The sequence below is a fragment of the Cryptomeria japonica genome, chromosome 5, assembly GCF_030272615.1.
Source record: "Cryptomeria japonica chromosome 5, Sugi_1.0, whole genome shotgun sequence".
NCBI classification, from domain to species: Eukaryota; Viridiplantae; Streptophyta; class Pinopsida; order Cupressales; family Cupressaceae; genus Cryptomeria; species Cryptomeria japonica.
Window position 1 is genome coordinate 647,921,471 of NC_081409.1, and position 144,179 is coordinate 648,065,649.

The 144,179-nt window shown below is 36.2% G+C and overlaps 1 protein-coding gene across 2 annotated transcripts; it reads right to left on the bottom strand.

The window, feature by feature from the left end:
* Positions 1-11,566: 11,566 nt before the first annotated feature.
* Positions 11,567-75,261, bottom strand: LOC131078477 (agamous-like MADS-box protein MADS1). Of its 2 annotated transcripts, XM_059220238.1 has the most exons (5): positions 75,135-75,260; positions 74,939-75,038; positions 74,635-74,676; positions 12,177-12,218; positions 11,567-12,090 (listed from the first exon to the last, which is right to left on the bottom strand). In XM_059220238.1, the coding sequence occupies exons 1-5, from the start codon at positions 75,158-75,160 to the stop codon at positions 11,959-11,961; spliced, it is 342 nt and encodes a 113-aa protein (XP_059076221.1). In that variant the 5' UTR covers positions 75,161-75,260; the 3' UTR covers positions 11,567-11,958. The 2 variants fall into 2 exon arrangements, with proteins under 2 accessions (XP_059076221.1, XP_059076222.1); XM_059220239.1 differs by lacking the exons at positions 11,567-12,090; positions 12,177-12,218 and adding an exon at positions 71,785-71,916 and having other exon boundaries at positions 75,135-75,261.
* Positions 75,262-144,179: the final 68,918 nt, after the last annotated feature.

Consider the following 144,179-nt stretch of genomic DNA (forward strand, 5'->3'; position numbering starts at 1 on the left):
TATGATGAATTCATTACAATCATCATCAAACCAACAAGGGATTGGCCCACTCAATAAAGTTAAGTTATCGACATGACATAAAATATGTCCCACCGATATGTTCTTGTCTTATTGATGGGCAATGATGATTCCCTAAGTTGTTGTGTGGATTAGGGTTCACAATTTTGTTCTTTGCAAAGTTTGTTCTTGTCTTATCCATTTGAAGGTAGAAAGCAGGCCTGAAATTTGATAGGCTATATGGCCATTTTTTTCACTTTTGGACCGTATATGACAACTTAAAAAATTATAATAGGCAATATAGGGGAGAGGGACCAGTAGTCGTTAGGGATAACTTCGTCAACATGTAACCGTCACATGGAAGATTGCAAGACCTCTGGTTTTTTTTTAAAATGTAAAATGGACACTTAGCTACCTACAACTAAGGTTTGAAGTCGTGATTCATCATTCAACTCATCAAAATAACAAGTCTATCACAAAGTGTCCAAAAAATGACTTTTAAAGATTCGATCAAAACTTAATCTAAAAATGCCTAGTAATTGAAAAAATATATATCATTTCTTGTTAGTAAAATATCATATTTTTATTTAGATTATAACTTATACACTACATAAATGGACCAAATACATATTAGTAACCATAAATATTTGTTATCTCTAGCTTGTAAATCCAACATAAATGGATCAATAGTTGAACAAAAAAAATTATTTGTTGTTATAGAGAAACACATTATTATATAAAATACAATTTATATCCAACACAAATGGACCAATAGTTGAACACTAAAACTTGTTGAAATCCTTCTCATTTCATGGAAAAATACAAGGTATTTTTTGTGCTCACATTTTATATTTGTAGGACAAATTATTAATATGAAATACTCCAATGCATATACATTGCTACCCCAATAGTTGTACACATAGGAATACTATTTTTTCACTATGACAACAATACTTGCTTAAGCAAGTATCTTATTTTATTAAATGAGCATCTTATTTTTTTAATGACACACTTATAGTGGATAGTTATGATATTTTATTTCAAACAAAAAATATTTACTTTTCTTGTTAATGCATATATATTTGTACTTTTTATATAACATTTACAGGTTCTTATGTGTTAAGTATAGGTCTATTTTGACCAACATTTGGTTATTTTTTTATTTACATGTGAACTATTTATTTTTAATATATAGTATAAATTTGTGGTAAGATTGGATATTATGAGCACAATTACTATAACGACTATTGGACCATGTTCAACTACTGGTCCCTCTCCCCTATACTATATAGTATTTAATTTATAATATTACTATATATTATTTTAGAATGTTTATTATAAAAATATAAATTTATTTGAAAAACTATAAGATATAACTATTTTTAATTTATAATATTTTAATATGAATTTTCAAAATAGTTTCTATTTTCTTATATGAATTTAGAAACTTAGTCAATTCATTTTTTTACATATTTTTAAGAAGATTGTCTTAAATATCAATTTAGAAACTTTCATAATTGAAATGCTATTAAATATAATTATTTCTAATTTTTAAAATATTTAAATATGAACTTTTAAAATTGTTTCTATTTTCTATATGAATTTAGAAACCTAGTCAATTTTATTTTTTCATATATTTTTTATAATATTGTCTTAAATATAAATTTATAAACTTGTCACAATATATTATTACATATTATTTAAGATTTCAACATTTATTATTAGTAAATTAGTAATTATTGATTGATTATCATGTTTAATATTAATATAAAATATACTTCTCTATTAAATATTTATTATAAATATGTATTCATTTTTTTTTATTAATAGGCCTTCTCTATTAAAAATTAATATTAAAGTACATATTCACAAAAAAGGCCAATGGATATGAGATCACCCCGCAAGAGTCACACGGCAAGAAGTCGGAGACATCAAACAAAACTATTCATAAAAAAAAAACTGCCTCAAACAGCCAAAGCAATGGTAGCTGACGGGGGAGGATCTTGATCATCTTTCTTGCCTCGTACATCAGCAGGGCCAAGGGTCGGGTCTAGCATGGACCGCCCATCTTATTCTTTTTTTTCTTCTTCTCCTTCCTCCCTCCTGGGAGGTGAAATAGCCAGAGCCAGGCAAGGAAATTTAGAGGTGGTGGCAATAGGCCACCCAGAATCATCACCGACAATAGGAACTGAAATAATAGGAGCAACAAAAGGCCACCCCGAGGTAGAGTGATGCAGCCATAACTGATGAAAACCTTGAAAGGAGTCAACCGGCTTATGCAGCAAGAGTGACACAATGAAAGCAGTAAGAAAACATAACAAAATCATGTAAACAGATCATATTCAAGACATAGAACTTCCGGCAATCATCTAGTGATCATCAAATTATCATCAAAGAACATTTGGTAGTTAACCGATTACATGCAGGCTTCAAGCCAGAAACATCCTAATCGGGACTCTAAAGATCAAACAGATCACAACATGCTAATCTCAATCCTTGTTCTAAGTTCGACTTCCTTTTCCCCTACAAATGATTACATAACATCATATTTATACCCGCCGAAACATATTCGGGTCGGCCTCAAAAGATTACATTCACCAATGCAGGAAAATGAAACGTATAAATTGGTCGGCCCTAAGATTTAAGAAATAATTCCGGAAAATAACAACCAAGGGATGCAGATCAGTCAGAAGTCGGCCACATGCCAAAGAACATCGAATAAGACCCAAGATGGATCCACACGCCAAGAATCGTGTCGGTAATGAAGGAAAACCAACCGATAAGCACAAGAACTATCCTGGGAACCCAGAAACAGCCAGTCGGAAGCGATAACATACCGGAGAAGAACCCAAATGAACTAAAAATTTGGGATCAACCACATGAAACCGCTAGGAAACTACAAACAAGATCTACAATGAAGAACAGGCAACTACTGGAACATATCGGTAAGAATACTAAAACTATAAAAAGAAAGAAACAAGGAAATGTTTTTGGTTGATGCAAGATTGCTCATCGACCGAGGATGCTCCTACATCACAGAGCCATGACGCAAAGGAGAATTTAAGCAACACCTCCACACATCGCCTCCCCCACCACAGGAGCAGCGAGGGACCTGGGACCACCGGGTCTGAGAGCGACGAGCAGAGGAGCTTCAACCATGGCGACAACCATGAGGTGGAGTGCGGTCGGCAGAAACAGAATCCGGCAGCACTCTGGCAACTATACAAGGGGCATTGGCCCAATGCTGAAGGAGCTCCTGTAAGTGGCCCACCTCGAGAGCCACTTTATCGGCTTGCACCTGAATCTACATTAAAACATTATTACAAATGCATGCTTGACCATAAAGGGAGACATTAATATCCAAAGAGTTGTGAGTGAGAAGAACAACATTTCTATCTTTCCAAAGAGTAAATAGGATCGCCATTCTGAAAGCATGCCATATCTGGGAAAACATGAAGGGGATTCTAGGCGAATCACCCAAAAGAGCCATATGCCAAGAAAACGGCTTAGGTCGAAATGGCTGAAAAAAATCATGGATCTAGCTCCAATACTATTGAGCTCTTCTACAGAACCAAAAAATATGCATAAATATTTATGGGTGCCCACAAAAAGGGCACCGGGGGTCAGGAACCCCCAAATGTTTAAGTCTGGAACCCAAAGGAAACACCTGAAAAAGAACACACCAAGCAAAGTGTGTAATCTTGGGTTCAGTGGTGGCGGACCACACAGAAAGAAACCTAAGTCTCCAAGATTTTTGAGAAGATTGCAAATGCCACCGCTAGTTAAGAATATTGACCATAGGCAAGTGTGCAACAAACCAGAGATAACCCATTTTGGGTTTGTAATTGGCGAGAGGAGTCCAAGGACACCACTTCCAATCCTTCCACCAAGGTCTGACAGACTAAATGCCAAGCTTATGTAACATGTGTGAGGGAAAGGCCGACACTAGGAGGTCATATGTTTGTCGGTCTGGTTGAGACAGACAAAACTAGACCTGGAGGTCATGCCATGACCGAAGACTCATAGAAACTCTAGAAAACAAGTCCTTAGGTGTTCGAATGTCACGTTTGTGAAAATGTAAAGCACTAACACCCTAGATTTTAGCTAGTAGGAACCCTTGTACATGAAAAAGAGGCGACCACCAGATGTTGCGTTGATTCATGGAAATCCCATCATGAAAACCATCACCGACCCATCAAAGCCAAGACTTAATAGCTTCCCAAGCTCGCCAAATACTTTTAACAACAAAGGTACCCTAGATCTGAATTGGGTCTTTCATAGTGAGAAGGGTTTAAAAACCAATCCCCTTCTAAGCCGACCTATTGGCAGGAAAACCAAAAGAAATACAATACCAAAAAAGGATTTTCTAAGCCTCGTTGCTAGATAAGGCTCTAATGATCCATTTAGCACATAAAGAAAGACCTTGCTTCTAGGTAGAAAGAAGGTCAAGCCCTCCGGACTCCTTTGGAAGGCAATAATATTCCCAAGCGACTCTGTGAAAACCTTGATGGCTAGAACCAGAGGCCCAAAGAAAATCCCACAAAAGTCTTTCCAACTTCATGTAAGAGGCCCTGGAAGGAGCCCAACATGCAGAGTAGTAGACATGAGTGGCAGCCAAAACCTTCAAGCAAATTTGAGATTTGTCAACCATAGAGAGAGGCTTGGTTATCCAGTAGGCTAATTTCTTCTCAATCCTGGCTAAAATAGCATTCTAAAGATCCACAGGCGAAGCTTGAAAGGAAAAAGGAATGCCTAGAAAGCGAAAGATTTTGCTGCACATGATGAAGCCATTTCCAGCCACATTGAAGCATCCAAGGCAGGGCAGGAAGCAAAGACTGTCTGTAGCATTGTGTCTTGTGCCATTGAATGGTAGAGTTGAAAGCCAAGCAAAAAGTGCCAAGACATTGAAGAGCAGCCTAAACATTTTCCTCTTCCTCAATGAGAGTGAGAAAGGAGTCGTCCGCAAAATGGCCATTGACAAGTTGAGAAGGTAACTCGGGCAAGGAAATTCCACAGACATGACCAACAGAAATGGCATTAGCAAGCAAGTACCCAAAACCCTCTACAACAAGAACATATAAGGCAGGAGTCAGGGGACAGCCCTGGCGAATGGATATGAAAAGGCCAAAAGCCTTAGATTGATGGCCATTGATGGTGATGCAGGCCAAGGTATCTTTGAATAACATCTGGATAGATTGAATGAACCTAGGGTCGAAGCCAAGAGCTTTGAGCATAACCAAAATAAACGGCCACTCAATGCGATCATACGCCTTAGCAAAGTCAATCTTAAGAAATATTGCCTACTACTTGGAGCATCGAGCCCATTCTATCCCTTCCCAAACATCAATAATATTATCGAGAATAAACCTAGACTTGATAAATCTAGTCTTCTTCAGTCAAACAATCAACAATAGGAGATGATGAATCTTGAGAGCCAAGGCTTTCGCAATGATCTTGTACGAGACATTGAGCAAGGTAATAGACCTCCAATTGCAAATGTCCTCTGGATCCTTAGCCTTAGGGATAAACTTTATGTTGCCTTTGTTAATAATATTTCCCAGGGACTGGGAATGAAAATCTTCAAGGTAGACCTTATGAAGGGCGAGACCAACACAAGGCCAAAAGGCTTTGTAAAACTCGCAAGGGAAGACATCACACCCTAGGTATTTATCATCTGCCATAGAGAAAACAACGTCCTTGAGGTTGTCAATGGTCAACAATTGATTGCAAAAGGTCTGTTGAGCCTCTGAAAGCCTTTTGGGTACAACAGCTAAGCAATCTTGCAAAGCTTGGTCTTTGGTCAGAGAATTTCCCTGCGTTGTGAATACCTTCTCATAATGTCGGACAAAAGCTTGAAGAATATCAAGCAGCTCGGTGAGAACAGCATGACCCTCTTTGATTTTCTTAATCCCCACAGAGGTATGATGAGTGCGCAAAGCCAGAAGAAATTCTTTGGAATCTCTTTCGCCCACCTTAAGCCAATGCAATCTAGCTTTGATTTGAGATCCTTTGGCAGAGTAATTATCTGCAAATTGTTTCCGATGGCTGAGCTGGGCTAACCGAAGTTGCAGGTTAGAATCAAAAGGATTCAAATTTAGAGCTTCTATGGCAGCACATAGATCTTTGGTGATCGCGTCGTACAAGCACCTGTGGTACATGGCAAGTTATCTACCATAAATGCATAGAAACCTTGCATAGCAAGTAATGGCGTCATTCCACCATGTAATCCAACTAGTGTGATGATGTGACCTAGGTTCCAAATCCCAAACCCTTTGAATGCAAGCCATCATGGCCTGATGATGCAAGAGAGACGTGTTGAGGTCAAACTGCTTCTTGGAAGGACACATCCTAGCTAGATGTCATTCAATGCTAAACTTTATGGGGAAGTGATCGGACAACATCACATCAATGAGTGGAGAGACAGGCAAATCTTGATCTTTAGAAAAAGAAAAAAAGATTGCATTGTTATCATGGCACGATCAAGCCTTTTAAAAATTCTATCAGAGCCATCTCTGAAATTAGACCAAGTGTGTCAGACCCCACCTGGGCGGCACCAGTTGGTATTGGGATCGAAAAGACCCAATTTATTACGCATATAGTACCAAGCTTCTCTCTCGCCAGTTGTCCATCGAAAAGGAAAAATATTGTCCTTATCCAACGCCACCTCAACCATATTGAAATCTCCACACATGACCCAAGTTGCAGGTGGCAGAGCGTTCGCAATCCAACGCCATAAGTGTGATCTTTCGACCACATCATTGGGAGCATAAACATTAACTATCCCAACGAAATTATTGTCGATTGACAGAAAAACCCATACAGCTCTCTACATGGGGTTAAAACCGTGAGAAATAATTGTAGAAAGCCAATGAGGGGAAATGAGACTAGCAACTCCAACTCGACCAGCCTCATGCTAGGAAGGAAAAACCAGGCTATCCGACCAAATAACACGGCATGCAACAGAAGCATGAAACCAACAATTTTCACTTCCCGGAGGAAGAGAACATCCAGGCTAGAAACACATTGACGAACATCTCTAACAGAATACTTTCTGGTGAGGTCTGTGAGACCTCAAACATTCCATGAGATGTAGTTCATGAAAAATCTTGCATATCATCCTCGTCCCCAAGAGAGGAGAAGCTATTGCACAGAAAATCTAAATAGAAACCAGGAAAAGAGGCCCCACCAGAAATAACTCTTCACTTCTCGGAACCACCATCTGCAATATCAGCATGCCCAAAAGGGCTACGAGAGCGGTGCAGAGTTTGTAGAGCATAAATTGTGGACACAGCCTAAGGAGTGCGGACCTAAATGGGTCGAGAGGCACCCTCAAAAGAATCCTTCCCCAATTGACCAGGGTTTGAAACCGAGCAGACAGCGTAGAGACCACTTGGGTAGATGGTGCCCACGGAGGAGTCTCAGTCGTCGGCTGAGAACTTGAACCAACGGGTTGCTTTTGGGTGGAAGCCATAGATTTATTGCCTTTGCAAACCATAGTGGTCCATTGATCCTTTTTTCCTCCTTCCACAGGTCGAGAGTCGAACTCCTTAACAGGGGCTTTCATCTTTGGCATAGCTAAAGGACAATCCTTGATTTTGTGCTTTGTCGACTGGCACCTAAAATAGGTGTTGGGAAGATTCAAATAAAGAACCTTCTGGGTGAAGGTATTGCCACCCACTTGAATATCAATAGTTTCTTTGAGGTCATGGGAAAGGTCGACCTCAACGCAAACCCTCTTTTAAGGGCGAGCATTGAAAAAATGGTCTGGTTCAAGACAAATAACTTTGCCAACTAACTGAGCAATAGTTTGCATGAAAGGCCAACAAGGCAAAGGAAGACCAAAGAACTCAACTCGGATCCGGACTCTCAACTTTTTTTCATCAAAGACAGAAAAGTCTCGAGACCAACCCTGGAAAACCAAAAGGGAAGACCGAATGGTCCATGACCCATGAGAGAAGATAGCCTCAACATGGGAAGGGTTCAAGAAGCGAAACAAAAAGAAAACCTTGGTGAGTCTTTGAACACCATCAAGTCGCACCCCATGAGGAGTCCAGGCTTTGGCAACCCATTCACGTAACATGCTTGCAAGAGGGATCCTACCCACAAAATATCCTATCAAAGTGCATTTTTCAAGCCACTCACAAGCATTATCAAAATCTTGAATATGCACAACATTAGGCAAGGGCATACCTTGTGAAACAATTTCAAAACAAATTTGTGAGGGCGTTTGTTATGGGGCGCCATGAGTATACGTCACAACAAATCCAACACCAGCATCAATTGTTGGGCTAAAGTTGGTCGGAGCCATAATAAACTCTAAAATCCCACACTAAATGCAGTATGACATGCAAGAAAATTTTCAGAAAAGCAGTACACAACCTAAAACCCTAGCAGAGGTATCCCTGACATGTAACATTCCATTAATTAATTATATATATATATATATATATATATATATAATCTATTTAAAATATAATATAATTAACAAGATTTTTCATATGAATTTAAAAACTAACTTAAGAATTTTAAGATTTTTGCATATATTACTAATTTATCATTATTTTCTAAATTTTTATATAATCTATATCCGATATGAATAATGAAATGACAAGGAATTTAATTTCTTTTGGTATACCAAAGAGAGAAGACTGATGATTCAAAATGACAAAACATATCAATTTGGGTAAGGGGATAGCATTAATGATGAAGCTGGGAAGGGATAAATACTAATCAAGGGAAGGAAAAAATACAAGTAAAAAGAAAAAAAAATCATTTTAGTAAGATAGTAATGAAATGTAGTTATTGCAAGAAGTATAAGATGTCATAGCCATGGAATGGAAGAGGATTTTTTTTGACATTTAATATTTTTTCTAAAACGTGAAATGAAAGACATTGAAATTACCAAACCGTCATTAAAAAAATGATGACAGGTAGGGGTGACCTGGTAGCCAGTGTCCACAACCATTTCCAGCAACTTCCAGCCTCTGCCGAAATGAGCTTTAAAGGAGGGTATGAACATCCGTCAATGTATAATTAAAAGGCAGATTTTTCTTCAGACGTTGTATTAGCAATTGCCCTCGTGGAGATGTGTGTAAAATATGGAAGCAAAGAACAGGCCTGTCAGCGGTTTGAAAAAATGCAACAAGAAATGTGGTCTGATGGATGAGAATGATTGCCGGATATTCCCAACACAGACTTGTTAAGATTTTTTAGATCCTTTCGAGCAAATGCAATTAGCGGGTATAAAAAATAATCGTTGCCAGTATCTTCTGTGTATACTGAGATTAAAGCTTTGGATTGGGTTGTAGACATGTATCGAAGCATATTGACAGGAATAAAGCCAAATTCCAAGGCCTTTGAAAAAATTTGAAACAGAGTATTGACATCTATCAAGGCTTGAAGAACAAAATTGTTTTGATCAGCTGTTGAAGTTGTAGCGGCTCCATAGAAGATAATGTTCTGGGAGCATAGACAAAAGCACATAAACTTTTAACATAATACCTTAAATACATGTTATTTTGTGGACATGAGTAGGAAATACATTCAGTGAAAAGGTTTTGCCAAAAAGCAGGCAACTATTAATGACAGTAAGCATTTACAAGACCCACAAATTGATATCAATGCAAGGAATGAAATGAGATGACTCCAAAATATACACAAAATGGATTTTTTTTTAAGAAGCTCTCAAAATCTTTAAATTAGAAAATTTCTCTCAAGCATAGGCTAATCCTAGAAAATTGGTTGTTCCTTTATCCAAATATGCAGTCTAATAATGAATAGTCTAGAAAGAAAAATTGAAGATTGTCATCATTTGACAGGTTGTGGAAATAGAAACCTACGGTTTCTTAAAAGATATTCATTTATATTGATATCAATGACCGAAAAGGGAAGTTTGTAGGTTAAGAGAAATTATATACAACAGGATTAAATTACAGGTGGATGAAGCTAATGGAGAAAGTGATGCAACAAACTATGAAAAATAAAGCAAAATATAATGCCTTAAATAAATCAAATGCCTATTGTGCTTGAGTAATTTTGAATAGAGGGCCATGCAATGAATTTACTGAGAATACTTGTTCAAAAATAAAGATGAAAGATATATGATAGTAGATTAAAGGACAAAGCATAATGCAAGATAATACTTTTACTTGAAGATGAAAAGATTTTACAAAAGAATTAATTAGGTGAATTTGAAAACAAATGACATGTTAAAAATTTGATAATAAAAGAGAAAATCTATACATGAATCAATCATGAAATATTATTCAAGGGAATGCAAAAGGGATAATAAAACATAAAAACATTTATGAAGTGATTAATTATTTTATATTTTTAGTTTTAGGCAAAAAGCGAATAGTTTTGTGACCATAAATTGTAACAGTCTAAAGCACTCTCTTAATATTATAAAAGAGAAATCAAGACTAAGAGGTTAGGGATTTTCAACAAAGAATGTGCAAAATCTTCATGTTTTGAAAATGGCTCAGTTGTGTGTTGGTATAACAAGGCAATCATCATTGAATTGTCTCCAGATTGTACTCTTCATGTTCATATGAATCGAGTTATTAAGGATATCTCTGATTTGTTGTGGCATCTTTGCTTATGTGTAATCTTTTTTGTGGGTTTCCTCTAAGAGAAATTAAATTCTATTCAATCTATTACAATGAACTTGGAGAATAAATCAAGATTAGTAAGAGGAATTCTCTAGTGAATATTTGATACACGTTTATGCAAGACATAGACATTTTAAAGTGCCAAATAATTTGAATTCAAACCGTTGGAAGATCATAAAAGATTTTGAAATTGATTGTGGTCTAGGATAAGGCACTAATCAAACGTCATTCCTCAAACGTATAGAACAATACATATTTTATTTTTATATTTCAATTTTAGGAGTAGGAGTAAGGGTTAGATTAATCTATTTCAAACATTCATGCCAGTTTGAAGTAGAGAATGATTTAATTGAAAACTTCACAAGGATTTATAATTTGCTTAGTTATGAAAAGGGTACACCCGCCTAGGTAAAGTAGAGCTTGAAGAGCAGGGAATTTCAACAAAATTGGTTCATTCCAGTCGTTGACCAAAATCAATTGTTAAACTTGATCATAGAACTTGGCATATTCTTAGAGTTTAGCAAAACTGTGGTTTTGGGAACCAACAAGATCCCCTTAATGTCACCCTAAACTTTAATTATGTATGAGATAAATTGGATGGTCAGGACCCCCTCCTACTTTGGCTAAACTTTAATATGAACTTCATAATTTAGTACAAGATAAATTTTTTTTAAAATTATTTATTTCAAAAAGTTTTCATTTGTTTTAATTAATTTTAGTGAAGATCTATTAATAACTCATATGGTCTATGTTGAATTAAAGTAATTTTAAATTTAACTTTCTACATATTTTACATCACTATTTTTAATTAAGTTTAATATCTAACTTCACTAAAATTAGAATTTCAAGCTTTTAACTTCAAACACGACATAAATTAAGTAATAATCTCGTTTAATAGAGATCGTTTTCTTCTCTCAGTTTTTCCCTTGATCATCGTTAACTAGGTTTAGACATCATGCTAAAAATCAAAATCAGAGAGCTATTAATAACATTATAATTATTTTAGCTCAAACTCAGATGACTGGATTATGGATAATAAAACTGTTTATTCCAGTACATTTTTAACATTTCTAAGAATAAAAAGTGTCCCGAGAGAAAAGAACCAATTTTTACTCTTCTCAATCACAAATATATTGTTTGAATTTGCCAGTATGATACTAATTCAACCATTATATGACTGGCGCAGCATATCAATGGATTTTGCCATCCACATAGTTTCAAACTAAAGTTCTTCAATTTAATACAAATAACTTTGTCCAAATATCTTTTGGGCAGATAAATTAGAGCCCAAAAGATCCACAATAGACTCTTTTTTTGGTCCCCATTTCCATTCCTGAGAACTCTTACCACATCATGAAAATAACGTGAGAATAAGGTTAGTTTTAGTCAGATCTTGTTGAATTGCAGCATCTGTTTCCAATTTATTGTTGACTTCTTCCGTGATGTCAATATTAAATTTGCATGCCTTGTGACTTCTACCAATCTGTATCATATTTAGAATTCCATTCTGGTCAAAAATATAAGAAACATTATAATGGCAATTATGAGAAGGATAAGACAGATTGTTACCTTTTTATGCAGATTAGCGTTTTCCGATTCAAGCGACTTTTCCTGCGTTACAAGAAAATCATCAGACATTACCAAAAAAGCGTCAGCGCATATCTGATCAGCAAGGAATTTACAGCAGCTCTGTTTATGCAGTGTATAGCAATTCCAATTTAAAATGCAGAACATACCAAGAGAAAGTCAAATTAAGCTACAATGAGATTTAATTCATGATTGACTTCAGGGATGTTAAAACCCATGCGAATATATTACTGCAATCCTCAAGAGCAGCTTCTTCTATGCTCCAAAAAAGACTAATGGAGACCGACCATCTCAAAGTTTATTGGTAGAGACTTTAGTCTCAGAAAAAGGAAAGAAAAGAAAGATACAATATAATTAAAATTAAGAGGTTCCAAGGCCATTAGATTACATTGTATGATGCTTTTTAATAAATGTCATTTTCTAATATGTGACAGCAATAATGCCCATCAGCCAGACGATATCATTAATGCACATTGGGGCAAGTAGTCATCAATGGGACAAGTAGTCTTTGTTGTTGTAGTTTAATTTTATATTATTAATGAATATGATTGTGAATCATAATGTCACCCCTATTCCCTTCATCTATTTAATGGATGTCCTGCCTCTCATTTCATCAAGGGGATTTGGACTTTTTTGCATAATTGTTGTATTGTGATCAGCAGACCACCATTGGATTGTGATCAGCAGACCACCATTGGTTTTTGCCTTTATCAAAGCCAATTTCAAAGAAATTTGCCAGGAGATCCGAGTGCAAGTTAAAGATTGTAGGAGATCAAGAAGAGCTTAGAAATCCGAAGAAAGTTGATTTTCTTCTCGACTTTGAAGTGAACAGCTGTAGCAGTAATTGCAAAGTGAACAGCTGTAGCTGTAGTTGCAGAAAGCCAAAGATCTAGAACCTGTGGATAGAAGTTGGCAGAAAACAAAAGTTGTTTCTTTCTGTGTGAAGAGGGTTAGTGCAGATTTTTTATTTTTCTTATGGAGTATTTATTTTTCCTACACATATTTTATTAAGCTTGTTTAGGTTATTAGGAGTCGTTAATATGAGGACACGTGACGAAATACTTCAGCTACATGCATAATTCCCCATTTCACATGGGTAGATGAGTTACACGTTCTCTTTTGGCTTGTTGTGTCACCTCTCATAACCACTATTTTGTCATTACCTAAGTGGGTTATGGGGTGGTTGAAATTCTCACCCTCTTTTGGTCTTATGTGCCAGCTTTCTCAACTCCTTTCATGTAAGGAGGTTATGTCACATATTTTGCCATTTACAAAGAAGGTAAAACCTTCCACTTTTTTATGGGGAATAGGAGTTAATGCACCCCTTGGATGTATATGCTATTATTTTTTTATATAATAAACACTATACTCTCACTTTCACCAAGTTCAGTAACTGCTCAGTGAGAGTCATCTCTAAAATTCTCTTATGTCTCTATTTTTTCTCTCATATCAGAATTATCTTCATTTAGCTATTTTGATCTTCGATCATCTGTTGCTTGGGGAGTTGCATGTGATTTACGACTGACATCAGATCATGGCTTGATTCTCGCTTCTTGCAGAATCTAACATGGTATCAGAGTCGTGTCGTCTTGTATAGCTCATTGTTTTTCTGATTTATTTGAGAGATTTGAGACTATTAGATAGCTAATATTTTCTTTAAAAACCAAGTATGCTCTTTTGCATTCTCGTGTGACCTGGAGAATCAGAACAGTTTAAAAGAAAATAACTTCTAGTTAAATCTGGTTTATTATATATGTGTTCTTTGAGATCTAACTTCTAGTTAAATCTGGTTTATTATATATGTGTTCTTTGAGATCTGGATGAATGCAGCAGTTTGGTAATATAGGAAGCTTATTTAGCATTTCAGAGTATCCAAAAAGCTTGAGAAAGTCAAAAGTGACTTTTATTTCACCAAAGTTGGAGTTTGGAGGACAAAGTAAAAAAAATTAGAGTAAAATATTTTTACTCGAGCTATTTTCATTTCAGCTTTAGTGTTCCACCTTAAGTTTATTTTCAAGAAAAACGATTTCTGGGTTTTATTCTCAGCATCGAAAAACTTCAGGGTTCTGATGGTGTTCTCAAAAAATTAATATTTTTTTGCAGAAATCGAGTTTGAACAGCGCCTAAGTTTCTAGCAGGCAAATTCAGCAACCTTTCTTAAAAGTTGTATAACTTTTGCCTCAGGTGTCGGATTTTTGCAAACAAGTACTTGATGGAAAGATGAAAATGAGACCTTTCCATTATTGTAGGTCTCATTGAAATATTCTACCTTTTTTTAAATCAGATATTGCAGGTTGAATCAGCTGCATTTTGCTTTCCTTGAATAGCTCATATCTTTCAACTCGCAACTTTGTTTTTCAAAAAATAATAGTTGTTGGAAAGGTATTGAGAAGTATTTCGCAGCTATAAAGCTACTTTTCTCAGATCTTGTATGAAATTTATTAAAAAAATTTATTTCTAGCCATTAGAACCTTATAAGCATTGTAATCTAATAAAAAGTCTTGTAACACACTAATTATAAAGTGTCAACCTTGTAATATTTGGGGGCGTGATATCTGAGACTAGTAGAAAGGGGGGGTGTCACTTTATGTCTTTTGTGTAATCATAAACTAAGATAACTTCCATTCATGGGTAGGTTAGTCATGTCTCTTGATAACTATTTTCATCCTTTTCTTGTCAAGCTAACTTCAAAGAACCATTTGTCTTGGAAACAAGGGATAAAGAATCACTGCCTTGAACAGGATCTACTACCCTATCTCCTTGGACTCATTCCTGAGCCAAGTGACTATGAACAAAAGAATTGTTGGTTTAACAATAATGACATTGTCTATGGACTAATATGTGTTACTATTTCTGAGGATACTCTAAATCACATAGAGCACACTGAGTGCCCTTTCACTGCTTGGACCATCATCCAAAAATCGTATGGAGACATTGGATCTTCATCTGAAAGTGATGTTTCCTTTGATAACCATGCTCTTATGGATGATTTTGAGACTTCTATTGCCACATCTTGTATGGACATATTCTTCTATGATGATCAGTTTTTTGATAACCCATCTACACTTGTTGCTTCTTCAGAGTGGAGTGTTGCTTCTTCAAAAGCTTCCATTGATTCTTTGCAATAGGACATTCATAGTCTTTCAGATAGTGCTTTGTAGGATGACTTCTTGACAGGAATTTCAGACTTGTTTATAGAATCTCATATTGGAGATCTGGGAGATAATATTGATTGCATGCATCTTCTCTTTGATAAATATGATTCTTCTTCAGTTGTTGTGGAGAAACCTTTGGATCCTCTTGTTCACTCTCCACATCATCATTCATCACAGTTTGACATTAGTATGGATACTTTTGTACAACATTTGGAGGACACATATTTACCTTTAGAGGAGGCATATTTGTCTTTGGATTATGTTCTACATCAATCTCTAGAAGATTTTGGTTTATCGTCCTCAGCAATGTGACCTAGAACACCTAGTTTGATCATGACAGCTTTCAGCATCAACATGGAGACCACTAAGCAGAGTTCAAAGACATCATATGTTTTGCATCCTTTTCCTGCATATTCCTTGCAAGAATGGAAAGATATCATGCATACACATTTGGTTTTGTTTCTTCCTAAAGGAAAGAACATTGTTCAACGATTGTCGACCATCATCTACATCTAGTTTCACTTTTTACATCCTGCAAAAATTTATGTTGTAAAAATATTTCATTAAAATTTCTATTATATGTGTAGCGTCGTAAAATTGCGACACTTGCAATTTCGACTACATTTGGGTCTTCACGATGGCGGCACAACGTTGAACCTGAATGGAGACCCCAAAACCTGTTTACGACATCAAAAACTGCATCTTTTCTGCACCTTGGCCTGATCCTCCTTGCACCCTGTTGTCCCGGGAGGTGGGACCATGGCGCCCAGCGCCCTGGTCCCTGGCCTTATTTTGGGCCCGGTCTCTTGTTGGGCATCGGGTCTTCAAGTTTACAATTTGGAAAATAATGCTCCTAGGTCGGCCTAAGGTCAGAAAAATCAGTCTCCTAACCCTAATTGACAAGTATATAAACTACATTTCCCCTCCCATTTGAAGAGGAGGAAAAACATATGTGTGCAAGAGGCGAAAGCGATAGGCAAACATTCAAACATTCAAGCATTCAAGCATTCCTTCAAGCAATTGAACATTCTAAGTTTGCATTCAAGGCTAGGTGTTGCATTCAAGATAAGGATTCAACCATTGAAGAGGAGATCACATACAACATACAACATCATTACACCTTCGCATGTAAGAATACAAACATTCTTACAACAAGGTATCAATACTTGATTACATTACAAACATTTACATTTACAGCATTCTCATTTCTTGGTTAATTCCAAAACCGGGGTTTGACCTGAAGGCAAACCCCTAATCCCTAACCCCCCAATCGTCCTCTCTTTTCTGTGTGTAGGTTGCAGGTACGCGGCTATAATTGAAGATCTGGAATCCTTGTGCAGAGATGAACAAATCCCCCTTCATTTCGCGGATTTTTCGGAGGACCGTGTGCACTCCGGGCGCCATTGTCTTGTCAACTTTCGCTCAAACTTGCAGGACAACATCGTCTCGACATTTTACTGCTAATTCCAGGTCCGTAGCTTCATCCCGTGTCTCTATCTCCGTCTACAAGCGAATCTTTCTTACTTTTACATACATTCCTAGTTCAATCCTTCTATCTACATTCTTTACAAAAGAGGGTATCCTTGCTATCTCAACCCTTGAAACTCATTTAGAATTCAATCTTGCATTGTGTGGGATCGGATCTTGTGAGTTTCAACCCCTCTTTTGAATGTAAAGTCTCTCCTAAGTGAAAACCGTCAATCCTAGTGACCTCCTTTCTCTCTCTTTGGAGTGGGGGGAACACCTAGGGTTTGATTTTCTGCTTTACAATATGTTATGTTTTATTTTTTAAAAAGCTTTAGAGCTTTGGGTGCCTGAAGATTATTTTTATTTGTAGAACATTATATAAGGAATTTAAAGAAAAAGTACTCTAATATTTTTTAGATTTCTTTTATATCATCAAAAGTGATATTTTGAAATTTCTTTTTTAAAGCGGTATGTCAATTCTTTATAATTAAGCATATTATTGGTCACAACTGACACTTATTTTTCAAAAAAATAATAATAAAAAAGATATTTTTGTGTGGGTTCTATTTGAATGGGCAAGGGGAGTATTCATTTGCAGAGATCTCTCCCAGACTTTGTGTTGAGCATTTGGGTCATTGAGCATATTTTTATGGCAAATATGGCAGGAAATGTAATGTCTAAGATGTTAATTCCTATCTTTGAAGGAAATAATTTTACATATTGGTGTACTAGAATGTAAACCATACTCAAATCTAAGAATTTGTGGGATATTGTTCAGTGCAGATATGAAGAGATGGAAGATGTAAATGCATTGAATGACCAATAGAAAAGGGAATATAAATCAAATATTAAGAAAGACAATTAATCTTTGTTTTTTATTCAGGGTGCAATTAGTCAAGCCATTTTTTCCAGGATAAGCAGCGTTGTTCACTCCAAGCAAGCATGGCAAACACTTGGCACTGCGTATCAAGGTGCATAAATTGTCAAATTGTAGACAAGGAGAAAAACCTTTAAAAATGTAAAGATGACTACTAGTGAATCTATCAATGAGTTTCTAACAAAGATAGAAGGTCTAGCGAATCAAATGAAAGTACTAGGGGAGAATGTAGATGATATGCATGTCATCAAAAAAATATTGAGAAGTTTGATTCATAAATTTGAAGGTGTGGTCTCCATAATTGAGATTTCAAAGGATCTCTCAAGTATAAAAATAGATGAATTAAGTGGAGTTTTGTTAACTGTTGAAGAAAGAATGAAAAGTAATGAAGAAAGCTTATAACAAGCATTTTCCTCTAAAGCAAATATGAGGGAAAAGAAACACATTATCCAACAATCATAATAAGATTGACTATAGCAATAAAAATGAATACAAACGTGAATCTAGCAATTTTAGAGGAAGAGGAAATTATTTCAGAGGAAGAAGTCGCAACTTTAGAGGAGCAGTAAGAGGAAGAGGTAGAAGTAATGGAAGAGGCAATGATAAAAAAGATGTCCAATGCTCTCACTGCAATACGTTTGGACACTACTTCAGAGTGATGGTTTAAATAAGGTGAAACCAAAAAGAGAAATTCCAATAACACTATCGAAAATAAACAAAATTTGTTCATTTCTTGCTTCAATACAAATGTCAATGAAAATAGCGTGTGGTATATAGACTCTAAATGTCCTTCACATTTGACATCTAATGAACATCTATTCGTCAATTTAGATCAAAAGCATCAAAGTACAAGTATTACTAGGAAATAATAATTCTCATGGAAGCAAAGGTAAGGGTACTATTGCAGTTACAATAGAATATGGTGAAGTAAAACATATCAATGAAACACTATTGGTTCCAACACTCAAAAAGAATTTGTTGGTTGTTGTACAAATGTTGGAGCGAACATACCAAGTGATTTTTAATGAGAATGAGTGCATAATAAGAGTTCAGTCAAAAAGGAATGCAGTTGTTGCAAGAGCAAAGATGACAAGTGATAGGATATTTCCTCTTCATTTCACTCAAGGAAACCAGGCACTAAAGTCTAGTGAAATGAATGAAAGTAAAATTTGGCACAAAATATATGGTCACTTCAATTTTAATACAGAAGATGTGTGAAAAATGTATTCTTGGCAAACAACATAGGATAAGTTTTCCTATTGGAAAATCTAGTAGAGCTAAGCAACATCTTGAGATATTGTTTGAAGTATAAGCTTGTGTGGTTGTCATTGATGTCAAACTTGGTTATCTAGATAGATTTTGGTCTATATATGCGCTTGGTTGTTACATTTGTGGTTGGTGTTGAAGGTTGAGTTTGGTACTTTAGGTGTTAGTTGTGGTATTTTGATTCAGATGTTTAAGTTGTTCTCTAGCAGTGTGTTTGTCAAACTGGTACGGAAAGTCTTTGGTGGCCTTCGAATATGTTGCAAAATTTGGTTGTGGTTTAGTGGATGTGATTTTATGGCTCTTTTAGTATTCTCAATATGCTTCTCTGATGTTTTCTTTGTTCCACAAGAGAGCTTTGTGGATTCATGTTTGGAATATTTAGTTGTGTTATGATTCGATGTGACCAATCGAGTTATCTTGATTGGATTATATTCTTTTGGTCTAGAAATGAATTGGAGTATGTATTAAGAATTTCTTATGGGTCTCACGATGGCATGCGGAGATCTGTGTGAGGTATTTCATATCGGAAAATGTTCTTTGGCCGATTGATTGCTATGTCTACACAATACATTTGGTAATGTATTTGGAGAATGTATTAGCGTGTGCGGAACATTGGATTCATCTTGGAAGAATGTATTGTGATATGTTTTGGTTCCCTCTTTCTCTTAGAATGGATCACTTTGAGTATTTTTGGTCCAAGTGGTTTATTTTATTTAATAATATGCTTATTCTATTTTTGGTCGACCCTCAATTAGGTTTTTGATAATCTCTCATATTTAAGGAGTGCGGATGTATGAGTTGAGAGTATGATGTATGGATTGTGTGTGAATTGATGAGAAGAGTATGCAAATGATGTGTAAGCAGATTTGAGATTGCAGAAGTGCAATAGTCAAAGATTTGAAGATGATATATTCAATGAGACAGTGTGTTCAAAAATGGTGATTTTCAAATATGTTTGTCATGATGTTGGTCGCTTGATCTAGTTGTTGAAAGATAATTTCATGTTTAAGAGATTCTTCTTAGTTTCAATTCTACTATTTCTCTCATTACTAATTAATAGTGAATCCATCGACAACATCTTGTATCTTGCCCTAAAGCAGTGAGCCTCAATTATGCAAGTCCTTGTATCTTGCCCTAAGGTAGTGTGTCTTAGCCTTGCAAGTCCATTAGGTGTTGTTGGTCCTTGGAAGTGAGCCTAAAAATTTGTAATCATTCATATTCATATTGTGAATTATATTCTCACTGTGGTTTTCCCATGTTTGGGTTTTCCACGTAAATCTAGTGTTTATGTGTTGATGATTGATTTGTTACTGCTATGCTAGTTGGTGTTGTTTATAACTAATCTATTTTGAAGTTTCAGTCTGATTCACCCCACCTCTCAGTCCTCCCATTTTTTCAACAGATAATTCATATAGATTTGTGTGGTCCTATGAAAATACCTTCTTTGAATAAATCTAAGTATTTTCTAACCTTCATTGATGATCGCTCAAGAAAAACTTGGTTGTATTGTTTGGTTACAAAATCATAGATGTTTGACAAATTTATAGAGTTCAAGAGGATGGTTGAAAAACAAAGTGGCAAGTATATCAGAGTGATAAGGTCAGATAATGAAGGTGAGTACAAATCAAATCAATTTCTAGATTTTTGCAAAAATCATAAAATCAAGAGAGAATTTGCTACTTCCTACACTCCACAACAAAATGGAGTTTTTGAAAGGAAGAATAGGACAATAGTTTAAATGACAAGATGTATGATGAAAGAGAAATTTGGATAAAATTCATTGGGCAGAAGCAATATGCACAACAATGTATCTTCTAAATAGATGTCCTACAAAAGCAGTTAAAGAAATGACTCCTGAACAAGCATGGTCTGGGATAAAGCCAAGTGTTGATCACTGGAGAGTATTTAGGTGTGTTGCTTATGCACACATACCAAAAGAAAAAAGATCTAAATTAGATGGTAAAGCCCTAAAATGCATTTTTATTGGTCATGGGACCAAAAATAAAACATGTACGTTATATGATCTAATAGAAAAAAAGCTTGTAATAAGTAGAGATATGGTATTTGATAAAGCGGCAAAACATAGCAAAGAAAATAAAATAAAGAGAAAAGAGATAATGATTGATGAAAGTGAAGAAGAGGAACAAGAAGAAGATGAACCTAAATCATCTATTGCAAGAGAAATAAGATATCAAAAATTTTAAAAGAGAACATAAAAGAATCATCCAACGACTCTTATGTTAGATTTAAATTTTGAAAAAATGAGAACACGATCACAATCAAAAGTGAATTATGCATAAATGAATTTGTTGGTCCCACAGTTATACTGAGAGGGGGGGAGTGGGTGGATCAATATAGCTCTCTTCTACTTAATTCTATTTTTAACAACTTTAACCAAAACTAGATTTATGTGCAATGAAACCAATAATACAAATCACAAATAACTATGATAAGAAAGTTTATATTAAAATGTCTTTTTATAATTTCAGACACACCAACCCCTCATTTAATTTGCGAGCACCAACTCACTAGAGGTACTAACCCCTCATTCAATTAGAAGCACCGACCTCTCAAATCTGCTATAAGTCCGATTACAAATCTACCTTAAACTCTGCTCTAGGTCTTATCACAAATTTGCTATAATTCTTTTTCAATTCTACCATAAAATAAGCATATTACTCTCTTCTAGAATCTGCTCCAAATTATTCCTTGAATTGTTCATTAAATCTTCACCCTATGTTATTCTCTATTTACTATATTGGAGTCTTCTATCTTCCTTAAGTCTGAAATGAATCAGATCAAAGAAGTTTTTTCCTTTATACTTTCACCCTTTTTTTTCTTCTATTCAACCCACACACAATGAACATTATATATCTCCCAGAAAAAATGACATCCTGTCATAAATATTTCACTTCAAAACTAATCGCACCATTTCTATTAACTAGGGGAGAGAGACCAGTAATCGTTAGGGTCAACTTCGTCAACATGTAGCCGTCACATGGAATATCATAAGACCTCTGTTTTTTTTTAGAAATGTAAAATGGACACTTAACTATCTATAACTAAGGTTTGAAGATGTGACTCATCATGGAACTCATCAAAATAATGTGTCTAGTGTGAAGTGTCAAAAAAATGGCTTTTTAAAGATTCGACGAAAACTTAATCTAAAAATCCCTAGTAGTTGAATAAAAAAATATCATTTGTAATTAGTACAATATCATATTTTTATGTAAAATATAACTTATATGCAACTTAAATGGACCAAATGCCTATTAGTAATCATAAGTGTGTATTATCTCTAACTTTTATATCCAACACCAAAGGACCAATAGTCGAACACAAAAAATATTTGTTATAGAAACAATATTATTATATAAAATACAACTTATATTGAACACAAAGGGATCAATTGTTGAACACTAAAACCTTTTGAAAATCCCTCACATTTCATAGAAAAAAACAACGTATTTATTGTGTTTCACATTTTATATTTGTGATAAGATAAATTACTAATATGAAATACTCCAACGCATATACATTGCTATCCCAATAGTTGTACACATAAGAATAATATTTTTTCACTATGATAACAATACTTGTTTTAGTGAGCATTTTATTTTATAAATGACACACTTATAGTGGATAGCTATGATATTTTATTTGAAACAAAAAACGTTTTATTTCATTTGTTAATGAATGTATTTATGCCTTTTTTATATAATATTTATAAGTTCTCTTGTGTTCAAGTATTGGTCTATTTTGACCAGCATTTGGTATTTTTTTAATTTACATGTGGATTATTTATTTACAGCATATAGTATAAATATGTGGCAAGACTGGATATTATATGCACAATTGCTATAACGACTATTGGACCCTGTACAACTACTAGCCCCTCTCCCATAATCACTTGCCTTATTTTAATCATTGCATTGAAACGTTATTACCATTCTAATTTCAAATCGTTGACTTGTATTTTAGAAGATCACGTAGCCTCCTTTACAAAAGTTTGTTGTCTTTGAAAATAATTATATTTTAATAATTGACTAACTGATTATCAATATATGTGAATCGGTTATTAAGTTTCTAATTTTGTTCAAAACAAATCGCCACACTTTGCACATATGAGAATCAATCACGCTCAACATTGCATAAAAGGATAGAAATATTAATCTGATTTTAAAGGTTGACTTGTCTTCAAAACACATTGCTATCTGTTCGATTTGCCAAGTATCAAATCGTGACACTCCATTCGATTTTCTTCACATATCTTGATCTCCACACTTGTGTAGCACTCATGATGATCATGATGACTGCTTGCATAGGAGACATATTGACATCAATGATAATAATTGAAAAGATTCAAGTTATGGAAAATAATGAGCCACAAATATTTGAACAAATTCAAGAAAAAAAAAATGGATTGAAGAAATGAATAGTGAAATAGAAACAATTGAAATGAATGACACATGGGATTTGGTTTAGTTACCTTTTGGTAAGAAAATTATTGGTACAAGGTGGGTGTACAAAACAAAGTACAAATCTAATGAGAACATTGATAAGTATAAGGCTAGATTGGTAGCCAAACAATACACTCAACAAGAAGGTATTGATTACACTGAAATAATTACACTTGTAGCACAAATGGATACTATCAAATTGGTTTTGGCTTTGGTAGCTGAGCAGAGTTGGATGCTTTATCAAATGGATGTAAAGAGTGCTTTCTTGAATGGATATATTGATGAGGTAGTGTATGTTTCACAACCGAAAGGTTTTGAAATACCTTCTAAAGAACATTATTTTTATAGATATGGTCTCAAGCAAGCACCGAGGGCATGGTATTCAAGGATAGACTCATACCTTCAACAAAAAGGTTTTTCAAGAAGTTAGTCAAATCCAAATCTTTATATTAGAAGCTCAGCTAAGGATATTTTTATCTTAGTTCTTTATGTTGATGATCTTATCTATGCAAGGAATAAATCAATTTTATTTGTAGTGTTTAGAGCAGTCATGATTGTTGAATTTGAAATGGTTGATTTGGAACAAATGCACTACTTTCTTGGTATAGAAGTATGGCAAAGCAAAGATGAAATATTCATGTCAAAAAATATTCTTCAAATATCCTACAAAAATTTAAGATGAAAAGTTGCAAACCAATTACAACACCTATTGAAGTTGAACTTTAATTGTCTAACTTAGATGTGTAAGATCTAGTTGACCCCACTCTATACAAACAGTTGATTGGAAGTTTCATCTACTTAACTACACCTTGTCCATATCACATATTTAGTGAGCTTGGTATCTATTGGCGTGTTCTTTATGACAGCACCTAACATAGAATAAAGTTGCCCAACGGTCACTTTACTCTCTCTTGATCAAAGTACAATTGTTTGCTAAGATTGTCGTAAGTTCAGATAATTGACTCCAAGGTTCCTATATGCAATGGATGTGACTCAATAGGCTCGATGTGATATACCGATAATCCAAGGGGACTTATGCTCACTCAAAGAAGATGAAATAATTTTGCAACTTTCAAGGAATTTACGTGCGAATGATTTATCAATGGGAAGCTCCTTTATTTAGGATTTTTGGGGTTGAAATATGTAGAAAATAAAAGGGGAGGGTTTAGGAAATCTACGCTCTTGATCAAAGTACAATTGTTTGCTAAGATTGTCGTAAGTTCAGATAATTGACTCCAAGGTTCCTATATGCAATGGATGTGACTCAATAGGCTTGATGTGATATACCGATAATCCAAGGGGACTTACGCTCACTCGAAGAAGATGAAATAATTTTGCAACTTTCAAGGAATTTACGTGCGAATGATTTATCAATGGGAAGCTCCTTTATTTAGGATTTTTGGGGTTGAAATATGTAAAAAATAAAAGGGGAGGGTTTAGGAGATCTACGCTAAGTCTAAGAACAAAGAGACAATGATTGGTTGGGTGAAACCAACCAAATTTTGCTTCGCCACTAGAAGACAGCTACACAAAGGTAATGCAATCTTCAATGGTTGTGCAAAATATTTTCAAAACACCAATGAACACCATCAACAAACAATGTCCACCAAATGATCGAAGTTAAGTTTCCACATATAAGAGGCTCAAACTAACCTTGCAAAGTTAATAACAATCAGCTACTAACAAAAGGTATGAGCAAAGGTTTCACTGCAAACAATCTCATCAATCTCGTTCATCTAACAACTAAAAACAAATCTACTCTAAGTGAAGAGAGCAAGACCATGCAAGTTACAAAATAGAATAAGCATACACCATCAAATTGAACAATGTATTAAATGCTTCAACAACTTATCGCAACAATCTTAAAAAGCAATCTCTCCTCCCTTACAAAAGAGAGGGATCTCTCCTTTATATAGGCTTCATGCCTTGGCTACATGCAAAACCCTAATTAGGGTTTTTCCCTAAAATATTCCCCACACATGATGCAATAAGGTGGGAATCAACAATAAATGCCCATTATGCCCATATACAATTAATTCCATCCCATTACAATTGGTATCCAAAATATATTAAATACATCATTTTTCGCTAAATTTGCCCAACATGCAATGAATATTCTTCCATGCAAAAATCACACCATGTCATAAATGCACCATCACCACCACATGGGACGGCTACATGCAAAAAGAATCAACCATAATGTCTTAAATGTGATGGCTACATGCAAAAAGATGCTCCATTGATTCAACATGCATTGACTAGGCTGTCACTTGGTCAAAATATTCCAGCAATAAATATGCCACTGTCACTCGGTCAAAAGATCCTTGTCCAAAAATGGACAACCATTATCTCGCTCATTAATGGAATAAGCAATGAATTTGGCAATGACGGCCTCTAATTCTCCTACAGAGACACTTGGCATGCTCTCTTTCCTAAACTCCATCAATATAATTTCTTCTTCACTCTTGGAGAAAAACTCTCCCATTCTACAACCATTTCGTGTGTCCTCTGCATAGTACTAGAAAATAAAGAAACATTTTCCAAGTGTGCCTTTTCAAATGATCCCACAAAGAAAAATTCATGCAATTGGGCCCTTAGGAAACTTACTGTTACTCCGTCGTCATTCAACTTCCTTGTGAATAATGCCTCAACTGCATTGAGGATTTCAAAGTCAAAGACTCCATGTTGAATCTTTCGAAGGCTTCCCTTCCAACGTAGATGACACAAAACCATTGCAGAAAATCATAAATCTCATTCTCCTAGATCACTTTCCTATCAATCAACGTCTGCTTAGGAGCTTTCATCAATACCCTAAGTCACGGAATGGTTAGGCATTGATAAATGTGCACATCTTCCCATGAACTTTCTGCAACTTCTAGCTAATTCGAGAGGGTAATAAGTCTAGAATGAATTTCTTCAATGATTTTTTGACTGCTGTAAAAATATCCTCCACCCATTCCTTAGAATACTAGGCAATTTTCCTAACCTCTTTAGTAGAGTCAATAGATTCTTTAGGAAGAAAGGAAGGAGGAACAAAGGGCAAATCTTCCTCCTTGAGTAGATGTTTGGAACTCTTAACATATTTGCATAAGGCTTTGTTTTCACTTTTCAACCTTATACACTTTTCCTTTATCTTCTGCATCTTTTCCTTCTGATCCAAGGAAGATCCTTCAAATTCTTCCACCAGCTAAGTCATGGAAGCACACCCAAAATCAGCTTCTCTAATCACATATCATCTAGTGTGATTTAATTTCTATCCTTGTCCATTATAGGCTCAACTATATGCAAAGTCCTAGACCTAGACTCATCCCTTGTGATTTTGGAAAACTTTTGAGTGGCCTTCTTTTCTGTCGGTTTATCCATTCTTCTCAAAAGTTATTCAAACTCCTGTGTTCGATCCACTTCTTTTTCTGGTTCTCTTCTCAATCTATCTCTTAGACAATTTGGAGCAGTTGTCGACTGATCCTTAATTTCTATATGTACCTGCTCATGTGAAGCTTCCTCCATTTCTCCAAGGATTGTTTCTATGAAACTATCCTGTGGTGGCTCTTCTGGATGAGAGAGAAGTTTTTGCCTTTGACCTCCTGGTTGAGTTGTCCTATGTGAAGAGTTGATGCTAAGAACATCTTGTGCAAGCCTACTATCAGTTTTGGTGGATTCAATGGATTTTCGTGTGAGGTGAAAAATGATGATGAAAAACTATTGCAAAACCAAAAAGATCCAACCACAAACAATCCTAGTCCTACAATAAAAAATTCATCATACACCAATGAAGAAACTTAAAAAATATGCAAATTAACAAATTGAATTAATAATACCATTGACATGCCAAGTAGGGTTTGATCTCCATTGTCTCCTATCTCCATTGGTCTTGTTTGATTTATTTGCTCTTAAATTTTTGAATTATGCACAAGAGCTCAATAGTGGTTGATAAAGTCGCTTGATCGCAAGAAGACTTGATTGTATAAAAAGTGTTAGATGATTGACTAGATGAATTAGTTAGGGTTGATAAGGATAAATGAATCCTCTTATATAGAAGACACTTTAGAAAATGGAGTGATAAGATTGAGAGGTGAAAGAAATAAATGGTCGGCTAGGATTAAAGGGTAGGTAGAAGAAATAATAAAATAATGAAGGGGATATGAAAATTAAGAGATAAATGACATGTGCCATGAAGAGAAAAAGCTAATGAATTAATAAAATAAATAAAGATTTATTTAATTAATAGAAGAAGTGGGACCAATTAAAAAATAAAATATTTATTTAATTTAGGAAAAGATAATATAAATAAATAAAAATATTTATTTAAATGAGGAAAGGGCTAGAAGAGGCTAAATGAAATTTAAATAAATAAATAATTATTTAATTAATAGAAAGATTAAGATAAAATAATTAAATAAATAAAATATTTATTTAATCAAGCTAGGACAATTTTAGGTGTCTACATATCCTGTGCGAACATTTCCACCTCTCACACACTAGAAGAACGACTAGGGGATTGTGCCTCTTCTACTCGCTCTTTTTTGTTGTGGTTCTTCTTGGTGGACTTCTTACTAAACATTTGTCTGGATTTTCAGTTGAACATTTGGCAGGACCTCCTTTGTTTTCCTTGTCCTAGGCCTCTTTGGAAAATTATTTCCTTCACTCAGTCCAACTCCTTCCTATTGGATTTCTCTTTCCTCAACCTGGGCCTATGAAAATCCTTCTATGGCCTCGCTATAGGAATGTAGATTTCTCATTAATTAGTAGTACAAGTGGACATTTCATTCCTTTCGTGCCCTAATATGTTTTTGGTTAAGGTAAAAACAGGTTTTGAAGGGGCCCCGAAACCCTTTACAATTCGAGTTTAACAAAAAAAGCAACAAGAAACAAAAAGGAACAGACCAATGGAAAGCCAACAGAAAACCAAAGAAAACTAGCTAAAGCCCCACAAAGCCAACAAAACCGGCTAGACCCAAGAAGAAAAACTAATTGATTTTTTTTAGGGCATTATCCAGGGTGTTGCTAATCCCATGCAGTTCTTCGATGTTATCCCTGAGATTTGGGAGATCCTTAGCAGAAGCAGCCATAGCTTTCTTGACACTCGCCCTAGTCCTCTTGGTAGCACCACCAACCGGAGTACCTTCACCACTACCAATCTGGATAGTCTCATCATCCATGTCAAGTTCCACCACCGGCTTAGCAGAGCTGGTATGATCGAAGACCTTAGCAATATCCTCCAAATTTTTAGTGACAGTTGACAGGATATTCGAGATGATACCCATCAAATTTTTCATGGCCTCTCTCCCTTCTTCCAGCGATTTAACCTTCTCTTCCATATCTTACTTCCATTTTATCGGCTCCCTATCGTCATTCTCCTTCTTCTCATTTGTATTTTTCCCCTTTTTTTCCAAGTTCTTCAAGAGTTCATAGGTCCATCTATCATAATCCAGTCTCGCCTCGGTAAGTTTTTTGAGGTTATCCAGGAATAACCCGTTATTTTCCTTGTCCTCGCTTAAACTTTCTTTAGTCATATTCTTCTCAGGTTCCTTGTTCCTTTCTCTCAAAATTCGCATCTATTTCCTCATTATCCTTATAATTCACATCCTCCATAGGATGGTTGTTGTCCTTGCCAGGGCATTCGCTATGGATAGGGCTTTCATTGTCAGACTCATTATCACCACTTTCCTTCTCAATACCCACCTCCTCATCTTTCCAGCTGTCATCACCATCGGAATCATCCATCTCCATTTCACTGCCTTCTTTTTCAATTTCTTCTATTTCCATCCCAGGGGAATTCTTTCTTTTTTTGCTAGAAGACGCCTTCTTCTTGCCGGAATAGCCTCCCTCCATCTTTCTCTTCCTCGGGGAGGCAGATAATCTCTTTTTTTCCAACAGGGCAAGGGTTTCGTAGTGCTTATAGATGAGCAGCAAGAGCCCACAATAGAGAACCGGACTAGAGGGATTCTTACTGTGTTTATTGAGGGACCTAAAAAGGTAGTTGGGCAAGGATACCTTTTTGTCATGTCTGAAATGGTTTAAAAAAACAAAGTGGTAGGTGTGGGCCCTGGAGAAATGGCCCTTAACCGTGATATATTCCATTATAGCGTTCAAAACCCAACCCCATATTTTCTTGATATTAACAGCTTCATAGTAACCTCCTATGGCTTTGCCAATTTTGTCCCTCTTTTTCCTTCTGCGGGAACAGATTAACCGTGTTGTTGGAGACTTTAAGGTCTCTAAAAAAATTAAGCCCAAAACGGAGCATGCCAGTCACATTAGCTATGAGGCACACATCCAACTTGAACATAACTCCATAGATTTTAAAGGAACCATTAAACCAATTTTCAAAAATTTTGGTAACGGCAAGATTTACCCTACCTTTATCATAATCCGCAAGCTTCTCCATAAAGCTTGTGAGGGATCCTTTTTCTAGTTTCACCCACACCTTCGGTATCGCTTTCCATGTTAATGGATTATTAGGTTCCTCCCTCCTTAAATCTCCTCCCATCTTCGAATTCGGATTATCAGCTTTGTTCCTCTGCAAACTCAACACTCCTTTCCTGTAGTTACTCGATAATTTTAACTAGGTGACCCACAAAGCATGTGACGTATTATAAGAAATGGTTGGGGATCTACCGCTCTGCCAGGTAATAATTACATTTCCATCAAGGCAAGAATTAATCATATGCTTTGTCATGATTATGCAGTCCTTCCCTTCCCATATATTTGTCCCTTCTAAGGAGCTCCTTAATGTTTATGTTGACATCTTCCCCGTGCCAATTCATTTGAGAATCAGCATTAACCCCTAAGTTTGCCAGGCAATCCGCCACCGTATTTTTTTCTCTAAAGGCATGTTGAATTATAATATCTTTAAAACTAGCAATAATTTCCCTAGCTTGCAAGATAATATTTTTAGTTGACCATGATGGCTCCAACTCCCCCTTCAGACACTTAATAATATTAAGTGAGTCTCCTTCGAGTCATAATTTATCATGATTAAGATTCTTGGCTATAATTGAGGTGTTCAGGGTAGTTGAGACTTCGGTAAAATGACTTGTTTGACTCCCCAAAGGACCACCAACCGCCACTAAGCAACTTCTAGCAAAATTCCTGACAATGCCCCCATATCCAGCTTTACTCGGATTCCCCTTAGAGGCCCCATCAAATTTAGCCTTAATCTACCCCTAAGGAGGAAAACACCAAAAGAGACCTTCTCTTCCCTTTTCCTTGCTAGAGGTAGTAGTTGAGAGGTTCCACCTGTCTTTGAAGTCATCTTTAGCAACTAGTCCATAATCAGTGCCATAGATACATTCAAATATACTCCTGTAAATTTTATCCGCCACCACTTCAGAAGTAGCACTTTTATCCCTAAAAGTCCTATTGTTCCGCTCTTTCCAAATATTCCAGATAACATTCAGAAGAGTAAGTCTCCAAGTCTCCACAATCTTAGAATTAGAATTGGGGCAGTGCGATTGCTACCAAGTTTCCCCCAGGGAGTTCGAGAAAACCCAGCTCAAGTTCCACCTACTTAAGATGATTTTCCATATATCCTGACTAAAGGTACACTGATTAAGAATATGGCAGGCAGTCTCTTCTTCCCTGCAACAAAGAGAACACCTGTTAGGAAAAACAGAACCTCTCTTTTGAAGGTTGTCTAGGGTTAAAACCTTGTCTTGGATGAAAATCCAAAAAAAGATATTAACTTTAGGAACTAACTTCTTGTTCCAGACTTTAGCCCAAATAGGAGTTTCTTCCACAGATTCATTATGCATAGCCACAGCTGAGGAGACAGAGTATTTCCCATCTGGGGTTCCCCTCCAAATCAGTTTGTCATCTTTTTTGTTTCTAGGAACTATAGCAGAGAGAGTAATCTGAAGGAACTTAAGCCCCAGACATTGCTAGCTGAAATCAATCCAATTCCCATTTCTCCAGTAGTCTCTGACCAGCTCCCCAAACCTACTTTTGAACCAATCTTTCCATTCATTAATGATTGGAACATCCTCCAGAGGTTTGTCCAATATCCACCTATCTTCCCAAAATCTTATTCTCCTACCATCCCCTAGGTTCCAAGTTCGTCCAGTAGCAGCCCAGCTTTTAGCAGATTGAATAGCATTCCATATAGCCGAACCTTCAACAATAAAAGAATCATCTAAGAATTCTTCCTCAGAAGGTTGCATATAGAGATGTTTGTTATTCCAGATGGAGTTCCATGCTCTTTCCTCCCCTTTCATTCTCCAAATTTGTTTTCCTAATAAAGTCTTATTCATGGAACTAATATTCCTTAAACCTAACCCACCTGAGGCCTAGGAGAATAGATTTTATTCCAAGCAATTAGGGGAATTCTATTTTTGACTTCCACCCCTGACCAAAGAAACTTTTTTTGGATTCTTTCAATAGCTTCCGCAATTTTGGGGGGGCTTTTGAATAAACTAAAAGCATAGACAGGAAGGTTTTGGAGAGTGGCTTTAAGAAGAATAACTTTTCCCGCTTGACTAAGGAAAGCCCCTTTCCAACAACAAGTTTTGAGTTAAATCTATCCACCAGCTTATTCCAGAAAGAATCTACAGGCTTAATACACAGAGGAAGCCCCAAATAAGAAGAGGGAAGCTCATAAATATTGCAACCAAGAATTCTTTCAATCCTCAATTGCCTTTGAACAGGGGTGTTAATGAAGAACAAAGAACTTTTATCCCAATTAATTTTTTGCCCCAAGGCAGATTCATAAGTATTCAACACCTTCTTCATTTTTTTAGCTTCCAAGATGGACGCTTCCCCCATAGTAATAGAATCATCAACAAATTGTTCATGGGAGCAAGTGACATTGGAAGAAGATGCTTTCAGACCCTTAAGATTGCCATCTTCCACATTTTTAAGAATAAATCTACCCAGACATTCAGCTAAAATGGTAAACAGGATAGGGGAAGTGGGATCCCCCTGTCTAAGTCCTCTAGAACTTTTGAAGAAACTAGATGGGGAACCATTGACAATAATAGCAGAAGAGGAGGTTTTCATAAGTTGAGAGCAAAGTTGAATAACTTTTTCACCAAAACCAAATGCTTTCATGATCCTTAAGAGAAACTGCCAGTTCACTCTATCAAAAGCTTTAGCCATGTCTAACTTCAGGAAGAAACCCTGTTTATTCACCACTTTCAAGGAGTGGATATTTTCATGAACAGATATGATGGAATCTAGAATCTATCTACCGAGGACAAAGCCATTCCTGCTAGACAAAGATAATTCTTGGAAGGATTTCCAGCAACCTAGAGGTCAGAACCTTGGATAAAATCTTGTACACAACGTTGCACAGACTAATGGGTCTAAACTTATTGAGAGAGTCAACACCTGGGATCTTCAAAATAAGGACAATGAAGGTAGCATTCAATTCCTTTAGGAGCCTTCTAGAGCCAAAGAATTCTTTAACACCATTGCAGATGTTTGTCTCCACGATGTGCCAAAATTTTGGAAGAAAAACATAGGAAAACCATCCGGTCTTGGGGATTTATCTCCCTAAAAAGAAAACACCGCCTTTTTGATTTCTTGATTTGAGGGAATACGAGATAAAAAGTTATTATCATCAATAGTCAAGGTAGAACAAATAGCTTGCAATAGGATGTTTTAATTACTAATATCCAGGTTTTCCACTTCTCCCAAGAGGGTGCTGAAACACTCCATAGCTTCCTTTATAATATCATTATCCTCTGTTAAGATCCCTTTATTATAGGATAATCTGGAAATCTTGTTAGCTGCCTTATGCTTAAGAGCAGTTAAGTGAAAGAACCGGATATTTTTATCACCTTCCTTCAAGAACAAGGCTCTATATCTTTGTCTCCAAAACATCTCTTCATTAGAAATAATGGTGTGGTATTTAGACAAAAGAACATTTTCTGCCACCCCAACTTCTTCAGACAGCCCAATCTCTTGAATTCTATCCCGAACATCTTTAATTTCAGTTTTGATTTGAATTTTACTCTTGAAAATGTCCCCAAAAATCTCTTTGTTCCAGATTTTGATTTTGTCTTTTAAAATGTTGAGCTTTTTAGCTATTCTAAAGAGAGTCGTACCCTCAACCTCAGAATTCCACCACTCAGTGATACAAGCTTCCAAAGAGGGGTGGGATAGCCACACTTTTTCAAATCTGAAAGGGAAGTTTCTTTTAGCCAAAAATGAGTTAGCAGTAAAAGAGATAGGATAATGGTTTGCCCCAATTTTGATAACAGAAGCAAGGGAGCAGCTATACTTGGTTAACCACTCAGGATAAATTAAGGTTCTATCTAACTTTACTTGGATCAGGTCAGCTCTTGTTCTTCTGTTAGTCCATGTGTAGTTAATGCCCAGAAGATTCACATCCATAAGAGCTTGATCATTGATGAACTCCATAAGGTCTTGTTTCCCATCAAGCTGCAAGGGGAGACCTCCCATCTTTTCTTCCTCTTTTAGTGCAGTGTTGAAATCTCTCATTATAATCTAGCTTTGATTAGCAAACTTAAGTCTATCATCGACAAGGCTTCTCAAATATTTAACTCTCCTAGTTTTGGTGTTAGGCGCGTAGACATTAGTTAACACCCACACAAAGTTATCCTTAATATGCTCAAGCTGCACTGAGTTCATATTGAGAGCAGAGATAATTTCCTTACCTTTGATGGTTTTCTGGTTCCAAAAAATTGCAGTTCCTCCAAAAGCTCCCTCTGAGCTAGATCCTATGACACCATTATTCTTAAAAATTCTAATCTTTTCCACTTTTTCCTTGGACATCTTGGTTTCCTGAATGAGGACCACATCCGGTTTATGATCTCCTATGATGTTTCGTAACACATCCTACTTATGAGGGGAATTCAGCCCTCTGATATTCCAGGATATTATCTTCATACTTTAATCGGGGATAGGGCTGACTCGATGGAACACTGTGTTCCATTAGCACGGTTCTTCCAGCTTTCCTGTTCCCTTTGATGTTTTAGAGATGGCCTTCCCTGCTTTTTGTTCTGGCTTTCAACATTTGCCTTTTTCTTATTCCTGCTTCTAATTGAAATCCCTCCATTGAGATCCTCCTTAGTCATTTTTCCTTCTTTCAAGCCGAGAATCCAGAGATTCCCTTCCAGGATATCCACAACCATACTATGAGATGGGGTTTTACATAGAGGAGGCTTTGGGCAGCCATTAGTTAAAAGCAATAAAGGCTCAATATCAGAAGAGTTACACTTGAGCTTCATTATAGTTTTCCTCTACTGATTTTGAGAGAGAAGAAATAGGGACAGCTTCATTGGGGCTTGCCTCTTCCTTCTTCTGACTGACGGATCCAACCTCCTGGACCTCTAGGTTGTATTTGTTGTTCAACTCTGTACCTTTCTCCCCTTCTTTAGAACTCTCTGTTTGGTTGTTAGAGTAGACACAATCTTATTTTTCATTATTACTGTTCTTATCCTTCTTGACTTCATTTACTAGTTCTGTTACATCCTTATTTTGATCAGACTCAGCAGATGAGTCTCCTTTTTTATCAATTGTTTTCCATGTCTTTTTATACTTTGCATTGCTATCAGTCTTGCATTCCTTACTCTTCTTAAGTGGACAAGATTTTGTCCAATGCCCCAATTTCTTGCAATGGAAATAGGCAAATGGAAGTGGTTCATATTCAATGGCTTGGGTCCATTTTCCTAGTTTAGAAATGATATTTATAGATTGGGGCATATCAATCATTTGATTTACGTTTATACAGATGCAAGCAAAGACCAACCTTGATTTAGCCGCCATCATCGTATCAATTGAAAGAAGTTCTCCAAAAGAGTTTGCAATACCCTTGAAGACTTCCTCATTCCAGAATTCCAGCGGGAGACTCGAGAGGCAAGTCCAAACTGGCACAGAAACAAAGAAGGAATCATCAAGGGCGAGATTCAGGACCCATTTCTGAAGAGCCAAAGTTAACTTGCTGAACATCCATGCGCCTTCACATAGAGCCTTATTCATATCTTCTTCAGAGTTAAAAGCAAAGGAAAAGAACCCCCTAGGTAGTGCTGCCACATCCACTTGACCTTTTAAAATCCATTTCCTCCTTATGAAATTCCTAACAACATCAATGTTAGGCCTAAAGCCAGAAAATCATCCCACTAAGGTCATGGTTAAACTTGCAACAGTCAGATCTACCAGTTTATTCGGAACAGAAATAGCAACCAGCCCTGAAACTGGATCTGAGATATTTGTAACTTCTGAGAGCCCAGATTTAGCTAGCGGCTTCACTCCAAAGAGCGAAGACCATTTTTTACCTTTACCTCTATCATGTGGGACTTGTTGTGACGTATTCACACATCGCCCCATTGCAAATGGGGACCCCTGCTTTTTGCCTTCTGGGGTGTGTTTTCTGGGCTTTTTAGAGGTTTGTCTGTCAGACTTTGCATTTTGAGTGTCGCTAGGGGATCAATAGGATGGTAGGATTTGCTTGAGCCAGGGTGAGTCCACAGGGCCCCAAAATTAGGGTTTCTTTGAAAGTCTTCCTTAGGGCCTGGTTTTGCTCTTGTTGCTAATTGTGTCTTGCTTTGTGAGTGGGTATCATTCTTGAAGGTCTGAGCTAGATCGAGTTGGTGAGTGATGAAGTCTGAAATGTCAACCTGATCTTCAACTGCCTTGAAATTTGGCTAAGTCTGGAATGTCCTGATCCTGAAATTTGGCTAAGTCTGGAATGTCCTAATCCTGAAATTTGACTGTCTAGAAAACTGAAGAATCCTCCAAAAACTAGATTTTGCAATATAACTCCTGGAGGTCCGAAACCACTCTCAAACATCCTGAAAGTATATATTGAATATAACTTAAAGTATAAGGAAATGTCACTTATACTTAAATGTTATATTCCATAAAATGATCCTGATGGAGAGTCCAAAATGTCAAATTTCGCTCCTGACCCTTCCAAAGGGTCCAAAGCAAATTTCGCTCCTGACCCTTCCAAAGGGTCCAAAGCGAAATTCTCCATAAGACATTCTATTTTGACCAAAACCTAGAACTAATGCATTCCTAGGCTTGAATGAAGGAAAAAATGCTTGTTTGAATGAAGAAATGTGAAAATGAAGTAAAGATCTTGGCCAAGATTAGCAATTTTGCTCCTGACCCTTCCAAAGGGTCCAAAGTGAAAATCTTTATAACTCTTGTTTTCCTCCTTATTTTGGCTAGGCGTTGGCTTGATGGGAGATGAATGGGTATTTTTTTGCCTTGAGAGGGAGTTTGATTGATTTTGAAAAACAAGATTTTGGCCTAAAGGAGAATTTCGCTCCTAACCCTTCCAAAGGGTCCAGAGCGAAATTCATCTTAAACCTTATTTCTTGCCTTGGATAGACTTGCAACCTTGTTCCTAGCTTGGAAAATGACCTAACTTTGCCTTATGAGGTGGTTTGAAACATGAAAACTGAGCAATCTGGCCTAGAATGGAGATTTCGCTCCTGACCCTTCCAAAGGGTCCAAAGCGAAATTATTAAAAACTCATATTTTTGCATTGAAAAAGGTCAAGTTTTTTATTTGTTATGACGTGGATGGAAGAGAAATAACTTTTTTTTGCCTCTTGAGGTCATTTTGAAAGGGAGAAATGAAGAATCTAGCCCAAGTTAAGATTTTCGCTCTTGACCCTTCCAAAAGGTCTAGAGCGAAAATCTCTCTAAAACACATTTCTTGCCTTATTTGGCCAAAATTTGATGTCCAAGGCATGATGAGATGAAGTATGAACATGTTGAAATCCTTGGAGATGATTAGAAGATTGTGAAAATGAAGAATTCTAGCCAGGATAGGAAATTTCACTCCTGACCCTTCCAAAGGGTCCAGGGTGAAATTCCTTATAAACCTACCTTTTCACCTTTCTTGGGCATGAAATCTTATTCCTAGGGTGATGAAGGACGAAATCCTACCTTGCAAAGAAGTTTCAAGTTTAGAAAATGATGATTTTGGGTCAAAAATGAAAATTTCGCTCCTGACCCTTCCAAAGGGTCCAGAGCAAATTTTCTCAAAACCTCTTTCGCTATCAAGTTTTTTGCTAGGTCAAGTGTGGGATGAGGCAAAATCAAGAAGAGCATGCCCTTAGGAATGACTCCAAATGGCCAATGATTATCAAGATTGAAGAAATTGAGCCAAATGATGAAAATTAATCCTGACCCTTCCAAAGGGTCCAGGGCGAAAATTCTTCAACCACCTACTTTCCTTTGCAAAATCAAGTCAAACTTGGGTTAGATGTGAGAGGAGAAGTGTTTTCTAGCATTTTGAGGTGAATTCAACTTGAAATGATGGAAGAATAAGCCTAAATTAAGAAATTCACTCCTAACCCTTCCAGAGGGTCCAGAGCAAAATTCTAAAATCCACCTATTTCTCTCACATTTGTGCCAAGCCAAGCCTAGACAAAGATGATAGAAGCCCTTGAGATTGCCCTTGAATGGATTTTTGTCTCCAAAAATGATGATTTTGTGCTAGAGGAAGAATTTCGCTACTGACCCTTCCAAAGGGTCCAAGGCGAAATTCATTATAGGTCCTGTCCCTGGCCATGATTTCTAGTGAAATTCTCTTTTCTAGTCATTTTGAGGTCAAACAAAATGTTGCGAGCATGGGAGAGGGATCCAAGTGAAAAGAATGGAATTGAGTGAAGATAAACAAGCAAAGGGTGAAATTCGCTCCTGACCCTTTCAAAGGGTCTAGGGCGAAATTGTGCAAAACCTATCTTTTCCCTTAGTTTCATGCCAAATCCAGTGTGGATCATGATTAAAGAAGGCCTTAGGAATGACTCCAAATTGCCAATGAGTCATCAAATATGAAGAAATGAGCTCAAAACATGAAATTCTCTCCTGACCCTTCCAAAGGGTCCAGAGCGAAAAACACTAAAACCATCCTTTTCTCCAAATTTTGTGCTAACTCAGGCCTGGACTAGGGTGAGAAAAGCTATTTGGAATGCCTTGGAAAGATGTTTGACCTTCAAAAATGTGAATTTTGAGCTGAAGTTGGAATTTCGCTCCTGACCCTTCCAAAGGGTCCAGGGCGAAATTCTTATAGGGTTTGTTCCTGGAGAAAATCTTGGGCAAGTTTCATGTTAATATCTTTTTGTTGATGATTTAAGTTGAAAATGCTATGTTGAAATGAATTTATCATGTGTCCTTAATCATCTTTTGGTTTGTTTGGGCAGATGAAAGAAGACCAGGCTAGGACAAGGACAACCTTCTCCAGCCCAGTATCAACAAGGACGACCTTCTCCAGCCCAGGATCAACAAGGACAACCTTCTCCAGGCTAGCCTCATCAAGAACGACCTCTTCCAATCCAACATTTGAAGGAAACACAAGGTGGCATCCCAGTCATCAATCCTCTAGTCGGGTTGGTCCACTTCAGCATGCCCAGATTCAATGTACCTGACTCATCAAAGATGGCACTAACTTCGATGTACCTACCCTGGCTATCCATTGGTCGAATATTCCAGAGAAGACATGTGTCCAAATAATGCAATTATTTCATTAGTCAGAATTAAGGTTGTTGTAACAAACCCTAATTAGGGTTTCATTGTAAAATCTTGGCCATTGATCTCAAATTGATCTAAGCCATTGAATTGTATTGTGGGCACTATATAAGCCCTGGCTCCTCATTTGTAAAGGATAATAGTTAGTCAGTAGGTAGAAGGTGAATAGTTAGCTAATAGTGAATAGTCAGTTGATAGAATAGCAATTAGAGTAGATTAAGAAGAGAAGGCAAGAAATTGTTGCCATTGATTGTAAGTAAACTCCATTTTCATTGAAGTTATGGTGAAGTGTGTCGTTTCTTGCAATGTGCATGGTTTCTTGTTGAATCTTCAATTCTAGATGGTAGATGATTAGATTGAATGAAGAAAATTGTTGAATGCACCTATGTCTAATCCAAACCACTAGCCTCTTGCTAATGGTAAGTGCACCTTGCGTGGTCAACTGGAATAAAATGAGCTTAATCTTAAGTCATTACATGTCTATTGTTCATGCATTGTCTTGAATGTTGATCAGTGTCTGATGGTGTACGATTTGAACATATTGGAAACATCCCTTAGAAGATCGCACTGAGTTGGTGTCAGATTGTTCAAGCCTGGTGGTGAGACCCAGCCTAGTAGGACTCCACCTAATCATTCATCCATCTTCTTGCATCTTAGGTAGTAGAGTAGACTTCTTGAACCCTGCATCTTTTGCCATTTGTTTGTCTTGTAGTTAGTAAATAGGACTTGTGATTCCAACAAATTGGACGTTTAGGTCATTGAGTGTAAGCCCCCTTGTGATTCTAGCAAATCACATCATACTGCGAAGAGCTTATCCACACGTAGAGATCCTACATAACAGAACCTTGGAGTTACTCTGACTGATCCTTTGGCAAGATCTTCAGCAGTCAGGAACTTTGCTCAAGAGGGGATAAGGTATCTTTTAGGTATTTTATTTTGTGTTTGGTTGTATACAAAAAACACATCAACAGGACGCCAGTTGTAGAATCTTTGTCCTCCCCCGGTTTGACTATTTCCTTGTCCTCTTCTGACCCTTGAGATGTTTGTCCTCTTGCCTGGTTGCTAGATCCAACCCCTAAAAAACTGCTTTCCCTAGGAAATCCGCTTTCCCCAGAAAGTCTGCCATTCCCAGTTTTGAAATCTGGAATTCCTGCTCCTTTTCGCTCCATTCCCGCTCCTTTTCGGAGTGCCATAATATGTTGATCAACCCAATGTCTAGTGGATTTTAGAACTAGTCTAGCCAAAAAGTCCAAATCATCAATTTCAGATTCTAACCAATCCAGAAGTTGGATGGGCTGGTCCTTCACCTTTTCAAATTCTGACTGCACTAAGTCTAGATCTTCTTTCACTTGATACGTTACTTCAATTATTTTACCAATCTGAATCATGTCAAGGGGTAGTTTGGAAAACATCTTCTTGACCTTGAGATCATCCTTGGCACTCACCCAAAAGTCTTCCAAGTAAAACTTATGCACAAACTTCATTCCAGTGACCTTCCTGGTATTATTATATGGGTCGTACTAAGATCTGGATGTATACAACATTAAGTGGTAAAATGTCAATTCCTCCACTGCCTTTTTAGTTGTTGTCATGTTCGGGCATAATTCTACATAGTCACCGAGGACAATGGGGAATTCAATGGACAACTTCCTTTTCTTTTTTTGAATTTGGTTGTATGTTGTCAATTGGCAGACAAGCTCCAGCAACACCATTCTATCTGACACATATATTTGTAATTGATGTGGTTGGTAGGAGAATCCTTGTGTCTTGATATAATTAAATTTTGGAAATTGCAGGAAGACAACACCAAACTTCTGCATCGGTGTCCTAGCCTCTGGTGATACTCTCATATGAAGTTCATTCTGCATCATCCTGGTTAAATAAATAGTAAAAGTGTCATTCACCAATTTGAATGAACTAGTGTTGTTGAGGTGCAGGTGGGGATAGCATTCATGGACCTTCCACTGTGCTGGTCCACATCCCATGGGCCCATTTCCGAGCAAGTCATCAAAGCCACCCATCCTTGCGAGTGAATAAATCACATATGAGCCCATGTAGAAGGATTGGGTCTTTTTTTCCTTAAAAATTTTTCAATTGTTCGTGCACATAATGGATAATCAATCTATCTCAATCCATAAGTCCATTGGCATTCATGACTTCACCAATGAAGAAGAGCATCCATGTGTCAAAATTGATGGCATGCGGACACGCCATAATCCTGGTCAACATCATCACTAAGTCCACATACTCTTGCTTGAATTCAAAAACAGTGAGTTGTTTGGGCATCTTGCAAATGTGAGGTCTTGCCCTCTGCATCCAGTTCTTGTTGATCATTTCCACACATCTGTGAGGACCTGCATCATATACTACCTTGGCTCTATCTTTAGTCTTGTAGGTCATAGAATGATGTGATGGAATTTCAAAGGTTTCACAAATGGCTTCCGGAGTCAAGTTGGCCAAAAGCTTACCATCTGTCATCGAAATAACCCTTCTCTCTAAATTGTAGTGTTGTGCACATTCTAATATTAATTCTAGACACTAAATAGATGGATGGAAACCAGCTGCCGTGAAAATTCCACTCTTAACAATTTTCATAGCAATAGGCGATGAAGCATGTCCAGTTGTTCCAAACATTCTGATTCAACGCTTGTCTAGAAGTAGTTTTTGTTTTACTTCATTCTGCCATTCTAGAAATAAATTAAAACCTCTGTGAACAAAGCTTCTGAAAGAAATGAAAAAATTCTTCAAGCCTGATTTTTGCAACTTCTCTCCATCTTCAACTTTCTCTGAATTTGCACATGAGAAATGAATTGTGTTTGTTCGTTTAAATATAATTCCTTCATTGAGTTTCTAAGTTGGTGAAAAACCCAATTTGCAGTTGCTTTAATGTTGCGTCATACTTTCCTCTTCAACCTACCATGCAAATGGCTCATGCCATTATTCCTTGAGTTTCAAAATGGAATCTTCCATTAATTCCTTGAGTCATGCATCATAACTTGGAATATTCTTTTTGTGTCACCAACTCACCATTCTTTCCATTTTGATTTTTGGAGGGATATTTGAAATATTTACTTGAGATTTTCTACTATCCATCCACTTGGCAAGAAATCTTTGGAGAGAGAAAATTTCATCTAGGAAGAATTTTCTTGAAGTTTTGAATTTTCCTTGTCTTGGAGGAGATTTTTCATCGATTTTCAACATCTCCTATTTTTTAAGAATTTTTTCAATTTTGAGTTCCAGGGTGCAGGAAAGAGGAAAATTCTCACAATTAGCCAAATCTTTTTTTTTTTTGAAATTGAGATGAATTTTGATTGCTCAAATGGGATTTTTCAAAAAATTTCCTTGGGGGGGGGGGGAGGATTTTCTTTTCAATTTATCCTTGACTTCCAATTTTTCCATGCCTTGGAATTTGACCTTCAAACTTGGGTGTGGAATTCATCATGGGGAGTAATTTGACTCGGTTGACTTTTTCTTTGACTCCCCTTATCCAACACTCTATCTTGTCTTTGGGCACTAATCTACCATAATGGAGGAATTCTATGATGTGCTTGATTTTCTATGACACCCACCTTTTTGGTGCTACACCTCTGACTTGGGTGCTATTTAGGCATAATAGAGGAAAATTTGACTATTTAGGCATAATGGAGGAAAATTTGATGTGGAGGAAAATTCCTCCACACCTTCACTCTAGCGCTCTCCATTCATCTTGGGTGCCAAACACACCTTGTGGAGGATTTTGATGCCTTAGGGAAAATTCCATCATCCCCTCTGTCTAGCGCTATGAGTTGGACTTGGGTGCCATTTCCATTACATGAAGGAATTTTAGATTTCCTTGCCTTTCCTTCATGACCTCCATTCAGCGCCTTGACTTGGAATTGGTAGCTATTTCCATGTAGTGAAGGAATTTTGGATTTTGATGACCTTGCCATGACCCCCCTTCTTCAGCGCTACACACTTGACTTGGGCACTAAACATGCTAGGTGAAGGAGTTTTGGGGGTGGTGGAAAATTTCTCCACTGCCCCATTTCATTGCCCAACTCCATGCTAGAGTGCCAAAATCATCGCGGCATGGAAAATTTGCCATAGACGAAAATTCCTCCATGGCCTTATTTTGGCACCCTCTTGAATTTGGTTACATTTTAAGGACTTTGAAATTCTTGCTTGGTTTTTCACCCAGACAGTCATCTTTGCCCACATCCAGATTAGGATGCCATATCTGGAATTGAAGTGGATTTCTCTGCCAGACTTCAAATATTTTCAATGCTCTCCACTTTTGGAATGGGAATCCATACTTAGTCATTTTCCGATCAGTTAGCCTTCTTTTTCACACTTTCCAGATTTAGAAATGTTCAGGAATGTTCAATCTTCAATGCTTGCTTGTGAAGAACTTGCCAAAAATAGACTTTCCAAAAAGTAAGTGTTCCAAAATGTTAGGATCGGGACCAAACAGGTCAGGAAAGTACTATCTAAAAGTAGAAACTTACTAAATAGAAACTGCTAAAAATAGTAAGTTTGATTTTTGGCAAAATTAGACGTATCCGAGAGACAATGAAATCCCTAAAAAATAGGAACTTTTTAAAAATAGAAAGTTGCTCAAAATTCGCTCAATTTTCACGTGTAGGTTCATTAAAGGGTCCCGATTCCAATGCACTATTATTTTTTTCAAAAAAAACTAAAGGAAAGGCCTCAAATACAAGTTTGAAGAATAAAACTCTAAAACGGACAAAACAAGCTCTAGACTTGGCCAAATTTAATCAAACGAATTGCAAACTAGATCAAATTGAGCCCCAAACACCTACAAAACGAGGAGATTGACAAGACTGCCGTGAAAAGACCTGACAAACCAAAGCCAAAAGACCAAGAGGACCTAAAAAGTAGGGGATCCCCATTTGGAATGGGGTGATGTGTGATTAGGTCACAACAGTATCTAGGTTCATGTTAGAGCCAAAGCAAACACATTGGAGTGCAGCTAAGAGGATTCTTGGATATGTAAGAGGGAAATCGAGTTTTGGTCTCAAATTTCAGCATTCAGAGGATAGTAGCTTGGTTGAATATATAGATTCAGATTGGACAGGTTCAGCAGACGATTGAAAGTCTACTTTTGGTTACACTTTTAGTCTTGGTTCTGCAGTATTCTCTTGGAAGTCCAAGAAACAACTAACTGTATCACTTTCTATATCAGAGGTAGAATACAAAGCGACAACATCAACAACTTGTCAAACTATGTGGTTAAGAAGACTACTAGAAGACTTACACCAAACACATAATGGACCTGCCTTGTTGTATTGTGACAACAAGAGTGCCATACAAATGACAAAGAATCCAGTATTTCATGTTAGAACCAAACATATTGAAATACAACATCACTATATCAAAGAATTGGTTCAACAGGGCTTGATCGAGATTGTGTACTATAGTACAAAAGATCAATTAGCAGATATCTTCACAAAATCTCTATCTCGTGAAAGGTTCCTGAAGCTCAAGGATCTACTACATGTTCTTCTCAATGGTCATTATGGGGGAGAATGATAGCAATAATTCCCATCAGACAAATGATATCATTAATGCACACTGGGGCAAATAGTCTTTGTTGTTGTTATAGTCATTATTAATGTTGTTGCTTTAATTTTGTATTATTGGTGAACATGGTTGTGAGCCATAATGTCATCCCTATTCTCTTTATCTATGTAATGGATGCCCTACCTCTCATTTTATCAAGGCAATTTGGGCTTTTGCATAATTGTTTGTATTGTGCTCAGCAGCTCACCGTTGTTGTTTTTTTCCTTCAATATGATGTAAGTAGTTTGTCCTTTAAAGAATCTTAATAGATACCTTTTTTCTATGTTATTGAATGGTTGACATTATTATAGGTCATTAATAAGTGTCATTATATGGCTGATGCATGGTTTTTCTTAATACATTAGGCAAAATATAAACCAGAGGTAGTCAAAACTTGTCCAAGGTATAAAAAGAAGTGCTAGAGTGAAAAGCATTAAAAAATGATAAGACAAATTAAAGTGAATCATATTTTTTAGAATTTGTTAAATTAAGTGACAAAATTCAACATATCATTTTTGTTGAAATAGATCAAAGTAGAATAAGTTATAGAAGGTCCCTAACGTGCACTTTTTCATTCTTATCCAAATTTCACACGACAAGAGTTTCTCAAGCATGTGCATTTCTACTCATATCTAAATTTGACATGACAAGAGTTGCACTTTTCTAGTCCTATCCAACTTCCACATACCAAGAATTCCTCAAATCAACAATACATTAATTATATCTCATTTTAACGTGGCAAACACCAATTGAGGGCATATTTTCCAGATTGAATACTCATCATTTTTCCTTGGTGCGTGTTTTCATTGAGTCACCTCCAGCTGATTATCCATTCAAATCATTGATTCTATACAGATTCTTAGCAGTTTAAAGGTTGAAACACCTTGGTAAAACAACACAAGGTAATTTTAGCATATTTTTGCTACCTGCTTAAGCGCCTAGTTTCTCAACAATCTGAAGTTGATTTTTTCAGTTACTATAAGCTGTAAACAACAGCTTGGGGAAAGACAATGCCACACAGGGTTTGTTGGAATGCATCCGTATTTTTGTGACAGTTCGCAGTTTCTTTCGAGGATTTATAGCAAATTTTCACAGAAAATCTTTGATCATGCAAAGTTCAAATATGGCAATCTGTCAATACATCTTTGTGTTTCAAAGTTAAGCTGTCAGTCCTACTACGATTTGAGTTTAGGTTCAGGGCTTTGGTCCGTAGGTTCAGGGAAAAAACTTGAGGGATCGGATTTTTTGGGGGGTTCATTCATACAAAAACAAATAAAAATAAGAAATTTATATATATTTGTAGAAATGATTAAGCTTAGAATAATATCACTTAGCAAAAAATATTATATAATAAATAAAATTGTCATTTAATATAAAAATATTACAATGTCAATTAATCCATCTCGAATGTCATAATATATATTGAAATTATAAAATAATAATGTCTGTGTGTTAAAAATCAGCCTTCGCTGATCAAACATCATCAAATTGGCTTTCAAGAATATGATCACCATCCATATTTTAGATAATCTAGGTATTGGTCTAATAGAAGAACCCGATTGCATTTCACCATATAATTTCAATTTCTTTCACAGAAGAAAACAAGAGTCTAGCAATGCTTCATCTCTAACAAATCCAAATTGCTGTAGCTGTGGATCAATTTATCAGAAGTTACCGTCATAAAAAGTTCACAACACAAAACAATCAACATGCAGTTCTTTTGGCATAGTTTGCAAAACCCTAGTTGGAGTGACCAAACCCTAATTGGAGTGACATGCTGCTATTTGATGGTTAGAATTAGAAATAGGAGAGGAAAAGAAACAGTCACAAAGTAGGATAGAATGGTAACAAAGTTGAATCAATTCATACCCATTTATTATGAACTAGAATTATTGAAGAGCACAAAACCTAAGACAAAAGTTGAAAATAATGAATGCGTACACTAAAGAAATCCATAAGATGATCATCAAATTTCGACATGGAGAAGCACGAGAGGAGAAAGTGGCACAGTACACAAGTGACCTCAAAATGAACATCCAGGAAGAATTGAGTTTGGTAAGAATTACGATAGCAGAAGAATCCTATCGATTTGAACAAAACAGTTGAGAAAGGGTAGAAATCAAAACAAGGATGGAAACCCATACCACAATGATGAGAAAATTTATAGCTTCAAAGGGAGGAGCGACATAAATTTCCTACCCTAATAATACAAGAAATATTAGTACCCATCGCAATGATGGATACTACAGCAGTGATAGGAGATTTGACAAGAAGCCATTTAGAGGAACTTGTTTCAAATATGGAGGACATCATGCATTTGAATGTCATCCAAGAGAATGGTAGCAAAAGAGGGGAGAACATGGCAAGAGCAATATATGTGAAAAAAAACCTTTTGGATCACCAAGGTTAGTAGGAAACCTCAAGAAGAGATATATTGTAGATTGACGATAGATGAACCACTGCAAAGGAAAAGTTTGTTCAAAATCGTATGCAAGTCAAGAGATAAGTATTACAAATTTATCATTAGTACTAGTAGTATAGATAATTTGGTTTCTAAGGATATGGTAAGAAAGTTGAATTTGAAGTGGATAAAATATTCAAACCCATACAAGATTGTATGGATTCACAAGATAGTAGTAAGTTAGTAATATGGATTTGTCTGGTGACAGGGCTATCAGGCAGTCTTGCCAGTGGATTAGTCTCATCTCAACTCACCTCAAGTATTCAAAATACAGACTGCTGGACGTTGGACTGAGACGTGGGGATACAACTATATATATATATGTGTGTGTGTGTGTGTGTGTTTTTCATATAGGAATATCTGGATTCACAAGATAGTAGTGAGTAATATTTGTGAAATTTCATATGGGAATATATAATGAAATATTATATGTTATTGGAAACACCATAGCATTATTATAAGAAGGAAATTCATGATGGAAAAAATAACACCTACACTATATCTCAAACTAGAAACAACATATCTTGATACCTTTGAAGAAGCAAAAGAGCAAAGTATGCAATCATGCTAGAATCTATTCGGTGGAGGGAATGAAATGTTTGGATTTATTGAGACATGAAAATATGTGTTTTACATTAATTCCAGTAAAGTGTGAAAATCAAGATGCGAGAAATATCACCACAAAGGACATGAAAACACCGTAGAAGAAAATATTTGAATTGTTGACAAAATACCAAGATATTACATCAAAGAATGTCTTAAAAGGACTACAACTAGTCTCGAGTATTACTCGCCATATAGACCTAAAACCTAGAGCCAATTTGCCAAAAAAATTAGCACATAGAATGGCACCAATAGATAGTGCAAGCTATACAAGCAAGTCCAAAATTTTATGAGAAAATATAATGTCCTCACTTTAAAATACATTATGGTAAATAATAATAATATAATTTAAAATTAAAATATATAAGTATAATTAAATATAATTAAATTTTAATTAAGTTAATGAATGGTCAAAAGACATTAAATGAAAAGTTGTGACTCCTTCAAACATGAGATATAAGAGGGAGAAGAGAACCTCATTAGAGGGGGGTAATTTGGGAATGAGAAGTGCAAATCTGATTTAAATAAGTGCAGATCTGGTTGTGAAAGGTGTTGTCCCTTTCAAAGGACAGAAATAATGAAAAGTTGCACTCTTTCAAAGGGTACTAATGGTGAAAGGGTGTGTCTCTTGTCAAAGGGCATACATGATGAAGATGTGTGACCACTCCCCCACATTGAGTGATATAAAGAAAAGGAATCAAAAGCCTCCAATGATATGACCAATGATCAGACCAAATCAGCACTGTAATTACGTTATAGGCATCAATTAGCCATGGGGAATTGGATTATTTATAGTAATTATATTGGGTTATAGAATAAGCAGATCAACAGAATCATCAACCAGCAAGTGGGGTTAAATTCTTAGTCATAGAGCAATTAAATCATCAATGAAGATGTCTATATTGAATGATCAATGGAAAGAAAAGCAAGAGATTAGATCAGACATACAGATATGCAATCAGTAGTAAGCAGATCAGCTAATCATTAGCAAGTGGGGTTAAATTCTCAGTCATAGAGAAATTAAATCATCATTGAAGATGTCTATATTGAATGATCAATGGAAAGAAAAGAAAGAGATCAGATCAGACATACAGATCTACAATTAGTAGTAAGTAGATCAGCTAATCATCTTCTTTATTCCTAAACCGCAGAGCATTTGGATAATTTTCCAGCAAGTTATCGATTCTAGATTTCGAGACAATTTTTTGGCTTAGGACACTGGAACTGCCTGGACCTATTTTGCTATTGGTGAATCTTGCGGACCCTTTCCGTAACCTGCAGAGCCCCTTTTCATAGATTCCAATGTTCCTTAGCGTGTGGCCGACCTTCCCTTTGATTCGCACTTCATCCTTTGGATTTTCCAGAGGAATCTCTTTGGCGGAGGTCGACCTAGTGTTTACACATTTGACCTTGTTCTTCAGCATTTGATCCCTTTTGGGTTGACTGGATCTCCTTGGATCATATAAATCATTGTAATTGAGCATTAGAATTCATTCCAAGGAAGTTAGAAAGAATATAGAAGGCATATCTTAGGATTTAGTGGTCCGGAGTTGACCAATTCTATAATTGAGCATGTATGTAGCAGGCCAGTGAGCCGAATCTTATAACCTAGATGTTACTGGTTATTTGTAATCAGTTTTTCATGATCTAATTCATTCAGTTCTACCTCCATCATATCCTCATGTTTCAGTTGTGTTTACTTTTGTTGCCCGGTCTAGATTGATCTCTTTGAGGTCCCTCCTAACTGGTGACTGCACCAAGTGGTATCAGAGCGAGATTTCATTCTAGAGATTGCATTGTCCAAAGAATTTTGTTGTAGGGTCACAGATTGTGGATCCAACCTGCAGCTATAGAGGACTGGCGTAAAGATTGCACAAAGAGGAAATAGGAATTGTAGAGTGCGTGGGAATGCAGACCCTACTATGATGAATATGTTGAGAGCAATTGCATCTTGGTTAGAAGCTATTGAAACAACCTAGAGAAGAGGCCGACATATTGAAGATGTCTGTGAAGATGAAGAAGAAGCCCCGACAAAACAAGTGGCAAATCCACCAGTGATCGATGCAAAAGAAGACAAGTTCTTGAGGGTTTTGAATAGGGCAAACACTAAACCACATTTTACCCCACCGGAGTATGATGGAAAGTTGGATACGGATGAATTGATGGATTGGATCTAGGAGATGGAGAAGTTGCAAAACTTGAAGCAGAAAGAATCTAACACATAAAGGAGTATACTGAAGCATTCTACAAGTTGAATATCAGATCCAGACATGTTGATGATGAGGTTGGACAAGTTGCGAGATATTTAAATGGATTGCAAAAGTCTACACAAGATGAACTCGGTTCGATCAAGTTGCAGAGTGTTGAAGAAGCTTACCAATATGCCCTGAAAGCAGAAGACAAGAGCAGAGACAGAGAGGTAGAGGTGAAAGATTTTTTGGAGGGAGATTTCAAGGAGGAAAAGGATATTTTGAAGCAAAAGGAACTTGTGTAGATCAGAACAAAGACAAGGATGTAAGAAAAGATGGTAGTTCATACCGGAAGGATGACAAAAATTTCTACTGAGGAAGAGAAAGTTTTGGAAAAGATGATAGAAGACAAGACAAGAGAGTGTTTAGAGGAACTTTCTTTAAGTGTGGAGGAGAAGGACATCGTTCTTTCAAATGTAAGAAGACAGAGAACACTGGGAGAACAACATTGGTAGAAGAAAGCCCCACTGGATCAGCTAACAAAACGGAGGATGGAGAACTATTGATGATGAGGAGAGCTTTGTGTCATACCCAAAGAAACGAGACTCAAAATTGGCTCAGAAATGGCAAGGCCGACTCAGACTCAGACTCGGGACTCGGCGTTGGACTCGGCTCCAGACTCGACTAGGCTCGGGAAAGTGAAAAACTCAACAAATTTAGAGATTTTTAAAGATTTAAAACTTGTTTTAGACACCCTTTATTGAATACACCTTAAAGACACAATAACATCATCAAACTTAGCTTATTTGATTACATACACAAGTATACATCAATCACATAAGCATAAACGCAAATTGTAGCTGAAGAAAATAACAAACATAGATATATAAATATTGTCAAATGTATACAATATTACAAAACTCATGGAATAAAAAATCCATATCATCATATGATCATCATCAAATGTTTCATACAAATACCAAAGGTAAATAGTAAATACAACTACAAGTCTACAAGCCTATCGCTCAAAGGGTTGTGCACCCTCTCGCCCTGGCCCCCTGCAAAGGCATTTAAGGTAGGTCCTGGATGATTCAGCAGCCATAGTCACTCCCTATGACACCATGTCATGCTCACCAACATCAGGAACAGCTGTGTCACTCTGAGTCTCTGTATTTCCTATCTCTGCTCGTGCTCTCTACTCCTCCTCTGCCATGGCTACAGCCTCAGCCTCTATATCTACCTGGTCGATCCAATCAATGTCATCATCACTAAAGACAGCTGCAGGAGTCCTAGGATCTGTTTGATTCTCACTGGCCCAATCTGCTTCAAGATCAACCTCATCTAGAATGATAGGAGAGATGTCAACTAATGCATTCTTTCTCATTCTCAAGCGAAGGTTGTAGTGAAAAAGATAATCTATTGCACCTCTTGGAGTGTATGTGCTCAAACATACTCCAATTGCGCTCACAACCTGATGCGCTGCATGGTTGGCTCAAGATGCGAATGGCCAACTTCTGAATATTTGGTGTCGTTGGGCCAAAAAAGCTCCACCAATGATCTGAGTTTGAAATGAGAAAAATAAATAAAATCAATCTCACTCATGAACTCATTTAACAAGTTACAATATACAATAAAACTAAAATTAAGCCTTACAATTTATTTTTACCTGGCATCATAGTTGTCCTACCATCTTTGGTGACAGGACGAGAGGTCTCCCCTTGTGCATCTGAGAACAATTGTAGCTCTCAAATAAGGTCTATCTAAGAAGTACCAACAAGTCCCATCTTCTCCATGATTGAGTATAGCCCATTAAGGACCTCCACATCAGCCTTGAAAGAAGGGATAAAACGGAATGCTAGATTCAGATAATAGGCTACCGAATGGATGGGCCTATGAAGCTAATGATGCCATCTCCTATCAATGATCTTCCAAATGGGACCATACTTTCTCTCATCTCCTCCATAGACAACTTTGATGACCTCCTTCGCCCTATCCATGCCCTCATATATATAGCCCATTGCGGGCTTATCTCCATCCGCAACTCGCAGCAAAACCACCAAGGGCTTAACAAACTGCAAAATTGAAAATATTGTGTAATTTAGAAAAATGAGCAAATAAGAGAATACATATAATAAGTTATAAAACATGAATTTAAATTGTAAAATTTATAAAAATATTACCTTCACTATCTCATCACAAGGGACCCAAAAGTCTTGCTCATCAAAAATGCAGTCTGCCATATCTTTCCCTGCAGGGGTGGTTGCGTAGGATGAGGAAGACCACTCCTCACCAACAATCATACGTCTCAAGGCAGACTTAGACCTAAGCATGGACTGCAATGTGAGGAAGTTTGTGGCAAATATTGTGATTTCTAGACGATGCAACTCCTTCTGCTCTGTGTATTATCTCATAAGAGCCAACACCCATGAATGATTATATACAAATTTGCAGACATTTCTTGCCCTTTCTACACCTCTTGACGCACGGGATTTTTCCAATATCCTCCAACATTAGGTCAATGCAATGAGCAACACATGGAGTCCAAACTATAGATGGGTACCTCTCCATCAATAGTCTACCTGCAGCAGCATAATTTATTGCATTGTAAATTGTAATTAATGGAGGTACAAACTACAAGATAGTAATTAATTTGCAAACAAAATTAGTTTGTAATCAAAAGTTTACCCGCAACAACATAATTTGCTGCATTGTCGGTCACCACCTGTACCACGTTCTCCTCACCCACCTCATCAATCACCTCCTCTATCTGCTCACATAGGTAGTTGGCATTCTTGCAATGGGCGAAGGCATCAATGGACTTGATGAAAATGGTGCCCCCTGAAATAAAAAAATAAATCTAGGTCAATGATCATTCAATAAACCATTAGATAAAAAATAAAAAATTTAAGACTATATGAAACTAAAATTAATCAATCACCTACAGAAGAAACACGAAAATTAAAGAGAGTTCTATTTCTCCTATCCGTCCAACCATCAGTCATGATGGTGCAACCTTTAGTGCTCCATATCTATCGTTGTTCATCTTAATCCTTCTTCACATCATCAACCATTTGAGACAAAATGGGTCCCCTTAAATCACTCTCACTAGGGGCTTTGAACCCCGCCCCGCATATGGTAAGGGCATCAACCATTTCTTACCAATAAGGAGGCCTGTCGCAAAGAAACTCAATGAGATAAGTTAAGTATAATAATTAAAACAATCAAACATAAAAGTAAGTAAAACATTCACTTGGCTACAAAGAATGGAATACTGTTGTAGGTCCAAAACCTGCCAACTGCCATGTTAGCAGCATCATGGACCTCCTTGTTCCAACCCATGCCCTCAAGTGACGGTTGGGACCCAGGAGTAGTGCGAGGCACAAAGAAGGAATCCAACCTAGATTTACTAATCCTAGGTCCAATGCTAACACTCCCACTACAACTACTAGTGCTAGGAGCATGAGAAGTGGCGGTGGCTCTGCCACTTATAGAAGTAGAAGGAGAAGGACCAGCAGTAGCAAACTAAGTGGTACGATATGAAGTTAAGGAAGAAGGGCCTCCAACACAACCTAACTATGTCCCTCTTCCTAAATTTGCCTCTCTCCCAATGGCCGCTCGATCCTCCTTTTGTTTCTTTTTCCTTTCAATTTCCTCAACCATTACATAACATTCACGTACGGCCTCAAGGAGTGCTTTTAGGAATGGTTCGGCATCATGTCCACACACACCAACAATATGGTATTTCAGTCTATATATACCTCCATGGAATATTGTTTTGCAAAATGTACATTTTGTTTGCCCCTTTCCTCGCCCTGGAAAATCCTCATGATATTTCCAAGCAGGGTCCTTTCTAATGGGGGGTCTAGAAGCTAAAGCAGATATTTTAGGATAGTTTTGTGAAACTTGAAGTTGAGGCAAATAATAAAGTGAAGCTTGCTGCAATAAAAAATTACAAATACAAAATAAAATTAATACATACATTCAAAAAAACTAAAGTAGGGTTTGTCAAACCCTACTTTAAAAAAAAAGAAATTTACAAACCCTACATAGTACAACACTACAACTACATGTACTACATGCTACATACAAACATACAAAAGATTTTGAAAGAAAATGTAAAACTTTCAAAATAAATGAATAGAAAATGGAATTTTTGCATATAAAAAATAAAATAATCTTCAAAAAAACAATCTTACAACAAGCTTGAAATGAGCTGCAAACTCTTCCTATCCAACTCTTGATGCACCAAATCCAAACACAATGCAGCTCCAATGTGACAAATTGAAGAAAACTTGAGCTTCCTCGTTGCTGGTTTTTCTTCTATGCACCCTTGTTTTTCTTCCCAACTCACTTTACTCCTCATTTTTTTGCAAGTGAATGAAATGAAGGTCACTTTTAGGGATAGGAGATAACTAACAACAAAAAAATAGAATTGAAAAAACATTGCAAACAATTTTATTTTTTTTGTCTTTACTTTAGCTTAACGTCGGCCGAGTCTGGGGCTCGAGACTCGCCGAGTTTGGCGATTTTGAGCCAAACTCGTTAACTCAGCGAGTCTAGCGAATTTACTCACCGGACTCGGACGAGTCTAACTCCGAGTCCTAGGGACTCACCAAGCATGACTCAGACTCAGAGTCGCCGAGTTTAGGCGAGTTCGGGCGAGTCCCATTTCTTTGGTCATACCGGAGAAGATGAAGAACCCTTGCAGAGGAGAAATTTGTTCAAGACCAAATGTAAGGTATCTGATAAGTGTTGTAAAGTTGTTATTGATAGTGGTAGTTTGGATAATCTTGTTTCAGAAGAAATGGTGAATAAATTGAATTTGGAAAGATTGAAACACCCTAAGCTTTATCAGATAGCATGGATTCAGGATGATCATAAGTTGTTAGTAAGTGAGAAATGCTTTGTGAAATTAAAAATTGGGAATTACATGATGAAGTCTTGTGTGATATTATACCTATGGACATTTGTCACCTTTTGTTGGGTAGACCTTGGTATTTTGATAGACAGGCAATACATGATGGGAGAAAGAACATATACACTATTGTAGCAAATGGGAAGAAACAAACCTTGTTACCCTTGGAGGAGCCTTTGAAGAGTGAAGTCTGTATGAATGCTAGAATTTGTTTGGTGGAGGGAAGGAAATTCTTGGATGGAATGAGACATGAGAATATGTGTTTTGCCTTAGTTCCTAAGAAGACTGAGAACATGGAGCATGAAGAACAACCAAAGGAGATAAAAGAGTTGCTCACATAGTATGAAGATCATTTCAGATAACGTACCTGATGGATTACCACCTGTGAGCAACATCAGTCATTGCATGGACCTGATTCCCGGAGCTAGTTTGCCTAACAAAGCTACACACCGGATGACATCGGCAGAGAATGAAGAGTTGAATAGACAAGTGTAGGAATTGTTGAAGAAAGATTTGATTAGAGAAAGTTTGAGTCCTTGTACAGTGCCAACTATGTTAGCACCTAAGAAGAATGGAGAATGGAGGATGTGTACCGATTCCAGAGCAATAAACAAGATCAGAGTGAAGTACCGGTTTCCTTTACCTAGGGTGGATGATATGATTGATTGTTTGAGTGGAGCCAAATATTACACAAAGATAGACTTGAAGAGTGGATATCATCAGATTAGAATCAGAGAAGGAGATGAGTAGAAGACCGCATTCAAGACAAATGAAGGATTGTATGAATGGTTGGTGATGCCTTTTCGGTTAGCTAATGCACCAAGTACTTTCATGAGGTTGATGAATGAAGTATTGAAGAAATTCTTGGGTAGGTTTGTTATTGTATATTTGAATGACACTCTGATTTTCAGTAAGACAAAAGACGAGCATTTGTTGCATTTAAGACAAGTTTTGCAGAGGTTGAGGGAAGAAAAGTTGCTGATAAACCTTAAGAAGTGTACTTTCATGAAGGAAGAGTTAGTCTATTTGGGATTTGTGATATCTACGGATGGATTGAAGATGGACCCTAAGAAGGTAAGAGCAATTGTTGAATGGCCTACACCGGAAAGCATTGGAGAGGTTAGATTATTTCATGGATTGGCTAGTTTCTACCAGAAGTTTATCAGAAATTCCAGTTCAGTTTGTAGCCTTGCGATTGAGACAATGAGAGGAGATAGGAAAGAATTCAAATGGAGCACTGGAGCAAACAAAAGTTGTGAATTGTTGAAGCAGAAGATCATTGAACAGCCTGTGTTAGCTTTACCAAATTTTAACAAAGTTTTTCAAGTAGACTGTGATGCAAGTGGGAACGCAATTGGAGCAGTATTGAGTTGGGAAGGGAGAGTCGTAGCTTATTTCAATGAGAAGTTGAATGATGCCAGGAAGAGATATTTGGTGTATGATCAAGAATTTTATGTCATAGTTCAAGCCTTGAAGAAGTGGAGACATTACCTGTTGCCTAAGGAGTTTGTGTTGTATATTGACCATCAAGCCTTGCAGTATTTAAACAGTCAGAATAAGTTGAATCTGAGACATATGAGATGGGTAGAATTCTTACAGAGCTACACATTTATGTTGAAGCATAGGAGTGGGAAGTCAAACAAAGTTGCTGATGTACGGAGTAGGAGGAATTTGTTGACAGAGATGAGAGTGACAATATTAGGATTTAAAGAGTTGAAGACCTTGTATGAGGGTGACCCGAATTTTGCAGAACCTTGGAAAGCATCTAGAGACCGGTTATGGTAGATAGAAGCAAATGGTTGGATTATTTCATTCAGGATGGGATGTTATTCAAAGCAGTTCAATTATTACCTAAAAGTTCTATGAGGGAACATCTGATAAAGGAGAAGCATAGTGGAGGATTAGCTGGACACTTTGGTGTTGACAAAACAATAGCATTGGTAAGTGAATATTACTTTTGGCCTCAGATTCATAAAGATGTTAGGAAATTTGTGCAGAGTTGTACAGTTTGTCAAGTTACAAAAGGTAGTAGTCAAAATGTGGGATTGTATAAGCCTTTGACAGTCCCAAAGAGACCTTGGGAAGACATAAGCATGGATTTCATACTTGGATTACCTAAGACATAGAGAGGGAATGATTTTATATTTGTGGTGGTGGACAGATTCTCAAAGATAGCTCATTTCAAAGCTTGTAAGAAGACATCAGATGTAGTACATGTAGCTGACTTATTCTTCAAGGAAGTGGTGACATTGCATGGATTACCTAAAAGCATAGTTTCAAACAGAGATACTAAATTTGTTGGTTATTTTTGGAGAACACTTTGGAAGAAGATGAAGACAGATTTGAAGTTTAGTTCTAATTTTCACCCACAGACTGATGGACAGACAGGAATAGTAAACAAGAGTTTGGGAAATTTGTTGAAATGCTTAGTTGGAGAGAAAACTGGAAGTTGGGATTTGATTCTTGCACAAACAGAATTTGCCTACAATATTTCAGTGAACAGGAGTACTGGAAGAACACCTTTTGAGATTTATACCGGAGCACACCCTAGAGGTATATCAGAACTGAGGGATATCAGTAATGAATAAAAGAAGAGTGCAGAGGTAGAAGAATTTGCAGATCACATGAAGGCTTTACATATTCAAGTTAAATAACATTTGGAGGATATGAACAAGTATAAGGAGAAACCAGATGACAAGAGAAGACATAAGGGATTTGAAGTTGGCCATGAAGTGATGGTATATCTGAGAAAAGAAAGATTTCCACATGAAACCTATAACAAGTTGCAGATGAGGAAGTTTGGACCTTGTAAGATCTTGAAGAAGTTCACTTCCGGAAATGTATATGAAGTAGAATTAATGGATAGTTTGAGTATTTCACCTATATTCAACATTACAGATCTACATCAATATCATGAATCAGAATTCAGTGAAGACAATATTACAGCCTTGGAGAAACAGTTGCCCTAGAAGGAACCAGACCAGATTGAAGACAATCTGGACAATAGGATTGGGGGTAGTACCCGAAGTAGTTAGTACATGGAATATCTTGTGAAATGGAAGCACAAACCAGTTGAAGATTCATCTTAGATTTCTCAAGCAGAGGTAGACCGCCTTGGTTTTCCTCTAACCCCAGCAAAGTGAGAGACTCACTTTTTTTAACAACACCAGATATCTGATGCAGGAGCATCCCCGATTCTTGGCAACCTTGCATCAACCAAAAATATTTCTTTTCAAGTTCTTTTCTATTTTGCAATTTCAACATTTCTTTCTGCATTTTCTTGCTTTGGTTCACCGGATCTTGCGAAGATGGATTTTCCTTTAGGACATGATCATCTTCCTTATTCCTAAACCACAGAGCATTTGGATCATTTTTTGGCAATTTACCGATTCCAGATTCCAAGACAATTTTCTAGCTTAGGACACCGAAACCCCCTGGACCTATTTTGCTATTGGTGAATCTTGCGGATCCTTTCCATAGCTTGCAGAGCCCCAGTTCATAGATTCCAATGTTCCTTGGACCTTCCCTTTGATCCGTACTTCATCCTTTGGATTTTCTAGAGGAATCTCTTTGGCAGAGGTCGACTTGGTGTTTACACGTTTGGTCTTGTTCTTCGGCATTTGATCCCTTTTGGACCGATCGGATCTTTTTGGATCATATAAATCATTGTAATTGAGTATTGGAATTCATTCCAGGGAAGTTAGAAAGAACATAGAAGGCATATCTTAAGATTTAGTGGTCTAGAGTTGACCAATTCTGTAATTGAGCATGTATGTAGCAGGCAAGTGAGCCAAATCTTGTAACTCGGATGTTACCGGTTATTTGTAATCATTTTTTCATGATCTAATTCATTCAATTCTACATTGCCTCCATCATATCCTCATGTTTCCATTGTGTTTACTCTTGTTGCCTGGTCCAGATTGATCTCTTTGAGGTCCCTCCTAATTGGTGACTACACCAATGATATTCAAATTTTCAGTAGAACAAAAAAGGAACACTTGTGGCATATCAGATAAGTATTTCAAAAGTTGAGAGAAGTTGCTAATAAACAACAAGAGTAGTTTCAAAAAGATAGAATTTTTCTATTTAGAATTTATTATTTCTTTCAAGGGATTGAAGATAGATCTCAAAAAAGAAAAGATAATTGAAGAGTTCCCAACACCAACAAGAATTGGAGAACTAAGATCTTTTCATGGATTGACAAGTTTCTACATGAATTTAGTTGGGAGTTACAAAGCTATTTACACACCGACGACAAATATAATTATGGGAGATTGGAAGTACATCAAGTGGATATCTGGAGCACAAAAAAGTCAACATTGCGTAATAAGGGTGGTATTGAGTCAATAAGGAAGATCAACAGTATATTTTAGTAAGTATTTGAATGATCCAAGAAAGAGATACTCTACGATCAAGAACTTGATGTCGTAATTCAATCCTTGATGAAGTGGAGACATTATTTGTTGGCAAAAGAATTTTTGTTGCATACTAACCATCAAATATTACAATATTTGAATACTTATGGTATATTAAATCAAGAACATATGAGATAGATAGAGTTTATGTAGAGCTACATATTTATATTGAAACAACAGAGTCTGAAATCTAACAAAGTTGTGTATACATTATGTAGACGACAAAACGTCTTCAGAAAGATGAAGTTAGTTATAATGAAATTTAAAGAGATGAAACACAGGTGTATGAGGATAACCTCATAGCAAAATATTATTGCAGAAAATTATTGCAGACATGTTGTCCGCGTAGCATATTGTCATTCATGTCAACCCTCAGTATGGTGTGATTTCTTTGATGGTTGCACTTGTATGTTGACAATGTACAGTAATGATATTGAAATTATTGGTTGGATATCGTGCCTTGCATACTAAAGTGGTAATGTGTATCATGACGACATATTAAGATGAGGATAAAAAATATTAACATGAGGATTAGAAGTTGTTGGTATAAATTAGGTCTCATAATTACACTTTACTTAAGTTGACTAAGGCTAATGCATTTTATCTTAGTTTGGATATGAGACACTTAAGGAAGTTTACACATAGGGATGATGTATATAGGAGAATTTCCACCTTTTGGTTGTCTTATCTTGTTATTACATTCAACCTTCGATGGGTGATCCACCTCTCATGGAATATTTTATTATTTCTACTACCTACCCTCACCTACCCTTGTTTCTCATTGGGCCACATGTCATGTTCGTGTACTCACATATCCATATGGCCTTGCCTTTATAAGCAGGCTCTCATTCTTTGTATTGGTTAATCCAATTGATCATATTTGCATATTGATGAGAATATTGTTTGTTCTTGTCAAATTATTCTCTCTTATTTGTTCTATTGTTTGTGCTCTAGATCTTGGCTATTTTCAACAAATTCTTACAGAAGTATTAAAATGAGTTGGATATGATGTTGACAATGTTGTAAACAATTGATTGATCACTCTTCTTGTTACCATGTAAGGAATTGATGTTACAAATATTTTGTGGTCTCTGCATATTATTGAAAGAATAAGAATGCAAGAAGTTATATTGTTGACTATCTCAGAGAATGCTCTATATTTCTCTATAGTTGAAGATATGGACTTTGAGTTTGCAAAATACCTTGTATGTGTTGGGAACTATATATCTTTCTCTATTTAGGACACTCGAGTTGTAGCAGATGGTTCTAGTAACTGCAATATGCAGATAGCTTGGTTCAATGGGAGAACAATCTAGGAAATGCTCTACATTTATGTGTTTTCTGCAACGGTTTGGTGAATGTTTCTTGCCTTTGCAGCTCACAAGAACTTCAAATTTTATCAGATGAATGTCAAGTCATCTTTCTATAATAGTGATTTAGAAGAATAATTCTACATAGATGATCTTGAAGGGTTTCAGTTATCAGAGGATCTGAACATGGTTTGCAGACTCAAAAAGGCTTTATATGCTCTCAAACAAGCTCCTAGGGCTTGATATACAAGAAAGGTACCGTGGATAGCATTATTTATATTTAGGTTGAGGAAGAAAAGTTTTTGATAGTTCTATATGTTGAAGAGATCATGTTTGGTGGATATGATCATATGTGTAAGATGTTTGCTAAAGAGATGCAAAAGCAATTTGAGATGTCTATGATTGTAGAGTTATCTTTTTTCCTTAGACTTCAAATTGCTTAGTTAGATGATGATATCTTTATTTTTCATGCTAAGTATGTTAAAGAGATGTTGAAGAATTTTAGTATGTCAAATTCTAAACTAGTGAGTACTCTCATGACTACTAGTTGTCAATTGAGTAAGGATGATGAGTCACCTAAAGTTGATTAGACTCTTTATAGGTCCATGATTGGTGGACTACTTTACTTGACTACTTCTAGAACTAATATTATGCATGCAATATATTTACTTTCAAGATATCAAGCCAATCCTAAATAAACACGTGAGAGGGTTGTCAAAAGGATATTCAGATACATCAAGGACACTCCAGACTATGGTTTATGGTATAAAAGAGATGATGACTTCTCTTTGAATGCCTATACTGATATTGATTAGGTTGTTTATGTAGATGACAGGACGAGTACAAGTGGTAGCTCTTGGGAAATAGATTGGTCTCTTGGTTGAGTAAGAAATAGGGCTTGGTGTCCTTGTCAACAGCGGAAGCTGAGAATCTAAGTATATTGATGCAAAATCATGTTGCACCAAAGTGCTCTAGATGAAGCAAACATTGAAGGGTATCGAAGTAGTAAATGATGAGCCTATTCCTATTTTGTGCGATAATAAAAGTGCTAGAAATATTTCAAAAGAATACAATGATGCATTCAAGGATCAAACAAACCTCCATTCAGTATCACTTTTTGAGATAGAAGGTTACAAGCAAGAAGTCAAATTGGAATATGTTCCTACAAAGGATCAGATTGCAAACATTTTGACAAAGGTACTTTCAAAAGATACATTTGGGCATCTTAGGGAGAACCTAGTGGTTATTGCCTATCCTTCCACTAACTAGATGTATAAGATGATCCATCTATCAAGGAGGGAGAGATTCAAAATATATGATTTTTCTCCTAGATTGATGGGGGCTACCTCTCAGGGGGAGTAGGTAATTTGTTGGTTGCTGCAGCTAGGGGAAGAATGTATGGGAGATAGTGCTAATAGGTTATGGAGAAGTTTACCCTTTGTCCTTGATGTCAAAGGGGGAGATAGTGCATATAATTTGTAAGGAGCGAGTGCAGATAATTAGTAAGGAAAGAGTGTAGATTATAAGTGAGTGTTGTCAACGTTGTGTTGTCATTGATGTGTGTTGAGATATCATTGTTGAAGCTATAATGAAGTTCATGATTGGATGTTGACCATCAACTTGGTGTTGAGGTCTATACTCAATATGTTGTGGTGTCATTGGTGCTTGCATGTTGATGATGATAATGATGATGTGTTATGTTGAGAAACAATGATGGTTGAAGTTCATGCCTTGTTGTTGTCAACAACGACGTTATCATGTTAATATCATATTAAGATGAGGATTAGAAGCATGGCGATGAAGTGGATATGATTTTGATGATTTTGTGCATGCTACAAGTTGTTCTATCTCTATTATTTATGGTGCTACAAGGATGTTGTGGTCTTTACAGGTTGGTGAAGTGTATAAGTGCAGGGAAGTGTTATGAAGACTATTTGGAAGAATACTTTGCATTTGAAGCTATGGTCTTTGCAAGTTGGTGAAGTGTGTAAGTGCAATATCTTGGCAAGATCATTGTTGGTCGAGACTACAAAAATTACTCATTAATTCTCTGCATTGATGTTTCAGCTCCTACGGCTTGCTGGACATGTTGATATTGTTTGTACAATAACTTTGTTCAGATTTTAGGTGATGTATTACATCACAAGTATGTTTGGTAATCTTCTATCTCATGAACTTGTGTTTGATGGCCTCCCGAGTAAAGAATTTAGTATCTTTTTGGTTGTGCCAACTTGTCTTGGCATGACAATGTGAAAGACGTATATGGGAATTTTGTTGAGTGTTTATAGAAAGGCTTTGTGTTATGTATGATAGTGTTTAATCTTTTTGGTGCCACTTTTTTGTTTGGAGTTAGTTTTTAGGGTGTTTTGTGGTTACCTAGCAAATATAGGTTATTCTCTCTCTCTCATGCTATGCATTTAGTAGTTTGTGCCACCGTTGGAGAATGTGTTGAGTTGTGTTCGGGCACTGCTATATCTTAATTTGAGTCACATTGTGTAAATTCAATTGGATGATGTTTTTGGGCCGACTGGTTAAGTGATGACCTTTCAATCTACACATTACCCTATTGCTAACTTGAGAAAATATGCATCAGTGATGTTTGGGAATGCATGGAAAGATGTAATAAGTTGTTTTACGTCCACTCTGTCTCGGGTCATTATTTGTCTACTGTTCTAGCCAGCCTAATTTGATGTTTCCTCAGCTTGTGAAGGATATATAGAAGATCAAGTTACTTGGTAGTGAGTAGAGTGTGTGCATTAATTGAGGCAATAATATTGTGTGGTGGAATTTTTGGAGCTGAAATGTTGGATGGTTGCTTGAGGCAGCATGTTAAGAGCACCTACTTTCTAAGAGGACTGCTAGAGGCTGTGAGCTAAAGGCTTATTCATTGTAATTCACATTTTCATGTATCCTGCTCTAAGATAGTGAATCTCTTCCACGGGTCCTTTTTATTTTTCTTTGAGGTACTGAACTTTGTTAGCAAGTCCTTCAAGGAACAATGTGCTTTCTTAGACAGCAAACCTTAAAACAAATTGTAATTCTTATTCATATATTGTGTAAGAGGACTGCTAGAGGCTGTGAGCTAAAGGCTTATTCATTGTAATTCACATTTTCATGTATCCTACTCTAAGATAGTGAATCTCTTCCACGGGTTCTTTGTATTTTTCTTTGAGGTACTGAACTTCTTTAGCAAGTCCTTCAAAGAACAATGTTCTTTCTTAGACAACAAACCTTAAAACAAATTGTAATTCTTATTCATATATTGTGAGATATCTCTCACCGTGGTTTTTCCCTTATTGGATTTTCCATATAAATCTAGTGTTCTCTTATGCATTGGTGTTCATTGCTTTATCTTTCATTCTTGTTGATCTGTTTAAGGATATTGAGTTTAATTGTGCTAAAGGTTTTAAAATTTAAGAGAATACTGATTCACCCCTCTCTATATTTTTTTGTTTTTAACACAAAAAACCCTATGGCTAAGAAGGATGAGATACTAACCATACTTAATGAAACTAAGGATGGATTAGAACAATTGGAAGAAGAAGTGAGGGGTCGTAGTAGATCTAGGTTTAACGAAGAAGAAATTCAAGAGGGGATGATAATAGATGTGAACAAAGTATCTCGTGTGAGCATAGGGAAAACCAATCAAATACTAGGGCATGTAATGAAATAAAAAACAACTTAGATTAGAATTTTTTGTTGGGAAATAAACAGGTTCAATACAAAACATTGTGAAAATAAATCTTTATCTGATAAACTAATCTAAGGATGAGATTACAGGCATCCATAGAAGTGTAGCATCCTAAGTTGTACTCCCTTACAATTTTGTCGCTATTTGGGCCCTCATTTTGCTGTTTGTCCCCCAAGGACTGATTAGAGCCCTGATTCTACTCATACCATGTACTAAACTCATTTTTTTCAAAACCTAAACTTTCTCCCCCGATTTGTTGAGTCCCTGATTGGTCAAGACTAGAGCGCTAGCGCCCTGGTCCTCAGGGACCCAAGCTCCCTCGCTATGGTCTTCCCAATCAGAGCCCATTTTGGGGCCTCTTATTGGTAATTTGAAATGAGTGGGAAACCTAATCTCGGTCGGCTCATGTCAAAAAATTAATTTTTTCGACCAAGAATTTTTAAAAGCAGGTCTATCCCTCTCATTTTGATATACACTCCTAACAATCATCGGATGAATCAAAATTCAAGCAATCAAGAATTCAAACTCAAGTGAGCAAGCAATCAGTCTTCTTTCAAGCATTAGAGCAGAAGATAAGTCAAGATTCAAGCATTGAGATGACATTCATGTTCTATGTTTTATGAAGACTACATGAAACACTAATTCCTTGTGAAGACAAACAAAAATTCATAAAAAGGTATATCATTAGTGTTTCATGCATTTTCAACATTTCCCTCAAAAGGAAATCACTTCCATTGCAGCAATTCAATTACATTTCAATTCTATTTCATGGTTAATTCCAACATTAGGGTTTGACCTAAGGCAAACCCCTATTCCCAACCATTTTTCCTTCTATAATGTGTGCAGAAACAGGTATGGAGCTATAATTTTTAGAATCTACATTATTCACAGAAACGAACAGGTTCCACTTTAGTCGGCAAAAAGTTTGGAGGACAAGAGTGACGGGCATTTTGGTCCCGGCAATTTAGGATGACCTTTAGGGAAAAGATCTAAACACTCACATATTACTCAGATCCAATTTTTTGGCTCTGTTACATAACTATAGCTCATTATTTAAGCATAAATGCTTCAATTTTAGCACATTTACCCTAATTTCAGCATTTTTATAATTGAACTTAAAATGGAACCCTTCTTAGCCCTTCTTTAGTTGGATTAAGGCTAGATCTATTGGATTCGCCCCTCTTTAGTATAATGTCCCTAAACAAAAATGTTAATGGTTTTTACTACATTTTGGGTAAAACCCTAATAATATTTTTTACCATTACAAGAAGCAACATGAAAATCTGTAACACATGTGCAAATCTTAAAAATTAAGTTACTTTAATTTTTGAAAACCCATGATTAAATCCTTCTTCTTTATGATGCCAAAAATCAACCTGTTAACCATGGTTAATAAACCTATCTTATGTGAACCCATAGATGGAATACTCTACGAGTTTTGAAAAACTAGCGAGTTTTTTTGCTCGACGAGTAATTACGCCCTTAATTCGCATTAAAAAATTGCAGAACTTTTGGGAAAAATTTGGTTGCATAAAAAAAGAGGCCCAAATATGTCAAAAAAATATCTAATTATTTTTTCAATTCAATCTCTTTCTTCATCAGAATATATACATGAAATATAACATTTAAGTGTATTCAATATGTCATTTTCCTTTCTTATACTCTAAGTTATATTTCACGTATATATTGGCAACATGATTGAGAGTTGTTTCAAATTTCTAGACGTTACAATGCAAATTCTAGGTTGTAGAAGATATTTTAATTTTTCAAACAATCAAATTTCAATTTTCAGTAAGCTCCTACTTGCTCTCTCATTCTCACTCACTTTATCTACCTCAAATTTTAGACCTATCTATCTCCCTATCACTCTTCATCTACCACCTCTCTCTACCACCTCTCTCTACCACTCGCTATCTCACTCTCTCCTCTCTTCCCCAAGACCTAGACCTATCTCTCTACCCCTCTCTCTCTCTCACCTTCAGACCCCCATGAGGGGTACTACCCTCAACCTCATTTTGGCTAGGTGTAGGAGCCACATTGAACTCCTAGGACTAGACCCTCTAGTTTTACCTCTCCCTTAGTTTTCAATAGAGTTGGGAAGAGAAAGATGTAAAATGTTTTGATGTAGTATTTAATTTTTGTTTTACAAAAACAATTTCCTATTCCATTTTGTCTCAGTCTATTAGCCATTAGCATTCCATAAGAGGATGCCATTTTGTACCCAATTTGCATCAAAATCAAATATATCTAGCCTCAGTTTGTTTCTTTTGTTTACTCATTTATTGACTCATTAGATGCATCTTCTCATTGAATTTTGCAAAAAATGTATGCATTTCTAATTAAATTTAAGCAATTTCTTAAGTTGCTGAGTTTTTTGCCAATTGTTCGTAGAGTTTTCACTGTGTTTTTTGGGCCTTGGTGAGTTTTCTCTTTTGGTGAGTAGTTCAACTATGTGTGAACTTATAACATCAACAAATAATGACTAACATCAACATAAGATAATAGCAATAAGGCATAAATCACCAACTTAACATCCACACATAACACAAGATTTATGTGAAGAAAACCTTCAAAGAAAAAAATCAACCAAGAAGAGAAGACAAGATTGTATTAACAATAATAAAAGTGCTTACAATACAGTCACTTCCATTATCCTCTTTACCTCCAACATACCAAAACCTATGTACATGTGAACAACATCCTTATGCCTCCCATCCAACCTTCATTCCTGTAGAGAAAACTAAATTCAACTATTCCCTATTCTATTAAACAAAAAATCTACACCCAAATGGCGAATTTATAGAATGGAAAGAGCTCCAAAACTACCAATAAAGGTTCCCAAAGAAGACTCTTCATTACTCACAATCACAACCCTTTGGATGCCTCCAAAAAACTCAAAAATACATCGGTTTAGCTTCCATTATCTTCCCTCCAATATGCACACCTATACTTGCAAGATAAACATTACATTAAATGTAATAAATGATCAGAAACCAAGAGACACTTGTTGCCTCTTCTAATGAGCCTCATTTTTAATCCTTTTTATTTAAGCTTTTATGCTCATAAGATTGCTTTCCCTATTTCTATAAGACATTATACCTTATGTTTTAAGTCTGTTTTCAACTTAAACCTGTTTTAATCCTATAATATTTAAACCTATTAATGAATGCTATATGATTATGTTAATGATTGTATGAATGGCATGAATAATGATAATTTGAGTAATGCTAGGTAGACAAGAATTCTTGCATGTTAACCTTTGTGGAGGCCTCCATTAAGAAGCAGACCGAGTCTAAGAAGATGAATAACTTCGACACTATCAAGTATTTATGTAGAAGACTTTGAAGTAGTCAACTCCTCAACTATACGCCCAAATTATGGAGACTCCTAGTTCTATTAGAAGAAAGTTGCTTGTTCCATATTATGCATTTGTTTTGGATGTCATCTACTGCAGTAAATAAAGGAGAAATTTGCGTTGGATTTGTTGTAATAAGCAAGAGTCCTATTAGAACTCAACCTTCCTGTTTCCATGTTTCATGTTTTTAATAAATTGTCATCCTCCTAGTTAGTCAGTGTTGAGCAACCAAGTAGTTAGGATCAATTATAGTTCCGTTTTCTATAAATTCATCACTCCTCCTTTTCAAGGGAGGAGAGAATGAAATATGTAATCTTGCATTCTGCTGAAAAATATTAGTATCTAAATAAGGGATGTTTATCTACAAATACTGTCATTTGTCTCAATAAAGTGATGGATAACATGATATTCTGAGTATCTTAGTTTAGTTAGAGTTTGGGAATACTCTTCCAAGGGGCCCCACTTGGTGAGGTTTCCATCTGTCCAATTATTAGATAGATTTCATTCAATTCATAGTTGCAGTTCCAGTTGTTGACTATTCTTGCAGCCACAAAAATCCCATTTTGTCACTATTCCTGCAACCAAGGTAGAACAGAGTAGTTCCTTTCTGCTTACTGAAACTCCTTTGTTGAGTCACATTTTCCAGTATGTCTCAATCATTAGAATATGCTTAAAGGATTGTTAGGTTGTATTTATTTTGCAATACTTGTTTTTGCACATTTCATTGAGGTAGCCTACATTCATAGAGTCCAAGTAGCTCCTAGTGCACACACACAATGCTTACCCATTTCAAGTTACACGTCCTTAGGTTGATCGATAAATGAGCTTCACTAGTGAATTAGATGGCTACCAAGGACATTTCATCCCTAAGTCATGGTGTCATAACTAGTTAATTAACCATTGTTGAAGTCCTACCTCTTCTATACTTCTCTCTTGGGGAAGCCCATATGTCACTCTTTTTCCACTTTCTTAAGTCATTATATATATTATTCTAGGAATCCATAAGTGGGGAAAAGAATATTAAATATTTGTGTTCACAACCCACTTTTACCGTTGCTAGTGTAACCCATCACCTGTTATGAATGTATTACAAACATTGTGAGAGTTAAATATTCTCCCAATACATCCTAAGTTCCTTAAGATACTTTCCAAGAATGTTAGAACCATGTCATAGGATTTACACGGTAGATGGAACCTTAACCCTAACATTCTCCCACTTGACATCATGCATTGTAAATACACCCACAAGAACAACAAACAATGGAAAATCATCCCTTAGCCATCCATGTACCATCCAAATCTTCACCATGGTTCTAGTTCTCTAACAAGACACCTGCAAAAGCAGCCATGACAACCACCATCAAGCATCAAACTCATCATATCCTCCAACATGCCACATATGGAAGTAAAAGGAACATGACAAGGTGAACCATGTCAACTGTCACTAAAACCTACATGAATAAGCATCAAATTCAAATGATAACAATGGATCTGAGTAACTACCTTACTCATACCACCTAGAATAGCAACCATAACAAATTGCAATTCATCCAAGCTAACCATACCTTAAACCGAGGTCCAACATAGATTTAACTTCATGTTGTAAATATATGAACTTTAAACCTACAATCAAGTCTTTGCATATCCAACCTTCTATCTCAAACAAACATACCAATGCAAAAATAACCACAGAAAAAGGCCAACTAAAAAAGTCTACATCACGACTAAAATAATCTTGTGGATATAGACAGTCCACATTCAACTCATCCCACTACAATCAATGGGTTGTACATACCTAAAAATTGTACAACTCATAGATCCAAATCCAATTAAACATGCAAACTCATTATCAGATCAGTATTCAGCAAACCAAGATATCACACAGGATAAACAAACATATATCAAGAAACTCCCACTACATGAGCAATGTCAAATCTGAAAAAGATCAAAGCATACACAGTCTATCTATAGTACTTCACATAGAATATGTGGCTAACTCTTCTATCACATTGTGTCAACGAAACATACATTATCTATAGATCCCGCAACTAAAAAAAGGTGCAATAGCTCTCTCACTATCAGTCTCCATAGCTCTCCAAAGTTCTTCACACTCAACCATGTGCATACATACATCTAGGAAGAAAAACAAGAATGAAGAGAGAACCTACAAATCAAACCATATCCTTCCCTTACACTAACATGTACCAAACTATGTAATGTAAGATCTCCTTCACCATTCCCATACTAAAAGGGTATCAACATCTAACATTCAATCAAATACATGGCACCAATAAGATGTAAACCTCTCATGCAAAAGGTAGATCAAATAAACTATATATTTCTACAACAAAGGGAATTATGCCCAAAGTTGCAAACCATTTCCTATACCTCTCCAAATAATTCCTCAAAACTATATCCATAGCTTAAGACCAATGATAAGAACAACAAAAATTCATAAAACCATGCATCTTCTTCTCAACAAGTCCTCGGGACTTCTATATTCAAGACTTATTCACATGAGAAAATAAGATATAAAATAAAGAATGCATCTAATAACCAGGTAGGCAATACCTCTCAGATCATTCACTACCAAGTAGACCAAGAGTTGAAAATAAGATTGTCATGTGCTCACAAAACCAAGCAATAAAGCTTATAATAAATGTCACTCTTCTTTTCAAGTCCATAATGTATTCACATCCATAACCAGGTGTAGGCTCCTTGATCTTTCTACTAAAATCCTCATCAAAGAGTCACTATCTCAACACATGATCCCAAAATGATGAGATCTCATAGCCTCACTCAATTCTCTCTAGTCTCGATGAGCATAAACCAATCAATCCATGCTTCAAATTTGATCCTGCAAAATCATGAAGCTCCAAGAATATGATTAATACTCTAAACCAAAGAGAAATAACATAACCTCAACAAAGACTCAAGAGTCGTCCATGGCACCAAGATGTCACCTTAACCATCCATCATTAAATGATGAATCCACATCACTATCAAACCTCCCACTAAATCATGTAACCAAGCTCTTCAGTCATTATGACAACCATCTCCTAACTGAAGATCCTTCATGGCCCCAACACAATCAAATAACTCAACCAAGAGATCCCAAAAGAAAGAGTCAAACCACAATCTCCAAATCAAAAATATACAACTACACATCCTTTGTTAATGGAACCAACGATGTCAAACTCTCACTGCAATCTAAAGGTGGAATCTAAGAGCTCCATATGAAACCAACACCCATTGCAAAAGATCATCAACCTTCTAATCATATATTGTTTATGACTCACAATACACTACAACCACAACACTAAAATCTTGAAACAAAGAAGATAGAACACATTATGTGACTACATAAAGATCCCACTGAAAGTGATACCGAGTAATACATGGCATCATGAACATCATTACTAAAACTCCACTTAAAGTGAACGGAGCTTCTCATGCACCATAATCTATTTCTAAGATTCAAATGATCAATTATATCAAGTACTCCAAATAATCATTTTCTCAATGTAATAATGGTGATCATCAGCAACGGCTTACCAAACCAAATCCTCATCAAATAATCTAAAAGGTCAGCATATATGCAACATCTCAAAGAAGAAATACATAATCAATGCTCCAATCCCAAATAACTAAAAAATTCAACCTCACATCAGTATCATGCATAATAGAGATAATTAGACATAACATGTAGATTTCCAAGACTCAAACTCTAGAATCAACACTAGACCTGTTTTACCAAACAAACACACATAGGAGTAACCATAGATCAATAGGAACCTTCCAAGTAGTATGCAAACCTATAATTGTCTCTATCCAAAAACCTTGAATCCACTTATACCATAGATCTACATACCATAGGTTTTAGTTATCATTTAAAACCTACAAAACCATCTCTATAAATCTAAAATCCATTCAAACATCCAAACATTCACATTATACATGTCATCTAAACAATAGAAATACCACATCTACAAAACCCAACAATAGAAAATAAGAGATCATTGCAACCCAAGAAAGGAAAGGAAAGTTCTCCAGGAGCTTAAACCATATGAAAACATATCAACTCCAACTCCAACTCTCAAAGAGGTCAGTGGGTTATCTTCAAGTTTTTTCATGTAACCATAGGCTAAAACCATGAACCCAACATATGCACTCCATTCCATAGTCCAAGCAATTAGTCTATCTACATGTGACTAGGATATCCATACTAATCCAACATGACCACCTTCTCACTACACATGACCACAAGGTAAAGGAACAAGACCACCAAACAAGAGAATACATACATATTATCAAACTCCATTAAGATCCATAAACATGAGCAACTCCATGAAGATCCATAAGCATGAGCATTGAATTTCCAGCATAGATCACATTGATAATATCCATGGTTTTCAATCTCACAAATCTACAAAACAGAGTTAACTCACAAAAAATTCATTGCAGCCCCAAAAGCCTTCCAGCAACATGTAATTCCTTCTAAATGATTCCCACAAGCTTGCCAAGATAGGAAACCAAAAATGGAGGAACACCCAACTCTAATACCAAATGTTAAGAAATAAGCAGGTTCATTACCAAAGATTGTGAAAATTAATTTCTATGCTATAAACTAATTGAAGGATGATATTCAAGGCTTCTATAGGAGCAACATGAAAACCTAAACTCATATGAAAATCTAAAAACTAAGTTGCCTTAATTTTGAAAAACCCATGATTAGATTCTTCTTCAATATGATGTCAAAAATTAACCTGTTGACCATGTTTAATAAACATATCTTATGTGAACTTATAATAGAAAGAAAAGATGATGAACATCAACATAAGGTAGCAGCAATAACGCATAAATCAGCGACATAACATCCACACATAACATAAAATTTAAATGGAGAAACCCTTGCAGGAAAAAACTCCACCAAGAAAAGAGGACAAACTTGTATTAACAATAATAAAAGTGCTTCCAATACAATCACTTCCATTCACTTATTTGCCTCCACCATAGCAGCACCTATGTACATTTGAACAACCTTGTTATGCCTCACATCCGACCTTCATTTCTGCAGAGAAAGCTACATTTAACTATTCCTCATGTTTTGTTACACATAAAATCTACATCCAAAGGCTTAATTTACATAATGACAAGAGCTCCAAAACCACCATCAAATTTTCCCAAAGAAGACTCTTCATTACTCAGGACCACAACCCTTGGAATGCCTCCATGAAACTCGAAAAGATATCAGTTTAGCTTCCAATACCTTCCCTCCAACATGGACACCTATATTTGAAAGAAGAGAGGACAAACTTGTATTAACAACAATAAATATGCTTACAATACAATTACTTCTATTCTCCTATTTGACTCCACCGTAGAAACACCTATTGACATGTGAACAACCTTCTTATACCACCCATTCATCCTTCATTCTTGTAGAAAAATTACATTCAACTGTTCCACATTCTGTTGCATCACAAATCTACACTCAAAGGCTAAATGTATAGAATGGCAAGAGCTCCAAAACCACCAATAAAGGTTTTGAAAGAAGGCTCTTCATTACTCATGACCACAACCCTTGAAATGCCTCTGCGGAACTCGAAAAGACATCGATTCATCTTCCAATACCTTACCTCCAACATAGACACCTATACTTGCAAGATAGACAATGTAATAAATGGCTAGAAACCAAGAGACACCTATTGCCTCTTCCATACTCCCCACTTGGGAAAGCCCATAGGTCACTCTTTTTCCACTTTCTAAAGTCACTAAATATCTTATTCTAGACATCTATAAGTAGGGAAAATAATATAAAATATTTGTGTTCACAACCCACTTTTACCACTACTAGTGTAACCCATCACCCCTCATGAATGTATATTACAAACAATAATGAGAATTAAATATTACAAATTATTTTCCCAATACATCCTAAGTGCCTTAGAACACTTTCCAAGGATGTTGGAACCATGTCATAGGATTTACAAGGTAGATAGAACCTTAATCCTAACACCTTCTAGAGATATGAAGAAAGTGATGTCTCTTAAATTTTATGGTATAGTCTTAGGAGATGTTACAGAGGCCTGGTTAATCGAGATGGAAAGATAAAACTATTCTAAAGCGACCAAGGTAGTTTGGGGAGCCTACGAGTTGGGAGGTGAAACATCCACTTGGTCGATGAAACAAAAGGCAGAGTTGGGATCAACATCCTTGAGCCTAGCATGGGACCAGTTTTTTGTCATCTTCAGGCTGAGGTGGTTGTCCCAGCTCTATTTTTATAAGAAATTGATAGGTTTCTAGAATCTACGACAAGGGGATTCATCTGTGAATGAGTGTTGGGATAAATTCACCCGACTTCTCAAATATGTACCCAAGTATCAAAAGGATGAGAACTTTAGAATTAGAAAGATCGTGATGGGACTTAACAACCAAATTGGTGGAGAGGTTGACGTACATGGTCCCACTACCATGGAACAATTATATGAAAAGGCTAAAAGGCTATTAAATAGGAGTAGAAACTACAGACAATTTTTGCATACTGTGAGAAGAGTGGTAAAAAATATAATTAATCTTAGTCATCCCAACAATTCAAGAGAGGAATGATAAGCAAGAAGGAAGGGGAAATGTTTGAGTTAGTCTTCATTACTACTATTTAAAAATATAAGGCTTTTAGAAGCTCATAGTAATCTTAGGAAATGCCCATGCACATCTAAATGATTCAACTTCTAGAGAACTTAGAAGTTAATAGATAAGAAGAATAATCCTCACACCTTTGTAATTTCTTTGAAATGTCACAAATTAATTTTGAAAATAAAAATATTTCTTTCTTTTAATTATTTTATTGATGTATCAAATTGAATCTATCATGACATAAACAATATTGTGTTTGATCTTGACAACATTAAGAAATAAAATATTTTTCCATTGACCAAAAGACTAGCAATTTACAAAAGTTAGATTATAATATTTTGAATTACCATATTTAACTAGTAATTATATATTTTAAATTCTTTTTTTTAAAAACTATTATAAAATCAAAATATTTTTAACTTTAGAGGAGTCATAGTAATGTCCATTGAATCATTCACCATGGTAAATTTACTAATTAAACAATTCAAAGCAAGCTTATTTATAAAGAGCTTTTTAAATAGATTAAAATATAACTTCTCAGGGAAAAAATTAATTTTTCATATGATTAGACACTTTTTAAAAAAATAAAGTAAATATAATGTAAATAATATTTTCATTAGAAGGAAAATATATTTTACCTCTATTTTTCGAGATCTAATATATTCTTGTATGAATTTGCCCTGCAAAATTTATATAACAGTTCTATCAGACAATGTAGAATTGATTAAATTAATTTATAATATTATAAGTTTGTTTATCTATTTGAACTCTTTTCAAAAGAAAATATATTCAAAGAGATAGATAAGACATGCTACATGAAGCTCCTCTAACTTTGATGGAAACAAATGTAGTGTCAAACCATAATCAAGGAAAATAAAATTTTCAAACCATAGTCAAGGAAAATAAAATTTTAAATCACATTTAAAAATTATTATAAATTACCTTTCTCCAACGTATCTTCCTAACACCCGAATTCATTTTCATCTCAAGACATTTCAACTCCTTAAAATTCAGTAAATCTAAGTGCTCACCATTCATATATCTGCATCATAAAAATATATTTCTCGTACTTGAAGTAAGTATCAACATTTATTAAAATATAAATATTAAAATATTACCATATAATTCGAATTCTTACTTGTTCATTTTTTCTAAATCTGCCATCTGTTTTTGCAAGTTCTCCACTTCCGAACGTAATGTCTATTCACACAGAGTGTTAGTCATAAATAAGCACTAACTATTTTTCATCATTTACATGAATTTGCCCACGATGTTTGTATTTGAGTGCACTCATTTACAGGGATATGAAGGTATACATGATCTTATTTTAATATTTATAATTTTAGTATAAAAGATTAACATTATTATTTTGTATTTTATATCTTTTGATTGATACATTGAACTTAAAATTTAAAGTTTTAATTTTGTGATTTTGAAGGAAAATAGTTTTAATATGATTAATTATCATAAATTTTAAACATCTAAATCTTTTAGTATCTTTGAAAACAAATCTATACTATTTTTTCTTGATTGTGAGATATTTGAAGAAACTTTATATAAAAATATTTTTACATTTGTTAAAACATTTTACACACTAAAATCTGTCACAAAATGTGAAATAGATGCATAATCTAATAATTTTTTAAGATGTCTAAATATGTTATAAGAATTATAAATGAATAACACATACACACTAGAGATTTTGAGAGATATATAAATGTGAAAGATCACAAAACTGTTGAAAGCTCATAAAGAGAAGCTGTTGGAAAAAGATTGAAATTAAGTTAGGAAGTGAGTATAAATAGACTTAAGGAGAGGGTGCAGTTGAAAAGTCCAACCAATATGGAGTGACTAACAAGCAAACTAAAACTAGCGAATGTAACCCTCTTCTAAGATGATAACACCTCTACATTCAAAGCACCTAATTACATTCACTTTATTGACATAAGAAAGCTTAAAAAACTGGAGGAAAACATTAGAAAAATTTAAACTGAAAACTTACAATAACACCCCACTTTATTGACATAAGAAAGCTTAAAAAACAGAAGGAAAACATTAGAAAAATTTAAACTGAAAACTTACAATAACACCCCATTTAAGGGTAGCTTAGGCGAGTAAAAAGATGTGTCCTAATAAATGAATGCTTATATGGTACTCATATACAAATGGCACTCATATACAAATGAACCTGCCACAAAAGGAACTCCCTCAAAATAGACAAATTAAATAAATAAATATAATAAAAAATAAAAATAAAAAACACTAAAATAGAGAGGTAATTGGAAAAACAATAGAAATGCTCCAAAATGGACACCTACCGTAACCCCAGCAAATCTCATAAATGAAATAACTTGCTTTTATGAAGGATGTTTACAATCTAATCTAATATCAAATAATATTAAGGAACAATGATGTGATCATATATCAACTATTAGACATAGTATATATGTATCTAAATGTGCTTCATCCTCCTGTGAGAGACTAAATTACTTGAAATCTCTATTTCACTTAAGTTATCAAATTCTAATTCTGGGATATCATAACGAAATTTTAAACTCAATGAAATATTTTGAAGTCAAATAATCTTAATCACAACATTATATCTTCTTCGACACTTAGTTTCTATAGATGAAAGAACAATTATAGACTACTTCTTTCTCAACCAATACGTTTGTCAAAACTAAGTGAGAAGCAATACCATGAATTAGACTTATGATGTAGACAATTATCTACCAAATATAAATCTATATTCCACCAAGTTAAAATACATTTCCATAATGTACTAAATCCCATGATTATGAGTACTTTAAATGTAATAGAAAATCCACTTAGTGGGTTTCCAAAGCCATTCTTTCTTGAATCGAAATACCACCTCATCAAAATATTAGATGTCATATCTTGTGTGAGTTGGGTAGACAAGACTCCTAATAGGATATTGCTATAATGTTGCATCAACCAAGGGTAACAAACACTGACACTCAAGTTTGACCCTTGTGAGAAATAGAGTTAATGTAGTCTTATAATTCTTCATGTAAAATTTGGAGAGCACATCAAGTGAATCCTTTAGTTGTGTAATGAAGATACTAGAAGAAGACTAGTTGATCTTAATTCCCAAATAGTGCAATATGCCCACATATGACATCAAAAAATAATTTGTTTTACCTTAGGGTGTCATTTGTGAAACTTTCCCTAGAAAATACTTCATGTAAATACATAGAAAAAAACTATTTTTCAAACTATTATAAATCTACTAAATTAAACAACAAATCTACAAACCCCTAAAACCTAGATCTACATTCTCATAGCCTACACAACATATCTCATTCCTTAAAAAGTTTCTAATTTTTCTAGCACTACCATAGTGTTTGAATTTTCATTATATTTTTGCAAACAAGGGTTAAATAAAAAAGGGATCTAAGACCTATATCAACCACAACCATGTCTCTAGTACCACTTGCGAGAAAAAGAATAGGTTGATCAAAATATTTCCTACATAACCTAATGAGATAAAAGCATTCATACAAGCTTACAAAATCGCCATAATATAAAGATCAACCACATACTACAAAATTATAAAAGATATATGATGAGCACACACTTATACTGAGAGGCGGATGAATTAGTATAAGACAAACTTTTACTTATTTAAAATTTAACAACAATAATAGAAAAAGCATAATATCCAAACAAGTAAGATTCCATGTAAATACTTTCAGGATAAAAACACAAAGAAAGACTACTTTGAACCACTATCCAAAGACAACCATAAAGTACAATCTTCTTGCAAAAATTACAAGCACCAACCTACTAGAGAAACCAGTCCCCACTACAAAGACCCAACCTAGCAAGAGATGCTAAACTCTTCTTTTTGGACGCATCGACCTTCAAATAAATAAAAAAATTTCTTACTTGAATATTGCTTCTTAATGGATGATGAACATTTAATTTTGGTTCATAAAATATGCGTTGTAATTGAAAGATGAAACATTTTATTCCCCTTCTTGATGTTGCTTCTTTAGGCAAACCAATGTCCAAATTCCCTTCAAGTATTTAAATATTCTTTTCACTACTTGAATGAGTCCCTCTTGCAAGATGTGTAGCCTTGATCATGTTGTGACACATAATAGGCTATCAAACATTGACTTATCTAATGCCTAATTGTCAAAAGTCCATACAGCCCATTGTTCTATGTGCAACCAACTTTCATTTGTTTATCCTATATAAAATATTTCTCCCTTGATCTAGTTGAAAATGTATAGGTTACTTTCTATTCTATTTGTCTTTGCAACTAATTTTCATGTACTTGCCTTCCTAATCACACAGCCTTGAGCATGAAATGTAACGGTCTGTCCTTGATCACACATTTGACTAAAACTGAGAAGATTATTATTCAAACCTTCAACATACAAGACATTTCTATTTGATGAATACTAAGAGGGGGGGTGAATTAGTATGCCAAAAATTACTGTACTTAAACACTTTACTAGACTACCAGTAAACCGGTAAAACAGTTTAGCAGACAAACCAGTTAGCACACATGCAAACCAAATAGAAAATAATGCATTCACCCACAAAAGCACAAACACCATAATACGAGAGATTTTGACGTGGAAACCCAAATGGGAAAAACCATGGTGAGATGGAACTCACAAGTAACTATCTGCGGAATAGGAACCAGACTGGTTAAGGTCAGACCGGTTAAGGTCAGACTGGTTAAGGTCAGACCGGTTAAGGTCATAAAATGTTCTTTACCAGAACAGATCTTGTTAGGAATCTCAATCTCTTTTAGGAGATAAGTCCGATTAAAAACTACCTTGCTAGAGGATTTTAGATCCACAAATGTGAACCACCTTGTTAGAGGATTTACAAAAAGCTTTTGGGCCTACCCGGTTAAGGGCTTCAGACTTGTCGAAGATGTGAGTAATCAACAAGTGAGTGATCTAGCAAATAGCACAGATTGCTTGGTTAGATCCTTGAAAGCTCGTTCCTAATGCATTCCAGCATTACTTCAGTCTTCAACACATTCACTCTCTGCCTCTTCTCGTAGACCTGAACTTTTTCTATATTCACTTACAAAAACTCTTCAACCACCTTAAACCCTAGCAACTCTCTAAAACCCTAGACATGATGTCCTTATAAAGGAATCTGATTTCATGTCGGTCCAATAGGATTACAATACAATTTCCTAGTTTCAATGCATTTAGACATATTCTGTAACATGACACAAAAAGCATCGTTAAAGTGTCAGCACCGTCAAACAATCGATGGATGATAACTCATCATAAAATGTCAGTTGGTAACTCATCACAAAGTATTACTGGTTCATACAAAATACCAGTTAAAGCAAACTACTGGTTGCCAGTTTGACAATAATGAAGAGTGGGAAATATGTGTTTTGCCGCTTTGATCCTTTGTACCACTTGAGATACTTGAACCATTTGGGGTCAACATATCGCTTCAGACCAGTAAACACATTCTGCAAAACACTGATAGTCTAAAGACTATAATACATCATATATTGATTAGGCACAGGAAAATAAATTTGAGAATACAAATGCTTATATCTACCAATAAAATCAATCACTTTTTCTTTAACATCTTCTTTCAATGCATCGAATCAGTCAAAGTAATCTTAGGACCAATATTATTGTGAAATTGTTGAAAAAAAGTATTAGCTAATCGTTGAAAATAAGTAATGGAATAAGGAGGCAAAGAACAATATCATTGCAAAGCTTTATCCCTTAGTGTTCTAGTTAATAATTTAGCCAATAATCTTTGGTCATGAACAAAGTCACTACACAAAGTTTGAAATATTTTCACATGATTCAAGGGATCACCTTTTCCATTATAGAGCTCCAATTGAAAGACTTCTACATGTTTAGGAGGGACAACTCAGACATTGTCATTGGATAATGGGCTCGCTACATCAAATGTGGGCAAATTACACTTAGATTTATTCATAGAAGCAATTTGTTGTTGTAAGGAAGACATTGTTTGGGCTAGACTATTGATGATAGGTTCAATAGAAGGATTGTAATTGGACATATTGGATTGATAAATACGGGTAACATTATTGAAGGAAGTAGGATCTTAGGAATAAGGTCTAGAGATATTATTATATGAAGGCGGGGGTTGAGAATAAGGACGTGGAACACTATGATAGGTAGGTATGGGAGAATATTGTGTAACAAATGGAAGACTCATACGAGGTGGCATGAAGGGATTATGATTAGAGTTGCCCCCTTGACTAACACTTGTAGGTATTAAATTTTATGTAGAGGTAGCTATGATGTTTGATGTAAAGGTGGGAACACTAGCCATAGGGGAAGTCATAGGAATGGATTGATTAACTTGACTAGGAGGTTGTGTATAACCAATGACTTTAGCACAACTCTTCATAGGCATAATATTAGTATCCACAATATGAGAAATACCACACAACACATCAACACAAAGTTTAGCACTTTGAACCATTATTTTCAATCCTTTAATTAATGGGAGAGCTTCACTTTTTCAGGTAATATTGACTCATCCACTGTTGAAGATTTTCAAATTGATTGTCAATCTTCTCTAATTGGTCAATGAAAACCCTAGTTAGTGATTCATCCACATCATGAGAATTATGAAAATAATGAGGATAAATAGGGACATCATTTATAATATTGGAAGAACCATCAATATACTCATGGGGCAATTTATCAAAATTAGGCTCCATACTCTCAATAATTAAACCTTGGGAAGTCTTAATTCTATAACTTCTTCTCATGAGGATGTTGGGGTGTGTTTTGAAAATTTTGTCTAGCGTAGGTCTAGGGTCTATGTCTCTTACAATATCTTAGGTCTAAAGCCCTTAAACCCTAAACCTTGGTGTTGTTTCATTTATCTTTTGTTATATCTGCACGCTGACCCTCAATAATCAATTCCTGGTGTTTTAAGTTATCACTTATGCCAATCACATCGTTCTGATGATCAACCCCTTTATGTTAGCCATATGGCCGCCTTACTTTCCCAGACCTCCTATCTTCCTGCACCTTTGGACAAATCTAGGACCAAAATTATAGCACGGTTGGAGATTAAACTAAAAATATATTTTGCACTAACTCTACAACCCCACCTACTTATTTGGCATATGGGCCTCTCTTGAACAAGTCACATTCCAGGTGGACCAATGAATGGTAGCCTAATAGGTACTTGTAGACACATGAACTAAGTAGGCTCGATATTTTGGTAATATTCACTGCACTAAATGAAGAATCATTTTCATCAATCTAATGACCTAGATTAATGCGTGATTGTGTGACTGGTTGGACCTACATGATACGTGGGACCTACCGGTGGTGATGGCACATCCTTGGGCGAATAGACATAAGACATTTGGAAGACATGGTGACATGGTGGAGAGGTGGGGCCCATATGCTTGATTCCTAAATAAACTAATGTGTCGTCACCTTGCATGAGATCGACATACAAGATGCTCGCACGATTACGCTATTGATTGAAAATATATGCTAGGGTTAACTCCGCTGTGAATGTGGCATATGGGTCCCACAGAGGGATGAGTTTAGATATCATGGGCCAATAAAAGCATGCACAAATTGATGGTTGGGCCATGTAATAAGGATGTGGGTCTCGTTCTCTCATCCTTAAAGTGGGATAAAGGGAGATACCTTTGTAGTGGATCAACAATTGTGATCTTTGTGCCATTACACGATTGAACAAAAATGTGCGATCAAGATAATTTTGTAGTGTCGAGAAAAAATTGAAAGGACGATGGTGAATAAAAACAATTAAATTTCTACGTGCCAAATTTTTATTTGTCGTCGACTGACCTCGATTTTGATGTTGGGGCCCCAATGTTCAAATATGAATTGTAACGACTATCTCCCACCATTACACTAGCCTACGTGCCTACAGTAAATGAGTTCAATTTCTTGTTATGATCCAAATTTCCTCGTCTATATTAGTACTATCTTTGGTCAATTTCACATTTATAGTGCTCTGGATATGCCTTGAATCTCTTTGTAATTCCTTACTATCTTAATTAGGGTTTATTTGATAAGGGTTGTCGCAATATTCTTGTTTCACTAGCTATATCCTTCCTATTTCCTTCCGTGTTTCTTGAGTGCATATAAAGCTTTGAATGCTCAAGTTGTAATCTGAGCCTAGTTTTGGAGCCAGAAGTTGTTGTCTTAGTGAGCTTGGGTAAACCCTAACCCTAGAAATGACAGAATGCTTAGGTTTGGGAATGAGGAAGTTTTCAGAGGAGCTAATTTCTAATCTTCCTGGCTCATCTGAAACATAGAAGAGCTCAAAACCAAGATCCAGACCTGATGAGTTCATTATCGATCACTCAGCCATAATTAGGGATGCATTGATCCTACCATGGGGTTTTAGCCTATAGAGAAGAGGATATAACAAGAAGAAAGAAAGGGTACCAATTTTAAACATACAGAATTAAAATTTGGGGAGACTTGTGGTGCCAAATTTGTATGCAAACACTAAATCAATCACTACCATTATTGCAAACTACAAGCCAAATACTAGAGATATTGTGGTAAGTGAGGGTGGCAGGCTCACCAAAATCACAAGGTATGTCGTTAATAAGCTTTTCATGCTTAATCCCAATATGGATTGGGCTATTGACCCACAAGAGTTAGATGCAGAATAAAAAAGTAATGAAAAACCTATATAGGAGAAGGTTGGCTTTATTTAGGCCTCCAGGGATAAAGTGGGATGCTAGAAAGTTGAATCCACGACAAACTGGCCCCTATAATATTGACTTATTTCCTTGATTTTTCAGAGATGCTGACGTAGTCAAGGTAGGGAGATCCAATGAAGGAAATCCCCGCATTTCAGCTCATAACACAAAACACCATGTAAGATATCGACATAACACAAAACACTATGCAAGATACCGATAACCGGTAACAGATCACAAGATATAACCGGTAGAAGGACCACAAGATATAATAGGTAACAAATAAATCCATCATTATAATTATTTAAAGAATTACATAAGCCTTCAATGACTACAAATTTTGGACCACAACATAGGATTACAAAACAATCCATACAACATAAATCTAAGATCCACAGATCTTCTACTTGACAAATCAATCTTCGGTAATAGTCTACACTGATTCGGAATTCAGTCCCCTAAGACCAAAATCTAGTCAGAAACTACATCTTTGGTCAGTCTCTACTTTCTCCAAGTGTTGTCCTACAAAATGAATCTCTAAACTTTCCCTTTATACCATCCGCAAGCAATAACAACTTGATCAAGTCGGCCAAAGACCAACTAGTTCATAATGAAACATGCAAATGATAACATGTCAGCCCAAACCACCAAGAACATCTTCAAATACATAAAACTTCATGCGGTCCTCTAGGAACATCGCATAAGGCCCAAAACAACATCGCTCAGTGATCCACAAGTTACGGGAACCACCTGCAACCTAATTCATCTTCATTCCATACACTAGAAAACCAACTGGTAAGAACATACCAATACCAAGCCAATATCAGGATCAATGTCTCACTGGGATCAAAATCAAGGTGTCGATTTAAACTACTCTAGTGCTCCTACATCAGACTCTCAGGGTTAATTGAAAAGTGAGTCCTATCACTTGATCTAGTTTGACGATCTATCAATAGGTACTTGAAACTACCTCAGGGGTTTGACGGTCTGACTATAGATTTTGGTTACCTCTCCTCGATGATCTACTAGTCCACCCTATAGCCTACCTTGGTTCGACAATCTGTTCAAGTCTCCACCCACTAACTACCTCAAGCTCAAGCTCTAGGTTCACTATTATGCTTGCAAGCCTTGCACTGCCTCGCGATTGGCGATCTGAACAACTCTACAAGTTTCCTCAACTTCCTTTCCAACCAACAGGTATATAACTGTTGGAATGCGCTGTTATCGATAGTAAACTAAGAGGGGGGTGAATCAGTTTACTAATAATAAGAACAATCAATTCAATTATAAACCTTAAACTGGAGCACACCCCAACGAAGAATATAACATAGAAGCACAACACACATAACACCTATATTTGACGTGGAAAACCTAGAAACAGAAAAACCACGGTGGGAAACCCTACCCACAATCAGATGAATACTCTGCAATAGTATTGTGAACAATTATAATGGGGTCTGTACATGCAAAAAGGCCAACAACCTAGAGCACACTGCTCATCACAAAGGGAAGTCTCACTGACTTACAAAATCATCGGACTACAATCCGCAAAACAATGAACTATGAAAGTAGCATCTACTAATGTCAAATGCATTTCTGATTAAGCACTGATGTGTGCTCTGCAATACAAAACCTTTCCAACCTTTAGCAGAATGATATGACTTTATTCGCACTTAATCCTTCATCTGATAATGTAGTCTTAACCAACCATGACCATCGCATATCTATCAACATGAATAGGTCACCTATAAATACAAATCATCAACCTTATTGACAAGGTCAACTAAACCCTAAACCCATAATTACAAAATTACATCACATGATACCACCAGACCAATATTATGATTTACATTACATAGCATGGACCTAAATCAAGTTACCAAACAATTATATCTATTGAGGATTCCGCTAAGACCAAAATCCAAAATGCTTTACTTGATGGTAGAAACCCTTAGTGAAAGTTTAACCGAATCCAAATAGGACCACCAAAATAGCACACCATCCAATGCAAAGTCATTAAATGCTCGGGATATAGTCAAGAAGCACCAACAACATGAAAGAAACTGATTCCATAAGTCAAACCCAAAATCCACTGACCAAACCACCAAAACAACATACCAGTAAAGCTAACCGGGAATGCCAAAAGCTGGTGAAGCCAAAAGCTAGCTGGTAAAGGCATAAACCAACCGATAAACAAAAATACCAAAAGAGATAACCAAATAATGAAATCACAAGAATATAGCAAGCATATAACCATTAGAATAAGCATCCAAAACAGATTCTAGAGGTCTGATCATACTGGATCAGAATCACAACCAAAACCAAAAAGATCACCAAGACTAATCAGGATAGATTGAAGCGAGATAGTCTCAAAATGAGATACAGACTTGACATCAATGACAACGCTTAACCAAATCCAACATATTACCAACAATCTCCCCCTTTGGCATTGATGGCAACACTAAATGTGAAAAATATCCAAGTGCCAAGGAATGCCAACAAACTCCAAAACCATCAAAAGATCTAGCAGTTTTCACATGAATACCTGCTCACCCTTTGACATCAATGATAAAGGATGGATACTAAACCAAGAATAAAGAACCAAATAATTGACTACTCCCCTTGAGTAGCAGCACCATCTTCATCAACCTGGATAAGAAAAGTATGTCTAATAAACTCACGGATTGATGCATCCTTGCATCACTAAGTCTCTTCTGGAGGGTTGGTAACCCCCAACTGATCTTTGAGATATTCAAAAGTGTCTTTAGGCAATGACTTCATTAGAATATCTGCAATTTGTTCCTTAGTAGGCACATTAACCAATATGACCTCCTTTGCTTCAACCTTTTCCTTCAAGAAATTATACCTTATAGAAATGTGTTTTGATTTGGAATGAAATACCGGATTCTTTAACATATCAATAGCAGTAGTATTATCATAGTGAATAACAATAGGCTCATCATATCCTACCCTTATATCCTTTAACATTTGTTTCATCCATAAAATTTGAGTATAGTTGGTAGCAGCTACAACATATTATGCTTCAGTTGTAGACAATGAAGTGCATGATTGTTTTTTACTAAATCATGAAACCAACTTCTTCCCAAGAAAGAATGCACCGCTAGTAGTTCTCTTCTAGTTATCCACATCTCCTACCTAGTCATAATTTGTAAATGCACATAATGTGATGTCTTCATTCTTTGGATACCATAACCCAAGGTCTGTTGTACCTACCAAATATCTGAATATTCTCTTGACAACAATATCATGAGTTTCTCTAGGATCTACCTGAAAACTAGAAGTAATAAAAACAACATTCATTATATCATGTCTTGTTTGAGTTAGGTATAACAAACCACCAATCATTGATTTGAATATGCTCAAGTTCACCTTAGGTGATTCATCATCCTTTTACTATTTGCAATCGATTATCATAGGAGTACCGATAGGTTTAGAATTCTCAAGTCCAAATTTCTTAAGTAAATCCTTCACATACTTAGTTTGACAAATGAAAATACCTTTATCAGTCTGAGTAATTTGCAAACCTAAGAAAAATTTCATCTCACCAATCATAGACATTTCAAGTTCATTCTTCATATCATTAGCAAATTTCATGCATAGACCTTCTTCTCCTCAAAAAATGATATCATCCACAAAGACTTCAATAATAAATATGTCATCATGCTCAATCTTGTAATATAAGTTACCATCAACATTACCTTTATTGAAACCAAGCTTTGAAAGATACTTATCCAATATAGCATACCATGCTCTAAGGAGTTGTTTTAGAAGATATAAAGCTTTCTTCAATCTACAAACCATGTCCTTATCTTCTGGTAAAGCTAATCATCATGTTGTTCAATGTAAACTTCCTCTTCAAGATCTCCATCATAAAAGCACATTTGTCATCCATCTGATATACTTTTTAGTTCTTGTATGCAGCATAAGCAAGAAAAATCTTACTGCTTCAATTCTAGCAACTGGGACATAAGTTTCCCCATAATCAATTCATTCTTCTGGTGAATAACCTTTGCAAACCAATCTAGCATTGTTCCTCACCACTTGACCTTCCTCATTCAATTTGTTCTTGAAAACCCATTTAGTTCGAACAATTTTCTTGTCTTTAAGTCTAGGTAAAAGTTCCCATGTCCTATTCTTTTCAATCTGATCTAATTCATCTTCCATTACTTTTAACAAATTTTCATCCTGACTTGCTTCAATGAAAGATTATGATTCAATTTGAGAAATTAAACATACCTGTTCAGTAGTTAACCTTCTCCTAGTCATCATACCTTTCCTCCAATAATCTGATCTTAAGAATGATTTATCTTTACATACCTAGGAGTCTTTGAATTTTCTTGATTTGTTGACTCATTTTGTTGTTCCTCTATCACTGTTGAATTTTTTGATGTTACCGATGTCACAGATTCACTGTTCTAAACTAATTCTTGCATTATGAGTTCAGGTCTAATAAATTCATCTTCCAGTCCATAATCATATGCTCTGATCTGATTCCTTCCATGCTCATCCACCTTGACATTTATGCTTTCCAATATCCTATTTAATCTTCTATTATAACATCTTTATTCTTTGCTCTTAGTAGAATAAGCCAAAAACATTCCTTCGTCACTTCTAGGATCAAACTTTCCTAATGCATCACCTCTTCTAATATAACATTTGCTTCCAAAAATTATGAAATATCTGACAGTAGGAGTATGACCATATCATAGTTCATAAGGAGTCTTACCGGTATCACCTCTAATGTGTACTCTGTTGAAAGTGTATACGGAGGTATTGACAACCTCTCTCCAATAGATATTAGGTAACTTAGCTTCAGTCATCATAGTCCTTGCAGCATCCAAAATTATTTTGTTATTTCTTTCCACCAATCTGTTCTGATGTGGGGTTCTAGGTGCAGAAAGTTGTCTCCTAATACCATTCCTTTCACAAAAGTTGTTGAACTCATTGGATGTAAACTCACTACCATGATGTGATCTCGAGCACTTTATCTTCAATCTTGTCTCTATTGGCATATGGACACTCCAATGAGACATTGTGTGTGATTGAAGGTTTTGTCATTGATGTCAACCTTGCAATCCTATGGCACCGGCAAAGCATTATTCAAGCAAGACAATGCACCGGCATCAACACGACCACTCTACACCGACATCGGCACCAGCACAAAAGAAAAGATGTATACCAACACAGAGGCCAACATGATTTTTGATATGTAATATTTTGTTTATTATTGTAAGCCGACTTGGAAAATTGTAAAATGACTCTTGTATATAAAAGAGATCATTATAGACGTTTGTAGGGATAGGTAAGGAAGCAAAAAGAAAATTATGAGACAGACCTAATGTGCGAATTATAGGTCAAGGGTATATGTAAAGAACAGAGCAAGAACCGGTACTGAATCTGGCATTGAAGATGCTATTATAAAGCAGTACAGAATATTGGATTAGCATAATCCTCATTGTAAGTCAGTGTGACTTCTTTCTGAGCAGTGTGCTCTAGGCAGTTGGCCTTCCTGCATGTGCAGGCCCCTATTGTAAGTAATATTATCTTATTGGCCAATAAGTAAATATTGTGGGTCACAAATCCCACCGAGGTTTTTCCAACACCGGGTTTCCTTGTTAAACATCATGTGTTATGGTGTTCTTTTCATGTGGATGTTTTTTATTATGTTTATTACATTAATTCTTGCATACTGGTACACTGTTACTTTATGTTCTGCATGTTTTATTTTAAGTAAATCTTATTACCAGTCAAATAATCATTCACCCCCCTCCCCCCCTCTCAATATCTATGGGAACCCTAACAATCTCAGTGTCAACCATAGCCTTAAAGATTTTCAATTTTGCAAAAGCTTCAAATTTCTCTTTCAGAAATGCTACCCACGTCATTCTAGAATAGTCATCAATAAGTAACATAAAATGTCTATCACCTTGAAAAAATTTAGTCCTTTCCAGTCGACACAAATCACTCTAAGTTCTGGAAGTAATCTCCAATCCAGATTTATTAATGATCTTAAATTTTCCATCCTTGAATTGCAAATGAAATCCTCTATCCACCATCTGACCTACACTTAAAATATTATTCTTTAAGCCTTCAACATAATAAAAATTATCAGCATTAGTCTTAACATCCAATGATATTGTTCCTGATGGTCAGTAGAAATGACCTAGTGAAATTTTGTGCCTTAGCTGATAGGTGGGCTTTCTGTGTCTTATCTTTCTCTTTTTCCCTTGTGTTTCAGGCTTTGGGTTTAGGGTTTATTTTTATTTTATCTAAATCCTTGGTGAGATCCTGTAAACTTGTTTTAAACTTGCATTACCTTTTTGTTTTAGCCTAAGGGTTTCAGTATTGTATCAAGACTTCAAAGTAATCCAAGAGAAAATCATGAAACTGCAATAAAAAGGATATTCCGATATTTGCAAGGAACAACTAAATATAGTTTATGGTTCCCTAAATATGATGACTTTACTTTATGTGCATATACATATGTTGATTAGGCAGGTGATGTTGATGACTGGAAGAGCACATTCGATGGAGCATTCTTTCTTGGGAAGAAGTTGGTTTCATGGATCAGCAAGAAGCAGTCATGCATTTCTTTATCTACTGTTGAAGCTGAATATGTTGCAGCCGTGAACAATTGTACTCAAGTTCTATAGATGAAGCAGATGTTGAAGGATATACAAGTGAATTGTAATGATCCGGTTGTTAATCATTGTGATAACTCTGCGGTTATTGACATATCCAAGAATCTAATATTTCACTCCAAGTCTAAGCACATATCAATCAAGTATAACTTTTTGAAGGAAAAGGTGGAAGCAAAAGAAGTCAAATTGGTATATGTGAACAGTAAAGAACAAATAGCAAACATCTTCACTAAACCTTTGTCTCGAGAATCATTTGAGTATGTAGGAGTATGACCAAACCATAGTTCATAAGGAGTCTTACCGGTATCACCTCTAATGTGTACTCTATTTAAAGTGTATACAGTGGTATTGAGAACCTCTCTCCAATAGATATCAGGTAACTTAGCTTCAGTCATCATAGTCCTTGCAGCATCTAAAATCATTCTATTATTTCTTTCCACCAATCCATTTTGATGTGGGGTTCTAGGTGCAGAAAGTTGTCTCCTAATACCATTCCTTTCACAAAAGTTGTTGAACTCACTAGATGTAAACTCACTACCATGATGTGATCTCAAGCACTTTATCTTCAATCCTCTCTCAGTGTCAACCATAGCCTTAAAGATTTTTAATTTTGGAAAAGCTTTAGATTTCTCTTTCAGAAATGCTACCCACATCATTCTAGAATAGTCATCAATAAGTAACATAAAATGTCTATCACCTTGAAAAATTTTAGTCCTTGCCGTTCCACACAAAACACTATGAATAAGATCAATAATTTCATTATATTTATCATGTACACTTCTGAAATAAGTTCTAACTTGCTTACCCATTTGACTTTCTCTACATACAAAATTATGAGGTTTAACAATCTTGGGCAAATCTCTGATAGCCCGTATTGAACTGATCTTTACTATGCAATTAAAATTAACATGGCACATCCTCTTATGCCATAGCTAACTTTCATCAATTTGAGAAATCAAGGAAGCCTTCTCACTGGAGTTCAAATGAAAGATATTTCCATTAGTCTAAGTTCCGGAAGTAATCTCCAATCCAGATTTATTAATGATCTTAAATTTTCTATCCTTGAATTGCAAATGAAATCCTCTATCCACCATCTGACCTACACTTAAAACATTATGCTTTAAGCCTTCAACATAATAAACATTATCAACATTAGTCTTAACATCCAATGATATTGTTCCTAATGGTCAGTAGAAATCACTAGCGAAATTTTGTGCCTTAGTTGATAGGTGGGCTTTCTATGTCTTATCTTTCTCTTTTTCCCTTGTGTTTCAAGCTTTGGGTTTAGGGTTTATTTTTATTTTATCTAGATCCTTGGTGAGATCTCGTAAACTTTTTTTAAACTCACATTACCTTTTTGTTTTAGCCTGAGGGTTTCAGTATTGTATCAAGATTTCAAAGTAATCCAAGAGAAAATCATGAAACTGCAATAAAAAGGATATTCCAGTATTTTCAAGGAACAACTAAATATGGTTTATGGTACCCTAAATATGATGACTTTACTTTATGTGCATATACAGATGTTGATTAGGCAGGTGATGTTGATGACTAGAAGAGCACATCCAATGGAGCATTCTTTCTTGGGAAGATGTTGGTTTCATGGATCAACAAGAAGGAGTCATGCATATCTTTATCTACTGTTGAAGCTGAATATGTTGCAACCGCAAACAATTGTACTCAAGTTCTATGGATGAAGAAGATGTTGAAGGATTTACAAGTGAATTGTAATGATCCGGTTGTTGATCATTGTGATAACTTTGCGGCTATTGACATATCCAAGAATCCAATATTCCACTCCAAGACTAAACACATATCAATCAAGTATAACATTTTGAAGGAAAAGATGGAAGCAAAAGAAGTCTGATTGGTATATGTGAACACTAAAGAACAAATAGCAGACATCTTCACTAAACCTTTGTCTTGAGAATCATTTGAGTATGTACGAGTATGACCAGACCATAGTTCATAAGGAGTCTTACCGGTATCACCTCTAATGTGTACTCTATTGAAAGTGTATACGGTGGTATTGACAACCTCTCTAAAATAGATATCAGGTAACTTAGCTTCAGTCATCATAGTCCTTGCACCATCCAAAATTATCCTATTCTTTGTTTCCACCAATCCGTTTTGATGTGGGGTTCTAGGTGTAGAAATTTGTCTCCTAATACCATTCCTTTCACAAAAGTTGTTGAACTCACTAGATGTAAACTCACTACCATGATGTGATCTCAAGCACTTTATCTTCAATCATGTCTGAGTGTCCACCATAGCCTAAGATTTTTAATTTTGGAAAAGCTTCATATTTCTCTTTCATAAATGCTACCCACATCATTTTAGAATGGTCATCAATAAGTAACATAAAATGTCTATCACCTTGAAAACTTTTAGTCCTTGTCGATCCACACAAATCACTATGAATAAGATCAATAATTTCATTAGATTTATCATGTACACTTCTGAAATAAGTTCTAAGTTGCTTACCCTTTTGACATTCTCTACATACAAAATTATGAGGTTTAACAATCTTGGGCAAATCTCTCACAACTAGTATTGAACTGATCTTTACTGCAATCAAAATTAACATGGCACATCCTATTATGCCATAGCTAACTTTAATCAATCCAAGAAATCAAGAAAGCTTTCTCACTGGAGTTCAAATGAAAGATATTTCCATTAGTCTGAGTTCCAGAAGTAGTCTCCAATCCAGATTTATTAATGATCTTAAATTTTCCATCCTTGAATTGCAAATGAAATCCTCTATCAACCATCTGACCTACACTTAAAATATTATTCTTTAAGCCTTCAACATAATAAACATTATCAGCATTAGTCTTAACATCCAATGATATTGTTCCTGATTGTCAGTAGAAATGATCTAGCGAAATTTTGTGCCTTAGCTGATAGGTGGGCTTTTTGTGTCTTATCTTTCTCTTTTTCCCTTGTGTTTCAGGCTTTGGGTTTAGGGTTTATTTTTATTTTATCTAAATCCTTGGTGAGATCCTGTAAACTTGTTTTAAACTCACAATACCTTTTTTTTTAGCCTGAGGGTTTCAGTATTGTATCAAGATTTCAAAGTAATCCAAGAGAAAATCATGAAACTGCAATAAAAAGGATATTCCGGTATTTGCAAGGAACAACTAAATATGGTTTATGGTACCCTAAATATGATGACTTTACTTTATGTGCATATACAGATGTTGATTAGGCAGGTGATGTTGATGACTGGAAGAGCACATCCGATGGAGCATTCTTTCTTGAGAAGAAGTTGGTTTCATGGATCAACAAGAAGAAGTCATGCATTTCTTTATCTACTATTGAAGCTAAATATGTTGCAGCCATGAGAAGTTGTACTCAAGTTCTATGGATGAAGCAGATGTTGAAGGATATACAAGTGAATTGTAATGATCTAGTTGTTAATCATTGTGATAACTTTGCGGCTATAGACATATCCAAGAATCCAATATTTCACTCCAAGACTAAGCACATATCAATCAAGTATAACTTTTTGAAGGGAAAGGTGGAAGAAAAAGAAGTCAGATTGGTATATGTGAACACTAAAGAACAAATAGCAAACATCTTCACTAAACCTTTGTCTCGAGAATCATTTGAGTATGTAGGAGTGTGACCAAACAATATTTCATAAGGAGTTTTACCGGTATCACCTCTAATGTGTACTCTGTTGAAAGTGTATACGATGGTATTGACAACCTCTCTCCAATAGATATCAATTAACTTAGCTTCAGTCATCATAGTCCTTGCAACATCCAAAATTATTTTGTTCTTTCTTTCCACCAATCTGTTCTGAAGTGGGGTTCTAGGCACAAAAAGTTGTCTCCTAATACCATTCCTTTCACAAAAGTTGTTGAACTCACTAGATGTAAACTCACTACCATGATGTGATCTCAAGCACTTTATCTTAAATCCTCTCTCAGTGTCAACCATAGCCTTAAACATTTTTAATTTTGGAAAAGCTTCAGATTTCTCTTTCAGAAATGCTACCCACATCATTCTAGAATAATCATCAATAAGTAACATAAAATGTCTATCACCTTGAAAACTTTTAGTCCTTGCCGGTCCACACAAATCACTATGAATAAGATCAATAATTTCATTAGATTTATCATGTCCACTTCTGAAAAATGTTCTAACTTGCTTACCCATTTGACATTCTCTACATACAGAATTATGAGGTTTAACAATCTTGGGCAAATCTCTGACAGCCCGTATTGAACTGATCTTTACTATGCAATCAAAATTAACATGGCACATCCTCTTATGCCATAGTTAACTTTCATCAATCTGAGAAATCAAGCAAGCCTTCTCACTATAGTTCAAATGAAAGATATTTCCATTAGTCTGAGTTCCGAAAGTAATCTCCAATACAGATTTATTAATGATCTTAAATTTTCCATCCTTGAAGTGAAAATGAAATCCTCTATCCACCATCTGACCTACACTAAAAACATTATGCTTTAAGCCTTCAACATAATAAACATTATCAACATTAGTCTTAACATCCAATGATATTGTTCCTGATGGTCAGTAGAAATGACCTAGTGAAATTTTGTGCCTTAGCTGATAGGTGGGCTTTCTGTGTCTTATCTTTCTCTTTTTCCCTTGTGTTTCAGGCTTTGGGTTTAGGGTTTATTTTTATTTTAACTAAATCCTTGGTGAGATCCCATAAACTTGTTTTAAACTCGCATTACCTTTTTGTTTTAGCCTGAGGGTTTCAGTATTGTATCAAGATTTCAAAGTAATCCAAGAGAAAATCATCAAACTGCAATAAAAAGGATATTCTGGTATTTACAAGGAACAACTAAATATGGTTTATGGTACCCTAAATATGATGACTTTACTTTATGTGCATGTACAGATGTTGATTAGGTAGGTGATGTTGATGACTGGAAGAGCACATCCGATGAAGCATTCTTTCTTGGGAAGAAGTTGGTTTCATGGATCAGCAAGAAGCAGTCATGCATTTCTTTATCTACTGTTAAAGCTGAATATGTTACAACCATGAACAATTGTACTCAAGTTCTATGGATGAAGCAGATGTTGAAGGATATACAAGTGAATTGTAATGATCCAGTTGTTAATCATTGTGATAACTCTGCGGCTATTGACATATCCAAGAATCCAATATTTCACTCCAAGACTAAGCACATATCAATCAAGTATAACTTTTTGAAGGAAAAGGTGGAAGCAAAAGAAGTCAAATTGGTATATGTGAACACTAAAGAACAAATCAGACATCTTCACTAAACCTTTGTCTCAAGAATCATTTGAGTATGTAGGAGTATGACCAAACCATAGTTCATAAGGAGTCTTACCGGTATCACCTCTAATGTGTACTTTGTTGAAAGTGTATACGGTGGTATTGACAACCTCTCTCCAATAGATATCAAGTAACTTAGCTTCAGTCATCATAGTCCTTGCACCATCCAAAATTATCCTATTCTTTCTTTCGACCAATCCATTTTGATGTGGGGCTCTAGGTGCAGAAAGTTGTCTCCTAATACCATTCCTTTCACAAAAGTTGTTGAACTCACTACCATGATGTGATCTCAAGCACTTTATCTTCAATCATGTCTCAGTCTCAACCATTGCCTAAGATTTTTAATTTTGGAAAAGCTTTAGATTTCTCTTTCAGAAATGCTACCCACATCAATCTAGAATAGTCACCAATAAGTAACATAAAATGTCTATCACCTTGAAAACTTTTAGTCCTTGCCAATCCACACAAATCACTATGAATAAGATCAATAATTTCATTAGATTTATCATGTACACTTCTGAAATAAGTTCTAACTTGCTTACCCATTTGACATTCTCTACATACAAAATTATGAGGTTTAACAATCTTGGGCAAATATGTGACAGCCGGTATTGAACTGATCTTTACTATGCAATCAAAATTAACATGGCACATCCTCTTATGCCATAGCTAACTTACATCAATCTGAGAAATCAAGCAAGCCTTCTCACTAGAGTTCAAATGAAAGATATTTCCATTAGTCTAAGTTCCGGAAGTAATCGCCAATCCAGATTTATTAATGATCTTAAATTTTCCATCCTTGAAGTGCAAATGAAATCCTCTATCCACCATCTGACCTACACTTAAAAGATTATGCTTTAAGCCTTCAACATAATAAAAATTATCAACATTAGTCTTAACATCCAATGATATTGTTCCTGATGGTCAGTAGAAATGACCTAGCGAAATTTTGTGCCTTAGCTGATAGGTGGGCTTTCTATGTCTTATCTTTCTCTTTTTCCCTTGTGTTTTAGGCTTTGGGTTTAAGGTTTATTTTAATTTTATTTAAATCCTTGATGAGATCCCATAAACTTGTTTTAAACTTGCATTACCTTTTTGTTTTAGCCTGAGGGTTTTAGTATTGTATCAAGATTTCAAAGTAATCCAAGAGAAAATCATGAAACTGCAATAAAAAGGATATTCTAGTATTTGCAAGGAACAACTAAATATGATGACTTTACTTTATGTGCATATACAGATGTTGATTAGGCAGGTGATGTTGATGACTGGAAGAGCACGTCCAATGGAGCATTCTTTCTTAGGAAGAAGATGGTTTCATGGATCAGCAAGAAGAAGTCATGCATTTCTTTATCTACTGTTGAAGTTGAATATGTTGCAGCTGCGACCAATTATAGTCAAGTTCTTTGGATGAAGCAAATGTTGAAGAATATACAAGTGAATTGTAATGATCCAATTGTTGATCATTGTGATAACTCTATGGCTATTGACATATCCAAGGATCCAATATTTCACTCCAAGAATAAGCACATATCAATCAAGTATAACTTTTTGAAGGAAAAGGTGGAAGCAAAAGAAGTCAAATTGGTATATGTGAACACTAAAGAACTGTAGCATCCTAAAATTGTGACACTTGCAATTTTGACTGCATTTGGGTCTTCACGATGGCGGTGCAACATTGAACCTGAATGGAGACCCCGAAACCTGTTTACAACACCAAAAACTGCATATTTCTGCACCTTGGCCTGATCCTTCCTTGCACCCTGCTGTCCCGAGAGGTGGGACCATGGCACCCAGTGCCCTGGTCCCTGGCCCTATTTTGGGCTTGGTCTCTTTTGGGCATCGGGTCTTTAAGTTTGCAAATTGGAAAATAATGTTTCTAGGTCGGCCTAAGGTCGGAAAAATCTGTCTCTCAACCCTAATTGACAAGTATATAAACTACTTTTCCTCTCCTAGAAAGGGAGGAAGGAAGTCAGCAAAAGCAAGATGCGGAAGCGATATTCAAACATTCAAACATTCAAGCATTCAAGCATTCCTTAAAGCAATTGAGCATTCTAAGTCTCCATTCAAGGCTAAGTGTTGCATTCAAGACAAGGATTCAACCATTGAAGAGGAGATCACTTACAACATACAAAATACAACATTCATTACACCTTCGCATGTAAGAATACAAACATTCTTACGACAAGGTATCAGTACTTGTTTACATTACAAACATTTACATTTACAGCATTCTCATTTCTTGGTTAATTCAAAAACTGGGGTTTGACCTAAAGGCAAACCCCTAATCCCTAACCCCCCAATCGTCCTTTCTTTTCTCTGTGTAGGTTGCAGGTACGTGGCTGTAATTGAAGATCTAGAATCCTTGTGCAGAGACGAACAGATCCCCCTTCATTTCGCGGATTTTTCGAAGGACTGTGTGCACGCCAGGTGCCATCGTCCCATCAACTTTTGCTAAAATTTGTAGGATAGCGTCGTCTCGACATTTTACTGCTAATTCCAGGTCCGCAGCTTCATCCTGTATTCCTATCTCTGTTTATAAGTGAATCTTTCTTACTTTACATGCACTCCTAGTTCAATCCTTCTATCTAAATTCTTTACAAAAGAGGGTAGCCTTGCTGTCTTAACCCTTGAAACTTATTTAGAATTCGATCTTGCATTGTGTGGGATTGGATCTTGTGGGTTTCAACCCCTCTTTTGAATGTAAAGCCTCTCCTAAGTGAAAACCATCAATCCTAGTGACCTCCTTTCTCCTTGGAGTGGGGGGAACACCTAGGGTTCAATTTTTCCGCTTTACATTTTGGTGAACCCGACGTGAACATCCTAATTCTAATTATTCATGGTTAGATCTGAAAAATTTGCTTCCTTAATTACATTTCCATTTTTGATCTTTTGCAAATTTTAGAGGTGAATTGCATAAAAACCTTAAAATTTCTTTTTAGTAATTGAGCTTGTGAAATGTTTAATTGTTAATGCTTGTTTCAGATCTACCTTTCTATGGAAAATTATCAATTCATATTTGTGCTTTAATTCTGAAAATTAAGTGGTTAAGTGTCAAAACCCTAATTTTTAAAACCCTCTTGATTCAGCCTTTGACTGATGATTTCACTGATCAAAACACCTCCAAATCGGCTGTAACTTTGGATTCCGCAACAAAATTTGGAAAAAAGTTGCGAGGACCGTGTGCACCCCGAGCACCATTGTCCCCGACATTTTTTTTGAAATTTCGGGAGCTAGATCTTACTGTATTTTTCTGCTAAAATCTAGAATTTTGGTTGATTTCATCAATTCTAACACTTTCAAAATTAAAGTCAAAGTTGGTCTAGTGATTGCTTGGATTAAGGCTTATAATCATTCAAAAATTATTGAAATTGAAATTCTTGTCAAAATTGTGTTTCTTATTGTCCTAAATCTAAAAAGTGTGTTGGTATTCATTCGAAATTTCGGTGCTTTATTCAAATTTTTGCAGTTTGTGACTTTTGAAATTAAATGTTTAATTGCAGCAACCTTGATTTCCACTTTCAAAATTGAATTTTGCGTGAAATTGAGTCAATTTTTGAAATTTCAAAACCTGCATTTCTTTTGGTATTCCCTCTAAAATCATAAAGTTCAAAATTTCAATTTCCCTCTCTTTTTCAAAATTCAAATTTTGCATTTTTCAACAATCTTGGTAGGGTTCAATTTTGAGATTGCAACTTTAATTTGGCCTATCTACAGATCGTAAAATCACTCAATTTTTTCAGATTAGCTTTAAAATCATCATAACTTTCATCCCTGAAAATTTCGAAAAAAGTTGCCAGGACCGTGTGCACTCCGTTCGCCACGGTCCCTGACATTTTTTCTAAAATTTCGGGAGATTGTCCTGATTGCATTTAACAGCTTAAATCTAGGAGATTGGCTGATTTTATTGGAATTCGCTACCTCTAAATTCAAAATCTTCTCTATCTCTCTAGTGCACGATTTTTACAACAATAAGCCCTACTTACACTATTCCCGTTAGACGAAGCCTTAGAATTAAGTCTTTCCAAGGTTTAATTATCAAGGAGATGGAACCTAATTTGAATGGTCTTTTTAATGAGGACACGAGTAATTCCTCTAATCCTCTTAATGATGAAGAAGCTCTCCATGAGGTTTCTGTAGAACAACTTTCGAAATTGGATAGCCAATTTGATGATTTTCGACAATGGATGTCTCAAGAGTATCCCGATAGTCAAGCTCTTTCATTAATTGAGGGTCTAAAACATATGGTTCAAAATGATAAGAATGGAATTGATATTTTGCATGGTATTGCACACATTGTGGATTCGAATGTGATGCCTATGAAGAGTTGTGCCGAAACTTTAGGTTATACACAACCTCCTACTCAAGTTAATCATTCTATCCCTTTGACAACTTCTATTGCTAGTATACCTACTTTTACATCAAACATAATGACTACTTCAATACAAAACATTCCACCTATGATCACCAGTCATGGGGGCAATCCTTCTTCTTCAATTAACCCTCTTCCTTCATTCAATCCAACTTCTTCATTCATTCCTTCAATGAGTGTCCCTATTACATCTCCACAAATGAACCTGGCACAAGGGGGCAATTTGTTTAACCATTCCATTCCTCCTTGTAGTGTTCCTCCTTTCCAATCATCTTCTATGACTAACCATCATAGTGTCTCACCACCTTACTCTCAATCAATACCTTCTTTCAATAAGATAATACCTCCATCACAATCTAACACGTCTAATATGAATTCTTCGACTGAAGCGACCATTAACAATCTTGCACAAACTGTCTCTTCTTTACAGCAACAAATTGCCTCTATGAATCAATCTAAGTTTAGTATGCCCACATTTGATGTTGCGAGCCCACTTTCTTTTGACATTGTTCAAGCTATTCCCCCTAAGCATGTTGAAATCCCGCAATTGGAGCTTTACAATGGTAAAGGTGATCCTCTAACACATGTTAAGACCTTTCAAACAATATGTACCGATTTTGCTCATGACCAAAGGTTGCTTGCACAATTGTTTACTAGAACATTAAGAAATAAGGCTCTACAATGGTATTGCTCGTTGCCTTCCTATTCTATTACTTCTTTCCAACAACTTACAAATTCTTTTATTCAACAATTTCAAAACTTTATAAGTCCTAAAGTTACTTTGATTGATTTAATGCATTGTAAACAAGGTGTTAAAGAAAAAGTGATTGATTTCATTGGTAGATATAAGCATTTGTATGCTCAAATTTCTTTTCCAGTACCTGACAATGATATTCAAAGAATCTTTATTTCTAATTTACAAAAAGATATTAGAGAAAAACTTCTATTTTCTGAGTTTACTTCTTTCCAACAGTTGTGTGCAACTCTTCACAATTATCAACTGACTGTGAGTCAAATGGAACAAGCAAATCATATGGCTCCGAGTGATAAGGGTGATAGTAGTCAACAACCATTTGGGAAGTTTAAACCGAATAGAGAGTCCATTAAATTCAATGAAAACATCATCAACAACAATGTGAATGCAGCATCAGGTGTGCCTCCTATTTCTAAGTTTTTCAAGAAAGAAAGAAAGTTTACTCCTTTGAATGAATCATTGCATAGTATTATGAATAAGTTATTGGAACAAAATGTGCTTACTCTCCCTCCTATAAATCAAATAGATCCTGCAAAGATTAATTCACCCTATTTTGATAACAAATCTTTTTGTCAATTTCATCATCAACCTGGGCATGATACTGAAAAATGTTTTGCTTTAAAGGGTAAAATTCAAGATTTGATTGATAATAATACTATCTCTGTTTTTGGTGTGAATGATAAAGGTAACACATCTATAGCTCCTCCTAACCAAAATCTTAAGATTTTTACTGATCCATTACCTTCTCATACCTCTAATGTGATTGATACTAATGATTCCTCTGTCTCACCTGATGATCTTGTGTCTATGACTCCGAATGTGATTAACTTTGTGGAGCAACAGAAAATCCCTAAAGAACCTTCCATCACATTTGATTCCAGTGAAACTATCAGGGCACCTGATGGTCCTTTATATATAGTTGCAAAAGTCAAGAATACACCTTGTCATAGAGTGCTTATTGATCCTTCTTGCATGGTTAATATCATTACTGAAGAATTTCTTTTTACTTTGCAATTGAATCAAGTGATCTATGATGAAACAAATGTGGTTGTGAAATTATTTGATGCATTTTCTTCTCCTGCAATTGGTTCTATTACATTACCTATTGAGGTCCATAACAAATCCCTTGATGTGAGCTTTGCTATTATTCCATCGTCCGAACAATTTCGTGTGAAGCTAGGCTGTCCTTGGCTATCTTCCATGAAAGCTATTTCTTCTCCTATTCACAAGTGTTTGAAATTTCCCCATAATGGTGAAGTTGTTACTATCAATCATAGTCTCTTTAAACCAGCTGAAAGAACTTCTAGCGTTCCTATTGATTCTTTTTGGCCTAAACAATTCCAATCTCTTCCACCGCGAAGTGATCATCTTTTCAAATCTTATCAAAAGTGGAAAAAAGATATTATCCTATCTCTAAGTGAACCTAGAACACCCAAACTTGATATTCCTATCATTCTTGAGAAGGAAGTTCTTCCTTTGAAAGATAAAACTAATGTCTTTCCTCAAGAAGATTTCGAACCCATTCCTATGGATGTGACTATGTCTATGTCTAATAAACTTTCTAAAAGTAGACCTATACCTCCTCATCATGATGGACTTGGTCTCCTTCCTAAACCAAATATTCTTCCTTTATATGGAGCAGTTCCTCCTCCTTCCTCTTATAAAGAGAAGAGACCTTCCTCTTCTCCTATTATCCAACCTAAGAGACCACAACCCAAACACCCAAGTGATAAGGATGAGAACATTCCTCCTCCTCAATCTTCTCAACTTCCTACTAAGACTAGACAAAATCATTCTACGCGTGAACACCGATGAAAGTGCCATCTTAGAGCTTAGGCAGCTGCTTCTCAAACTTTGCAATCCCCAAAAACACCTTCAACTAGCATTATTCCATTTTCTCCTCAGGCGGAAATTGGGCCAAAATCTCCTAAACATAAGATGCATGATGGTCTTGATCCTGTGCGAGTTAAAGATCCTATTTTTATAAATCTTGATGATGATATAGATGAAAATGTTATTCATGATGAAAATGTTACTTCTCTTCATTTTGATAGTGAATGTGAATATGTTGATATTGATAACCATTTATCTAACGAATTTTCTAAAGCACTTATCCTAGCTCCTAGACAAGAACAACGTGGCTTGGAACATGAACATAGCCCTTGTTTGGATCTTGTGATAGCTCCATCTATTGTGTTGGATGTTCCTCCTCTAGCGTGTTCCCTACCTTCCCAAAATATTGATCAGCAAGATCAGGGGGTAGATGACGTGCTAGACTAGTTTCATTAGCATAGCAGACTCTCTTCTCCTCTCTTGATCTCTTTTGTTACTTCTTCTATGTGTTATTCTCATTCTTCTATTTGTTTTCCTTAGTGTTGTCTACTTGAGGACGATGCATAGCATTGAGATCTCTTTTGGTCTCTCTCATGTTGACTCAAAAGACACATGTGTTCCCTTCTTCTAGGTGACCTTCCTTGATTGGGGAATGAAGAACAATTATGCATGCATACATATGATATACATGAATTATCATACAGCATACTGACCCCAAGGAAAGTGAATTCACCTTGTGCTTTGTGTTTTGTGTCTATTATCCTTGGGCTTATCTCACACTTGGGGGCTAAATCCTTGTGATAACGTGCTCCTTTCCTCCTCATTCCCTATATGTATCACTACCTTAAAGCAATCACCCCCAATGAGGCATGTGCAATCTCTTTAACGTAGGGGGGCATACACCCCATTCATATCTCTTCAAGATACTTGAAAATTTCTTGACAAATTTAGCTTTGCCTTGAAAATTTTTGATATTTTTCTTGCATGACTCATAGTGAGGGAACCTTACTACAGACAGTCATGGTTCTCCCTCATGATCTTCCCTTTTACTTTTTCAATTGAAGTTGTAAGATCCTTGGTCCACTGGGGGCTTGGCGTATCTTGCCTCCTTGATGTGGTGAAAGTCTTTCAATTTTGTTTCCTTGTACTTTACCAGAAGTATGGGCATACGCTTATACTCCCGCTAAAGTGGGGGCTAAATGTAGCGTCCTAAAATTGCGACACTTGCAATTTCGACTGCATTTGGGTCTTCACGATGGTGGCGCAACATTGAACCTGAATGGAGACCCCGAAACCTGTTTACGACACCAAAAACTGCATATTTCTGCACCTTGGCCTGATCCTTCCTTGCACCCTGCTGTCCCAGGAGGTGGGACCATGGCACCTAGCACCCTGGTCCTTCAGGACCATCGTGCCCAGCGCCCTGGTCCCTGGCCCTATTTTGGGCCTGGTCTCTTTTGGGCATCGGGTCTTTAAGTTTGCAAATTGGAAAATAATGTTTCCAGGTCGGCCTAAGGTCCGAAAAATCTGTCTCTCAACCCTAATTGACAAGTATATAAACTAATTTTCCTCTCCTAGAAAGGGAGGAAGGAATTAAGCAAAAGAAAGAGGCGGAAGCGATATTCAAACATTCAAACATTCAAGCATTCAAGCATTCCTTAAAGCAATTGAGCATTCTAAGTCTCCATTCAAGGCTAAGTGTTGCATTCAAGACAAGGATTCAACCATTGAAGAGGAGATCACTTACAACATACAAAATACAACATTCATTACACCTTCACATGTAAGAATACAAACATTCTTATGACAAGGTATTAGTACTTGTTTACATTACAAACATTTACATTTACAGCGTTCTTATTTCTTGGTTAATTCCAAAATCGGGGTTTGACCTAAAGGCAAACCCCTAATCCCTAACCCCCCAATCATCCTCTCTTTTCTGTGTGTAGGTTGCAGGTACATGGCTGTAATTGAAGATCTGGAATCCTTGTGCAGAGACGAACAGATCCCCCTTCGTTTCGCGGATTTTTCGGAGGACTGTGTGCACGCTGGGTGCCATCGTCATGTCAACTTTCGCTCAAATTTGCAGGACAGCGTCGTCTCGACATTTTACTACTAATTCCAGGTCTGTAGATTCATCTCGTATTCCTATCTCTATTTATAAGCGAATCTTTCTTACTTTACATGCACTCCTAGTTCAATCCTTCTATCTACATTCTTTACAAAAGAGGGTAGCCTTGCTGTCTTAACCCTTGAAACTCATTTAGAATCCGATCTTGCATTGTGTGGGATTGGATCTTGTGGGTTTCAACCCCTCTTTTGAATGTAAAGCCTCTCCTAAGTGAAAACCATCAATCCTAGTGACCTCCTTTCTCCTTGGAGTGGGGGGAACACCTAGGGTTAGATTTTTCCGCTTTACAAGAACAAATAGCAGACATCTTCACTAAACCTTTGTCTTGAGAATCATTTGAGTATTTGAGAGATAGATCGGGGGTTTCTACCCCTCGGGTAGAAACTTAACTGATGCAGATGTGCATCAGTTCGGTATGTATTATTAGAGCTATCTTTTGCTCCAGATTGATGAATTAATGCTACTACTCAAGGGGAGTAGTCAACCTTGAGATTTAGAGTTTTCATATTCTGTTTGATATCTATGTCATATCTTTGGCATTTCTTTCAAAGGGGGAGGAATATATGTGAAAAACCATTGCTATTTATTTTTTAGATTGATTTCACTCCTTAGGGGGATTTTTGTGGTATTTGGTCTTTTGATTCAATTTTGGTTCAAAGCTTCAGTGCTATATCATTTTGTGGGAGATTGTTGGCTATCTTCCATAGGGGGAGACTTGTTTGGCATTTCTTGGCACTTAGATGTTTTTCACATCTAGTGTTGCCATCAATGCCAAAGGGGGAGATTGTAGGCCATATGATGGAATTGATTATGTGTTGCATTGATGTTTTATCATTGATGTCAACACTAGTTTTTATGGTTGTTTATTGGCTTCCGGTAGAAGGATTGGATTCAGAAGATTATCAGTTGATTGTCACCAGTATGATCTGGATGATGGAATAAGTTTGTATGGATAGTTCATATTCTTTTGAAGTATGTTTTAGTCAGTTGGCATTCACTTAATGATCGGATGCTATCTTATATTCTAGTAAGCCTACTTTATAGGTTCGGTAAGGGTTTCACCAATAGAGCTTTATTGAAGATCTTTGATGTAATGCATAAGTGGTGTTGGTGTAGCTTCTAGAAAGGATTCAGGATGTTGATGGTGATTGTGTTTGTGCCTCAACTATTTGGTGTCATTTCTTTGGCGTGTGTGGATCTAATTTAGGTCTGGTGCTATGTAGGTTATGGATTGGTTTTCATGCAACGTGTTGGTGGATCCTCTGATGCGCTTCTAGGATGTTTTATTGATTGGATGATGTTTGTTTGGCCTTAGGCCGACATGTGTAATGATATTATTTTAGGATTATGTAATGGATCTATTGAATTATCATTTGGGTGGCCGACCTTAATGGTTAGGTCCCGGGTTGGTATAAATATATGTAAGATCTCATTGTAGATCGTATGGATGTATGGGAAAGGAGAGAATAATGTAATAATCATTTGTGCAGAGGACTAAGTCGATCATAGGTGATCGAGTTGGGTTTATTTAAGAGGTTTTATACCTCCAGTATTGAGATTAACCAAAACTGTAATATGGCATGTTTGATGCTATCATAGGTAGTTATTCTTTCTAGATTGTTATCCAAATATTTGGAGGTGGTTGGCCTCTTATGTAGTCAGTGACACTCCGTTGTGATGAGAAGTGCACTCTAGGCAGTGTGTCTTCCTGCATGTGCAGGCCCCTATTATAATCATATACTTTCTGTAAAAGTATCATCTGACTGTGGGTAGGGTTTCTCACCGTGGTTTTTCCCCTTACCAGGTTTTCCACATACAAATCATGGTGTTATGTGTTATGGTTGTATGTATTGATTCTCTGGTTTTCAATTATGATTTAATGGTTTATCAGTTATTTCGGTAAAAGGTTTTAAGTGCTTTAATTCTCATAATATGTTAACAACTGATTCACCCCCCCTCTCAGTTGTTCACCAGTTATCCTAACAATTGGTATTATAAACATCCAAGTGCCAAGAGATGCCAAACAAATCTCCCCCTATGGAAGACAACCAACAATCTCCCATAAATGATATAGCAATGAATCTCTGAACCAAATATCTTTGTACCAATTAATGATCCATAGACTTGAACCAAAACTCCCCCAATGGGATACAACCAATCTGAAATTTTGTTTCACCTCCTTGTGCCAACAATCTTCCCTTTTAGACTGATATCTTGTTAAGCTCTATTTTTCACATATATATCTCTTGCCCTTTGACATCAATGCCAGAAATATGACATAAACACCTAAGAAAAATATAGAGTCTCTGAACCACACAGTTGACTACTCCCCCTGAGTAGTAGCACCAACTCATAAATCTGGAATGAATAGAATATCTATGAATGCATATCATACCTATACTAATCAGCATCACTCAAGTCTCTACCAGAGAGGTAGAAACTCCCAATTTGTCTCTCAAATTCTCAAATGATTCCTCAAACCAATCAGACTTCATTTTCTTCTCTATTAGATAATTATACTTGATAGGAATGAGCTTAGTCGTAGAGTGAAATACCGAGCTATTTGATATGTCAATAGCAGATTTATCATGGTGAATAACTATCAGTTCATTGAAATCTACCCTAATCTTCTTCACCCATAAAACTAGTGTACAGTTAGTAGCAACATACTCAGCTTCAGAAATACAAGACTGCTTCTTGTGGATCCATGAAACAAGTTTCTTTTCAAGAAAGAAAGCTTCACCAGATGAGCCTATTCAGTTATCAACATCACCTACCCAATCTACATCTGAATATACTCATAGTGTAAAGTCCTCATAAACCAAAAACCATACCAAAAAGACCTTGAAAATATCTAAAAATCATAGCTACTGGAGCAAGAATTCAATATAATCAATTCCATCCTTCTGAGAATATCCTTTGCAAACCAATCAAGCTTAGTTCCAATAATATCCAAGTCCATGTGTTTTCCAATTCCTCTTCTATAGATTAAATCCAACATTAATCCTTACAAGCTTCAATAACTGATGCTGGTTCAATTTAAGAAATGAAATATACCTCTTGATTTTCCAATCTTCTTCTTGTCCAATTATCTGATCTTCTGAATGATTAAACCTTACATACCTAGGATTCTTCTGAATTTTTGTTTTTCTTCTCTAATCTTTAGTTATTGTTGAACTTTCTGATGATGTCGGGGTAACTGGGTCAACATTATGTTCTGGTTCATGCATTACTGGATTAGTTATGATTATCTCCACTTTCGATTCTCATTTATAAGTTCTGATTAACAGTCTTCACAATTCTCTACTGTCTTTTGTTATAACAACTAAATGCTTTGTTTTTATTAGAATAACCAAGAAATATCCCTTCATCACATCTAGGATCAAACTTACAATTCACTGTGAACGATTCTGAAATACTTAACTGTAGATGTATGACCAAATCATAACTCATAAAGTGACTTACCAGTAAACCAAACCAGATCCAAGATCCAACAAATATTCATCATTTAACCTTTAACCTAATTTCTCCAAAGATCTGAAACAGACTTTCAGACCACTACCAAGGGCAATGCAAGATTTCTTATCAATTTGCCTCCTCTTAAGGCGAATGCCTTAGTTATCAAATGAGTTTCCTGCTGATGCAGGAACATTCTGCTCTATCAGTCAAGTAACCAAGGTATATCCTTCAGCCAAATTAACATCTCGAGCAATTGATTTTTCCAGTTGAGCCTCAGACTTCATAACCCACTTCTTCCCATGCTCCTTTTGAATGTCACCAACCTTCTTCTTTCCTTTTTCATCAGATTTATCACTTCCTACTGCTAAGTTCTTTCTTCTACAAAATTTAGCAATATGTCCTAATTTTTTGCATGCATAACAAGTGATATTATTCTTTTGAATTACCTTACAATAACCTAGACCATTCCTTGACTTGTCTTGATTAGCCATATGTCCAAAGTTTCCACATACATGACATTTCACATTCATTATACAATCTTCTGCTTTATGACCATACCTTTTACAATTTGAATATTGACCAGGAACTGCATTGTTATCCTGATTCACTCTATTTCTACAATGTCTTTCCATATGACTAGATTTATTGCAAACAAAATATCTACCATTGAATTTATGTGCATTGGGTTGCCTTACTGGTGACCCCTAATTCTGGTTGACCTTCTGATCATTCTGCATACCGGATGTTTGATCTTCATTTGCAGTACTGGAGCTCTGACCTTGTTCAAATCCAAGTCCTCTAGTGTCTCCCTTATGCCTTTGATCCTTTAATAGCTTATCCAGTTTAGCAGAACTAACCTTGAACTTATCTTTATATTCATTTGCAGCATCCAGACCTCATCTTAGGATTATCATCATTCTTTCCAACTCTCCCTCATTTTTTTGTGATTGCACCAATTGAGTTTTCAACATATCATTCTTATACGCCAACCTAATGCATTCCTCAGATCTATCTTTCAGAGATATAGCAAGATTTTCTCCAGTCTTCTTTCGGTCTTCAATCTCCTTGCAGATCCTCATAGTTAGGGATTGCATTGCATTCTTCATCACACCATTCTCTTGACTTAGCTTCTGACATTGTTCCTTAAGGGCATCTTTCTCTTCATCATCTCGATTTTGCATAAGTTCTTTCCTTTTAGCTTGAGCAATAGATAGCTTTTCTTGTAGAGTGATAATGAATTCTTTTGCAGATCTAGCTTCAAAATCTTAAAGAGCAACTTGAAGTTGCTGCCTCAAACACATCTCCATGGATTCTGGATTCATATCTCCCTCAAGTTGTTAGGCTTCCTTCAAGGCACAAGGCTCTAATACCAATTGTTGGAATCCAAGAACACTGAGAGGCAGGGGGGGTGAATCAGTGTTCTACCAGAATCGAGAAATTTAACCTTATTAATACAAAAACTCAACAACTGGTAAATATAAAAGCATATAACAATAAGCAACAGTGCAACCACCAAGATGAACACCATAACATATATTTATACGTGGAAAACCTCAAGGAGGAAAAACCACGGTAGGATTGGAGACCCACAATATCTATCCATTGATCAGATGAATAAATATTACAATGAGGGGCTTGCACATGCGGGAAGGCACACTACTTAGAGAACACTTCTCATCATAATGGAGTCTCACTGACTACAAAATAGGTTAAATGCCTCAAAATATTTAGACAATAATCTAAAGAGAAGAACTATTGGTGATAGTATCAAACTTTCCAGATTACAGTTCCGGTTAAGCTCAATACTAGAGGTCTAAAACCTCTTACATAAACCCAAGTCTATCACCTATGATCAACCAAATCCTCTGCAAAAATGATTATTACATTATTCTCTCCTTTCCCATTCATACATCCATGATCTCCAATGAGACCTTACATATATTTATACCAACCTGAGACCTAACCAACTAGGTCGGCCACCCAAATGATAATTCAATAGATCCATTACATAATCCTAAAATAAAATCATAAAGCATGTCAGCCTAAGGCCAAATAAAAATCATCCAATCATTAAAACATCCCAGAAGCACATCGGAGGATCCACCAGCATGTTTCATGAAACCCCATCCATAACCGAGATAGCATCAAACCTAAATTAGATCCACACACACCAAAGCAATGACACCAATCAGTCGAGGAATGAACACAATCACTAGTAGCATCTTGAATCCCTTCTATAAGTTGCACCAACACCACTAATGCATTACATCAAATATCTTAAATAAATCTCTACTAGTGAAACCCTTACTGGACCTACAAAGCAGGCTTACTAGAACATAAGATAGCATCTGATCATCAAGTCAATACCAACTAAATGTGATGCACATCAAAACACATGAATAACCAATCCAAACCAATTCCACCAAGCAAACCATACCGGAGTATACTAGATCAATATTTTAATCCAGCCACTCTACCAGAACCAACTGGAAATTGGTAAACAACCAAAACAGCCAGACTTGCCATCAATGACAAAACATCAATGCAACACATAATCAATTCCTCCAAATTTCCAACATTTACTACATTGCCAAGGCCTTTTTCTGTTTCATAGGCATTTATTAAGTGAGCGGGTCTTTCTTTTCCTAAGGTATTCATTTTTATTTTCCTATGCGAGTCCTTTTTCTTCTTCTAGCCGATATATTTGTATTAACTGCCAGGTTACTAATGTTCCCATTGTCTGCACATACTGAAATCAATGAAGATCTTTTAACCATAATAGGGAAACATACTCGGTCATTAATTGACCGAAGGGAGTGCACAGTAGGGTTAGTGATATAAAATTTGAATAGATCTAATGGTTCTCGCTACCCCACAATAGAAAATGCATGAAAATTAATGATCGTGGTATCACGAGATGATGCCACGTGTCTTGGGTGGGCCGAAGAGAAGCTAGATGGTGGGGCCACTAATAGAGATGAGAAGGATGATGAGATGGAAGTGCTACATCATACTTTTGATGTCACCATCTGCCACAAGGGATGGTCAATGTCAAATTGACTAATATAAATCACGTGATGTGCCACCATGGATGGAATCAAGGGTCTAGTTTTAAACTTGGTTCAAATTTGAATTCGATCTATTTTCCACTTGCACGAATAGTAATGGTGAATGATGCGGTGATGCCTAATTCCAGAATAGAAATAAATACCTTTTCCAGAATCATTTTGGTTTATGAAGCAATACAGAGAAAGCACAAGGAAATTTTAGAGCCGAAGGAGTTTTGAGCGAGCTATCTAAGTACGGAATTCAACTTTTCCAGTGTTTTCAAATCCGTAAGTTGATTATCTTCCTCTCTTTATTTTAAAGATGGATAGTATAAGCTGTGTAAATTTTCTGGTAAAGGAATTTAAGATTGTTGTAAGGTTTTTGATAATATGATGAATCAATAAGGATCTGGATAACTACTAAGAGGGGGCGGGTGAATCATGTCATGCCCAAACTTTTGGGCAAAAATGAAAAAACAATTTTAAAAAAAAAAACAATATAAATACATTAAATAATCTACATTTAAAATGGAATAAACAAGTTTTGTCTAAACTAAATGTTAAATCTGGGTTAAATAGAATGGTTTCCTAAATTTGATTTAATCAACTCCATCATTATAGCGTCAACATTTAGAGAAGACTAATTATTCCCTAAAAAGGGTCGACACAACTTAATTAATTAATCTAATTAAATTAATTAATTTTCCCTAATTAAAATTCTCCAACAAGAATCGAGAGATATTAATTATCTCAATAGAATTTAATTACTCCATGACTAAATAAAATGATGTCAACTCATATTAAAAATAATAAATTGGGCATATGCTTTCAAATTTAACTAATAAGGTTAACCCATCAAATATAATATTAGACTATTAAATTCATTTTATATTAAAATCAAATTTAAAATCCCCATAGATATTTAAATTTCAACCATCAAATATCTAGACAACCATGACCTCCTTGGTTAAAATTTTACATTATACATTTAATAAATTCTATTAATAAAATTTTCAAAAGAAATTTAATCCTAAACATCCACACACACACACACACACACACACACATAAACATATATATATTTGCCTAAATAATCCTTTATTTCCTAAACAATAATTAGTTTACACATGGGGGTTATCTTTTTCTTTTTAAATTTAAAAAGTTTTCCCACCTTTCTTAATTACTTTAATATTATTATCTTTTTGAACCCTAACTAGGGTTTTGATATCCGTACTTAACTAAACTTACATTCTTATTCTTATCAAAGCTAACCCTAACCTGAAATTGGGTTAGGGCTACTTTGTTCTAACATATTAATTTTTTTTTCTTGTTTGTGTGTGTGTAGGGTTTCATGGAGGCGAAGGCGAAATTATTTCCCCAAGGGCCGAAGGGAAGCTGAAAGGGATGTGTCACGGGGGTTGGAAGGAGGAGGTTTTGAAAGAGGCTGCAATTTGCAAGAGGGAGGTGGTGGTCGCTACGGGTGGCCATCCACAGTGGCGGCCGAGACCACCACTGTGGGTTGTGGCCTGTAGTGGCAGTCGCGGGCGCCCCTATGGGTCGCGACCCATAGAGGGGCCCAAGCTTCCCAAAGGCAACACACAGGGAGCTTCGGCTTCGAGGGTATGGGAGGATATGCATTTCTTTTTGCTATATATATGTGTGTGTGAATTTTTAAATATAAAGGCATTAAAACTATATATATTGGAGATTATATGTATGTATATATTTATATTCTTAAATGATTTACTCAGTAGTAGGATATTATTAAATATCATAATAGAATAAGTTTGTTTCTCATCAATAACATACAATCAACATGTTGATTTAAATAACTATATCTAGATTTATTTAGTGCCTTTACAGAATGTAAAAATATGATAGAGTTTTATTTATTTACAGATGCAACTAACTTTTCTAAAAAGAACATTAAATCCATAAACAACATGATGTAATTCAATACTAATATTCATTCTGAAAGTCTATTTATTTTTCCTACTTAACATGCATTTACAAAATAGAAAAATTAGTAGAATTAATTTATTTACAGCTGCAATATAAATCTTTCTAGAATCCATTGATTAATAACAACAAGATGCAATGTAAGATTAAAAAGAACATTTCTAAGTTGCCTATTAAATTTTGTGTTTAACTATAGATGGAAATAGACATTTCTTCACTTTTTTATTTAAAACTACACTATAAACATTTAGATGATTTCATTTCTTTTTTTAATAGCAATAAGAACAACTATAAATTTCATGCTTAATCTTTTCCTATAAATACATATCATTAAAAAGATAACTTCAACAATTTATTCTTCACTTTGCAAGGAAATATACTTCAAATAAAATGCATTTTATTTCATGGTAAAACTTAGTCAAATAAATACATTTAATACTTCATGGAATTTCTTTTACAAAAAGGTAGGTACAAAGACTAGCCTCTCATTTCTATTAAATGAGGGCTTCCTAATACATTTATTTTCTTAATACAAATAAAGAATAGTATCAACTTCAAGATTTTTCTTTCAATCATTTTCTAAGCAACCTGCAATAAAAAAAAACTTGAGGTTGTGACCATGGAGGCTCACCTCCCAACCTAGGCTTACAAGAAGCCACCCCCGAGCTAGGAGAACCAAGGCTAGACAGAAAACACACATTCAAACACATACAAGCAAGAAAACTACACAACATTCACACTCCCAACCCAAGGCTAAACAACATCACATACGTGAATTTTCAAGTGGGGTGAAGGTGGACTAAGTACCTCTAGGAGAATTTTACAAGTAGAGAACATAATGCCATAGCAAGGTTACAAATAAATGCATCCACAAGTTCGAAACTTGTCCCTATAATCCCTTATGTCCCCCAAAGCATACAAGACAACCAACCTCCCCTTATGACCTCCATTGCATAAATAAATCTTTATGCCACAAGGGTCACAAAATCCCTTGTGAATCACTCTCTTCCAAAGAGAGCCTCTCACTCATAGGCTATCAAACAACCCTTCACCCCAAGGCCACTCTACCTTCCCAAGGGTAAGTTTGGCCTTGAAAACTTCCAAAACAATAACATAAAAACTCAACCAAAAACACATAGGGAAGAACTCAACATCTTCCTTCATACAAAAAAAAAAAAACAATGAAAAAATAAATACAACCACAATCTTTTAAAAAACATTAACATACAAGAGAAAGGAGTTCAACCAACCTTAAATCTGCCAAAAGGGTGAAAATAAGTTGTAGGAGAGCTTCCCAAATCTACATCCTTTTCCTCTCAATACTTAGCCAAAATCCTTCAAAAAAACTTACAAAAATTGCTCAAGAATCTAAGTCTCCAAAATGGAGAGTGGGTGATCAAACTTCTCCCTCCCAAACTATTCTTTATGAAGACACTCCTCACTCTTTCCAACCCACTTGGGAAGGGTGAAGGATGTTCATTGGTTGGTATTCCCAATACCTTACAGACTCTCTAGCCAAGACACCTCAAAAAAGTTTGATGGAATGGGGAAGAGAAATGCCACTCATGATGAGGGTTATCTAACCTGGGAAGACTCCTCTAAATTTGAAATTCAGCCAACTTGGGAAACTCAATTTTTAGGAAGGCTAAACAGGCCCTAGGGAGTGGACACATGGTTAAATTTGACCTTCATCCATAGGTACATCATATGGCCACTAAAAATGTCCCTAACTTGACCCTAGGAGTTAGTTTAGCCCCCTAGAAAGTCACCCAAAGTTTACCAACGGATCAACCCTAAGTTGACCTTTCTAGTGGCTCCCTATCCAAGGCTTTCTTGGGACCATTACAGGATAATTGAAAAATATGCATTTGTAAAATAAATTTTCTTCAAAGAGACATGTCATTTCCAACTCATCCTACCACATGTGTCAAGTGACACTACAAAAAGAATTACACATCACTAAAACACACATGGCAAATGTCCCTTTTTTTGGAATTTATAAATTAAACAATTTCCACATTAAACACACATCCAAGAATAACATTTGCAAATTAAAACACATTTACAAACAAGGTGTTGTCTCTCCAAATAGACAACCCTTGGCTTCACAAACACACATAGGTCTAGGCTTGATTCTCCAAATAGTTTCCATGGTCACATGGAATAATTTTCCTGCACATCTCACTTGAACATTAGTAATTCCAAAAATCACATATAATATTATAAAAAAGAATACAATTCAGACATTGCATAAAATTTCAATTATAAAAAATCAAGTATCCAATTATCAAATAACATCCACATACAATAATCTACCAAATGAAATCATCATCATAAACATGAAATTAAATCATTTATAGAGCATGCATCCATAATTTCAAGCATCAAAATAAAGTATTGCAAATCAAAGTAAATGACATATTCATATCAATGTTATCCAAACACTGGATCATATAAAATCTATGTCCATAATGCATCAAAATATAGTATCAATAATAGGTCCAACATGAAAATAACTGATATGCTATGACGGCTCGAGGTAGGGCCTCACAAATCAGTAGATAGAATAACATACACAAATTTCACCAAACTCAAAAACCCAACTCATAAAACAATCTCTAAACTAACTAGTTCAAAGACTGAACTACAAACTGCAACTGTACTATCAAGTTAACCGGTTGACTAGCATACCAAAATAACAATATAACATATCTAAAACTCTCAAACCATAAAACCAAAACATCAAACCACTTTACTAACAATAGTAAAAGCACATTTCAGATTACTATCGGTCATCTTTACACATCTAAGTGGATTTACCAGTTAAACAAATTAACCATATCAAAACATAACCACAAAAACCATTCATCACTTGACACAATGATTTTTGACATGGAAACCCAAATGGGAAAAACCATAGTGGGGATGAATACCCACAAGTATTCTAAATTCTTATTAAGTTCGCCCTGTTAGGAGCCAAGCCTGTTCAAGCTTTACAAAAAAAATTGTCCTGTTAGGAACAGATCCTGATAGGGACCACCCGGTTAAGGGATTGACTATAATGCCATGCTAAAAACAATACCTTGTTAAGAGTAACCTCGATAGAGGATTTGAAATCCAAGATAATGGATCACCTGGTTAGAGGATTTTGAAAACACTAAGCCTGTTAAAGCTTACCCGGTTAAGGGATTTAACTATTGTAATTGTTAGAGAACAACAGGGTTTTGTTGATCTGGTAAATAGCACTACTCTGCTTGATCAGATCATTTTCATGCTCCTATCTACCTTTACACATACTGCAGATACTCCTTCTGGTTCAACAATCAATCACATTAACACTTCACCAAAATTGCCAACACTACAACAAAACAACTCATCGACCTTATAAGCAAAACAATGGGTCGGTAACACATCACAAACCTAAGATCTCATAGAGATTACAAACAAATCAGTTCAAACATGACCATTGGATTACCTAGCAATCATTGCACATTGTACAAGACAACCTCAACCACTCCTTGATCACTGCTTCATCGAATCCTATAACTCATCATGTCATTTCCTCTTCAAGCTATGAACTCGCTCATTCCCAAGATAAAACCGTTATCTCTATGTGCCAAAACAACTGTGAAACTCATCACGTGCATCATGCATACGTGGCATGATCGCGTTCGATCACCATTTGATCATAGATCAACACAACCGATCCACCAAGCTCCATCGGTTGGGGTTTGGTACATCAACAGATAGGGTTACCAGTTGATCTCGCTGCTTCTAAAGCAATACTGGTTTCTTTCACTTACTCAGCTACTCATTCCATAACAACTCTATTACCGGTTGAAATTGACATCAATGACAACACAATAGTTCATCAATGCAATCTTCATACAAATGCCAACAATCTACCCCTTTGGCATTGTTGGCAATACAAATATCAAGACCCTTTGATTGTGATGATTGAGAGTAACGGGACTAATGTCTTCCACATCTACTCAATTAACCTCATGTAGGGGCACAACCCCTAGCTGACCTCTAGGATACTCAAAAGTAGTCTTAGGCAAAGCTTTAGTAAAGATATCTGCTAGTTGTTCCTTAGTAGATACATGCTCCAGTAATACATCTTTACTCTGCACTTTCTCCCTCAATAAATGATATTTCAGCTCAATATGCTTGGTTCTAGCATGCAACACTGGGTTATTTGAAATATTTATTTCACTGGTGTTATCACATAAAATCCTAACCAATTCTATGTTCTTCAACTTGAATCCTTCCAAAATGTGTTTCATCCAGATTGTCTGGGTACAATTCATATACGCTGCAACATATTTAGCTTCAATAGTAGATTGTGATATACAACTTTGCTTCTTGTTTCTTGAAGATACAAGCCTTCCTCCAAGAAATAATGCACCTCTAGTTGTGCTCTTACTGTCATCAACATTTCCTTCCTAGTCTACATCTATATAGACTTTTAAATCAAAGTTACCTACATATGGATACCATAATCCATAATCAATACTACCTTTCAAATATCTAAATATCCTTTTAGTAGCTACCATGTGTGTCTCCTTCGGGTTCTTTTGAAATCTGGCAACTAATCCAACTGCATGAGCAATATTCATTTTGTTGTGAACAACATAATACAGTTTCCCTATCATAGACCTATACTCCTTTTCATCAATGGATGGGGCATCATCCTCCTTAGATAGTTTACAACCTGTAACCATTGGTGTCCCAACTGGTTTACAATCTCCCATTCCAAATGTCTTCAATACCTCTTTCACATATTTGGACTGTGTGATAAAAATACCACTCTTCATCTATTGAATTTGCAAATGTATGAAGAATTTTATCTCTCCAAGTAGAGACATCTCAAATTCACTTTTTATCTCATTTGCAAAGTCATCACTTATGTCATCATTACCTCCAAAAATGATATCATCTACAAACACTTCACTAACCAGTATCTTATCTCCTTCAGTCTTGAGATATATATTGTTGTCTTTACTAGTTCTCTGGAAACCTATCTTCATTAGATGTGAATGTAGTCTTTCATACCATTCTCTTGGTGCTTGCTTGAAACTGTATAGTGCCTTGTGTAGTTTACACACCATATCCTTTGCATTAGTCAAATCATAAGCATCTGACTATTCAATGTAGACTTCTTCTTGCAGTATTCCATTTAAAAATGACAACTTCACATCCATCTGATATACTTTGAATCCCCTATATGCTGCAAATGCAAGTAGAGTCCTAACACCTTCCAATCTAGGAGCTGGTGCAAATGTATTGCCATAGTCTTCTCCTTCTTCTTGTGCATAACCTTTTCATACCAATCTCGCTTTGTTTCTAACTAGTACTCCATCCTCGTTCAGTTTATTCCTGAATACCCATTTAGTACCAATTACATTTTTATTCACCGGTTTGGGTACTGGGTCCATGTATTGTTCTTCTCAATTTGGTCAAGCTCTTCTTCCATAGCTTTGATCTAGTGATCATCTCCAAAGGCTTCCTTCCATGTTCTAGGCTAAACAATGGAGATCATATACTAATTCTCTATAATTCTTCTTCTTCTTAACACATGAGCATCTTTATCTCCAATAATCTGGTCAGGATTATGATTGAGTCTTACATACCTTAGAATAACATGATCATTATCTTTAGATTCTTCTTCCTCACTATCTTCATCTTTTGCAGAATCTACCTGTTCCAGTTGAACTAGTACTACAACATTCACTTCACCAACTTTTGGTTTCATCAGTTCTGGTTCCAAAATGAGAATGTAAGGTTCATTTTCTTTCTTTTCCTCACTGGTTTCTCATGTAACTTTAGGACACTCATCCACTCGGACATCAACACTTTCAATGATCTTCTTTGTTCAGTTGTTGTAACATTTATAGGCTTTTCTCTTGGTAGAGTAACCAAGAAATATGCCTTCGTCACTCTTAGTATCAAACTTACCAACATAGTCACCTCTCTTGATAAAAAATTTACTGCCAAAAACCTTAAAGTAACTAACATTAGGTGATCTACTAGACCAGTATTCATAAGGAGTTTTATCCTTACCTCTTTTAACCAATATCTGGTTCATAGTGTAGACAGTTATTCTCACAGCTTCTCTCCAGAATGTTTTTGCTACACCTCCTTGTATTAGCATCGCTCTAGTTGCTTCAACAAATGACTGATTGTTCCTCTGCAATACCATTCTGTTGTGGTGTCCTAGGTGTAGAAAGATGCCTCTTAATTCTATTGTCTTCACAATATATAATGAATTCATCTGAAGTAAATTCAGCACCTTGATCAATTGTTAAGCACTTTATCTTCTTTCCACTTTCCTTTTAAGCTAAGGCTTTGAATGCCTTAAACTTTCTAAAGGCTTATGTTTTGTCCTTCAAGAATGTGATCCACATAATTATTGAGCAATCATTAGTGAATATCATAAAATATCTGTCACCTTGAATACTTCTAGTCCTTATTGGTCCACAAAGGTCTGTATGAACCAGATCTAGAAAATGTTCTGCTGAGAAAGATTTTCTCTTAAAAGTTGAGGATGTCATCTTCCCTAACTGACATTCCTTACACAAAACATTCATTGGTTTGTCCAACTGAGGCAAACCTCTTATAGACTTGGACTTACTGACTTTGATAATGTTATAAAAATTTACATGACAAAATCTCCGATGCCAGAACCAACTATCATCTACTTTAGCAATTAAACAATTGTTGACTTTAGGATTCAGGTGAAACAAGGTCGGTCACAATCAGTTCACCTTTGCTTCCATAGATTTTTCACATTCCATTTTTGAATTCTAATGGATAACCTATGTCATTGAGTTGAGATACACTCAAAAGATTGTGCTTCAATCCTTCAACCCAGTAGACATCATCTGTACTGCTCTTTCCATTAAGAGAAATGGTTCCCTTTCCTTTTACCATGTAGGGTGAGTCATTTCCAAATCTGACAACTCCTCCATCAAATTCCTTCAAAGTAATAAATTTACTTCAGTAATGGATCACGTGGTGTGAACAACCACTATCTATAATCCAATCATCAGAACTATCCATCCGAGAAACTAATACCTTCTAATCAGATATCTCCTCTTTAATGCCAACAAAGATAATGTATTCACTTGCATCTCCCTCAGATTCATCATCTATGATTCCATCATCAACGACAATGAGGCAATCTCTTTTATCTTTTCCTTTGTACTTCTTGTACTTCTCCCGTTTATGCTCATTGTCTCCATTTGGACAGTTAGCTACAATATGTCCAATCTGGTTACATGCAAAACACTTCAAAGGTAATTTAGCTCTATACTTACTGGTACCTCTAGGTAACTGCATGGCCAATAATTCGTCAAGCTCGATCAGATTATCTTCATTATCAACTTCTCTGTTGGATCTAAACTCATAATTGTGATTGACTTCTCTAATTTTCCTCACATGTGGATTAGAAATTGAAGCTCTAAATGCAAACTCTGATTTCTGAACACTTCCATCAAAAATATTTAATTCAAATGTAGTAAGTTTACCAGTGGAGTCAAGAGTTACCTTTTTTTTATAAATAGACTTGAGTTTCTAAATGGTTGCAACTCAGATAGCGTAGACCAGTAGAAGGGTTCTCAACACCTTACTAACCACTATGGTAACCTCCACTTTACCACCAACACTTTTGATCTCACTGACTACCTCCTTAATCCTCTGACCATACTGTTGAATATTCTCACCTTCAGCCATCTGCATGCCATCGAATTTACCTCTTAGACTCTCTTCTTTGGCAATCTTCACATGCTCATCACCGCTATAGACATCCTCAAGTTTCTTCCACACATCACAATTAGTCTCCAAATCATGGACATCAACATATTCTAAATCAGACAAGGAACTGCTAATGGCCTCCAATGCATGATTATTTTTTGTTGCTCCTTCTTTTGATCATTAGTCATAATCCCACTAGGCAAGATATATTTGGTAACAACATGTTCCCAATACTGACTTCCTAGAATCTTGATATAGATCTCCATCCTATCACTCCATATTCTATAGTTTTCCTTATTGAGCTTTAGACCTTCTTTCTCCATCATGTTCTCCTAGATCTTTACCTCAAGTTGTTAGGCTTAGACACTAGAGGACTTGAACTGCTCTTATACCAATTGATGATATGATGAATCAATAAGGATCTAGACAACTACTGAGAGGGGGGATGAATTAGTAGATATAATAACATACAAAACTTTCACCAAACTCAAAAACCCAACTCATAAAACAATCTCTAAACTAATTGGTTCAAACACCGAATTACAAACTGCAACTATACTATCAAGTTAACCAGTTGACTAGAATACCAAAATAACAGTATAATAGATCTAAAACTCTCAAACCATCAAACACAAACATCAAACCACTTTACTAACAATAGTAAAAGCACATTTCATATTACTGTCGGTCATCTTAACACATCTAAGTGGATTCACCAGTTAAACAAATTAACCATATCAAAACATAACCACAAAAATCATTCACCACTTGACACAATGATTTTTGACATGGAAACCCAAATGGGAAAAACCACAATGGGGATGAGTACCCACAAGTATTCTGAACTCTTTTGAAGTTGGCCCTGTTAGGAGCCAAGCTTGTTAAAGCTTTACAAAAAAATTGTCTTGTTAGGGACCACCCGGTTAAGGGATTGACTATAATGCCTTGTTAAAAGAAATACCATATTAAGAGTAACCTCAATAGAGGATTTGAAATCCAAGCTAATGGATCACCTAGTTAGAGGATTTAGAAAGCACTAAGCCTGTTAAAGCTTACCAGATTAAGGGATTTAACTATTGTAATTGTTAGAGAACAATAGGGTTTTGCTGATCTAGTAAATAACACTACTCTACTTGATCAGATCCTTTTCATTCTCCTATATTCTTTTACACATACTACAGATACTCCTTCTGGCTCAAAAATCAATCACACTAACACTTAACCAAAATTGCCAACACTACAACAAAACAACTCATCAACCTTATAAGGAAAACAATAGGTCGATAACACATCACAAACCTAAGATCTCATAGAGATTACAAACAAATCGGTTCAAACATGACCATTGGATTACATAGAAATCATTGCACATTGTACAAGACAACCTCAACCACTCCTTGATCACCGCTTCATCGAATCTTGTAACTCATCACGCGGTTTCCTCTTCATGCTATGCACTTGCTCATTCCCAAGATAAAACCGTTATCTCTACATGCCAAAAAAACTTTGAAACTCATCATGTGCATCATGCATACATGGCATGATCATCTCCGGTCACCATTTGATCATAGAACAACACAACCGATTCATGAAGCTCCATTGGTTAGGGTTTGGCACATCAATAGGTAGGGTTACTGGTTGATCTCGCTGCTTCTAAAGTAATATTGGTTTCCTTCACTTACTCAACTACTAGTTGCATAACAACTCCATTACTAGTTGTAATTGACATCAATGACAACACAATAGTTCATCAATGCAATCTTCATGCAAATGCCAATAGTTTTGCAGTCTTAGCTCAGGGAGTTTGTGAATTTTCCCTTTTTATGTTGGAATTGTTGGTTCTTGGTTAAACCCTAGTTTCCTTTTCCCTATTTGGTGACAATTGTTGAGGAAGCCCTATTTTGGTAAAATAACTCCCTCATGAAACCACTGTGGGTAGACCGAATATTTGAAGAGAAATTTGTATGATGATTTTTTAGACTAGTTGAAACCATCAAAAAATGACAAATTTCACGGGACAAAACTTATTCAAGGAAGAACTGTAGGAGAATGGTTAGTTGATAAACCATATGCAATTTCAGATGTTAGGGTAACTATGACTGGGATAAATATGTTTAAATTATGATATGGGTAGAGAAATTTGCATTCTCCTCTCTTGAATGAATGATAATATGACTTGGGCAAGCTGGTGGTGCCTAACATCTTCATGGATGTTGACCTTCACAGGGAAATGGCAGATAGATATGACCCTATTTCTAGGGTAATAAAGGGAAATGGTGTGGAGCTCTTATTGACAATCCGAAGAGAGAAATTATAGGAAGTTTATGATCTGTACGATCCTTCTACTACACTAATTCCAGTAGATCTTAATGAAATAAAGGAGGAGTATCACAAAACAAAGGGTTTTGTCAAATCAAATCTTCTCCCTGCCCACTTGGCAAAAGAAGGAAGCACACCTTACCATATCTGCCCAAATTCAGTCGAGCATTTTCCAATTGGTATTTTTTCTAAGTATATACAAGCTACCTTTTTCTCTCTGTGACAGGTTTTAGGTTTTAACCCTTCCACCGTTATGCCACCTGATTTCATGTTTATGGCCATTAAGATTTAGCACCCAGACTTTTCAGTGATTTTTTATTTTGCTCCTTATCTTGAAGATAAGATTCGTGAGGGATTGTTGGATATTAAGAAAAATGAATTCAACACTAAATTTTATTGATACTCATTCTTGATGCATATATTCTTATTCAAGAATTCAGATTCTTTTGAAGATACCATGAATCTTAGAAAGACAATTAATAATTTTGAGATACCGATACAGTTGTGGAGTATGGACATGTCATGGGACATGCTAGAGGCTAGTTTTGTAAGGTTTGATACTATTTTTGCTTCCAAACTAAGGTAACAATTGACAGTTAATTCACCTAGAATCCCTACACAGTTACATGATTTCTTGAGACTAAAAGAAAGGTTGCCAATCTTGAGAATTGATCATAATTGGGGTGATATCTTTCCTTACCCGGTCAACATTTTCATTAGAGTTTATGGTTTCCCAAGGCAGCCTCATGTATTACCATTCAATGTCCCATTGAGACTTGGGTTTACTAAAGTAATTCGGCAAATTAATTGTATCTAGGATAAGGATTTGAAGGGAAGGGGCAAAGGAACTATCTTCCTTGATTACACTACTATCCCCTACTTTGGAATCCAGGAAGGAGGGCATGTACATTTTGACAAACTTTTCACACCATATTACTTGGGATTTAGTGTAGCTAGGCACTGTGACCCAGAGGGGTTCTATAACATTTTTAGACAAAGAATAAAAGAAAATGCACTGCCCCATGAACACCACTTCCTTGAAAATGTAACTAGAAATGAAGTTGATTTTTCTTTTTAGGATTAGAAGAAGGAGAATTGGATAGCTTCCAGGAAACTATGGGTGATTATACAGAAAATAGATCCAAATTATGATCCATTGGGAGATTTCAACCCTTTCTTTGCTAAAGTTGATTTTGTTGTGAATAATTTTCATGAGTTAATTCTTGCTTTGAAAGAAAAGAGAATGAAGCTTGATGAAATTCATGGTAGACAGATTGAGAGGAGTGTACAATAGCTTATACCCTTTCCACTTGACAAATGCAACTTTGATTCAACAAATGAGGATGAAACAACCTGCCCCCCTCCTCCTCTACCTGATAGAATAGATGGATTAGAAGAGACTCGACCTAGTTATGAGCCTCCTCCAAGGGGAAGCATTGGAATAAAAAGATTGAGGGATGAGGAAAGTAGTGAAGAGGATAGTGTTAGTAACAATGGAAAGTTGGTGAGGAGGAAAGGAAATAAAACAATGAGAGAAGAACCAACCTCGGGAATGCAGGTTAGACCTTTGAAAGGAATCCATATCATTGATCTAGAGGATTCAGATGGAAGCCCTTCACCACCACATATCCCCTTTTCACCTCTAGTACAATTTGAAGAACAGGAAGGAGATCAACGAATTGAAAAATGTCATGCCCAAAATTTAGGGCAAAAACGGGATGATTTTTTTTTAAAATATCAACTAATTAACAAAAAGTTCGCTAACTTGACATGCACTAACATGTTTTTCCATATCTATATTCGAGCTAATTCTGATACTAAACCAAGTAATGAAATTAATTAAAATTTATTTGCAGAATACTAAATGATTTAATTTATTTTCTCATCAAACATAGTCAATAGTTTAATTAAATCAAACTCATTAAAAATAGTAGATGAAGATAAAATTAATCTCTAATAAGACTATATTGTCTAAAATTCATTTTAAATCAATAATTAAAATAATCGATTAAAGTGTCAATTAATTTAGATAATTAATTTACGTGGGCAAAGTTAATTACGGGTAGCTATTAATCGATTTTAGAAAGCTAATTAAAATTATTTTTCTAGCATCCATTCTAACCTCAAAATGAAAGGTGCTTAAATTGATCCTTTTAAATCCAAACTTAAAAGTAAATACTCTAATTAAATTAACTAAGGCACAATTAAGTATCTACCACACTAAATAAATTTTAAAATATAAGGTTAGGCTTTATTCTTTAAATTTTCCCCAACTTCCTATTTGTATATCATATATGGGTATTTAAATATTTGTATTTACATATAAATACATACCCAAATATATATATATAGTGCTCCGAGGTGCCCACCACGGTGCGCAACATTGGTGTGCACCCGGGAGCACTTCGAAGTGTGCTCCAAGGTGCGGCATGCATGAAGTCGAAGCCCAATTTTCCCTAGGTGCGCACCTTGCGTGCACCTTGGCCAGGGTGGGCACCTCGGCTGAGTTTGCCCCAGGTGCACTGAAAAACCACATGGTATAGACACTATGGAAATTACAAATGCAGAAATGAAAAATTGGTATCCCTCATGTACCATTTGCTCTAGAATTTGACATCGTGCCTCTATACATTCAAGGAAGAGCATTCAGGGATGCTAGAAAAGAGGCATGTGAGAAATTTATTGAGGATGAAGATTTTGTTAAGAGCTCGACTTTCCTTCAAATGGTGTGTAAAGTGAATGTTGATGAGTATAGGAAGAGAAGTGCTGAGAGAATGGCCCAGAGGTCAGATAGGTCTGATCGTGAAAATTAGGTAGAGGTCAAGACTGAGATGATGGAAGAATTCAAGACAATCACGACAGATGAAGGCAAAAAGATTGTAAACCATGTCCGTATCTTGATTCTGCCTGAATGGGATATTGTTGATGCAGTGCCATTTGATAAAATCATAAAAGAAAGAGGCCAACAATTCAGCTCAAAAGAGGAAGTGAGGTTAGCATTCTAGGGATCAGACTTTATATACGGTCATGCAACCTTAGCAATATGGCCACTAGAACAAGGGCCTGGGAGCCCTGATGTTAGTGATATAAATCCAAATTTGAAAGGAGGCCTTATCATAAAGAGAGCTTCTGATACATCAAGTGTCAAAGCTACAAAGTTGGTTGTTGATACAACCAAGTTAGCTTATGAAACTACAAAGAGAGAGGGTAAGGAGAAGCAAGAGTTAATGAATAAGTTTGAAAATATTTTTCATGATTATAATATAGTTCAACAAAAATATGTGGAACTACAAACCAAAGTACAAATTCTTGAGCAGAGACAACCAAGAGCATCTTCTTCAGCCCTTGCCATTACATTGGTCCCATCAATATCCAACTCCCCACCAGTCTCACATACAAGTACATCAACTCAGTTAGATAGTGAGACTGGTGCTCCTATAATATCATTAGTTCCTTATATTGATGATGATCCTGAACTCACATGAACTACTAACCCAACTAGAGCTCAAATTTTAGAAATGATTGATGAGTTGGAGAAAAAGCTAAAGGAGTTAGAGGATCAATCAGCCAGTAAGCAAAGGGAAATAGTTAGCTCTATTTTGATCCACTTAAATGAGAAAGTAAATAGCAGGTTGAATAGTGTGCATTCTTTATATTCTTTACTTTTTATTGCTATTCAGAGTTTTGATAGAGACAAAGAGGTAGCAATCCCTTTATTCACAAAATGGTTACATTCGTGAAATGAGCTCAAAATGATGTCCATGGCCTCAAAGTACCATGCTAAGAAGCAACCAACACTTCAGCCCACCTACCTGTTAGTAAAGTCAATGCAAGAGGCCCAAATGTTGCTAGATTATATAGAGAGAAAGATAAGAGAGCTGATGAGAGCTTTCCATGAAATGAATGAGACATTTTTGCCTAGCATTGAAAATAAAAATGAAGAAATTAAAACTCTATAGATATGGAAGGAAGAAGTAGAAAGAGCTATTAACACTTGGGTGGATATGATCTATGATGATTTGGATACTGGCATGCTGGAAGACAACATAGATAAAATAATACATACCAGATCATTTTTTGAAACTTTTGAAAGGGAGGCGAACCAGGTGGCAGTCAAATATACTCCTTACAGGACCAAGGTTGATAAGATCGTGCTTTTCAAATGGTCATTAGAAGAAGAATATGCTGAGTGGGGAAATATGTACTTGAAGGAATGAATGAGGACATCAACTTGTTAGTTAACTAACTATGTGATGTGGAATCCTAGCATATGGTTTTGGCTCCACATAGTGGTTACTTTTTGGGATGTGAGAAACTCAATAAGTAGCCCCCCCTCAAATCTTCATTGACAATAGTAAAAGGAAAAGGAAAAGCTTAAAGTGCTATGATGAATCAGTTACACATATTTTGGTCCTGGTTATGGCATTCCTTAAATGGAATCTTTTGTAACAAGTTTGTAGGTAACCGGTCATTTTTTGAATGGTAGATGTCCTTCTAGCCTGTAGCTTGTTTGCTCCCTTATTTTTCATAAAAGGGAATTCAAGGATAGGAGACAGGGTTCTGAATTTGATCTCTGTACTTAGTATTTTTTTAAAATATTTTAGAGTTAGGTGGTTCCTGTAGCAAGTATTAATAGAAAGTGAGCAAGTGTAAGGATTTTTAGACATAAATAGATAAGAGTCTTAGGTCTATGTTTTATTGCAAGTGCTTGAAATAATTATATGTATATGATCTTTGTGATAGAAAAAACATAAAAAATTGAAAGGAAATATAATTCTGATTTAGTTCTCTCTAATGTGCAATTTAATTGTCTTTTGAATGAAATGTGGTCAAGGATTTCTTTCATTCAGTGTACTATTTTTTGTTAGAATACACAGGTTTTGAGGGGACTAGAAACCCCATACAATAGGTTTTGAAGAGACTTGAAACCCTTAGATTTTACATAGATCTGGTACCAACAATGGGACACTGCAAACAAATAGATCAAAGACACCCAACAACCAACACTAAACAACTTGTAACCAGATTACAAAGATAGAACAATACAAACCATGGTGGTAGAAGCAACGGATCTAAAATGACTAGTAGATCTCGAGGATAGAGAAAGAAGGTATGACTGGCACCCTTCGCCAACAAACAAGGTTTCCCCAGGCACCCTTAACCTGAAGCAAAATCCTCAGTAGATCATCAGCAAAACTTGATCCTAACCAAAAACAAAGACTGGCTAGACTAGGCCCTTGAAAATTGCCAGCATCCAGCCTAGCCCTAGAGAGAGAACAATACATAGGGTTTTTCTAGGTTCCCTCAACCTTAATAGTGGGTTTTATAGGGCTCCCACAACCAGATAGGGTTTTGAAGAGGTACCCAAAACCTTTAGCCCATAAAGACTTGAAAATCCTCCAAGCATAACCAATAGCATCCACCTCCACCTCAATAGAAGCTACATCACCTCTAATGACATCCATTTCCCCCTCCATAGAAGACATGCCTACCTCAATAGGAAATGATAGAGAAACACTAAGATGTACATTAAAGACCATGAAGCACCAAGCCTTGGATCTATGAACATGAAGGTCACCAAGACCCTCTAGAAAACAAGATCCAATATAAGCACAATAAGCACCAAGAAGATCAGATCCCGAACTCAGAGGCAAAAAGGGTTTTAAAAAATATCCCTTAACCTTGTTCTAGATCAAAGAGACATAGGCTATAATGTAGCAGTCAAACCCAACAAAATCCACCCCACAGGGATTTAACAGGCTCCCCAAACCTGGATTACTGGGTTTTAGCATGGCTCCCAGAACCACAACAACAACAAACTAAAGAGGTTGTCAAAAGGAAGTAGCCATCCAAAGTCTATCCCTGCATCTGCTCATAAGAAGAAAGACAAAGCCCAACTCCACCTCAAAAGGAGTCGATTTCACCTTGATAGACAACATAGAAGACTCCCCATGAGAAAGAAAATAGAGACCGAGGCATGAAAAGGCCAACAACCCCAAAACAACCTCCAACAGGGCACATATTCAGAGCCACAAAAGACCTCTGAAAAACCACACCCCCAAGAAAAACCAAGGCCCATAAAGAGGGAAACAACATCCCTCCAAGTGAACAACCCCCAAAAACAAAAAGAGGCCCTAGTAATCCACCCCATTCTGAAGGCAAGGGCAAGGAGTAGTTCTCACAAAACCAGCCGGGAAAAAGATAAAAAATATCAACCAAACATCGACCTCCAAGAATCTATGAAAAAACCACCACCCATCAAAAGAAGTGCCCCTACAACTCACCAAATTGCCAGATCTGACCAAAAGACCCCTTGCCTCCAACACCAAACACCTGACCAAACTGCCATACGCGCTTTCAGCAAAACAGACCCCCCTGCAACATAAATTGTGACCAGCCACAAGGCGAACAAAGCCACTGTGGAGAAAGAAAGGACGGGGGAAAAAGGTTGTCTTCCCCCTCATCACCACCGCCATCTTTAGCTTCGTTTGACTCCCCTGTAGAAACCCTAGCCACACCTTCGCTTTTGCTTCCGCTCTCCATTTTCACTTAGGTAAGTCGACCATGTTACCTTAGAGTTTTGATATTAATTCCAACACATACCAGAGGGGACTTCATTTAGTGCACTATTATGGTGCATGTATTTTCTATTCTTTCTTTGATCTAAGGAATCAATTAAAATGCTCAAACAAAATTACATAACAATAGGACTTGTGCTTGGATTTGATAAGTAGTTTAAATCAGGGTTGCCAAGGGAAAAATTTTTAAGGCAATGTTTTTCCAAAACCTAAATCATATTAGATTAAGTTATGTTATAGTTCATTTATGTATACCAAAATCAATCGCCGAATGGAAGGAGGCACTGATCATAATCTATTATGAATCCTTATAATCATTTATGTGATATGTTCACCTATGTTTACAACATAATTAATTACAATAAAAGGGCATGATATCTTATATGTATTGTTGTATGTTTTTTCCATCTCAAAACTCCATCTGGGTTGAGGATCACTGGAGGATTAGCCACCCTTGAGAATTCTCCCTATTGTTGAGCATGTGTTTGATATTTTCTGCTTAAATTTGATGAAAGTATAAGTATGGCATAGAGATTATAAATTCATCAAAGGATCACCCTCTAAGGTTTTACAGAGCCCTAAGTGTAGAAGGATTTTTGAAATCCTTGTCATATGTTGGTCCAAGTCCCTGAATATTTCAAATAGTTGGAGATGGCTCCTCTGATAAATCTTAAGAATGGGCTTGGTTTCTGCCTGCTTGCAGTGTAAACCCCATTTTGGGGCACCAATAGTTCCTTTGCCTTTTATCATACATACCTTGTTGTCTCCAAATCTGACCAATCTGCCATCAAATTCTTGCAGTGATAAGAAATTTCTTTTGTCACTAGTCATGTGATGTGAGAAACCACTGTCTATAACCCATTCATCCTTTTCTTCAATTTTAGTATCCAAAGCCTTTTCCTTAGTATGTGTTGGTTTAATGACAGATTCTAGAGAATCATCCTTGATAGCAATAAAGCCCCAATATTTACTGGATGAAGCACCATTACTGGATCCACTCACAGGTTCATCATCATCATCATCATTAGAAATACCATCATCATCACCAACATAATAACATGATTTATCTTTATTGCTTCTAAATCTAGGTCTGCTATGGTATTCAGGATTAGGCATATAATTTCTCACAAATCTTTCATGATTCCTAGCAACTCTCTCAAGGTATCGAGATGCAAAATGACCAATCTTATTGCATGAAAAACATTTAAAAGGGACTTTTCCTTCATACTTACTTCTAGCTAGTCCTTTAGGAATTCTTGCAGCAATTAGAGCTTCCAGCTCCTCAAGCTCTCTTTCTTCTTTCTCAATTTCCTCCATATCCTTAGCATACATCTCTTTCCAATCTATCTTATATTTATCAGATACAAATGCTCTAAATGTAGTCACAGTTTTAGTAGCACTCTGATCTCCAAGTTCTTCAAGTTCAAAAGAAGACAGTTTCATTAGTGTATCTCTGGTCACAGGGGTACTTGACATTGTCTAGATTTCATTGATAGTAGTAGCTTCATCTTGTAAGCTGAAGGTAGAACTCTTAAACTTTAGACACTACCTCATCCTCACTAATAGATCCACCGCAACATTTGATACCCAGGATAATCTCATTGACTCTATCCATGAAAGAACTTATCTTCTCATCTTCTTCCATTTTCAAAGTTTCATATCTTACCCAAAAACCTTCAAGTTTAGCAATCTTCATAGCCTGGTCACTTTCAAAAATATTTTCAAGCTTTGTCGAGGTCAGCTTAGCATTCTCCAACTCTATTACATTCAATAGATTTTTATCAGATAGGGCGCTCAACAGTGCTTCTTTTTCTCTTACATCATTTTCAACTCTCTTTTGTTCATCAGCAGGTGTCGGTATTCCAGAATTAGGATCACGAAGTATATACCCTTTCTCCACTATCACCCAAACTTCAGCTCCAAGACATCTAAGATGAATCTTCATTCGCTCCTTCCATATCTTGTAATTTGTACCATCAAATATGGGACTCTCCTTCCGGTAAGGATTGAATGTAGAACTAGATGCAGTTGCCATCAAATCTCCTCAAGCGGTTAAGCTTCTATAGAAAGTACCTCGCTCTGATACCAATTGTTGGAATGCACTGGTACTCGCAGTAAACTGAGAGGGGGGGGTGAATCAGTTTACTAACAATAACAACAATCAATTCAATTATAAACCTTAAACTAGAGCACAACCCAATGAAGAATATAACATGAAAGCACAACACACATAACACCAATATTTGATGTGGAAAACCCAAAAAGGGAAAAACCATGGTAGAAAACCCTACGCACAATCAGATGAATACTCTGCAGTAGTATTGTGAATAATTACAATGGGGTCTACACATGTAGAGAGGCCAACAACCTAGACTGCATTGCTCATCACAAAGGGAAGTCTAACTAACTTACAAAATCATCAGACTACAATCCGGAAAGCAATGAACTATGAAAGTAGCATCTAATAATGCCTGATACAGTTTTGGTTAAGCATTGATGTTTTCTCTGCAATACAAAACCTTTCTGACCTTCACCTCAATGATATGAATTTATTCACACTTAATCCTTCCTTGGATAGTGCAGACTTAACCTATAAATATAGATCATCAACCTTATTGACAAGGTCAGCTAAACCTCAAACCCATAAACCCATAATTACAAAATTACATCACATGATATCATCAGACCAATATTATGATTTGCATTACATAGCATGGCCCAAAATCAAGTAACCAAACAATTATATCCATCGGGGATTCCTCTAAGACCAAAATCCAAAATGCTTCACTTGTTGGTAGAAACCCTCAGTGAAAGTTTAACCAGATCCAAATAGGACCACCAAAATAGCACACCATCCAATGCAAAGTCACCAAATGCTTGAGATATGATCAAGAAGCACCAAAAGCATGAAATAAATCGATTCCATAAGCTGGACCCAAAATCCACTGACCAAGTCACCAAACCAACATACTGGTAAAGCTAACCGAGAACACTAGAAGCCGGTGAAGCCAAAAGCTAGCCAGTAAAGGTATAAACCAACCAGTAACTGGAAATACCAAAAGCGATAACCTAATCATGAAACCACCAGAATATAGCAAGCATATAATCATCAGAATAAGAATCCAAAACCAACTCCAGAGTTTTGATCATACCGGATCAGAATCATAGCCAAAACCAAAAAGATCACTAAGACTAACCTAGATAGATCTAACTGGGATAGTTTCCAACTGGGATACAATGTTGACATCAATGACAATACTTAACCAAATCCAGTATATTGCCAATAATAACTAGGTCTTCTTCAATCAACAGGTTCACAAACCGGCTCTGATACCACTTGATGCAATCAAGGTAGGGAGATCCAATGAAGGACATCCCATCCTTGTAGCTCATAACACAAAATACCATGCAAGATACTGGTATAACACAAAACACTATGCAAGATACCAACAATAGGTAACAGATCACAAGATATAACCGGTAAGCAACCCTAACTAGTAGAAGGAACACAAGATATAACCAGTAACAAATAAATTCATCATTACAATGATTTAAAGAATTAAATAAGCCTTCAATAGCTACACATGCTAGAGTGTAGCCCAGGATTATAAAACAACCCATACAAAACAAATATAAGATCTGCAGATCTTCTGCTCAACAAATCGGTCTCTGGTAACAATCTACACTGTTCTGCACTGATCTGAACTTCAGTCCCCTCAGACTAGAATCTTGCCAAAAACTACATCTTTGCTCAATCTCTACTTTCTCCAACCACTGTCCTACAAAATGAATCTCTAAACTTTCCCTTTATACCATCTGCAAGCAATAACAACTCGACCAAGTCGGCCAAAGACCAACTAGTTCATGATGAAATGTGAAAATGATAACATGTCGACCCAAATCACCAATAACATCTTCAAATGCATAAAAATTCATGCGATCCTCCAGGAACATTGGACAAGGCCCAAAACATCATCGCTCAGCAATCCACAAGTTATGGGAACCACCCACAACCCGATTCATCTTCATTCTATACACTGCAAAACCAACTGTTAAGAACATACCAATACCAGGATCAATGTCTCACCAAGATCAAAATCAAGGTGTTGATTTGAACTACTCTGGTGCTCCTGCATCAGATACTTATTATGGTCTATGCTAGATATGTACTGCAGATGAAAGATATTTGATTCCTAATTAGATGCTAGTATTATGCATGGATGTCCAAAGCAATGATATCAACAGACCTTTTGATTTTGCTTACTTGATGGTTGAGGGTCTTCACAATTCCGTTTGTGATTTAAAAACTGGAAACTCATCAAATTTTAGGTATTATTCTCTGTTAATGCATATATTTTTGTACAAGGGCCTCAAGCTTTGGCATAGAAATTTACAAATCACAACTATGGTTAAGGGGGAGCAACTCCCAATCCAAGAATGGACTTACACATGGGACTCATACATGAATGAATCTAATTATTTGTTTTTTGAAAATCTTTTTGCTAGGAAGCTCTTGAGTATTTTACAAAAGGAGGCTAGATGGGGCCTAACCCAAAGAGCTAAGGAATTTTTGAGACCCAAGGACCTTAAATCTGAATTAGATATCACTCACAATTGGGGATCATGAATTATTAGGGTGTTTGGTAGCCTTTTCACTCCTTGAAAGCTACCTATTACTATTCAAGATAGGGTTGCCTTGTTAGAGATTGTGCATTAATTAGTTGATCCTCACAAGTCTTTGGTTGGTGTCAAACCCTGCCATGAGGCCCAGAGGCACAAAGAAATCAACAGAAGGATAAAAAGTTACAAGTTACCACTAGGTAGTGATAGGGAAGAGTGTCATCACTAGGTTGTCATGAGTTACCCTGGTAGGTCTTCACTAGGTCCTGACCCTAATCTTGGGTTACCCTGGTGACCTCTCCAGGCCCTCGACCCACATACAATCACTAGTGGACCACACCAACCTCTCAAAGGGACAAGATTGGTGGATGCCATTCCAGGCCTTCTATACTTAACCCAAACCTATACGAGTGTTTGCAGGAAAAAGAGACAACAATAATTATCTTTATTAATGCGAACTAACTACCCACTCGAGTTTATTAATTAGGTTTTCACTTGTTTACAAAACTCCCATTAAATTACCCTAGCGACAACTTTGGGTCCCGACCCCCAATGAAAGCCAGTCCCCCTTGACTTGCACCTAGGAATCAAAATATAAAACAAAAGGCCATGATATACAAAACACAAGGTGACTGGATTCCAACCATAACAAGGCTTAGTCTACATGCTAGAAAAGATCCCCAAAAGGAGTAATAACATCAATAGGCTAGGAATGACCATCTAGCACGCAAAAATCCACTGATTCAAAATATTAGGATATATAATATATCAATGACCAACAGTGAAGTCTCAATTACCAAGGGAGTCATACAAGTTTCCAATCTCAAAACATTCAAGGACAAATAGGGACTTACACAAAAAAGGAACTCTTACCCTATCCTAGCCTCTGCAGCTAAAAACATTAAAACTGTTAGGTCCCGGAGACAACTGAGAGGGGGGGGGGGTGAATCAGTTGTCTAATAAATTCAAACCAAAAACCATTTAACCAACTTAATGCTTAATACTGGTAAAATAATTAAGTATGTCGGTAGACAGTGTTAACAGTAAATTGCTATACTAGTAAAGATTAATGCATGAAACATAAACATAAAGTCATCCACAACACATAACACCAATATTTGTACATGGAAACCCTATAAGGGGAAAAACCATGGTGGGAAACCTTACCCACAATTAGATGATACTACTGCAGATAGTAAGTGTACATAAATGGGGTCAGCACATGCAGAAAGGCCAACAGCCTAGAGCTCACTGCTCAATCACAAAATGGGAGTCACACTGACTATAGTTGGATGGTTAAATCCAATAAGAATGTACTGCACAAAATAGCATCTTCATATGCTGGATTCAGTACCGGTGTAATGCTGATATGCTTCTACAAAAACCTAGCTTCATCTTCAAATGATGTCTTCATGTATACCTCTGCTTAATCTTGCATATACCTTCTCACAAACCTTTTTCGCATTCCATATTTGATCTTACAAATAAGATCTTACATTTATACCATAACCTAAGACCAATTTTAGTAGGTCGGCTCTACAAGATATTACAAAAAACATTTTACAAACAATATAATATCCGATGCAATAATCGATTGAACATGTCGGCTTAATGCATTTATAATAATAATAAATCATCTCCATAGCGTGCCATGCTGATTTGGAAAAGATAAACCTGTAAAGCGGAAAATAATCGAACCCTAATTGCTCTCCCCTCTTCCAACTCCAAGGAGAGAGAAGGGAGTTTACTAGGGTGGATAGTTTTCACTTAGGGGAGACTTTAAATTCAAAAGAGGGGTTGAAACCCACAAGATCCAATCCCACACAATGCAAGATTGGATTCTAAATGAGTTTCAAGGGTTAAGACAGCAAGGTTACCCTATTTTGTAAAGAATGTGCATAGAATGATCAAGCTAGGCATGCATAGAAAGTGAGAAAGATTCGCTTATAAACTAAGATAGGGATATAGGATGAAGCTGCAGACCTGGAATTAGCTGTAAAATGTTGATACGGTGCTGTCCTGCAAATTTGAGCAAAAGTTGACGGGACGATGGTGCCCGGCGTGCACACGGTCCTCCGAAAAATCCGCGAAACGAAGGGGGATCTGTTCGTCTCTGCACAAGGATTCCAGATCTTCAATTTCAGCCACGTACCTACAACCTACACACAGAAAAGCGAAGAGGATTGGGGGGTTAGGGATTAGGGGTTTTCCCTTAGGTCAAACCCCGGTTTTGGAATTAACCAAGAAATGAGAAATGTTGTAAATGTAAATGACTGTAATGTAAAACAAGTACTAGTACCTTGTTGTAAGGATGTTTGTATCCTTATGTGCGAAGGTATAGATGTTGTTGTTTGTTGTATGTTGTATGTTGTAGTATGTGATCTACTCTTCAATAGTTGAATCCTTGCCTTGAATGCAACACTTAGCCTTGAATGGAGACTTGGAATGATCAATTGCTTGAAGGAATGTTTGAATGCTTGAATGCTTGAATGCTTGAATGTTTGAGTATCGTTTCGACGCTTTTTCCATCATCATGCCGAATGAAAGAGGAAAGTGTAGTTTATATACTTGCCAATTAGGGTTAATAGACTGATTTTCCCGACCTTAGGCTGACCAGGAAATGTTATTTTCCATTTTGCAAACAAAAAGACCCGAAGTCCCATAGGAGACCGGGCCCAAAATAGGGCCAGGGACCAGGGCGCTGGGTGCCATGGTCCTGGGGGACCAAGGCACTGGGTGCCCTGGTCCTGAAGGACCAGGGCACTAGGCGCTCTGGTCCCACCTCCCGAGACAGCAGGGTGCAAGGAGGGATCAGGCCAGGGTGCTGGAAAAATGCAGTTTTTGGTGTCGTGGACAAGTTTCGGGGTCTCCATTCAGGTTCCATGTTGCAACGCCGTTGTGAAGACCCAAATGCGGTCAAAATTGCAAGGGTCACAATTTTAGGATGCTACATTTAGCCCCCACTTTAGCAGGAGTATGTATGCTCATACTTCCGACAAAGTACAAGGAAACAACATTGAAAAACTTTCACCACGTCAAGAAGGCAAGATATACCAAGCCCCCAGTGGACTAAGGATCTTACGACTTTGATTGACAAAGTAAAAGGGAAGATCACAAGGGAGAACCATGACTGTCAGTAGTAAGGTTCCCTCACTATGAGTCATGCAAGAAAAATATCAAAAATTTTCAAGGCAAAGCTAAATTTGCCAAGAAATTTTCAAGTATCTTGAAGAGATATGAACGGGGTGTATGCCCCCCTACGTTAAAGCGATCGCACAGGCCTCAACGGGGGTGATTGCTTTAACGTAGTGATACACATAAGAAATAAGAAGGGAAAGGAGCATGCTATCACAAAGATTTAGCCCCCAAGTGTGAGATAAACCCAAGGATAATAGACACAAAACACAAAGCACAAGGTGACTTCGCTTTCCTCAGGGTCAGTATGCTGTATGATAATTCATGTATATCATATGTATGTATGCATAATTGTTCTTCATTCCCCAATCAAGGAAGGTCACCTAGAAGAAGGGAACACATGTGTCTTTTGAGTCAACATGAGAGAGACCAAAAGAGATCTCAATGCTTTGCATCATCCTCAAGTAGACAACACTAAGGACAACAAATAGAAGAATGAGAATAACACATAGAAGAAGTAACAAAAGAGAGGAGGAGAGAATCTGCTATGCTAATGTAACTAGTCTAGCATGTCATCTACCCCCCGATCTTGCTGATCAATATTTTGGGAAGGCAAGGAACACGCTAGATGAGGAATATCCAACACAGCAGATGGAGCTATCCAAAATGTAAAGCGGAAAATAATCGAACCCTAATTGCTCTCCCCTCTTCCAACTCTAAGGAGAGAGAAGGGAGGTTACTAGGGTTGACTGTTTTCACTTAGCGGAGACTTTACATTCAAAAGAGGGGTTGAAACCCACAAGATCCAATCCCACACAATGCAAGATTGGATTCTAAATGAGTTTCAAGGGTTAAGACAGTAAGGTTACCCTATTTTGTAAAGAATGTGCATAGAATGATCAAGCTAGGCATGCATAGAAAGTGAGAAAGATTCGCTTATAAACTAAGATAGGGATATAGGATGAAGCTGCAGACCTGGAATTAGCTGTAAAATGTTGATATGGTGCTGTCCTGCAAATTTGAGCAAAAGTTGACGGGACGATGGTGCCCGGCGTGCACACGGTCCTCCGAAAAATCCGCGAAACGAAGGGGGATCTGTTCGTCTCTGCACAAGGATTCCAGATCTTCAATTTCAGCCATGTACCTACAACCTACACACAGAAAAGTGAAGATGATTGGGGGGTTAGGGATTAGGGGTTTGCCCTTAGGTCAAACCCCGGTTTTGGAATTAACCAAGAAATGAGAAATGTTGTAAATGTAAATGACTGTAATGTAAAACAAGTACTAGTACCTTGTTGTAAGGATGTTTGTATCCTTATGTGCGAAGGTATAGATGTTGTTGTTTGTTGTATGTTGTATGTTGTAGTATGTGATCTCCTCTTCAATGGTTGAATCCTTGCCTTGAATGCAACACTTAGCCTTGAATGGAGACTTGGAATGATCAATTGCTTGAAGGAATGTTTGAATGCTTGAATGCTTGAATGCTTGAATGTTTGAGTATCGTTTCCACGCTTTTTCCATCATCATGCTGAATGAAAGAGGAAAGCGTAGTTTATATACTTGCTAATTAGGGTTAATAGACTGATTTTCCCAACCTTAGGCCAACCAGGAAATGTTATTTTCCATTTTGCAAACAAAAATACCCAAAGTCCCATAGGAGACCGGGCCCAAAATAGGGCCAGGGACCAGGGCGCTGGGTGCCATGGTCCTGTGGGACCAGGGTGCTGGGCGCCCTGGTCCTGAAGGACCAGGGCACTGGGCGCTCTGGTCCCACCTCCCGGGATAGCAGGGTGCAAGGAGGGATCAGGCCAGGGTGCTGGAAAAATGCAGTTTTTGGTGTCGTGGACAAGTTTCGGGGTCTCCATTCAGGTTCCATGTTGCAACGCCGTTGTGAAGACCCAAATGCGGTCGAAATTGCAAGTGTCGCAATTTTAGGACGCTACAAAACCTATCGGTGTAACCCTGGACCTATTTGTCGGTAAAAGCAAATATGCAAATATGAATATACCAATGATTAATTCTTCAAAACAAAGTGTCCACACAATGTTTTCGATATTGCCAAGTGTCTTCCATATCATTCCAAGTGCTGGTGAACATTATATCCTACCGGTGAACCATATACCAGTAACTGTACAATAGTTACTTGCTTGCCGGTGAATGTTGCTGGATCTCCAAAGTGCTAGTGTTCCAGTAGGTGTTGACATCAATGACAAAACCATACCAAATTACCAACAATCTCCCCCTTTGGCATTGATGGCAACACAAGATGGAAAAACCATCAAAGTGCCAAAACAGAAATGCCAAATACCAAAAACAAACAATCTCTCCCCCTAGGAGCAACATGTGTTTATCCAAAGATTTATTTTCAATACCAATCTTTCTATCAATCTTTCCTCAAAGATAATGTGTTTTTCCATAGATATCTCTCCCCCTTTGACATCAAATGCCAAAGTTCATATACAAAATACCAATCAATTCAATATACCAACTACTCCCCCTGAGAAGTAGCTTCCTCATCAAAGACCGGAGTAAAAAATTTGTCTTTCAATTCTGCCAGTTGATGACAATCATCAACTATCTAATTTTATACCAATGATGGTATGACTCCAAGCTAGTCTCTGAGATATTCAAAAGTCTCCTTAGGCAAAGGTTTTGTGAAAATATCTGCAAGTTGTTCTTTAGTATTCACATAAACCAGTTTTATCTCCTTTTCTTCAACTTTTTCCCTTAGAAAATTCAGTTTGATAGAAACATGTTTAGTTTTAGAGTATAATACTGGATTTTTAGATATATCAATTGCTGCAGTGTTATCACAATATATAGTAATAGGTTCCTTGCATTTTACCTTTATGTCTTTCAACATTTGCTTAAGCCATAGTACCTATGTACAGTTAGTTGTTGTTGCAACATATTTTGATTCTATTGTTGATGAAGACGTACAACTCTGTTTCTTACTCAACCAAGAAACTAATCTCTTTCCAAGAAAGAATGCTCCTCCAGTCGTGCTTTTTCTATCATCCACATCTCCTGCCCAATTTGCATCTGTGTATGCACATAGATCAAAATTTTCATCTCTAGGATACCATAATCCAAGATTTGTTGTTTCTTGTAAGTACCGAAAAATCCTTTTTACTGCTGATTCATGATTTTCCTTAGGATTACTTTGAAATCTAGAAATAATACATACTGCATTCATAATATCAGTTCTGGTTTGTGTCAAATATAGTAAACCTCCTATCATAGATTTGTATCTAGTTGGATTAACAAGTGTAGATTCATCCCTTTGAGATAATTTGTCATTTGTAGTCATAGGTGTGCTTATCGGTTTAGAGTTCTCTATCCCAAATTTCTTTAGTAATTGTTTCAAGTACTTGGATTGACTCAAAAATATACCTTTATCAGTCTATGAATTCTGCAATCCTAAAAAGAGTTTTATTTCTCCAATCATAGACATTTCAAATTCTTGCTGCATTTTAATAGAAAATTCCTGACATAATCCATCTTCTCCTCCAAAGATTATATCATCAATGAATACTTCTATAATCAAGATGTCATCATTAGTTATTTTGTAATATAAATTGTTGTCTGCATTTCCTTTAGTAAAACCAATCTTTAAAAGATACATATCCAACCTTGCATACCAAGCTCTTGGGGCTTGTTTCAATCCATACAGAGCTTTTCTTAACCTGCAAACCATATCATTGTCATTTGTCAAAGAAAATTCATCAGGTTGTTCAATATAGACTTCCTCTTCAAGATCTCCATTCAAAAATGCACATTTAATATCCATTTGATAAACTTTGTAGTTCTTGTGAGCTGCAAAAGCCAAGAATAATCTGACTGCCTCAATTCTAGCTACTAGTGCAAAGGTTTCATTGTAATCAACTCCTTCTTTCTTAGAATATCCCTTACATGCTAGTCTTGCTTTATTTCTAACAACCTTACCATCTTCATTAATTTTGTTTCTAAATACCCATTTGGTTCCAATTACATTTTTATCTTTAGGCCGGAGAACTAATGTCCAAGTATTATTTTTCTCAATTTGTCCTAATTCTTCTTCCATAGCTTTAATCCAAAATTTGTCTTCACATGCCTCATTGATAGATGATGGTTAAATTTGAGAAATAAGACATACCTCTTCATTTTCCAATCTTCCTCTTTTCATAACTCCTTTAAATTTGTTTCCAATTGTCTGATCTTCCAAATGATTCAATCTTACATACCGGGGTGTCTTATTTTGTTGTTGTTCTTCAATCACCGTGGAATCCTCTGATGGTACCGGGGTAACTGGATCTTCATTCTGTACCGGTGGATTTAGTGTAGGTTCATTTATCACAATGTCTCTTACCGGTTCTATATACCTTGAAGTTCCTCTGAATTGTTCATCAATCTTTATATTTGTACTCTCAACAATTTTCTCCAATCTCTTATTAAAACATCTATATGCCTTCCTCTTAGATGAATAATGGTGCAGGAGCACCTAGGCCTCATTTTCATCGCAGGTTTGATAGCAATTTTGGTTTTTATTAGTTTTAAGTTGCAAAGTTTTCTAAGATGTTTTTGAAGTTGTTATAGGTTGTTTGGATGAGTTTTGAACTCATTGTGTGGTCTTGGTTTCCTGTTTTCTTCTTTTTGCTCAAAGTTGCCAGTTTGGGAGTTGCCTAGCAAATTGTTGTCAAAAGTGAGTTTTTAATGTGTTTTTGTTTTGAAAAGTGTTTAGGCATGTTTTGTGCTTGGGTTTTAGGGGTGAGTAATGTTCTAAGATGATTGGTGGTTTTTGAGACCAACCTTGCATAATCTAGGCATCAATAGTTGTCATTTTAGACATGAAAATGTCAAATTTGTGTGCTCTTGGACATGTACATGTCCATATAGGAGGATAACTGACATGGAGAGGTATTTATTCTCTTGTTTGAGCCATTGTAAGGGTTGATCATTCGGAATTATCAAGCACTTTGCAAGTTTGCACCATTTTTACCTTGTTTTTCACTATGTTTTGACTCCATGTGAGCAGCAGTCCGTACACCTGTTGTACGTGGCCATACTATTTTTGCATTTCCCAGTACTCTTATATTTCCTAAAGCTTTTCTCTTTTGTGGCATTGAATTTTATTAAGTTTTGAGTTTTGTGCAAAAATATTTAGTTTTGACAGTTTCGCTGCCTTGTCTAGGAAATTGGCAAGGATGCTTGACCAACTTGGCTTTTTGAGGCACTAAATGCTCATGGCTTCCCAAGAACTAGTTGGTCAAATTTTAAGATATGTACATAATTTTTTTGATTTCAAAAGTGCAAGTGTAAGGAGTTTTGTGGCCATGGAGCCCTAGGCAAGTCTGCCATTTGACTAGGGTCTTTGAAGAAGTTTGATGCTTTGCTCTTCCATAGCAAATGCACTCATTAGATTATCAGACCTGTTTTGATGTTTAAGTTTTAATGTAAAGGCAAAGAGGCTTTCTAAGCCATAATGAGGATGATTTCATTTTTAGTTTGTGAAAAAGATGTAAAAGACACCGAGTCATTGTTTTGGAGTTAATTTCCTTTCACTTGCTTACTCTCCACCATACATTGGAGTTTGTAAACAATTGTACCTCTCTCTATTTGTTTGCAAAAAAGATCAAGGAATGGTTTTTTTACCCTTCCCATGGGTCTTGAGGTTTCCAAAGATCAATTGATGATCCTTTAGGCAAGGTTGTAATGCCCAACTTGCTGTCACAGTCATTTATGACTGATTTTTGTATTCTTGGTTGATTGGTTTTTGTAATCTTCCTCTTCCAAGTGGCAGGTATGAAGGAAATCAAGCATCAAAAGGCATATCATTGCTAAGAAATCACAAATAAAATCTTCAAATAAGAGTTTTTGATAGTGTAAAGTGTAGGTCCAAAGTGAAAGACAGTGAGAAGGCAAAAATGCAGTCATAATTTCCTTGACAATGAACAAGTCTTTGTTTGTAATTGCCTAATGGATTTTGTGTAGGGTTAATGTGATTCTCTTTTGTTCCTAATTATATATGATTTCACATGATTTGAATGTATTTTGGTACTCATGTAACTGATGTGTTTGTAGACAGCAAGAATGGAAAAGTTGTCATTGTTGCATACCCCTCATGAGCAATTTTTGTAAATCTTGTTCCCTAACCTTGGAAAGGTGTAAAACTGTATTTTTGTGGCTTAACTAGCATGTAAAATGGTAGAACCAAGTTTTCATGGTTTATATTGAGGTTCTTAAACTTGTTAGTCCATGTTTGCCACCAAAACCTTTCCAAACCCTCCTTTTTGCACCCATTTTTGGGACAGTCATGGAGAAGACTTAAGGGACCCTAAAATTCAAAAAATCTTCAAGAACCCCCAAAAGGGTCCATATATGAGATTCTTTTAGTCTGGAAGTTCATCATTGGAGCAGGGTGAGCACAAAACCCCAAAAGGAGGGCTAATTCCTAGTAGCCCATTTTAGGCCTAAAACTTGGGTTTTTGTCAAATCGGGTACACAAATGGAGGATGTAAAGATTGAAACCCTTCAAATATAGTTGAGACAAGTTTTCTTTGCATACAATTAACATATTTGGTGAGGTAGACTCTATAAGTTGGTTTGTGGCACTTATGAAGGATCACTACACTACAAAACATAGAAGGCCAAAGACACCCATGGGGGTATAACATGACACAAACTTGCAATCCAATAAAAGGAGACCTTATGCAGTCAGAGAATAAATCAGGGAAAAAGGGAATGAATCCCAATTAAGTGAGTAAATTGTTAGATTACTAAGCCAACAACTATGGATTTGAAGCCCTTAAGTAACCAAGGAGAGTTTGACTTAGGGAGGTGGAACAAGGAGAGTTGCTAGATTGCCTTTGAGATTTTTGCACTCTAATTTGGGTGACTACACCTTGAAACTAACAAAGGACCTATCACCTAATAACATACAAGCCTATTGGGCAACCCACTTGTACTATCTCCCTATCATAGTGGTATCAGAGCATAGTTACACTTGGGAAGAAGTAGCAATTTGGCAACCATGGTGACAAATGCAAAATTAGCAAAGAAAGTGGAAGACCAAGAAGAAGAAAATAAGTTACTCAGAGTGAAGCTAGACCTCCTAGAGTAGAAGTTGGGAGAAGTAGAAGTGAAGGCAAATGAAGCCAGCAATAAGATAGAGGGAACAGAAGGTAGGGGTAAGCTATTAGCTATAGAGGATGAAACCCCTATATTAGACCCTGTGATAGAGAATGAACCCTTTTTGAAAGCCTTGAAGGCTATGAGTGGGAGAACACTAGAAGGAATCCCACTATTCAGTGGTAAAATGGACCCAGAAGTGGTCATGGAGTGGATTAAGGGTCTTGAGAACCATTTTGAATGTGATGGTGTGACAGAGGCCCAAAAAGTGAAGGTGGCTAAGTCTAGGTTGAGAGGAGTTGCCTTAACATGGTGGAAGTTCATTCAGGATGAATGTGAGAAAGAGGGAAAAAAGGCCACAGCAACTTGGAAGGGAATGTTGTCCAAAATCAGAGAGACTTACATTCCAAAGGACTATGAAATACAACTTCATAGGAAAAGGCAAAACCTTAGGCAAAAAGAGTTAGATGTTAATAGTTACA

Coding starts and splice junctions, on each gene's coding strand:
- LOC131078477 (XM_059220238.1), bottom strand. CDS start 75,160: ATGGCAGATTTAGAAAAAATGAACAA. Junction 75,039..75,134: donor GATTTAGAAAAAATGAACAA/GTAAGAATTCGA, acceptor TTTATGATGCAG/ATATATGAATGGTGAGCACT. Junction 12,219..74,634: donor TTAGATCTCGAAAAATAGAG/GTAAAATATATT, acceptor CTTGTAACGCAG/GAAAAGTCGCTTGAATCGGA.